This window comes from Chiroxiphia lanceolata, chromosome Z (assembly GCF_009829145.1).
Source record: "Chiroxiphia lanceolata isolate bChiLan1 chromosome Z, bChiLan1.pri, whole genome shotgun sequence".
Taxonomy (NCBI): domain Eukaryota; kingdom Metazoa; phylum Chordata; class Aves; order Passeriformes; family Pipridae; genus Chiroxiphia; species Chiroxiphia lanceolata.
In genome coordinates, this window is record NC_045671.1 from 55,397,098 (window position 1) to 55,539,266 (window position 142,169).

Consider the following 142,169-nt stretch of genomic DNA (forward strand, 5'->3'; position numbering starts at 1 on the left):
AAGCTGTGCTGGCAGTGACCAGTGACTGCATTGTCTTTCAGGTGTTTTTCAATACCTTCCAGAATAATCTTCTCCATAACTTTACCAGGCACTAAAGTGAGACTGACAGGCCTGTAGTTTCCGGGGTCCTCCTTCTTGCCCTTCTTGAAAACTGGCACAATGTTCACCAGTTTCCAGTCAGCTGGGACCTCTCTAGATCCCCAAGACTGCTCAAAAATCATTGAGAGAGGTTTTGCAATGACATCAGCAACTCTTTGAGGATTCCTGGATTAATCTTATTCTCTAAAGTTCAAAATAATGACTTCAGGGTATTTTATTAGGTTGGGTTCTTTCTCCTTATAGTGATTAGTATGAGGTCTAGAGAAGAGCAATAAGGCGATATTCAAAGTTACATTTTATTAGGAAGTTATAATAATTTCAAAAAAATCCCTTACACACAAATACAAAACCAAAAAATAAAAAGATGTGTGAATTAAGTTTCCTATTAATATAAATGCACGCATCTGTGGTTGGGTAAAGTGTATGTGCATTCTCTGTGAGTGTACAAACTGACTGAATAAAAAAATCCAGACAAAAAGACTTGCATGCCAGAAAACATGTAGCTTCAAAGGGTTTCATTTCATATAGTTCCAGCTTATGATGGATTATACCGAATACTAAAACTGAGTTTGTTATTGGCAAGGATGACAAATATATTTGTTATAGTAAAATAATACAGTATCACAAAAAATTGCCAGCAGAGTATTAAGTTTCCCAGAGAGATTTGTCATCATGAATAATTGCACTGAACCTTAAGGCTGTTACTAGTAGCTAGCACTATTTTCTTTCTTATTTCAAAATATTTATAATTTTCATAACAAAAATCCATTCTATCCCCAACACGAAACATTCACTGAATGCAAATTTAAGATAACACAATATTCCACTTTAATTGTGCAACTTTACTTTCCTCTTTTTACTTATATACCAGAAAGGTTAAAAAAAAATTTAAATGAATGATCTGTGCAAAATGGGAAGCCTTTATGCAATAACTGATACCTCCTGCAAAAGAGGAAAAAATATTTTAAAAAGTTATGGTCTAAGAAGCCCTGAGTCAAAAATTTCATTGCAAAGGCGAGGAACATGAGTGCTCTGAGTTCTTCCTATGTATCGGTGCATATTCAAACCAATCCAGTATTTACTTAAAACATATTTTAAAATAGGCAGTTTGTGCAGTTTCTCACATACAAATCTTCTATGCACTTTCTTTCAGCAGACTGTATTTAATACTCAATTTCGTTTAAGCTGTCAGGATAGCCTGATGAGAACTGAATTTCTTCCACTTCTAGAATACAAAATAGGAGGAAAGACCATAATTATTTGTATTTTAATCATACATAAGAACGCATGAAGCAGAATGCAATTAATATGCTGGATTTAAATGAGACTGCAATATCGTTTTTAAAAAATGTTACAGCCACTTTACTAGTTGAGTCTGAGTATGATCTCACATCGCATTAGAAAGCAAAAATTCTGCACTGACCCAGCAGTTACTAAATACTAAATTCAAACCCATTCAATGGGGAGTCAAGGGAAGAAGTATCATCCATCTAATTGAAACAAGCACTGTGAATTGCCAGGTGTCTCTTACGAGGTATATTTAAACTTACCTAAACAGGGTCCTGCCTGGAACAGAATATCATCAATAGCAGTGTCACTTCTCATTGACACACCGCGGATCACCTCAAAAATAATCTGTAAAGGTAAGACACAGCTTTTCATGAATCCCACAGGTGGACAGACTCAGAAAAATGATAGGCATGCAACTTATTCAAGGATCTAGTGTGTCCTGAAAGCCTGCTTCTTGGAAAGAAAGTTCTGTCCTCCATCAGATTGGCTTAGTCAGAGTAATTCAGTGCATGCTATGCTGAAAGAAGCAAGTATGGTCTCCCTCTCCTTTTTCCTTTCCTTTCCTTAGTAATTTTCAAGCTCTTAAGGGAAAGTGATTAAAAAGCTCCACAACATCTGTGGATGGTGATCAGTGCAATTTTGTGCCCAGTGCTGTTTTAGTCATTAGCAATTTCAACTTCCTCTTTCACAGAGAAACTGAATCAGGTTTTGTCTAAGGCAATACTGAAGTCATGTTGAAACCAAAGAGCTCTGGATTTGGATCATCCCTTGTCTTTGGTGCCATCTTAGAAAGACCACCCTTCAGGAAGCTGCCATTTTATCATAGCTCAGTGGCTCTGTCAAATCTAGACAGAGCTACAGACAGCTGAAGGAAAAGAAATTGCACAAGTGATCTAAAACAACCCTACCACTACTGACAACAAATGATGGAAAACAACATTTAAATACTTTAAAAAATTATTTTGAGTTAATAACTATTTTAATACTTGCAAACAATTCATGTCTTTAATAAGTTCATTTCAATTTTCCAATTTGACTGCTTCTTGCTTGTTTTTCTTACCTGGTAGTTTCTATCACTTTCATATTCTATCAGTCCCCTTAGCCATGAGATGCTTTGTTCCCCTGTCCTCCTCCACAAAGGAATCTCTTCATCATCCCCTTCCTTTTTTAGATAAACACTTAATAATCCAGTCCCAGCTCCATACATGTGATAGAAAAATGTCAAGCACTGTTTTCCAGATATTCCTCTTAGTAATCTTGAAAAAAGGTATGCTCTCTGTCCATAGACCATGTCAGATGCCTCTATATACATGTAGTACCCTTAAAAAGATTTACAAGCAAATATTAGCGAAGTAAAATATCAGCATGTTCATTATGCTCAACATGCTCATTATATTAAAAAAACTATGACTCAAACTATTTTGATAAAGATTTTTAAGATGTAGACTGCAGTGTTTGCGAACTGTAATATTTGTGAGACTGTAATAACAGTGGACTGTAATAATGGTGGGTTTGCATTCATAAAACCAAGAGCTGATTCAGTCTTTCTAACAAGTTTATAATATGATTCAGGCCTTAAAACTAAAGACAAATTATTTTATTATACTTTAATATGAGCTGTAGGCTTTGGTGTTTAATTCAAGGAGCTTTTAAGCATAGTGAAGAGCAAGGTCTTTGCAATGGATTGCACTAGGCTTGGTACAAATGATCTTGGAAATTCTCCAACACACTGTATGAAATTATTTTTTCTTTATGGACCTACTCTGTAGATAGTATTCCTTTTCATCCTTTCTCTTGACTGCTGCTTACTACCAAACTACAATCTGGCTTAGAGGGGGTGTCTCCAGTAGGGAGTTGAGCAGAAAACAGGACCCTGAGTATCATGACAGACAAGTATCCACTGGCTGCTGCTGCTGCTCCCAGCTTTTCTTCTGTCTCACTCATCCTTGGGAATCCCCTCTCCCTCTGAAGGCAATCTCACTCCCAGACCTGTGGTGGCAGAAGGGCAGATAACACCACAAAAAGAGAGCAGTGGGACTACATGAAGAGTTGCTGCAATGTCTGAGTTCACTATCTGCGCTCAGAGTGTACATCTCAAAACATGGAACAGCTGCTTTATGCAGCATATGGGACATGGGGATGCTCCTCAGTCTTCTGACACACCTCAGTTTGCTCCAACGGGCAATAGCTGAATGATAGATTGGAGGGGTATAATAAGTTTGCCTTCCAGCGATTAATGACTTGAACACTTAAAAACTTGGTTGTGTCTGATGAAACACACAGCAACAGAAAAGAATACAAAGCAAGAAAATACCATAGCTGCTCTTAAACCAGGAATGCACTATGATAGCAATCAATTCCTTGGAATTCAGAGACAGCTCCACGTACATCTGAGGGTACAGTTTAGGCAATGGTTGGTGCTGATGCAGCTCTCTGTGCACTTGCTTATACTAATGGGGACTCCACTTGGCCGAATATTTTAAATTACACTAGTGAGGTTGTGGAGCAGGTTTTCAAGACAAAGGGCCTGTGTGAGCTCTTTTATTTGCCATGTTTTCTTCTAAGTTTGAACCCAAAGTATGTTCATGCAGAAGAGATCCCAATCACTTGCACAACTTGCTGCAAAGAGATGTGTGAGATAAGGAATCAACATTGTCATAGGTGAGGCTTAAAAGGCTGTCAAAGTTCTAAAGTCAAGCTATTCAGCTATCAGCTACTTAATGATCTATATAAACTGAAAATAGGTGTAAAGTCAGTTTCAGGAAATATTCACATAAGCTAGGAGTTTGGAAGGAGCTTTTTCTGCGAACTCTGGGGAGCCATCCTGTTCTTTTATCTCCCAAAGGAAAGGGCTACTTTAGGATGTGACAACAGAACTATCCACATAGTCTGCAGATATTTCAGATTAAACATCACATTTTGAAAACCATTCATGGGTCCCTACGAAATGTGTTTACTTCACTGGATTAATACCTCTTCTGAACAGAAGCATAAAAACTTTCTCTATCATCAAGGTTATAATTTCAAAGTATTTTTGATTAACTGTCAACTTCTGTCCTGAAAGTTCAATGTGGGGCTTAACTCACCTACCCCAGTAGTGTGGTCTCCTTTTGGACCAGTGTAAGAAGTGGGAGTTGGACCCCTCTTCCTGTGCCAGCTCCCACGACCTCTCTTCTTTTGGGTAAACATACACTCATCTTTTTCAAAAGTACACTCTGCAGGGCTGAGCAGAAATGAATCTGTAAGGAGAGAACATAGTTTAAAACTTAAAATATATTAGACCTATATTTGGAGAGATAACACAGAAAATGTATTGCATTTACTCACCTGCTGAAATCAACATCTACCTAGCAATGCTTACAATAATCACAAGCTTATAAAAGCCAGCTTCAAACTGAATGAAATGTAATTTCATTTTCTTCACTGTTTTGAGGTAATCTGTGCTCTAGTTTAGCTCAGTAACATGTACTAAGATTCTTGAAAACATTTCATACAGTTTATTACTCTTAATCAATAATAATGGTTTGGACTAGATGATCTTTGAGGTCTTTTGGTTTTAATGATTTGTCTCAATGATCTTAGAGGTCTTTCCTATCCTTAGCAATTCTATGATTCCATAACAGGCTCTACCAGTGTAATTTTCTTCACTATTGTGGCACCCCAAGCAGATTAATGAGCTCTAGAATGTATAATGTGGATATTTAATGAGTCTTGTCAAAGACTGGAGTTTCTGTGATCTAAAATCAAGTGCTACATTTAGCTCTCCTATATTCCCTTGGCAGCAGATTCTACTACAGGCCACAGTCTACTACGACAGGCCACAGAGCTGTAATTACTATAGTATTTTCATCACTTCAATTCTATTAGATGATGCAAAAGGGAGAAAGTTGATAATTCAGGTGCTTGCCAGGAAGCTTCTGTCAGCTTTTCTGCTGTAGCCTGGTTTTGTTGTTCAGAAGTAGACACGGAGCTGCTTTCACTTTTTGAAAAGGAGGAAGCTTTGATATCTCTGGGGCATATTTCAGGCATTTGTTTTGCTCTGATCAGAGACAGCCTCAGTATGACTATACACCCAGTTACCAGTTCTGCACCTTTGGGTCCTTTTCCAATTACTTAGGAACTACAGAAAGGCAAAACAGACAGCTGTTGGAAATGCTTTAGAAAAATGGCATCTTGTTTTATATATGTGACTTCTCTCTGTTTTGTAATGGTTAGCTGCCTGAATGCATGAAAGCCAATCGAAAGAGGTCATTAAAGAGCTATTAGGACCATTGCAAAGATATGGCTTTATTCTGAAGAAGAATGGGATTATAGATTGTGCCTGCCTCATGAGAATGGTTTCTAAATTAGGATACAATCGTTGTACTGTCAACTTCAAAATGCCCCAGAAGAGGGAGTCTGGTGAGTTCAGAGAGGTTAGCCTGCACATGTCAGAGGGTAAAGTCTTGCTGAAAAACAGTCAGTTCCTCCCACTACAGGAGAGAGAGTTGGACTGATCTTATCTGTCTTCACTAGAGAACTGCAGCTCAAGTAAGGGACTGTGTCTTTGCCTTGCACAACTGTACTTCTGGGCTAAAAAAGAATAATATTGTCTTTTGAAAATATTGCTTTTGCATCCAATCCTGGTTTGTCAAAATCCATTTTGAAAACTACTTTTCCCTCAGTTGGACTTTTGGTTTATTTTAAATTGTAATGCCCTAAAAGGACCACTCACCTATATACAGCTTCACTGGAGTCAGAGAAGTTTATTAGGAGTTAGTTGGTACCCCTGTGAACAAATACTGGTACATATGCTACTTTGCAAAAATAGGATTTATGCAATGCTCATTGGAAAAAAAGAAAATACAAGAAACCACAGTGGGATGAAGGCAGCTGTAGGATAGGCTTGGAAAATGAAGGTATGTGATGAACTCTTACTAAAAAGGCTTCCAGCAGTTGGATGACAAATACAAATGGTCTTACCAGCAGCCTGGCAGCTTCCCAGGCTCAATGATACATCATCCAGTGCCACAAGTCCACAATCCCAAAAGCTTTTACACAAGCTGACAAAGACAACCTGCAATACATAAAGGAATTTCAGTTATCTAACAAAACCTGGCAATGTTAAGAGTCTGAAATTTTAGGTTTTTTTCTAAATGTGCAAAAAATGTTGTAATCTACAGAACAGAAATAATGATCCACTTTGTCTTGACACATACTAATACTGCCCATGACTGAAATTTTGGTTCCAGTGGGGATTAGATGTATGTTTTCAATCAACAGAAAGTATTTTCTCACTTTTATAGGCAAGTTATGTATCTCTGTATGTAATTTCCATTTTATTAGGAGACTATTTTTTTGCATATAAGAAAACATGACTTACTGAGATTGTTGTGGTTTTTTTCCTCCACAAAACCCAGCAAATATCCACAGATAGCTTACCCTTAAAACCAAGAAGTTTATCCATGGAAAAAAAAATTAAAGAGTAACGCAGACTGATGGGCAAGAGAAATGGCCATGGCGAAAAGCAAAGAACAGTAGAGATGAAATGAAACTACTGCATAAAATGAGATTATTCATAAATGGTGCAAGGCCATAGTATCATAAAGCATGAGACTGGAAATGCTATGCATAATACACAGTGTTCATCTGAATTTGTGAAGATTAAATAAAAACATCCAAGATGTTTTATTTGACTTGATACAGGGGGTTAGGCCCAAAAGAGTTAACTAAGAAATTTGGGCCTGCAAACAAATTACCAACATCTAAAACGATCTGTACCCGTTCTGTTCTACTTACTGGACCAAAAGCTTAAGAGAATAGTACAAGAACATGTAATAGGCCTAGAAGCAATAAATTAGAAATACAACAGGATCAGGTAGACACTTGAATAGGAGAAATAGGCCTGGAGCCAGGGCTTTTTCCAGGCTTCAGTGAGCGGGTCAAGAACAATGGAAGATAAGAAGGGTCAGGCTGACGAAGATGAGTTAAAGCCCCCAGACCCACCAAAATTGAGGGCCAGGAGAAGCACCGCCCCAAGCCCCGCCTGAGCTCCACCTATACTCTGCCTATTATTAATATGCATAGATAGATGTTGTAATCACTTGAATATGCATTTAATCACATCTGAAGATTGTATAAAAATGCTGATTTTGTGTGAAGCCTTTGAGCAAGTTTGTCCAGCGCGAGCTGGCTTGCTCCCAACGTTGAATAAACAAATACCTTGCTGCTTAAAGATAAAAAAGTCTCTGAGCAGTTTCTTGGACCGATTTTTCAGATTCAGACTACACATTAATTCTGCCATGAAAAATACAAGTCACTCATGAGATAACAAAATAAAACGTAAAGAAACTGTAAGACTCCAGTTGCCCTTCTCCAAAGGCCGACACATATCTATTTGAATTACAGAAGACACATTAAGATTTATTTTGTGAAAATACTGCTGGCGGTTTTCTTGGCCTATCTACTCCAAACCATCTGTCTGACCATTGGGGTTATGACCATAATTTGGGAGGAGCTTTTCAAAACAATTCCTTTGTGATGAGGTCTGTGCTAGTGACTGGAGACGGAATGAGTGTCACTTCCAACAGTTTAATATTCTGGAACAACTGTGAACATCTCTGTTACATATTTGAGGTTAAATGCTGAGGGGGTCTCAGTGCTCTGAGCTGGAGGACTATGACTGCAAGAATGATCAGCTCCCAGTAGACCCTGAAATTGTGCAGGATCTGCTGCTCCAGCTGGATCCCTACAGATTTATGGAGCCTCATGGGATTCATCATCACTGCTGTCTTAGCCTTAAGATTTAACAGGACAAAAGGTGTTTCCTACTTTTAAGTTCATTCTCAGGAAACAGGTGCAAGCTATTAAAAATGGTAGCACCTCCTGGAAAAAAGCATAAAATAAGATACTGATGTTGGGTGGACGTCAGTCACCAGAATTTTAATAAATGCATTCTGGTGAACACTTGTAATACACTAAAAACATATTATGGTCCTAAACCCACGAATCTTCTGACAACCACATATGTAAGGGTGAGGTCAGTCCTCATTTGTGAAACAACATTTCCACACCATGGAATTGTTTTAAGTGATGCTTTCCTATTGACATCACTGGGAGCAGGATCAAGTTCTTTATTCTTAGATTGCAGTAATTTGTTCCATACAAGGTATGTAATTACACACTGGATACTGCAGAAGGCACTCCATTTCAAAGGCATTGCAACAATAACTGTGGCCTCTCAAAAGCCATTGAACCAGTAGCCTTTGTACAACAAAAAGATTCATCTGATTCAGTGACACTTGTAAACTTGCTCAGCTTTGCCATCTATAGCTTAAGCTTCACTAATTCTCCACTTGACTTTTGTGGTGTTAAGTGACACACTGCCATGAGCAGACTTTGTAATTGCACAGGGATGGGGCGGAGGAACTTGTACTTGGGAATGGGGAGCTTCCAGTATTAGCAAATGTACTGAAATTGCTTATAGTCCCCTCAGCGTATTCTGTGGTATTCTTGATTTAGTTTTAGGCAATGGACTAGAAGATTTTCATTCACAGGTCACATTTATTCACTCTTCTTTTGTTCTAAATATCCTTTTCTGTCATAAAGGGAAATATTTGACTATTTAAACTTTACGTGCCAAAACTGTATCAATTTGGATTTATTCAACTGCTCATTTTCCCCCTGTGTCAGATCTCTGAACCCTTCCTACAGTCTCGATAGAAGCAATCTCATGATATTTTGCATTTGTTCTTGTTTTGAATAAAATATTTGCTAGGTCAATTCTTCTAAAATTCTTCTCTTCTTGCAGAAGAGAATAGGGGATTCTTTGTGCTCAGCTTGTACTTTCTTCATATAGCATGGCAGATGAACAGTGTACTAATTGTTTCCAGCTAGGTAACAAATATTCTTGGACTTGCATGCTATCTTGGAGGCTAAACTAAAAACATTATCCAGTGCAGGCAGTTGTTGCCTGTGTTACTGAAAAATAAAACATATTTCTCATGTTTCTTTTTGTTCCAATAACAGGACACAGCTAGGGCATCAGTTTCCTTCCAAACTATTACTCTAGTTTATGGAAGCTGGTTTGTTTATTTTGCAGTGCTTAATCAATGCTCCTGGTCTTCAACCTCAAAGTATCAATAATCAGTTCTTAGCATTTATCCTGGATTATATCAGGTATGGGCAATGCCAGATGAGAACAGCTGTTAGAGCAAGCTTCTGCCAAGACATCTCGTTGGGTTGTGCTGCAGACACTGGGTGAGGTGGAAGGGACTTCTCCTTGGCACTCTGCATCTCTACAAGCATATGTGAGTTAAAACATATGCATATGAAGTTAACCTGCTTTTGGAGAAGAAATAGTAGGACATACAGTAGGGTACCTGCAGTGTAAGGAAGAACTAATGAGGAAGCTTATAAAAGGAGGTTTGGAGGCAGCTGGACTCAGAACAGGAGAAAAGGAGAGATTCCTCTGGATCCCTATATTTTCTGTGTATATCCTTTTCTCCTTGTTTATCCCAGGAAGTGTAGCTCTTGCTCAATTAGAGAGCCAGACCAGCCAAGAAAAACTGTTAAAACAGCCCAATCTGGTGAATTAAAAGCAAGCTATGCCTCTGCAGCAAAGTAATTTACCTGATTCCATCCTAGTGAATACTCCTAGATTCAAACTACACATTGTACATCAGTGTAGACACAAAACTTGGCCTGTCACTTAGACACATTTAGGTTCGATTTTTTAAAGGAGAAAGGCAGTTATAGTGGAGTCTGAAGTAGGGTTTTGTGAGAAGCTACTGTTGTAACTTCACACAGTGATACAAATCTCAGTATTATGAAATAAAAAATAATTCAAACACCAGAAACAAAGATGAGACATGACACAAAGAAGCAGTCAAGACGTTTTCACAAGACAGGGAACCTGACTTTTCAGTCAGTTATGCAAGCAAACAGCTGTATAAGCATGCAAGCCAGGGACCACCACTGGCACAAAGAACCATTCTGAATGTCTACAGCTGGAGAAGCTCGCACACACTGTCGAGCAAGAATCTGCATTTCAACAGTGTGTGTGTGTGTGTGTGTGTGTGTGTGTGTGTGTGTGTTTGCGAGTATACACCACCATGGGAGGTATTTCTTCACAACAAAGTCCAAATGCCTGTAGACCAAACTACTTCCAATTAACTTAATTAAACTAGATTTTCTTTGGCTTAAATATTCAGAAACTCATTTCTCGAGAACACAAGTAAGCTATTAAGCCAAAATTAGAATGTCTGCAAGCTTCTGTCATTTGAAATAAATTGATTTAAAATGGCACTTGCCAGGCAAGTTCAGTTTTTTGCCATGTAAATACAACGAGCTCCTGCAGGGGAAAAAGAACAGATTATGAAAGCTTCTATATAAATAACTGGATAACATTGGTAATAAGCTTGTGACAGTTGAACCAATATTTTTGAAAATCTTTCCTGTCCAAAGGCAGAAACAAACAATGAAAGAGAAACATAAAGTCTGACAGAATAACCTAGCACCACAGACTGCTTATGATATGTCTCTTCCCACTGGATTGCACTGCCTAGTAGAGCACACTGGCTGCACACAAATGTATACAGACACTTATGTTCCCATTTGTCCGCCAGCACCTTCCTAGATTTCTACAAATCTACTGATAGGACTCTATCCTCATTTCAATGTAACAGTTTCCTTGGCTCTTTTTATAGAGATTCTTGCCTTTAGATCAAGAAGTCTTTTCAGAGGAGGTGGCACTATAGTATCATAATACTGAGGACCCAGAACAAAAACTGAGCAAAAAAATAAAGTGTCAGTTAAGTATCACAGACACCAAAAAGCAGTATGTAGTATTTCATGCAACATATTACCTTGCTTAGCTACTGTGAAGATGCAGGCTTCCTAACCTGAATAACTTTCTCAGTTTCCAGTATGTTGTTTCCACAACCATATGTCAAGCACCACAGTCAGTGAGGTTGCACACTTTGCAAGCGCTATCCTACTATTTACAAACCCTACCACTCTTATTTTAAACATACATTTCTGGTGACTGTTCTTCAAGAAGTTTCTTACTTTAGAGGTAAGAGAAGGAAGGACAGAAGGGCTATACTATAAAACCACAGCTCATTCCAAACTCTTTAGGGTGCACAGATTATTGTGGGAAGACTGATCAAGAGTTTTGTCAGAACAGTACCAAAAAGCTTTTTTATTTGACACAAGTGAGGGTTTTTCAGAGGAGGAGGAGGAGGAAGAGATGAGAATGTTTGCCCTCCTCCACTTGGTGCCCAATTAGAGAAGTGCGTCGTTCATACCAGTGACTCAGTCACAGGGATCTAGAACCTCATCATATATCCAAAATTGCTTTAGTCATTTACCTATGACTTTGGTAGAGAAGCAGGAGACACAAATTTCTCATTAGCAAAGAGAAGTGCTAGAATAATTTAATATTGAGCATCACCACAGTTATGATGTGAGAACAGAGGTCCGAAGAACATCAGATCAAGTCCTAGAAAGGTGGTAGGGTAGTAACAGATGTTTAGGGAAAAAAGTACAAGAAACAAATCAGCCCTAAAGCTGTTATATTATGTCCAATCCCCAGAAAGCTGAAGGATTGACTGAACTGGAGGTCACAGTTAAACCACTGTGTTTACAATCAATGTGAGGTCTATTTTCCATGAATTTGTCTAATTCCTTTTGTTTGTTTTAAACCGTGTAAATATTGAAGTGCAACACTCAGTCACTTGATTTTGCTCTCACACAACTGCAAGTAAAATTAGTTATGGAGGATGAGTGAAAACAAACAGATGAACTCAAAAGAGATTGAGAATAAAACATCAAAGAGGGAGAACATATAACTGAGAGTTTGAAAACCAAGAAATGCTGCCACAGCTACTCTGATGAAAGTAGAATGGACTATTATGATGCCATTTACCTTTCTGAAGATTTGATTTTGAAAACTGTGAGAGGTATTCAAGCACTATATCATTAGGTAACACTGCCAAAACTTGAATGAATGGATAAACAACACAAGATGTTTGCTTTTGAAAACTTGAGCTTCAGAATGGTGAACCAAATCTAGCAGAAATGAGCAGAACTGGTATAAGCAGACCCAGGTGAAATCAAACCTTCATTTTAATCTACGCATTTGGACTTTGTTGTGAAGAAATACCTCCCACGATGGGGTATACCCACAAACACACACACACACACACACATACAGAGTTAAAATGGAGATTCTTGCTCCACAGTGTGTGTGAGCTTCTCTAGGTCTCACTTAACATGTGAAATTTTCTTTCAATTAGCTCTTACATTTTTCTGCCATGTGTTGCGCCTGGAAGATCAGTTTCAATAGAATCAAATCAAAAGAAATCTGCATATTTCAGACTTAGGTTTTTATGCTGCCCTTCAAGAGGCAAGAAACCATGAACAGTTTAATTTATTTTAAAAAATAACAGAATTTTTTTTCCATTTCTTCCTTTCCACGTTTATTCCCTGGGCACAGTATAAAAAAAATTGTATGTGTAAGAGGGACTTAAACCAACTGAAAGAGACAATGCCTGAAGTACAAACTGAGAAATCAGGACTTCAAATTTCCTGCCTTCTCACTAGCATTATATAGCATATGTATTTGCAGTACATATGTACACATATATACATCCATCCACACATACATATATATATAAACATTTATGACTTGCTTAGCTGGCTTATACCCACCTAATCTTTACAACATCGTATTTTCAAAGTGTCATATTAAAGCCAACTGGCCAGCTTCACATTTCCTGCCCACAGAATTCAAGCCATCAACTTGTGCCAGACTGCAGTTAGCTAATTCAAAAAGAACTTGCAAAAAACATTACACAAACCAAGAGATGAAAATCTGAATCTTTTTATTGTCCCAATGCAAACAAACATGCTAACAAAATTAAAACATATCAGACAGATTTTATATTGTTTCCAAAACTTTGCGAGTAGTATTCGTAGTAGGAGAAAGATAAAGGACATGGGTAATCAGGTATTTCAGTAGAACCACCTTTTGGCTGAAAAACAATTATGACCTTCAGGACATATGACTGCCATTAAGGTACTGCCAGGAGACTGTTTACTGTTTCTACAGCCGCTGACCCAATCTACAAGTCACACCTGGTAACCAAGAAGCTGCTCAGCCAAACTACTGTGCATGCCTACAACTTATCATTCATGTCTAGACATGCTGCATCTCAGAAAACAATACGGTAGGCACACTGGCCACTACATCTGTAAGAGCAAAAGTGGCAGCCCTATCTTATTTTGAGACCACATCTCTCCACTAGAAGACTGTTTTTCACTTGCTTATAGCATTGCCAAGACACAATTATTTCATCTCAGACTTTCCATGCTGGGTCCTTACTTCAGGCTTGCTTTGGAAGATTTAATCCAAAAAAGTTCCATCATTTCCAAGAACAAGGCTAAGAAAAAAAGGGTTTACTTTGCCCCTATTAAAAAAAAAATAAATGTGAAAAGCTTGAGCACTCCTAGGCTTTGGAGCGGGAGCAGGAAAGTGTCATACTTTGGTCTTTGTGCCAGGACTGTGCTTTCTGTCAAGTCCTTAGTTTTTGAAAAACTAGAATTTGTAAGAACTGGGACAAGCAGGGCAAACAGAGTGGGACACAAACAAGATTAGAGGGGGGAAAATTGGACTGTCCAGAGCCAGAAGCCAGAAGTAAGATGAACACTGGCATGGGGAGTGGGGTGGGAGTGGTTCGTTGCCTATGGGGTAGGTTAGATAACATAAAGATGCCTCAGTGAGGAGGAAAGAGACACAAGCAAGGTTGGAGGAGGCAGGACAAAAGAGGTCAGGCTTCTCTTGTGTTTCTCAATGCTGTCTCTTCCTCTGGAGCCTGAAGTGTAATCTCCAACTTGCTGGTTCCCACCACTCCTTGCTGTCAGGCAAAACATGTTCTGATACACCTCCACTCTTACCCTTCATTGAAATAAGTGGTTTTTGCCAGGTATTTCACTAGGTGCTAGGCAGGCACATCTTCACAGATAACTAATCTAGGTGTTTATACAATGCCACACAGAGTTCTTTTATTTCCTTCTGTTGGCGCAGAAAAGAAGAAACAAACAAAATAAAGCATGAAAAGACCTTTTAAAGCATTAAGGTTGAAAAATTGGGCATGAGGTTGCAAGGAAAAGCCAGAATCAGGTCCACTGTGCAACTTCATTCAACCCTGCTTGCGAATATTACAAGCAGACGACCTGTAACTACATTAGGTTTTAACCCTTGCCTTATGGCAGGCAGACACACGCTCAAACTTTAGCAATATTTGTCTTTTATATGCTGCCTTCTCATCTCTAAACATATCTTGGTGTACTTTTCCATATTAACATATTTCAGAACTTCACCCATTTTCTTCCATGTACTATTTATCTAAAGGAAAACTTCATAAACTGAATCCCCTGCAAAATAGATAGTTATTTGGCTAAGGGTACCTGAATTGTGATAGGCTGGATACATGCTGACTTCTCTAAAGCCCAATACATCTCTCATTTCATGATATTTGAGGAATGCCTCCTCAACAGAAACATTTTGCAACTTGTTTCCATGGGAAAGAAGGGTTTCTTTCGGAAGACCTGAAGCACCCAGTGAAGGTTTTTCAGAACTGCCAGAGGCCAACAAACCCTCCTGCTGCAGAGCATGGCATTTCTCCCCTCCTGCAGACCTTCAGGCTCAGAAGCAACAAGGACATTCCCTTGACTTCTTTATTCTCCTCTGTGCTTTTCTCCCCATCAGTTACTGAGCACAGAGAGAATGGTAACTACAGACATGAAAACTCTAATTCATGAAAAGATTTCCATTGCAGGTAAACTTCTTTACAACTGTTTTAGATATACTGACTTCTAGAAAAACATAAAAATTGTACTTCGCAAATTCATATTGTAAAAGATTTTTTTATGTAAATGCCTGAAGCGAAAAAAACCTCAGCCACCTCCAATGGCTATAAACCATTTTTAACAGAATTGCTCACGTCATCATTACTCATGCAGTTTATTATGCTACTGAACCTTTTCAGAAGCAATAAAGAGATAAGTAAACTGTAGATGGTAAAAGTAAATGGCTCGCCTTCTTAACCAATACTTTTCCTAATTAAAAAGAAAAAAAAAAAGAGAAAAATACTTTTATGCAAATATCCTGGAATGACACTATGAGAAACTTATCTATCATGCACTTGCTGTGCAGTAATGAATTTTTTTTGTTCTATAAAATAAAGAGAATTAGAAATTCTGTTATGTTTTATGCATAAATACATAAAATCCCATCAAATTTTTAAGGTACCAGGTATCTGAGAAAAAACACTAGCCAACAATTAGAACTGAAATTTTTAGCATATATTTGCTTATTGATACAGTCAGGCAACTGGTTTTTGGTGAACTTTTTGAGTGTATTTAGTTCAAAGGATAAACAGCCTTTTTTTTCTTCCCCAAGAAAATTTAAACTCAGTAACTACTGCCATTTCAAAAACTAATTTGTAGTGGACAAAATGCTGAAGATGTTTGTCTTTGATTTAGAAGTGCCTGAGTTGCAAGACAAGCTTTCATTCATATGTTCATTGTACTATCACATGGAAAAAAAAGCTGGACTAATCTAAATGTCAGCAGGTAGTGATCCATCTGGTCCTCCTTAGGTGACTCACAGATAGTGAAAATGCATTACAGAATTCAGGATAACCACAGAAGATGTGCCTACAGAAATCTCTGCAAAAGTCAGTCTTTGTAAGAAGAGTGGAGAAGAGGAATAACAAGGGCTTAAGGACTTACTCAGGAGGTGATGTCAAATACTGCCTTATTAACTTGCTGAGATAACATAGTGACCTCTCCAACATGACACTGCAAATTCTTGAAGTCCATTGCACTGAATTCTGGTTTCATATTCTAGTAAAGCAGTTGAGTTTAGGGAAGTAGGATGAGCTCCCTGTTTTGATCAGAACTTAGAAGTAGTGATTTTTTAGATTAATTAAAATCTGTAATTGAGTATGAAAATTATGTGACTCACATAGGAAACACACAAACAAAATGATGGAATGTGGAGCATGCTGAGAAACTGAAACACAACTGGCTCTTGTTAGAGCTCCTCTGGCAAAATCTCCAGCAATATTGTGACTACAGTTGAGGACACTGGGAAGCACTGCCCCATTCCTGGTACGAAGCCCCTGTATTGGGGCTCCCGTGGGAGCCAGGCTGTGAAGAAGCATTCTGGTCCCCATGGTACTGCCTGAGGAATACTATTTCACTTTGCAGGTATAGCTCACTTAGGATTAATCCCCAGATAACAAAGAACCATAAGAAGAGAAGGCAAGGAAAATCCCCATCCAGGATTTAGCAGATTTGAAGAGTTGACTCTTACCTTGCAAGGCATAGGCTTTTTGAAGGAGATTTCAGCTTTAGTCCAAACTCCCTTTGGAGAATCCAAGACAGACCAGATTTTGTCTTGAACAACATGATTCTCCTCGAAGATATAAACTGCAAGAGTGCCACTCATTTTGAAAAACCCATATAAGGCATAATAAAAACTCAGACAAAATTGCAGGTTCCCTGGCAGGGTAGGGCCATATAGACGTCCAATGTACCCAGGCTGTGATGTATACTTTGTGTTCGCCAACAAGTAATAACCTGCAAGACAGCACAATTATTATTTCTAATATGCTATCAGCACAGCTGATTTGCTATTAAAGCAGCTTCTGTTATTGCATCAGACTTTGGCTACGAGAAACAATTTCATCTGGCAAGAAATAGATTATCACACTCTGACAGGAAATAACAATTTTTTTTAAAAGCATCCTGTCTACTTCTAGCTCAAATGGCATATTGCTAAGTTACCAGAAATAAGCCTTTTTCAAATTTACCCTGAAAAATTCCCTGTCCTGCTGGCCTCACTGGAAAACTAGCTGTTTCAAGCTAGCAAGATCAAAGAATGGAAGGTAAGGCACAAGGCCTGTTATTCCCTGCACCAAGTATAAAGAGGTGAGACTTTACCACATGTGATTAATAACCATAAATATTCTACATAAATAGATGTCTGAGTTTCAGAACTTGTTAGTAGTCCTTTCACTATGTGGATTCACTACACAGTATTTCAGTTTTCCCTTAGCAATGCCAACTATCCTAAGCTCGGAAGAGCCCACCTTTCCACTACAGTAAAAACAATGCATTAAGCTATTATTACCTTTACTTGCATATTTTTGTGGAATCATCCCTCCAGTGACTATAGAGCACTATAGTGAAGATACTCTGATTTATGGGCCTGCATGACTATTCATGACCTTCCCACTTCACACATGGGGAATCACAGCTAGGGTTCCAGATAGGACCGAGTTGTGTACACTGATTTTTAATGGCAGAGTTGCAGTGAGGCAAATTAACCAGTGTGCCAGTAACATTACTTAGCAGAGTGAACAATGATACAACAGATTAACCTTTATATAACCTTTTATATACCCTTTATATAACCTTTTATATACCCTTTATACATGTTTGACTCTTCTAAGGAAAAACAGTTTTGATTTACCAAACCCGGTAGTGTGATCTCCTGCTCTATAAACATTGCGCTTCACTTTCACTCTGCTCCATCCTGGGCCATCTTTCTGATCTTGGTAAAAATTACACAGATCTTCCTCAAAATTGCAGCCTGCATTGGCAGGATCGAAAAGAGTTCCTAAAAGATAGATGTATACATTCTGTTAGGAAGAGCACAGTGTAATAAGCATAAATATCTGAAGCAGAATGATGCCAAAGCATGCTCTGGTTCACCTTTCTTTGCTTTACAGAAGACAAGCAAGTGCAGAGATGTTACACATATATAGTACAAAGTCACAATGAAATCAAACTATTACTTTTCTATTGCAAATTGGTCTTATATTCTTATATTTTTGCTGGAGCCAAGAGGAAACCTCCTTCATAGCCCCTTCAAAATATAAATGAGCTATAGATATTAAGAGAAGATTCTTCTTTCAGGACATAATGCACAAAGACATTCAGACTATTTGTTTTCATCCTGCTCCTTCACGCAAAAGATATTAGGACAAAATGAGTGTGAGTGTCTGCCTGTGTGTGCATGGATATCATATTTTCATTTTAGTTTCCAAAGGGATAACTTTTGGACATCAACATTCAATATCTTTTTAAAGAGAAGTTTTTAAAAATCCTTTTGTAATCATGTATAATGTGCGTGTAAATGCATGCTGTAAATATGTATGTAAAACACTTTTTAATTCATGTACCACCTCATGGCTACTGACCTCTGGAGCTTGCCTCACATATTTCAGCACTTTAGCAGTGAGGAAAGCTGAACAATTAAAAGCAAAGCTAAATCCCCCAGCCCTGCAGATGCCTCCCTCTTGACCTGCAATACTGAATTCATGGATCAGGATTTGCTTTAGTCTGAAAAAACGTCCCCACGGTGAAGGGGTGCTTTTAAGTAAAGCACTTTTACTTTAAAAGCTTCATCAGTCTCTTATACCAGATGCTGGGGAAAGGAGAGGCACAATCCAAAGCCATCATGCAGATTTGGCTACATCAGGAGTCCAGATCCAGGACACTGTGTACATAACTCTGCAGCAGCACATGTGACCCTTCTTCATGGGGACTAAGAGAGATTTCCAGCAGGGGCAGGGAAACAGGCAGTTAGCTTCAGGAGAAGCAAAATTTTGGCTTTGGAGGGATGTCTGTGGTCTTTTCAGCCTCAGATAGGCCAAATCTAAGCACTTTGTGTCTTACTCTGCCTGCGGCCAAGGCCTCCCATCTCTGCTTTCCTAGTTAAAGAAAATGCAGCTGTAGCACTACCAGGTCCATGCAGCATTAAACCCATATTCTGATTCATTCTTTGCTGAGCAAGTTTAACACTCTGGTACCTTCTGAACAAAACTTCCAGAAGAAATAAGGAAAAAACGTAGTGCTGTTATATACACTGTTATGGCTGAATACAAGATCTCTTGTTTTTTACAATCTCTACTCAGAAAAATTGAAGATGAAAATATGAGATAGGTCTGAAGGATCAAACAGTGTATGTCGTACTGCAGCAAGATATAAAACAGATTATTTGCATTCATTTCTCAAACAGAAAAAAACCCCAACAACCAAACCAACCTTCAAAATCAGAGTTAGTAGCTGAACCTATCATATTCAGAATAGATTATGAGCCATTCAGATTAAATCTGAACTTCAACCATTGGGGCAGAAAATGCTGTAAAATTTATCCTATACTTCAACACATATAAACTGTCTGAAAATTAAAACAGGAAACACAGTTGAGCACACAGCTCCCATCTCTGGAATACCACAAACACAACATGGGATTTTTGTTGCAAAACAAAGCAAAACTGAAAGAGATATTGAGGAGATAATGAACCAGATTTACTCAGCCAGGAGTTGTGTGGATTACTAACATATCTGGAATCTACCTCCTTCAGGAGTGATACTTCAGCAGTGGAGGCAGAGCTAGCAGATACTCCAAGCAAGTAAAAACAGGGCAAAAAACCATCTTTTTCCTTGATCACTTCAAAGCATTAGCCAAAAAATTCAAACTTATGAACAAAGGAGTAGGTAGGAAACCACTAATCTACTTTTGACTAGTGTTAAATGCCCCAGTAAAACCCAGGCAACCAGCTACTTAAGAGGCTGAATTCACAAATGACAAAATCCTTTGCCCCAACTGCCTCTACAGCAAAGGTCACATGGATTCAGCTGATGTCTGCTGCTGTGAAAACCTAATAAAAACCTGAGAGCCACGCCACTGTCTGAGATGAGTAATACATCTTGGAAGAGTGAAGACAGGAAGGCAAGGCTCATGTTTTGGCTCTGAAGAACATCTCAGGGCATATGGAATGAAGAAGAATGCCTATACTGGCATTAATGAAAAGCCCAGGACATTTTCTTCCTTATACCATCACACCTGGTAAATCTGCCCTCTCTTTCTGTGCCAGGCCTGCAAGTGGTAATTTCTCAAAACCTGGAGGGATGCAAATACAGCATTCAGTCTGGCACTCCAGTTGCAAAACCCCGAGGCGAGGTCTTTGGAAAGGAAGCATTAAGGACTAGTTTCTAAGTCAAATGAATGGCACCAGTGTTATCTGCTGTTATGTCACCAGAAGGAAAAGGAGCCCAATGGGACTGGTCAGTTGAGAAGGTAGCACCAAATATTGCAAATACTGACAGTTCAGAGGGGCAAAGCAAAGGGGGAAAACAAGGGCGGTAAATAGCAATAAGAGCTCATCATACCTGTCTGATTGCTGCAGTAAACTGGAGAGAAAGAAATGTCATCAAGGGCAACGTAACCTCCCTTGGCACTGTTGAAAGCAACTTCAAATACTACCTAGAAATTATAATAAGTTGTTATTCATCTGTCATATACTCAGCAATAATTTTGGTACATATTTTTGAAATAAAGAATTCTGACTGGATGTTCCAGACAGACTCTAGCACTGTAAATGTTAGGATAAATTAAATTATATCACTTATTAGGGATATAAATCAGAGTCTGACCTCGACACCAGATCTTTGTCCGCTCAGGGCCAAGGAAAAAACAAAGGGGACATAGCTCTTCTGCTGCTTTATGAAGCATCAGTTTTAAAGATGCAGTAAGGCTTCTGCCATATTGTACAAAGACAGTATTCACAATCTTCAGTCTGTACTGACTAGAACTCCAAAGCTGTCTAATTATTACTGTATCTAAAATCTATCTGGATCAAGAGCTAAAAACCTCATGTTCATTACTCTCCTATTAAAATATTAAGTTTTACTGTTTTCTGTAAACATCCTCAGACACTGAAACCCATGACTTGGCATCAGCTGGCAGGGAAGATTTCCTTTACAAAATTTATTTAAGAACCAGAAAAGTTATTGCTGTGCTTTGTTTACCACAAAGATCAAACAATATTTGTACTTAGTCATTCCCAAAGGACATGATTTCCTCAAGTAAGTGGAGGACAGTCTATAACTCTTGAGGAAGTGTCTTCAAATTTCTCTTAAGTATCAAAGGTCTGAGTTACAGAAAAACTTTGAGAAGACGCCTGAATCCCAACGCAACCCCAGGGACAAAACAAGGATATGAGGATAAATGCTTTCAGAGCAAGATCGTGTTCAGTGAAAGCAATGCCTGTGATGTCTTGCCTATGGATGGGAGCCAAACTAGGAGAGCTGTGAAAGAACCCTGAGCAATCTCCTTTAGCCATATGAAACAAAGAGGAAGACCCTCTTGAAGCAACTGAAGAAATTATATGCAAGGTTTAATCTTATTTCTATAAAATAATCTTTAAAATATTTACTGTGTTGGATTACATAAAAGTTCATTAGGGAGATTAAAGGCCCATCTAGCCCCGTATCCTTTTTTCAACAGAGAGCATCTACAGAGAGAATTGAAGACAATGGCAGGCTTTCAGTTCTTCTTCCCTCACATTACATTCCTGATGGATTCTTTCTTTCCCATTAATTGTTCTAATTAGTTTTTTAACTGATCCAAATAATGGCATGCATAGCATGCTGTGGAAGTGAGTTCTACAGATATGTCATATAAGAAAATATATTCAGTTTAAAACTGTTACCTGGTAGCTAAGAATTTGGAACAGCAGTGTAAATTATGAGAAAAAGGGCAGTTATATTTTCTGTGTTATTCATGACTTTTAAGAACCTCTAGCATATTCTACTTCAAACTTTCTTTTAAGGGCTGCAAACTGCTATTTCATTAATGTAACTTCTCCATACTTTTGATTATCCGCATCTCTCCCTCTTGTAGTTCTAAGATATTCTTTTTTAATTGAGAGGGCTCAAGTTATATACTCTACTTATCACAAGGGTACCCTGTGCATTCATCCAGAGGTATAACTTCCTCTGTTTTACGGTTTATTCCAGTGTAGCCAGTTTCCAACATTCTGGATGTTTTTTTGAATGCCACTAAGAAATCAGAGGGTATTTTCACAAAACTAACCACAGTAATGCCAAGCTCTAAGTGATTATTAATTAATTTCCATTGATAGTCCTAGGACTGGTTTTGTCTTCTTCCTTTGTACGTATTGAACCAGTAATTCACTTACCATTCAATATTACGAGACTTTATCAGGGCTACTCTCTTTTCCCTTGAAGTCTGACAGTTGAAATGATTTGATCACTGACGTTTTAGAGTATAAAAGGGCTACGTAACATCTCATGAAAATTAGCTCTACCCCTCATAATTTCTGAAAATTTGCAGGCTTATGGTGAATTAGCAAATAACTTAGGTGGAATTAAAGCAAGTAGACAGAATTTATTTGTAATAATAGTATTACAAGTATATATATATAGAAAGAGTATTTATGTATGTGTATATAAATACATAAATTACATATATATGTATAAAATATGCATGCTAAGTATATATGCATGTATATAATATATACACTATTTCAATCTTCTAAGTTTGAGGTATTTCTTAGTAAACACTAGGGAATAAAGAATTCAATTTCTTTCTGATATTCTTGAAAGTCATTATAATAACCATTGAGGGTTGTCTTTTACATCTAAGGACTACTGTACTATTAGGACCCAAGTCTGAACTCTATCTCATGAATTGCAGGGTCATATTAAGGTAGAGAATAGACCTCACATACATTGTAAAAATTGTCTTCTTCAGGGCATTATTTTATGATACTCAGCATCCTCAAAAATGGACCATGGAGTCACAGAAATACGGGACTGAGAGAATTATTCAGTCACAACTGAGAAACCTCACATCAGTAGGACTCTACAACCTCCCAAGGTATTCTTATCAAGCACCACAACATCTGACTTCAAAATCAAGCACAAGTATAGAAAGTGATCCCTCCTTGACACTTATGCAAAGGGTAAAGAAAACCACAGATCACCAGCATCTTTATAACCATTTTTCAGATACTGGATGGTCACTGCCATGTTCCTGGCTTAGCCTGAGTTGGCACTCGTATCTGAGGCAACCTGGAAGTCATAGCTGGCCTGTACAGGCAGGATTGCTTTACCTCCATGGGGTACGGCGCATTGAAGTCAACTTCTGCCAGTGCCCAGTCTGTACTCAGAGCAGTGTCTGTTTTCCAGACCTCTTCATAAAAGCCACTCACGTCTCTCAAGTAAACAGTAAAAACAATGCTGCTCTCCCGCTTAAGTTGATAATAAAAAGATAAGCATCCAGACATTGGGGCTGTTGTCTTTGGTGAGATTAGCTGGGCCACTTCCTGAAAATGTTTGACGTAAACAGAGTCCACGTACATGTAATGACCTATGAGTAGGAAAGAAACTTGGTATAAGTCACAGTATCTCATAGTATCTCACAGTATCAGGAGATGAACAGGGGCTAAACATATGGCTTAGACCATGTCCTGGCAACAATGATTGCTTTCTAGTAAGTTTTGTATGGGCATCACTAAGATAATTAGCTCATAGTGTTCTCAAAGCTGTAAATGTCACTTCTCACTTCATTCTGGTGAAAGGAGGTGAAAGGGCTTTCTTGGCTGTAGGTCTCCTCTAGTTTGCCCACTGCCAGGGGAGAGGTGCCTTAAGTGATACCTGCCTGAGAAGTTCTCAGCTTCACTTTTACTCTACAGTTTTAGCACATTTCATAGCTTAGCTATTATCTCCCTGGCTGATGCACCTCCATAGTCCAATTCTTGCAGGCTCTTTCTTGACTTTAGGCTTCCTGTGGCCTTCTCAGTCAATGGTGAGTAGTGAGGGTTTGGTGTGAAATAGAAATGCTGTGGCTACAAGAAAACAGATCCCTCCCAGTTGGCAGCATTTCCTGTCACAGTACACATTTAATAGGTTGACCCACTGTCTGTTGTTAAAGTTGTGGTAAGTTAAACTTCCATCAAAATTTTACCAGCATTTAGGTGCTGTGACATGATGCAGGGACGGAGTTACACTCTGTACTCAACTCACACAATTGTGAAATAAATAAAAAGGCACAGCGGCATGAGTTAAGGAAAGAGGAGCAACCCTGCTTTTCATGATGCCATTCCTTGCACAGTCACAAGCATCACGCTGTCTGAGACACACAGTGTGTTGCAGCAGCCAGGTGTCCTGACCATCACCTGCTGTGGTACATCCTTCTCCATGGCTATGTGAAAAGCTCTCCTCTCAGTGATGTGTCCAGGACAAGGATTTCATACAAGGCAAGTGCCCAAATTCCTGTAAGTCTTTAGAGCATTCTGCCTCTGAGGGGCTGTACTAATAGCATCACTCTCAACTGAAAGAAACAAAACTCCTAAACTGTGCAATTTAATCAGAGAGTTTCCAAGCATGTTTCAATCCCTAAGTTTTCCTACTCAACTTTCTCGATAGCCATGGGAAAGAAAACCCCTGCCAGATGTACAAGAATCTAAAACTTAGTGTGGCCCATACTTTTAAAATACACAGAAGGGTGAATATTCCCCCTCTTCATTCAAAATTTTATTCTTACTTTGAGTACCTTTGAATACTAGCAAAGAGCAAAACAACCTTATTATAAAACTTACATGAAATTTTGTGTGAACACCTGCAAATACCCCGAACTTTTTCTAATCCCTTTTTTATCTCCTGAATCATTCTTACCACCCCACCCCCTGCAATGCTGGGAGAAAAGAAAGAACTCACATAATAATTACTCCCAGAATGAGAGTCATGCATGAATCACAGACTCAGATTTTTCCACTATATTTTTGCTCTACATTTGCTGCTTACCCAGTGCACTGTTAAGTGTGTGGTCTTTGGGCAGGATAGACTGAGAATTGCGAATGTTTCCTCCACCAACAAACCAGTTGACATTGGGATTCCAGCGGTTCACGAAACCACAAAGATGATTTTCTTCAAAGTCACATTCTGCAATTGCAGACACCATCAGCCGAGTGCACACATTTGCATTACAGAAATGGCAAGAGCAAATTGCTAAGCACTGCCCTCACTTCACATATGGCAGTGCAGATAATGCCTATATTTATAAAACTGGACACAGCACTTATGAGCTCATAATAAACAGAAGCAAACTTAGCCCCCATTTTAGATCATTTTTTAAAAAAATTTCCATTTCCATCGTCTTTGGACTAATCTGCTTTTCCATTATTTGTCAATATAGGACTGTTGTAATTTAGAACCAAATAAAGCAGATTTAAAATATACCACTTCATGGTATTAAATGCTTAGAGCAGAACTTTCACTAGTAAATCAGGGATAGCTAGAAACAACTCAGGATTAGTATTTCATAACAGTAATGCAACTGCTTTGTTCTCTTCACAGAGCCAAAGAATTGTGACAATTCGCCAGACCTCCCCAGAAGTGCAAAGGTCTCTCAGCTTCCTAGACACTAAAATTTTTGAACTTCATTAGCAGTTTTTGGCAAATGTCCTGAGGAAATAGCAGAAACCGTAAATATCAACAGTTTTGGCTCTGCAGCCTGCAAGATACCACTGTAAGGAAGCATGAGCAGGCAGAGAGCAGAAATAATATTGCAACTGTTATGTCTAGTATTTGCAGCAGTGCAAAGTTTTTTTAAAAAAATAACCCTTATTCCAGCTTGGACAATAAATAACTTTGGAATTAATTATTTTATGTGATATATCTATGTATATCACAGAGACAGGTGAAAAAAAACCCCACTGATTAGTGTGTGTAACCTTACCTTAAAAATCATCTATATTGAACATGGCAGTCAATAAGGAAAAAGCCATTGCCTTTTCTCTAAACCCAGACCTTTAATCCAGCTTTATAACTGCCAACAAGGCTTTTTTCTTTTTATGTAGAGAATATAGGGGTTGAGCAGAGAGTACTTACCCATACAATATCCAGGAGTTATTTTGATTTCAAAAATTGCTATACTGGCAGATTTATCTTGTCCCATTTCACCTTCCAGTACAAGCTGTAAAATATAAATCAAGCTGTAAATTTTAGGGTTTCATTATCCTGAATATTTAAACAGGATAAACAGGAGAATGAATTAAATACATCTGGGGGGCTCATCATCCTTACAGTCAGGAGAGGTGCTTTTGCTGAAAGAGCTTGGCAGAATGCATTAAAGACAGAGCAAATGCTCTTACTTGTGCACAGAAGATACATTGAAGGATAATGAAACAAGGCAAAAAATTCCCACACTTCATTTACGAGTAACGAATTCCATATTCCTCAGCTGTGGTTATGCAAGATGTTATTGTGAGTGATGTGATGTGATGATTTTTGGGTAGAAATACTCTCCTGTCAGCAATTGACTCTTTCCTGAAAGGCACAGTGGGCAGGAAATGAGTGAGTGCAGCTGCAGGTCCAGGACTGGGGAGGTTTCATATGTGCTACATGGCACCAGTCGCCCCACAGGGATGCCAGGAGGTGAAGCATCCTCACTGTAGGGCTCAGCCAGCTGTGCATCCCTGGGAGCTGCTCCACACCTTTGCTGGTCAGAACACAGCCTCATGCCAGACCTGCTCACGAGTGCTGGGGACAGAGGGGTCAACTGACTGATGTGCTGCCAGCCTTAGAGATGAAAGCGAAAAACAGAGCTCAAAAGAGTTTGAATAGGTCAAAAAAGAAGTCTGTACACTCCAACATATGCACCAGAAAGTCTGTGGCATCTACTAAAATTGGGCTTACCTTATACTTCTTTGTGCTGTTCATTAAATCTAAGCTAGCTATGAGCCAGCTGTCTGAGGGCTCCTTGGCTGACCACAGCAAACGATCAAAACTTTCTCCTTCCTGCCTCAGGTACAGGTTGAGCCTGGTGGGATCAGGTGAAGTCTCTAAAGTCGTTGCTATCTGATAAATCAGTCTGACACAGGACCACTCCTCGGAGTACAGATCTGGGCTGTACAGCACTGCTTTCTCACCCTCGTAAGATGTATCCACAGAAATGTAATGTCCTGAGAACACACACACATCAGAATAATAAGTGCCAAAGGCTTTGCTTTTGCATCTCTGGAAAAAGTTCTTATTTAGAAAGGAATGGCAGTTCTGGGGCTAGGTCAGGAGACTGAGACTGCCACTCATCTGGTAAGTCATTTAACCTCTTGATATCCTACTGTACTCACACAAACATGACTTCCTATGTCTCAGAGTGGTTTTAATCACAATTTTTTAAACTGTCGGAAATCTTAACAGGAAGATCTTGTATCAGCATAAAGCAGATTATTAAATAAGTAACACCTTCCAGAACTGATAGCTGTTGATAGATAATTTACACATGTAGAAATATTTTGCAGGAATATTTAGTTGTTTTATGGATCAAAGCTTTTTAATTTAATTTAAATTTTAAAACAATACATAAAACAAGACATTGCAGCTAAAAACTTCCAAAGCACTTTTGGCTTCAAACATTAAAATTAGAAAGACACTTTTATGTAGTAATATTAATGTGTACGAGGCTGCTGATTCAAGGAAGAGCTAATTGTAAAGCAATGTTTAAATGTATCAGCATTCCCAATTAGATTATTTCAAAATTACTCTCTGGAGCTTGGCCTAAAACACAACCTTCTCTACAAAAAAGAAAGAAATCACAGAACGACAGAAGTTTATGAGTTGGAAGGGATAAGGATCATCAAGTCCAACTCCAAGCTCGAAATGCACAAAGAGGCCTAAAAAGTGCAAAAGAAACAACGTGTAGAAAAAGGAGGCAACAGTAAATAAATTACAGGAAAACAGAAGCCTGGTCCTGGAGGCTTTACTAAGACATCAAAACCAAGATTAGAAGAGTAAAATGGAATACAGAAGTCACAGAAACCTGAAATGCATTGCCAGAAACAAATGAAACAGGGAGAAAGAAAATTGTAAAATAAAAATAAATTAAAAATCCCAAACACCACAAAACAAAAACCAAAACAAGATAGGACACCCATGTCTGAGACACTATCCCATACACAATCAGGAAAATGATCCTTCTTGCCTAGTGTCAATGTGTATTAGACAAATCCCATTTCTGATACTAATTCTCAACAGCCAAGCTTGTAAGCACGAGTCATAAGTGCTGTCAGGGACTGTGCCAAGTCAACCTTTGACATAAGACACTTTAAAATGCCCAGGAAATATATTTTCTTTTCTTTAATCTCATCTTACTTGACCAAGGAGCTTGTCTCAGTTTATATGTGTACGCAAATACCTGTGTAACTTGGAAACTTCAGCAGTTGTGCTGATGTTAAATGCATTGCTTGTCTTTGAGGCACATTCTGCCCTCCCAAACCCTGACTCAACCCTCCAAGCCCAGGCTACCCTGAGGTTGCTTCCCAGGAGCTCCCCCCTTGCCTTTTCTCTTCGATGGGAAAAAAAATCATCCTCATGAACAGTCACCACCCCTTCAAGGCAAAAGAGCAGGTACAGATCTGCTCTGTGAGGTTCCCAAAGTCCTCTCCCATACACTCCTAGGAAGATGCCAGGAGCAAGACAGCCACTCTGTCAACACCTGATTCTTTGGGCAGTGCATGTTACAGCATCCACCCTGCATCTGCTCTCTCTCTCTCACCTGCAGACAGAGTACACAGTAACCCATTGGTACTGTACACTTTGTTTAACACATGTAAGATAAAGGATTGCTAGGAGGTAGCTGCAGCTCTAACCAGTATAAGAGGCCACGCAAACAGAGAAATGTGCAATTTGTTTCCCTTCCCTTTTTAGGGAATGGAAGTTTTTTTTGCCTCTTATAATTTCTCTTTATATCTACTCTCTGGTTTTAGTCTGTTGGGGAAAGATACAAAATCACTGGTTAAGTACAAGTAACTTGTTACTGCAGCAGCATTTGAAAGAAAAATAAACACAGGAATACTTAAAAATAGGTCCCTAATGTCCATGCCAAATACTTAATCTGCCACTACATAAATGTGAGTCCATAAAACATCCACTTGCATGCAGATATCCAGTTAGTTCACAAAAGTTAGCACTCACAGCATTTATTTGCTGGCATGTGCCAGCCGAAGGTATACATGTTTTTTCACAGGAAGATAGAGGAAATTCACCAAGGCTCCATCAGAAGTTGAATGCTTCTTTCACTTTTTTTTAAATCGATGTAAGTGGCAATATCCCGTTCAGATGAAGAATTTACATTTTTTGACTAGTCTGAATTCGGATCATTTTACAAAGAAACCTACAATTCAGAATCCATGCTGGCAATTTCAGTTTAGATTTAAGCCCCTATTTTTGTCTGCACTTCAAGAGAAACCCCATAGGAAACAGATTTTTCTTATAATAGTAAACTTTTTTTTCCCCCCAGAATAAATTAGTGTTGATATAGGAAAATATATTCACAGGAAGACCTCAAATTGCCAGCTATGAAGCTTAAATGGCTCCCTGGTTAATTATAAGTAGACTAAGGTTCTTCTACAAAAATAGTGGTTTAAAAGAAAACCTCTTACAATTTCCAGTAGTGATGATTATGTTACTGTAAACTTGACTCTGTGTTCTCTGTGTGCTATACACTTGCTCTCACTTTGTCTGATTCCCCACAGATATGAGAACAAAGAACTCTCTCTTTAATTGAGGTGCTCTCACCCCCATCCTAATCATTTTAGCATCTTTTGAAAGCTTAAGTGTGCAATTGGCTCCACTGAAATCAATGTGAGGACTGATGGAGAGCTTCATGGGTAAGTTTAAACGCTTTGCTAATCAGGATCAGGGAGCCTGGCACTTGGCAGCACCAAGCACAGAAAATGCTAACATTAAACTTCTTCCGAATGAATGCTGACATTGACTAAATGGCCTTTACCCTAAACTGTATTTCAGCAATAGCAACGACATGCATTAGCTGCAGAAAGGAAGATCTCACAATGCAGACCACATGGACTGACACAGAGCAATTGTGAGAGCAAATCAATGCCAAGAGAGGGCTCCTTGGAGTAAAGAAGCAGACAACTTTCCACACTTGTTTTTGAGAGTAAGAGGTTATTTACCAGTCTATGAAGAATTTGATAAATGCACAGTGCTGTAGCCTGAAATCTCATTAAAAATACAATGTGCAGCTCCATTTTGCAGCATGCCACAGTCCTCCTGAAAATCCCTATGGCACTTAATTTATAGCAGTCATTCAGGAGTTATCAAGAGAGGGTTACTCTTCAAAATCACAGGAGAGCAAATCAGAGGTAGTCACAAAACTCTAGGAAAACACAGAAGACACAGAAACACGAGCACGCAATTTTTGGCAATTACTTGCTCAGGGAGTAGATGCAGCCCTAAGCAGTGTAAGGGGCTGTGCAAATACAGGAAGGCTGCACTTTCTTTTCCATTTTGTAATTGCCATGATTTTTTGAATATCATGGAGAGCGGCTTGGCAACGACATCAGCTAATTCCCTCAGGACTCTGGGATGCATCTCGTCACATATGCTCAGATTCCTCACGTGGTCACAAGCTGATTGTCTTTATAGTGGGAGAGGCCTGCCTCCTCCAGCCCCATTTTACAGTCTATCCACTCAAGAGGTGTAGGAAGAGAGGTTGCCAGTGAAAGCTGAGACAAAAAATTGTTGAGTACCTCAGCCTGCTCGTCCTTGTTACCGGTTTGCCAGCCTTGCTTATCGAGGGGGTAAACACTTTCTTTGACCTTTTTCTGGCTGACACTCCTGTAGAAGCCATTCTTGTTACTCTTTGTGACCCTTCTCAAGTTCAGCTGCAGCTTTCCCTTGGCCTTCCTCATCCCATCCTTACACAACTGGGTTGCATCCCTACACTCTTCTCAGGATACCTGTCCCTGCTTCCACTGCCTGTGGATTTCTTTCTTGCCATTAGTTTGATCAGCAGGTCCTGACTCAGCCACGCTGGTCTCTTCCTTGCCTGAACTTTTGCTGCTGGGGGACGCTAGTTCTTGTGCTCTACAGAAAGCATCCTTAAAGATCTGCCAGATCTCTTCTGCTCTCTTGTCCCTCAGAGCAGCTTACAAAGGAGTCCTATTGACTAACTCCTTGTCAACCTGGAAGTTTGCTTTCCTAAAATTCACGGTTCCGACTTGACTCTTCTCCTGGCCCATACCGCTCAGGACTGTGAAATTCACCAGTGTGCAATCACTGCAGCCCAGGCTGCCTCCAGTCTTGATGGCCCTGATCACTTGTGTTGGTGACCAGCAGGTCTAGTATCACATCCCCTCTGGTGGCCCTGTCTATTACCTGGCCTGAAAAATTATTCTCAATGCACTCCAGGAGTCTATTGGATTGCCTACAGCTCACTGTACTGCTTTCCCAGCAGATGGCAGGGTGGTTGAAGTCTTCCAGCAGGATGAAGCCTGCAAGTGCGATGCCTCCTGTGGCTGGAGCAAGAAGCCTTTGTCAATAGGCTGCCCTTGATCGAGTGACCTGTAGTAAATGCCACCCATGTGGTTCCCTTTATTGTCTTGGTCTCTCTTACCCATTAGCTTTCAGCCTGCTCACAGCTATTCTTCAGAAACAGCTCTTCACATTCGAACTACCTCTTGATGCAGAGGGCAAGCCCTTCGCCTCTCCTTCCTCCCCTGCCCCTTCTGAACAGCCATCAACAGTCACACTTCAGTCATAGGATTTGTCCCACCAAGTTTCAGTAATGGCAATGAGGCCATAGATTTCTAGCAGTGCAGTGGCTTCCACCTCCTCCTGTTTGTTGCCCACACTTTGTGCATTGGTGTAAAGGCATCTCAGCTGTGTGTCAGCCGTGTCTGCCTTCTTAGAGAAACGCCCCTTAATTTCATTGAGATATTTCACTAGGGTTCCCCTGTTGGCTTCTAGTACCTCAGGAGCCTCTGGGTTGCTGCGTAAGATTTCAGCTGTGCTCCAGTGTGGCTAGAACGCCACAGGATCCAATGGCTGAGGGCCCTTGCTCTGTCCCTCTAACCTTGGCGTGTCACTCCACAGCTTGACAACGGCAAGCTTTATATTGTCTCCTTCCCCTGTCATGTCTAGTTTAAAGCTCCATCAATGAGCCCTGCTAGCTCCTGAGCAAAGACTCTGAGCAAAGACAAGCTTCTGCACAGATAACAAAAGCCAGGGACTAATTACCTTTTACTGCTAACTGCTAGCGGTTCCCTGGTGAAGGCAAACACCTACTGCCAGGAGAAAGGATAGCAGAAGTAAGACGTATTTCCCCCACCAGTCTCACTGCTCAGGCTAGCAACCTTATACCCACATTCCTGTAATGACTTTTTACCTACTGTGCAACTTGACTGTCTTCTACTTGACAGCTGATTCAAACTTACAGGACCAAGCATGTGTTCATTTTACATTTCTCCATGTCCAAGCAAAATATTGAGACCAGGAAGGATTAGGACACTGTGTTTCAAATCTATCCCTCCTCAATGCAACTATACACTGCAGTGGTTAAGACTTACAAAATGAGACCTTTAAAATCCTTCTGTATGCACGTCTTGTCATCTGGCTGTTCTAATAAGCAGTTCTGTACAGTCTCTCTCTCAATTACAGTTGGTGCTACATTAACTTCATGAGTCATTCACCCAAGTTTTCCAAAAATATACGTAAAATATATTTCCATTTACTTACTAAATGGGCATCAATAGATCAGTCAGCAGTGATTATATCAATGGCTTAAGATAAGGGCCACTGAGACCAGACACATTACTTTTTCCAAAAATCTTTTTGGAAATCAGAAACTACACTGGCTGCTTTCTCTGTAAATAACACAAGCAAGACAAAATTCCAGATGCTGTAAACTCAACCAAACTGCATTGAGGAAAAAAAAATGGAAACCACCCCTCCCTCCCCCCCATTGGGATAAATAAAATTACCAGTTAGCTTTTCAATTATATATTTCCTCTGTAAAAATTTGGAAGGATAACCACAGACATGTTCTGGCCCTTCGTGGGGTTTATGTCTGACACAGCTGTTCACTTGGTTCAGCCACAGTACAGCTTTACAAGAAAAACTGAATATAAGCAGCAAGTTCCAAGAGAAACAGTATTAAGGAAATAAGAAGTAGAAAAAATTTAGGAATTTACATTTGATTAGGTACTCATTTACACAGACAATCTGAAACAAATGTCTTAAATTTGTAAGTCCTGTTACGATTTTCTCTGTATTTCCCTACAGAAACAGGAAAGAATATTACCAGTTGATCTACTGATGCCTTCTATGCCAAAAAAAAAAAAAAAGAAATTAACAAAAATATTTAAAAGGAGCAAAGGAGTTCATATTTACGACCTATTAAGCCTTCTTACATCTCTGAAAAAAGTTAGTTAAAAATATTAACAATAGAGCCAGAGACACAAAATTTTGCAAATGAAGTTTGCACATGGAGGCCATCCCTGGGTACAGATGAGTTTAGATGAAGGTTCAGACTTTGAGTTAACAACAAAGAAATTCTACCAGTTACTTCATGTGGGATTTTGGGTGAACCTAGGAGAAAGCTTGTGGCACTAGACCAGGAAAGCTTCAGACTCAACACTCCACTTTTCATTCATTTTCTTTTCAGTAGAAAGAAAACTTTTCAACAAAAGTCAACATTTTTGCTGACAATTTGTCTTCAAAAATAGAACTGTGTAAATCAAAGTTAAATATATCCTATCTATGTAAAGTTAAGGTTTTCTGCAGAAAACTCTTCCTCTAATCAGGAACAGCCACCATGCATTTTGGTGAGGCTTTTTGCAGGGAAGAGGAAGAGTTGGAGGATGAGGTGGGGTTTTCCCTAATTTTTTAGGCAGTGTCTTGGGAAAGTGAAGAATTGTATGAGCAAGTGACTTTTCAATTGGAGAGGAAGAGTTTGCCCTACAACTTCATGAAGAAAGTAAAAGAAACCTCCATACTGATCAAACACACATACCTGCACAAATATTTCAGCTGGGCCCACAATATTGTGCTGGGATTAGCAAATCAGCTTAAACTGCAACTATAGCAATGATTGTTTATGAGAAGTCGGACAAATACAGTTTGAAACATTTTAATATCTTTCAATCTACAAGCAGAGAGTTGTTGGAGATGGAAATCTTTGCAGCAAGTTTCAGCCTATGCAGCCCTAAAAGCTAGGCAGCACTGGGCTACACGGAACCGAGCCCTCACCCCAGGTCCCCATGCCTGTTGCTGTGGAGCGGCTCTGACAGGGTGTTGGTGCCAACTCCCAGCTGGCTGCAGGCTTCCCCTTGCTGCCTGATCTGCCCACAACAGGGTAGACCCCTCTAGGCAGCCTCAGCCACAATGTCACCAAAACTAATGCACATCAAGAGCCACCAAGACGTCCAGTGTGATCAAGGCCTCTCACCAGCAGCAGCGCATCTCAGGCAGCTGGAGAAAGCATCACCTCTTGTCACCTCTGCCTGACCCCAGAAAGAGGTCTGCCCACCACCTGAGTCCTTGGGGGGTCTGCCCTACAACCCCCTCCTCAGCCTGATCCTGTAGACAGGGAAGTGCAGCAGCAGTGATCCACTTTTGCGAGAGTTGGTGTTTAATCCCATCCCCTTGGTCCCAAGGAGACTTGCAGCAGCAGCTTCTCCAGTGGACAGATGGATGTACACACAACACACATAGGGCTGAGTGGAAAAGCCTGACCCACATTAATGAACACAGAGCTCAATCCCAAAACATTCAGGGTGGTGCAATGAATAAAGCTACTTGATGCTGCAGGGCATAACTGGTGTTCTCATTCCTATCAAGCCACAGATGACTTTATTTCTGATAAGCTGTTAGATTCACACCAGAACTACATGATATACTCTTTCTGTTTGTTAAGCCTCCTTGTCTCCTCCACGGTTAAAAGCAGCTCTGTGAAAACAGCTGAGGGATGGAGAAGCACAAGATGGGCAGTCCATGTTTATTGCCTGCATTGACTAACATTCACTGCTACTGTCAAGGCTTTTCCTCCTCTTGTGTGTCTACGGGGCACCTCAAGCATAAAGCTGACACCTCTTTGCAGAAGAAGTCCATGGTCCCGCCTGACCAGTGCTGGCTGCCCAAGCACCCCTCACTGTCTAGGCAGGGAGGGAACCTCAGTACCCCACCAAATCTGTCCCTGTGATAGTCATCTTCTTCAGGTAGTCAATGGGATTTCCAGGTAATTCTCACAAAGCTGAGTAATACTTATTAAAAACAAAAGCATTTTGTAGAAAAGAACATCATAGAGTGATGAACACAAGACAGTTCACACAGGCAGCCACTCATCTTCCTCTGGCTGAATGAACAAACATGACAACAGAAGTCCCTCCAGCAGTTTTCTCTCCAGCTCACCTTGCTTTACAAACTGAGTCTCCATATATGGACTGAGATTAGTCATTTGACCTTTTTTTTTGCCAAATCCACCAGACCTGGCCAGAGAGCTCCTGTTTGCCAGCCCCGGGGGATAAATCTTTCAAGGCTCCTTTCTCAGAGGATGGCTTTATGGATTAATTACCAGCTCCACCTCCTGCCTTGTCCTTTTGCTTCCCCAGAGAGCTCAGAAATACAGCTGTTAGCATGCCTGTCAAAAACCATAAAAGTAATACAACTAGCCCTGAAACACTCCATGACTGCGGCATCTGGTTGCAGCTACTACCAATCTGGAAAAGCCTTCCAGCCTCCATCCATCAGCATGCCTGTGAACGGCTGGCAAGGGCCCAGCCTGAGCTGCTGTTTTCTGCTTCTGATTTAGAAGAGTTGCTCCACTGCACTGGGGATGCTTCCTCTTCTTGCTCTCTTTCAAGTCCCAAGGCCCTTACATCATGCACTAATTACACCAGATCTCCTGTTTGTTCTAAGCACATGTGGGTTTGTTTCCTTTCACAATGACCTCACTCATTTTTATACACTTAAATTTTGTTTCTGCTTGTTCCAGCCAATCCCTCAATCCCAGTCATCTGCTGTTCACACCACTCAGTTCTGCTTTTCATGCTGTTCATTATATAATTTTGAGAACTTTTTATCTGCTAACACAAAGCCTGCCAGATTCTGCTCTGGTATCTCTGAGTTTCCTTCAAACAGCTCTTTCAAAAAGCCATCTCCGTGATTTCTGTTAGCTGGTATATTTGAGTAGAACATAGGTAATATTTGGAGACACATGATTCTCTGCTTTGAATTTCTGAATGGAAAATAAAACTGAGAAAAGCTTTTTCTTTATTCTTTGTCATCCTACATCAGTTTTCATTGTCCCCAATGCACACGGAATGTTAAAGATAAAAACCAGATAAAGCAGAAATCATCAGGCATCTACTTGTTCTCAGTGCTCATCTCTTTCATTACTACCTCTGTCTCTTCACTAAATCATGTTTCCACCAGGATCAATCACACAGGGGAAGGCACTGTGACAGCTCTTCCAGCACAGCTGCCTGACCTGGCAGAATGCATCACAAGGCTGCCTTCATTCAAAAGAAGAATACAAAATTTCACAACTATGGTATTCCCTTGCATTATGTTGTCTATTTACTTCGCTCATCACACCTCTTCTTTGTTTACATAGGTGCACATGATGTAATGTGATGGAGAATGCCTGTAACTCTGCTTTGTGTTATGTGCTGAGCACATCTCAGCTTGGCCAAGGCAAACCTGCCCATTGTAGTCCCCATAGCTTTGGTGGCACTTCTTTGAAGAAAAATCCATCAGATCTGCAACCCATGGCAAACTGTTGATCAGTACCCCAAAGGGGAGCCAACATAAGGAATTTAGCAAGCCAGACCATGAAAAAAACTCTTGTGTTTCATAAGGGGACACTTCTGGGGCCATGCTTCTCCTCAGACTAAGAGTTCGATAAAGAGAAGAAAGAGATGCTCCAACTCAATCAACCCTGATTTGGCTGCCGCATTTCTGGATTTCCATTAATCTGGAAGATTTTGTACTTCAAAAGCAATGACTTCTTGGTTGAAGCAATTACTTCCTTGGTGTGCTCCAGAGAGGCTAAACTAAAAGCCTGTGGTGCTCACCATCTGAGGCAAGCTCTGAAGCAAACCTGGACTCAGTCAGGGAAGCAGAAAGACTCTGGTCACAGCAAGCAGCAGCCCTGGGAGGAGAGGACAAGCAAGCTTTGGAGTTCAGGTAAGCAGGGAGCAAAAGTCATCATGACTCGACTTAGGTGCATGAGGGAATAGGGTCACAGCATTCATGGGGGGTCCTGGGCCAGGCTTTCTCTCAAGAAAAGAAAAAAACCTCAACTGGTGGCCTTCTGGAGTGCATCTGCAAACTACAGGGATGCACTAACTGAAAGATTATAAAAGCAAAACTTCTCTACCACATGGATCTGCTCTCTTGGCATCTGCCAAATCACTTGGCCTTACTGCATTACCCTGAAAAACACTCATCTGCCTAAACACTTGTCTGTCTCTCCCAGCTACATCAGATCAACTAAAATGTAACCTTTGTCCACAAGCTTTGTCCCTCTGAGGAAAGTTATAAATGTGCTTGGCTTGTGGAAATTACATTTATTCTGATACTCAGCTGGGCTCCAGGTTCTACACAGATGGAAAGAAAAAAAATCTAAATATTTATTTGTTTTCATTGACTTCAGAAGTTGAACTCCAATGAGTTCGCTTTCCTGCTTTCCATAAGCTTGGTGGTTTTATACTCTTTTTATAGCAGAATCATTAGGATGACTGGCAGGCTCATGGTGGGCTGATCAGTGATCTCACATCACAAAATACAAACAGAACTGCAAACAGACAAGGCACATACATGAGCTGAAATAGCTAGCTACAGAAAGAGCTTACAACTGAGCTAATCAGATTCTCACAGGTGCTGACAGTAACCCGGTCAAAGGTCACCTGCAGGAACTAGCCTAACTACACCATCAGTTTCCAAAAACTGTTGGAGGTCACTCTGCCCTAACAAGGCTGCTGTTGGGGCAGCCTCTTGGCTCCCGCTCTATTTACTCAGTGACTACTTTCAAGTAACCCACCCTAAGCAAGAAAGCAGCTGCAGTGACTCATCTTCTGACCTGACAGGTTCATCCTGGACTGGGAATATGCAATGGTGAAGATTCAGCATCCACAACCGCAAAACCTGCAGCCAAGAAACACACTCTTGACCTTGAACATCACAACTGTAAGGACCATGGCAAGTATTTCCTGGAGTTCTATACAACATCCATCAATTAACCACTTCAAAGACTAGCTTCAGTTTATTAGGGATGCTTTTAGGCTTTCAGTCCTGTACATCATTCCTGCCTGGCAGGAGGCTGGTAGCAACTGAGGAAGTTTGTCAGGTGTACTGATAGACTGAGCCAAAACCCACAATATTGGAGAATGGAGTTTTTTGAAGCCCCAGGTTATGTGACTGTAATCTCTAGAACATCTCACACACATTTTAAGGGAATGGAAGGTAGTTGTACATTTAAACCTGAAATCCATCTTTGTTATTGGAGATTTAAATATAACCTGTTGTACCGTCACATTTATTAGATATTGATTACCCTGTGTCCAGAGATGCTTGCCAACAGAATTTTGATTCAAGTATAATGCATCCAGTATCCTATCTCTTCCCTTTGAGCAGAAAGTACACTTTAAATGATACATATCCACACTCTGTGGTAGAGTACATCCTTTGCAAGCTGGGCACAGGGACTCTGGTCATAACCCTAATCCTACAAGGGAGCTACTTTCAACAAATATGACTTCTGACCAAGTACCCTTAAATAGAAATTGTTAAAAATGGCAAAATTAAAAAGGAAGTTAATTTCACAGTCCAAGAAATCAGCAATTCAACCTACCAAGGGTACTCTGAGTTTTGTTCAATCATTGCTTTCTATGCCTATTAGCTGAGTAGCTAATTTAAAAAATACAAAATGCTATAAATCAAAAGGTAGGAATGAAAGCTTGATTTTTTTTGTTGATTTTTATTTGGTTGGTTGGTTGGTTTGCTTTGGTTTTTGTTTTTTTGACCTGCAACTTGCACATATTTATTAACCCCAGAATGACTTTTCAGTTTTTACAGGGACTACAGCAAATTGCACAGTGATGGTCTGAACATCCAAAAGATTCACAAAGTACTTTACAGGATGCTGTGGGCAATGCAGGGATGGGGCTGATGCCCTAGAGCTCCCTCCCCTGTGCCTCAGGAGTCTGTAGTACCACTGGAAGGAGATTCAGTTCTGGAGCTTCTGCATCGAGCAAGATATGAACTACCCAGAATTAGTGAGGATCACTTGGTATCAAAAGCAAAAGATACCTTCTTATGCATACTCCAATCTAAGGGAAGAGAAAGAGATGGATGCCAATCAACATCATGAATGTTTAGGCATCTAGGAGATTCAGGAAGCAGGATTTTGCTTTGTACCAGGTATCTAATTGCTGATTACAAGCAACAGGACTTTTGATACATTTTAACTTCCCTGGGCTTTGTGTTTTAACTAATATAGCCAGTCAAATTCTTCTTTGTAACTGAGTCCAAGTCAGTGAGCAATCTAATACATCTGGATTCATTTCTGGCCATTGATGTCACCCAGAATAGGCGCAGGGCTCCGCCATCTGTCTGGCCAAGTCCACTCTTCACATCTGTCACGTCCTGGTGGCCTCTCTGCTTCCCCTCACTAGGCAATGGTAACAAAGGAATTCCTTCAGGCATCCCCTTCAAACACTCCCCAGCTGCCCTGAAACACTTGTCATCACAGATGCTAAGACTTTATTCTTAACACAAGACCCAAATATTTCTTTTTTTTTTTTCTAGATTACGTTTGAAGTGAAAAGCTATTGAGAATTTTGGTGAATTTTAGCACTTATTTCAATATCATTCCAGTGAGTATCCAGTATTATCCCTGGGCAATTGCTCACAAAGGAATTTAGCATACCCCATTTGAACTGTAAGGCACATTTATTAAGACTGGACTAGAACCTCAGATATAAATGAGTCATTGAAAAAAATCTATCAATCTGGCCCTGACAGTTCAGGACACTGTTTCCTTCAGGATGTCCTAACTGACTACTCTTTCATGGTCAAAATAAGCAAAAGCTTGTCAAAACTTTCCAAAGTAATAGAGTTTATGGCCTTTTATTAGATTTTTTCTAACTATTATTATTTTTTCCCCTAAAGGATTACTAAGGCTACTAGGTCTTATTCTACTTACTTTATATCCTAAATATCGTAGGGTGATCACACAGACATTAATGAAGTTTAGGTAAATCCATTAAACACCATTTGAATTAACTTACCGTAGTACACTAGGGCTGCCAAATCTCACCAGGCACTTAACATTGCCTCCAGGGAGTGGTTCTCTTGCAAATTTGTCCCCCAGTTTATTGCTTACAATGTAATCAAGGGACCCAAAAAGGCAGCAGCAGACCTAACTTGCATCCTCAAGAGTGGTCACAGAGGGATGCTTAGGTATGAATTAACCGTAAAAGAAGTGCACTGCAATACTACTCCCTGTTGCCTCCCAGTTCTTGTTGCCATTTTCCAGTGTGAAGGACTGTGCTGTTTGTGACACTGACTGTATCAACACATGAGCCCAACTAAGCAGCATGTGCCTCACATTTTTTGAAATAAAAAGAAACTATGCAGAAAATAAAGCCTGCAGATATAAATTTGCTCCATCTGCCAAGCTTTGAGTGGTCTTTCTAAAAACAGTCCTTAGTCCAGTTTTTCTGAGAATGCCTTTTAATGTTGCATTTGCCTTAAAGTATAGCTCAGAATTGAGACAAGGCAAATGCTGGAATGCTTGAAGGTGCTACCAAAGTTCACACAGCATCAACAAACACATTCAGCACCGGTCTCAACACATTTTCTGTGTGTTTACAGCTTCCACAGGAACAGTGAATAGTGAATTCTCTGCTGAAAAATTATTTTCTGCAAACATGCATCCCTTGGGAAGAAATTGGTGCCAGGAGCTTGCACTGAGCGCATCTGAGGACTCCCATTTGCTGCTCTCCAAACTTGACAGTGCCAGCACAAGTCACTGGCAATGACTCATCACTTTGTTTCTAGAGAAATAATCTGAGAAACAGATTTTCAAGTCTGCCCCAGCAGCTGATCCCACCAGTTTTACCTGTTACACTCGGGAGTCGGAAACTTTGGCTGCTTGCAGAGAAAGCTTACTATTTACTGAAGAAATTTGAAGTTGTGCTCATCCAAGAAGTATCAATGGACATCTCTGGGAATACAGAGACAATTAGATCCTTATTAAATGTTAATGAGTGATTATACTAGCTCCACAACTGTTATTTTGGGTTCAAATTTAACACATATGCTACTCAACGCTTAGAAGTGAAGGTGTAGGACTGTCTTTTCCCATCTCTGTTGCAAGCTACAAACTCAAATAGCATCAACAGCTGCTTCACAACTCACACACAAGAGACATTTGCCATACAGTATCAGTGCAATTTTCTGATATGGTCCCCAGCCTCTCCCTCTAATGTGGAGCAGGAGAGAGACCCACTTCCAGAGAACAGAGAGGGTGAAACTCACAGAGCTGCTGCTCCTCCACACCTCAGAAGCTGAGAGTAAACTAGGCCACAGGAGAGGATGCCTGCCAAGTTTTATCTTGGAAAACAAGTGGAATATTTATGACCATTGGGAACTTGGAAAAAAACAAAAAGACAACTTTTCAATGCATGATACTGAAATAACCCGAAGTACCGAGCCAGCATTTCTGTAACTGCAGTGCTCCTATGGAGAAAAGAAATTACAAGGCTCACATACCAGTCTTGAAAAGCCTGGTCTCTAATGCTACCAAGAAGCTGATCTAAACTGACCTAGTATACAACAATCACCTAAGGCCAAAAATTTTCACATTCAGAATTTAGGAAAATGTAATGGCACAAGCTGACTGCATTTAAAAAACAAAAATTTTAATGAAGGAAAATCAATAAAATACATCATGCAAATAGGCAAGTAAATTTTCTGTAAATTTTCAGAAGCAAAAACCATAATGATTTAGGAAGCAAGGGATACAGCATGCAATACAAAGAAAGCAACAAAGCAAAAATATTCATATACTTGGTTATTTCCTTGCCTTTAAAACTGCTCTATTTTATTTTCTTTTCCACAGAAGATGGTTTTTTGGGTTGGGATTTTTTTTCTTCCATGTTGTTTTTTTAAAAATTTGGTTTAAAGAAGAAATCAAAGTATTCTGTATCTTCTAGCTTTTGCAAATAAAGAATTGGTTCTTTGCCATGTTTCCAACTCTTAAAGCAAAGTGTAGGAGTATTAACAGTCAGGAAACTGGCCTCAAGAAATGCTCATGGTTGTCCTTGCAATGCTCTGTGGAGGAAAATGTCTCTGCTTCCCAGTTGTTCTCAGACCTGTGAACCAATCTGTTTCAGGAGAATATAGACTGATTCCAGCAGGGGAGGCATACAAGAAATTTTAAAACTGCTTTTTTCCTCTACATCTCCATGCCACATGAATGGCAGTCAGAGAAAATGAAACCCATGGAGCTTTACTGAAAACAGATCTAACTTGGTAGCTCACCTCTGATGAAATATTTATTGAGAGAATAAACCTGTAGTTACTTCTTTGTATCTCTCTCTGTAAGAGTGGCATCCCACCCTTAAGGGGAAGGGAGCATGCAAAGCTTATAGATGCTTGTGGTAAAAAGGAGTGACAGAAGTCAGAGGGTCTACAAAAGCTTGCAAAGTTTTATTAGTAAATCACACGCTTTGCAAGGACATTCACATGTTAGTCCCTGACCTCCTATATAAGCACACAAGAGTGGGTTTTGGATAAAGAGGTAAGGTGAAAGGGCAGAGAGAGAGAGAGATGAATTAAACAGGGAGAGAGAGAGAGAGGAAGAAGAAAAAAAAAGATGTCACCAGTCCTGGCTCCAGCAATGATCCAGCTGATGGGGTATCCATGGTTCTGGAAGTGCCCCTTCAGCAGAGCATCATGGAGTTACCTTTTTATAGGTAATTTTTCCCTGCCCTGCAGGTAAGTTTGTCACTTTCTTTGCAAATCAGTTACCCTGCGCAGTCTCTTCTTCTAAGTCTTTCTGGAAATGGGTCAGAGGACTTTGGTCTTTGGCGGTCTTGATCCCCCCACTACAGTCCATGCCTGCTTCCTGATCTCGTTCCTGTGCCTGCACTCTACTATGTTGTGCTTGTCTCCATGAGCCAGAATAAGGATGTTTGTCCCAGAAAAGTGCTGCCTTACCTCTGTATCACCCTATTCTCCAGCCACATCCTGTTCTTGATCACAGTGTGTTATTACTGACAATCCTTGGCTATTATTACCAACAATCCTTGGTTGGCTTCACGGCTATCCAACTATCAGTGTTTGAGACATACACATTAGCCCCTTATCTTCTAGGCTTCTACAAGAAATAATTCAGTAGTATATGAGGACTTAAATTCTGCAACAAATATAAAAGTGGAAAGAAAATGATATCAAGAAATTTGTCTAATCATGGCCTGCGGGATTGCATGGCAGACATGCGCGTTCCGTACTGACTAATTTTAGTGCTTAAAACTGATGAAGATATGCCCCATCATGCACTCATCTGGAGAACACAGTGCACAGGCTGGCTCATGCTGGTGTGACCTGCACCAGGGTCTCGGATTGGGCTCATTACCTCCTTTACTCATTTGCTCATTACACATCTCTCTCCAAAAGATCTTCTGTGAAACTAGAGCAACATGTTACTATGTTGCTATGAGGACCCTTCAGTCTGCCACCCTTCTCTCTCAGGGCATTGACTGCAGTACAATACAGGTCATACACACACTGTACAAAAGGATGGCACAATCACTGAATTAGAAAAAGTGCCACTCATGAGAGTGGTTCAGCTCATGCATGTGTCCAGCAGGCAACAATTAAATTGTCCAGCAAGTTTCAAAGATAAAGCATTTTTTTCTCTTTTCACAGAGTTGTCTGAATATTTTCAGAATGTGAACTTCTGCTGAGATTTCTTACTGCTTTGGACTTCAGCTGGAACTCTTCCTCTCTCTCCCTCTCCCTCTCTCTCCTTCTCCCTCTCTCTCTCTTTCTCTCTCTCTCTCTTTCCAACCCTCTCACTCTCACTCTCTCTCTCTCTAATCAAACAGAAATATCAAAGATGATGGATTCCATATGCAATGCTGCAGTTAGTGGTTAGTTTATCTGTCTTAAAAACAGTGGACTAACCTGCAGATCGGCTAAAGGCATAACGGTGAAACTTTCTTCTAGATACATAACTAACAGAAAACACAAAATGGTCTATCAAAAAGAAACAGCACAAAAGCTAAGCAACTATGGAAAGGTTAACTAACAGAAGAATGTCTAGCTGACCCAGCACATGAAAAGATTATCAGTCTCCTGTTAGTCAGGTGTGATTGATCATGTAACTGTTTTTGGCTTCAACACCCACCAGCTGTGAAGTCTACTCCGAATTCATATTAAAACAAAAACTGATTACAGCTTTCTGCTTTTTAGCTACACGTGGTAGTCCAAACTACACATACCAGTCATCTTATTTCCATATAAGACAACTTCACTGTGCAAAGTTCTCCCTTCTTTTTCAAACAAACTACAGTTCCTGCCCTAATAACTCTCCAGTTTGACACTTAGTTTAAAATAACCACTGGAAATGGCTATATTTAGAGAACAATCTTGTATTGGTATAAAGCCTCTCATGTTTCCACTCAAGGACACAAGAATATCCTTGGCCAGGAAAGAAAGCCCTCTGCAAAGGTCTTGTAAGAATTAAAATGCAAACCAATGACTGTACAGGAACCAGCAAAGATTCATTTGTTTGAACTCCTTCTGCTTGTTAGAGAACCTCAACTAACCTTCTAAAAAGCACAGCTTAGATTAGCATTGCCTAGCTATATGGGTGCACTTTTAAAATGTGCAAAAAAACCCTACTTGAAATTCCATAAGCAACATCTTAAAATGAAGCATTCATCTAGCTGCATATAGGTTTTCAAGGATATATATGAAGATGTTAATAAGTGGCTTGCTGATGGTAAGTACTGCGAAGCTCAATATGCAACTGCAGATGCAGATACTAAGCAAACCAGTATATTGACTCAGACTAGAAAACAGACTTTATTCTGCACACTGACAGATTCTATCATTGTTTGTGTCCAGGACATTACCATGTCTCTAAGACATATCTATACGGGAAGAAATGATCAAGTAAATCCAGTTTTATTAAATAAAATTATTGTTGCTATATTTGGTACACTTTTAAAATCCAGGTACCAGGATACTTGCATTTACAGTTTGCATTTGCATGTGTACTCTAGCATTCAAGGCAGTTTTTATTTCTCTTTATAAGAACTTGGGAATTTACACAGGCATGAGTTAGTTTATGCTATAGAAAACCATAAACCACTGATCTTCTAATTACTGGAAAGGTCTCAGATTTGTTCACAGCTATGGGAATAAACTGCTGCTTAAGCTATAGCTCAAAGCCAGAGCAGTGTAAAAGCTCTTCAATTTTCTTGCTGTCTGTATTGAGTAAATTTTCTGAATAGAACTGCTAAGGATGATATCAAATTTTTGGCACTATAATGAAAAATTATTTACTGCGGAGGTAAAATATAAAAACAACAGCATTATTCCAACCCTGCTACAGATTTTCACTGTTGTTCTACCATAATCATACAGAACAAAATTAGCTATCACCTGACACTTGGGTACTCAGATATGATTTCCCTGGGATAATAAATGTTTTGGTAAGATTATGAAGCATGAAGAAATGTGTCACCAGGTCTCTGGTCTGCTGGTTCCAGCTCCTACTTACAGCTTGTAAATTATTGTGATTGATTGCAACAAGTGTTTACATGTCTACGGCGTGGAATACTTCACTGTACACCAGGCACCTGGCACATGGGGGAAGGGGAGAAGAAGAGATTTGCTAAGAGCAGACAACAGCAATAAATACTGATAATGAACTGCATGTCAGCTTGAGAGTACATGGCTTGGGAGAATTAATGACTCTATTTCCCAACCAGATGAAAAAGAGACAGCACGAACATCTACATCTGTTTCATCACTTGCCTGAAACTATTCCTATGAGCTGAGAGCAACTCAGAGTCAATATCCATTCATTCATCTGCCTCCCTGCTGGCTCCAATAAACAACGATGCCAATTACTGTCAACTCCCTTGTATGGCCTAAAATGAACTCAACTCACTTTGGCCACACAGCTGCCAGACTGTGCTCTCAGTCAAGGAGATTCATTTACAGAATGATCTGCCAAGAGTCATTAGATGGAGCACAATTATTTTGCCCAGGATAACAACCATATGTAAAACCAAAGTATACACCAAAGACAAGTTTTCAAATAGAAATTACTAAAAAGTAAGAAATGACAAATCATGTCACAAAATGCATCAGAGTACGCTTTAACATATCTGCTTCTCGTGAAATTCTTCAGTATGAGCATTAGAAAAAATTAGCTCCATGAGAATCAAGCCCCAAAGGTACCATTAAGTTGCAGGTTCTCCATATCCTGCTAACGACAATTAAGAGATCATTCATCCAACAGTGGACCTACAACGAACTGTCATTTCTTCTCTTAAATGAAGGTGCAGAGATTTCATACATACATACACATAAATGGACTCAGGCACTCAGGCATATACATATACATGTGACTATTCTGTTTCATTCTTGCTTTAAAAAGTACCAGAAATTCTCATGTTCTTCACTGTGATTGGAGATGTCTCCGAAAGACCTGCAGTAGGACTTTTTTAATGTAGGCAATGAAAGGCAAGGGAGGTGTAGGCAACTCACAGCCAGACAGGGGAGTGGTAGGCAAGGCAAGGCAAGGAATGGAGGGCCACAGAAAAGAAATGCAAGGTTGGGTAGGCAAGGCAAGGAAATGCAAGGGAAGACTAGGCAAGGGAAGGCCAGGAAGTTGTAGGTAAGGCCAGGTAAGGCCCAGAAAGGAAGGTATAGGCAAGTCAAGGCAGGGGATGGGTATGCAAGGCAATACAAGGCAAGGGAGAGGTAGGCATTGCAAGGTAAGGACTCAGAGGGGTAGGTAAGCAAGGCAAGGGAGAGAATCTGCTGAGGATTTCTAATGGAAGTGGTAAGTGCTTTGTGGATATTTATTGAAGTGTTTACGGAGTAAATCTAAACTTTGTATAGATGGAGTAGATTAACACATGGTCTTTACTATTACTATCAGAAAACAGGGAAGTCTTCTGCTTATTCACAGAGCTTACCCTACCCTCCAGGCATAACGTTTTGCCAAAAATGCATTTGCAATAGCATTTATCTAGACACCACTGTCACGCAAAAGCCTGCTGACACCTTTCTGAACCATGAGTGACAGCCAAAGCAACAGACTCACAGTATGGATCAATTGTTAGTGATGTAACATCAAAAAAATAACGCAGAAAGAATCATGTCTTGCTGATACCATCCAAGGAGTCTTTCTGCTGTGCCTTTTGCAACCAGACTTGTCTATCTCACATTGGCCTCTTTAGCCACCAGCGCGCTTGTAGCAAATGTGGGTAGAGCCCTTCCCAAATCTTCGTTCGCAGAGCCCAGCCATGATGATGATGATGGAACATCAAAAAAATAAGACAATCTGAAAGGTGGAAAATTACTTCCTTTGATAACTTTGTATGGTTTTGTATACAACAGCTGTAATCTGCCCTTCCATTTCTGTAGGTCTTTATGCATTTTTATATGAAATACAGTTTGTGGCCCAGCTAATTTGAAGAAACTTGTCAAGTCACAACAGAGCCTCCTAAATTATTTTAGTGGTTTGCTAATTGAAAACTGTGAAGACTCTGTTTCCTAAAAGACTTTGGCTGATGTTTCAAATGGCAATCTAATTACCATGACTCATGGATATTTTCACAGTAGGACTCGTAAAGTTTCAGAACACAGCAAAGTGCTAGTAACATGTAGTTCATATTTTATTGGAGAATTTATCTATTTAAAACAGCATTCAAAGTACACTAAATTAATTACTCATACTATTCATACCACTAGGGTTGTCTACGATTCTGATCTTGAGCCACATTTGGCAAAAGAAAATGTGTTGGAGGAAAAGTTATATCATATAGAAAACACACTCTGTTAATCAAAGAACACTACATTGTCATGTAAAATTGTAGGAATCTTTGGCTTGATTCTCACATGGAGAAGAACTGTAATAATGATACTTGAATCTTCGGCTGCCTAGAACCACAAGGAAGGATGGTGCACAAGATGCTTACTCTTTTAAATGGAAGCAATACAACTGTTGAATTGAAGGATTCTAAGCAATCAAAGCATTGTATAAAGTTACATGAATCACTGTGTTGGCCTTTTATCTGGCCTTTTGTAGTATTACTGCTACAAGGTAATATTAAGACAGTAAAAAAAAGAAAGATTAAAGGAAAGCATCTCTATCTTTTTTTTTTTTAATAGCATATTTTCTTGAGATGTAACCATAGACTTGACTCCATTCGTTCAATCAGTCAAGAAATTATAGTATTGCTTGTACTATTCTTGCACACAATGGCTGGAGATTAGACATCTCAGAATGTAATATAATGGGAGAAATCAAAAAAAAGGGAACACAAAACAACTAATTGTAACTGGTTGAGGCTTCTTCAATAAGCTTTCCAATATTTCTACTTGATAGCATCCTACATAATAAGACTATTAGGACATCTGCAGGCTAATTCTATTAAAATCAGTAGCATGTGCAAGATGAACAAGTTTATTTACTAATAGAAATACTCCTGAAGTGTCTGTGGTCACCCTTTCAGCAGAAGTGCAAGCTTACTTTTCCTCACTACAGATCTTGAGTCATATTAGGTCTTGACCAAAATTTATACTGAAAACTGGCAGTGCTGAAAATACCTTCCCCTCCCTTCAAAAAATGAACTGGCAAATGATTGGCTTTCTTCTTCATTTTCAAGATGATTACACATGTAGTGTAATACGTGTAATGACTACAAAGTACTGCCTGATAGCACTTTTACTCATATAAAAATTCATGCTATGCATGCATCCTGAAATTCCTAAAAGAAACTTGAGTTCGGTTCATTTGCATTTTTCATTCTTTTTCAGAAAGCTGAAAATATTTCTAGCAGTTTTCAGCAAGTGATTTGCATGTCTGTACTTGAATTTTAGTAAACTTCAACAACATTTGCAAGGCCAGGGGTGACATGCAAGTTAGTTGTTTGACTGAGGTAACTTGGCCTCCGTCACCACTCCTAAACACTCTTTTGCCCTCCTACAGTTTTTTCATCTTTTTTTTTTCAAATTCTAATGGTAAATCTATTTTCAGGGTTTTTTTCATGCAAAACAAAGTCCAGCCTATTGTCAAAAGTGGCAGGTATATGCAGTAAACATGAAGCCATCCTCCCTCTTTTGTGACCAAACTCCATGGCTCAGTGTAAAATGCGCTACAGTAGTTGCTGACTCTCTAAGCACTGAATCACTAACAGCTGTATGTGAAAATACACTTATGAGAATGTTCCTATCCTGTTGAGGGAAGGAATGCTTTGAAACTCATCTCTTATGCAGTGACTCACTGATAAGAATTTAGTCTTTCTTTGTTCCCCTGCTGCAAATGGAAAGCCCAGACTTAACAAAAGTGTCATCATGTATGGGCAGCTGCTGCTGAAGCCCCCCATGGACATAAAGTGCTCTTGGCTATCTTTTTTTTGCACAAGACCTGACTCTGAAGTTAAGGAAAAAATATCTTAATAACTGTAATTTGGGCATAGTTCAAAAAAACTGCTCTTGCCCAGAAACCTAGGATGAAAGTTATATGAGGGCACGCAAAATGTCAGATTTCATACTGGGATCAGCAAGACAAGGGATAGGCTGGAGCAGTTGGAATGCTACTCACAAATGGTAAAATTACTAATCTGCTGACAGACTAAACAGGAAAACAGCGAGAAGAAATGAATTGCTAACACAAGAGTAGTGGCTGACTAGTCAAAGCAGAGTGTACAGGAGAAATGGCACCAGAAGTGAAGGAAAATAAGAACATGATAACCTAAGTGTACCAGAAGCGTGCAAGTCAGCCTTTCCTTCCCCTCTCCTTGGGAGTGACTAGGAAGGACAATTGTCACTCCAAATTCAATTAGTTTGGCCAGGAAGACCAACATTTTAATAATCAGGTCAAGGCAAAACAGAACTGTGTGCCAGCTCTAAGGGCTTTTACCCTCCATCAGATAGCATTCAGTGCAGAGAAGTTCAGGCTACAGGTTTGGAAGACCCAAACCCATAAGCTCCCATGTCAGGGTGAATTTTTCAGCTGAAACCTGGGCTGCAAACAAGCACTGTGGTATGCCAGCCTGGTTCTGCTGCAGCTGGTGCAAGTCTCCTTTACTCCCAAGTGCACAGTTACCATGAACATGTGAGACCACTTGTCTCATCTTATGAGTTGTACAAAGTCAATAGTGTTACGCCCTCTTTTACATTTTCAAACTGTGTACTTTGCTATGTACAGGAAAGTGCTGCAGATAGATGGAAAGAAAATTAACACTTCAAATGCGATAATTTATTTGCCTGTAGGTTTGTATCTGAGCATGACACAGCATACATCAGACATGAACTGTGCTTGCTGTGACACAAAATCTAGGATCACCAATTATTACCCGCCTCATGACTCTGTGTATTACAATCAAATGATGTGACATTCAAGATGAAAGAGCTTAGGTCAAAAGAGGTCAGTTTTAAGTCATATGGCACAGCTGTAAATACAAGCTATTTTAATGGTATGCAGGCAATGTTTAGATTTGAGATTCCTTATGCTGCTGCCCTCATGCCTGAATTATCCTATGGCCTGCATTAGCTGTCCTGTCTCTTGAAAGTATTTTCCATACATTTTGAAGTGTAGCTATGTGATAAGTATGTCCCAAAAGACAAACTGAAGCTTCCTGAAACTGTTAGTGATGTTGCTTGCTTACCTGCTTACCATAATCTGTTACCTGATGGATGCCTGTTTGGAGTATATCACAGGAACAATGTTTTGGACTAATGTGGCAAAAACTAGGCAAACTTTAAGGATAAAAAAATAACACTATGTTTGCATACAATGTAATCTATTACATCACTCATCTGAATGAAATCTATTTCTTTTCAAGGATGATAGGTGCATACAGCTGTATCAACTACCAGTTATAACCTCAGTGTTTCAATGGCACAAAACTCATTAAGCAGTGCATGGGCATATTTAACAAGGATCACTTGTTTTTTTGGAGCACATTGCTAATATAAATAATCTCTCTTTCCTACAGTGTGCTGTGGTAATAGACAAATTTCTTATCTAGCGTTTAAATCCAGGCAAGCAGCTGCAGCATAGCAAACTCCATTAGGGCAGACTTGAGCTGATAGCCCAAGTGCACATTATTTTTAGCTCTGTTAAACTGGGCCCTGTTAGAATGAAGGGCAATGTAAAACAAAACATACCCATAGACACAGTTCACACAAAATGCTGTACAGCTATTCTAGGCAAAAATGTAAACACTGTCCAGAGTCACAGAAAAGACATGTTATAGTTATTTTGTCTAATGAAATTCATCTATAATAATGCTGTGAGCGAGATATTCTTATAGCCAGGTTATGGCCAGCTCTGTGCTGGGCAGGGCTAGGAGGAAAGCAAAAAATGCCTGAATCCAACAGTCCAGAATGGCTACAATTGACATAAGGATGTGTGTCCTACTGCCGTTTCAAGTGGGTCTGCACGGCTTTATTTATCCCTCTACTTAGGATTACTGCCTATTATTACATACAGTATCTTCCTTTGTTTCAAAGATCATTTTGCATTTACAAAGCACGTGTGACCTCTGAAATAAACGTGCAATTTCGTTGAAGAAAATCTCAAGATGATTTGATGAAACCTTATCCTACAAAGCCTGACAGCATGTATTAAAATTAACTAAGTATCTCCCTTGCCACACATATGCTGCCCACACAGAAGTAAATTCCCATGGAAATCTGCCACTACACAAAGCTTTATGCCCCAAAATAACTGGACATGAACTCATGCTAAATATACCTGCAGGTGTTAATAGAAGCAACAAGGTATTCAAGCTTCTCAACTACCTCTAATTATCACAGTAGTGATGAATATAGATACAGTTTCTAAATTTCCTATCCATTAGTTGGGCCCAAGGAGTTTGATCTTTGTTTTATATTCTGAGCTGGATTTTTAAAAATAAATTACCTGTTCAGAGGCATCATGAATGCAAGAATATTTGTGGGAGCATGCCTACATCTCTGAAGTTAAAATGGACCGCTGACAGATTCATCTATGTGCACTAGCAAATCACTTAAAGCTTTCAGATCTTATCACCGGTCACATGCAAACTCATCTGCTCCTCATCAGATTTCAGAACCAGGATTACCTGATGATGTTCTTTTCCTGAGTAACAACATTACTATGCTTCTTGTGTAGCTGGTATCCTACAAACACGCACTTCATGAAGCACAACACGTTTGCACAGAATTCCCCAGCTTACATTGAAAACAGAACTGGCGCATTAGGAAACATGCTGCCTCAAGCATTGTGCTGTATCTACCCAGCCTGCACCATAACCTCAGCTAGGTGTGCCTCTCAGTCATAGGTAAGCTCACAAATTTATATCCTCAGTTGTTTCTATATTTTACATTTTTCTTTGCACGGTTTTTGTCATTATAATTCCAAAAATGCAAACACTGGCCTAGCAGGTGAGAGACTCAAAAAAGCTCACAGTTAAAAAGAGCACCTTGGTGTTTATACTCGAAGGCCCTATTCCTGAAGTCAGAGTCATGTGAGGGAGCTTGAGGCTTACACAGGATTTCAGTGAAGCAGTTTATGGGAGTATTGCACAGGTGCCTGAATTGTTTCTTATGCAGCTGGTATCCTACAACCATCCACATCATTAGGGCTTGATTTGCCACTCTTGAGTAAAGCAGTAAAGAGTGAAACAACTAATTATTTTAGCATTTACTATTTTCTTAGGGTTTTTCTTTTGTACTTGACTAAAATGGGCCCTGAAATGCCCACTTCAGCTAGAAAATAAAAATATTTTCAATTATAAAAATCCTAAAATCTTGTATCCTAGAACTACCAGAACACTAAAGAGAAGCCAGAAACATTTCAAAAAGCAGATGAACCTTAGAAACCTGTTCATTTAAGTGGGAATGTGTAGCTATAAACAGAGGTGAAACTTAAGTCTCACACTTCCTTTCTGTGCCTAGCTCATTGGAAATTACTGGCGTCCTTGGCAACTGGGCAAAAAACTTTCAAGTATGGAGTGGAAATTTCTGGGCACAGTTTTAGTTATATTTACATCACCTTGACAGTTTGGCACAAGACCACACTATTGAGAGATTTATAAGAAGAAAGAACTTACACTGCAAGTCAGATAATCCCTATAATAATCTGTAATAATCTGCTGAATATTACTAGGAATATGAATATTACAAATAATATTTTAAAATAATAAAGCCACTTTGAAGCAATGCAAGGAAAAGGTGCAACAATTCAAAGCTAAGCTGCCTCTCCCATCCTTAACTTTCTCTGTTGTCCCAGTAAATTACCACATGTACATACACTGACCAGCAAATGCCAGGACCCCATGCTGGCAAAAGGAGCACAGTTTTATGAGACAAATGAATGAAAAAGCACCTAAGGAAGACTAGTTTTTTAACACCTGCTGCGTACAATTGGATGAACTATTTTCAACTAGATTTAGTTATGACTATGTGAATGTATTTCTGAAGAGACTTTCTGTGCCAAATATTTGCATGGAATTACTTACTATGATTAAATTACAGACTGCAGGAAACTGTTTATAAGGGAAATGCTGATAGAACTATGCCTATTAAGAGAGCTGGTATATCACATATCTTCCCAGAGTATGACGATCCAGTTATATATCTCTGAAAATAAGATGAGCAATGACAGAAGCTGTGCAGCCACTGGTATGCTTATGGTTGCACAGAAAAGTCAAACTACAACAACCAAACTTGTGTTCTGTTGACCTAAAAAAGCAGGCTGCTGATCCAAACCTCAGATAAAACTTCCTTGGTTCTTGAAGCACTGTAGCATAGATGTGCACAACATGATGCACATCCATTTCAGTAGGTATTACTCCCAGCATCTCACAGTCCCTTAGAGCTGAATCAATACCACTACCATATGGCTCCCTGTCAATCCCAAGTGTTGCTTCACAGATCAGTGGATTAAGAGGGCATGATGTTAAGAGGCATAGCTGGGATAGCAAAGATGGTTACTAAATTTCCACTAATATCTTCAAAAATACAGGAAAATCTATGTATACTTAAATAAATAAACTAACAAATACATATCAAACAAATAAATAAATGAATAAGTTAAAAAGCAAGTATTTCAGTTATGACATCCTTGAAGGCTTTTCTGAGCACTCTTTGTATATTCTTAAAGTCTAATGATCAATCTAAAAATTAACAATTAAGATTACTTATTCTGCATATGTTAGAACTGGGTACAAAAAAAGCGGTTTTTTTTATAAACTGAGTGACAGGTGGAATGAAAAACTAGACCAGCCACTTTTGAATGGAGCACTGATGAGGGACAGTGAGGAGGTGACTATCTCTTTGTATCTGTACGCATGTCTTCATTATTCTTGACACTTGTTTCAGAACTTAAAAACTTCAAAAACGCACACTCCCTTTTACTGTGTGAGCACAACCTTCACTTCATGAACGACATTGTGGTGAAAATCTAACTGAAGCTAAATTATTTTGTCACCCAGTTATAACGATGCTGTATTTATTTTTGTTTAGTCTTTTGGTATATTCATGTAGATGCTGTCAAAAATTGGAGTCTACACTAAAAAGTTACCAAGTAAGAGTTACAGGTGCATGGAAATTCTGTGCAGTGACTGGATTTTGTTCTCTCTTTCAATGGCAGTAAGTCTTATAAACTCTAATACAACTTACTGAAAGACCAATGCTTAACTTTTTCCTGTTGAACTGTGGGTACCATAAAACAGAGAAAAGTCTTAATTGAACATGTCGTAAAGATATTCTTGCCAAAAATTGTCTCCTACCCTGAAAATGCCTCTGCTTTTGGTGTAGAAACACAAAATATATTTAGAAAAAAAAAATAACGCAGCTTAACAGGAATGTGACAGATGTGAGGGTTTTTTCAGAAAGAGGATTTGCTAAAAGGCACCTTTTCCCCAACAGAAAGTGTAGGACAAAGGAAGAAATGAGACTTCTGAAGGCGTCCTGAAGAGACTTGTGCCGGGGGGTGCAGACGCTCCCCGCAGCGCCCGCCCATCACCAGCTGTCAGGGGACTGACACCCACAGATCGAAACAGCACATGAGAGGGATTCAATTCCCTGGGAAACTCGAGCAGCGCGGCACGCCCGGCAGCAGCGGCACCACGGGATGCCGGGGTGATTCCACCCGGGGGGCGGCGGCAGCTCCTTCATTTCCCCCGCGTGGAAATGAAATGTAGATGCGGGGGGAGCTGCGCGGCCGGGGCCGGCAGCGCTCTCACCTTCCCCGTGCAGCGTCCAGGGCAGATGCGCGTAGTCCCACTGGTATCCGCAGGCGCTGTCCTCGAAGGCGCACGACCCGGGGGAGAGCAAGGCCGCCCCGGCGAGCCGCAGAGCTGCAAGAACAAAGCGAGCCCCAGTCACGGCGCGCCCGGCCCGGGGGCCGCCGCCCACCCCGAAGCAGCCCCGGAGCGCGCCCACCGCTCCCGGGCGGGCGGGCGGCGCCGAGGCGCGGCCCCCGGGGGCTCTTACCGTGCGCGGCGAGGAGGCAGAGCCGCAGCATCTTCCGCGCCGGAGGAGCGGGGCCGGCGGCGGGAGCGGGGCTGAGGCGGCCGCCCCGGGTCGGGGTGTGCGCGGGGCTGAGCGGCCCCGGCGGGGCGCAGCGAGAGCAGCCGCGGCCGCGGGAGGCAGGACAGGGGCGGGGAGGGCCCCGGGGCACCGCGGGTGGGCGGCCCGTCCCAACCCCGTCCCGGAGCGGGTCGGGCCCGGCCGGTCGCCCGAGGCCGGCGTGGCTGGGGCTGGAATGCCCTTCCAGGGTGCGGGGGGGCGCCGCCGCCCCTGCGGGCAACCCACCGAAGTGCATCAGCCCCCTCGCAGTGAAAATATGCTTTTCTTACTTTTAAGTGGATTTTCCCATGTTTTCGCTTGTGCCCAATGCTTTGCTCCCGTCACTGGATACTGCCGAAGAGCCTGGCTCTGTATGATGTACTCCCCGTCGGGTGCTGGTACACAGTGGTAAGATGCCCACTCAAACCCATCTGCCGAGGACAAAGGGGCTCCCACTCCACCAAGGCTATTGTGCTACCACAACGTGCCCTGCCGTCCTTCCCAGCTACAAAACTTGCCCTGCCAGAGAACCATGGTAGAGTACCCGGCAGGAGCTGCTGAGGCTGTAGTTCATAGGTTCCAGGATAACTCTGTTAGGAAGGGACCATAGGAGGTCTCCAGCCCAAACCCTGCCTAAAACACAGCCAGCTTTGAGCTCAGACAAGGTTGCTCAGGGCTACTCAGGGCTTTATCCAGTTGGGGCTTAATAACCTCCAAGGCTCCTGACGGCACAGCCTCTCAGGGCCCTGGTTCCAGTGCTGGGCTGTCCTTGTGGGGAAAACATTTCTTCCTTACGGGTGCTATGAATTTCCACTGTTTCCGCTGTGCTACTGCCTCCCACTCTCCACTAATGCACCACTCTGACAGCTGTGTTTTCTCTGTCTCCCTCCTGTCCATGCCAAGGCTGCGATTGGGTGACCCCAATGTCTTCTCTCTTCCCAGCTGAACCAGACCTGGTCCTGAAGCCTCTCCTCACAGGACAGCGTCTCCAGCCCCATTGTCTCTGTGATCTCCCCTCACCTCCCACCAGTTTGTCAGAGTCATTCTCGTGTTGGGGACCCAACCTGGAGGCAGTACCAGACAGGGGCTGGCTGTGGCCAAGCAGGAGATGGTCCCTGCACTCCTCTGGCTCATGGGGCTGTGCCTTGCTCACACCACCCCAGGCACCACTACCCCTCTTGTCTGCTCAGGCACACAATCTGCTCCAGTTCAGTTCAGTGCCCACCAGTGCCCAGGACCATCCCTCACAGCTGCTCTCCAGCACTACCAGCCCCGGCTTGTATCTCTGCTGGGCCCTGCTTCCAGTTGCTGGGCTCAACAATTGTCTGTATTGAATTTAATGAGTTCCTTGTTGGCCTTTGTTCATAATGCCCCTCAATAGCAGTCCTGCCACCAACATATCTGCTGGTCCCCACATCTGGTGTCATCTGGAAACTTGACATGTTTGCCCTCTGTCAGATCTAGCAGCTAAGCCCATGTAACATAGTCTAAAGACCCTATCCTCCCTGTTCAATGGTTTTGCATTCATTTTGTCTTGCTGGATTCAGCAACTGTGCAACACAGTTTCCCACTGGGAAAACCCAGCTGTCCAGAGGATTCCTCAGAGCAACCCAAGGTAAACTCGCTTCAGCCATGTTTTTGAGTAATCATCTAAACTGAGTGATGGTAGAGTGAGAAATTTGAACAGCTCACTTCCTGAAAATGTCCTTCAAAGTTACAAAAGTAACCAAGAGGATGCAGGATGTCAGAACCTTTTTGATGAACTACTCTGGACTACGACTTTCTAGTGATTCATGAGCTCCAGGAAAACGGGGAAAAACATCAATTCATAGAGACCTGCATTTAAACAAAAACCGCTTTAATTTATGCCGGCTAAACTCTTCTTAATTATAACATGTAGTCTTATTTCTCAATTTTCTTGGAGTCTGAATTAAAATTTGCTTCTCATGGAAACGTGGTCTAAGTACAATCACTGGCATTAATATTAGATCATTTGGTAAGGCTGTATCAGGGAAATACTAAGAACAGATTAGTACAGAACAGCTACATAGACTATTTCTTCAGCCATTATGAGCAAATGTGCTCTTTTTACAAGAGCCCATACATGTTTCAGTTATTTGGCCTTATTTTTTCATAATTTTAGCAAATTTTGGCATGCATCAAAAGTCTCAACAGGTTTCCAAAGTCACTGTGACAATCACCGAGTCTTCTAATTCTCAAATGACCATGATGTAACCTCTTAATACACTTTAGATATTACTATTCCTGAATCCCATGTAGCGTCTAGAACTTTTCCCCATGAATTGACGTAGGCACTGTATCTAGTCAGCTGTGCTCACAGTGTTCATAATACCTTGTATGATTGCTCCAGCCCTCACCCAGTTCAGGTTTTGCCGGTGATAAGTTTTGGCTGACAGATTTCATTGTGTTTTGGGAGGAGGTAGTTTATAATATCAGATTAACCATGTACATGATCTGCCTCTGCAATAATGACTCCCAAATGTGTTTGATTTGGAAGGCATTAGTTTTGTACATAGAAGAACAGACTCTGTGTTCTCATGGGGAGGTTATACTTGCTAGCTTTGGGGAACAACAGAGAATGGTTCATGGAATACCCTGTCATCTGCATGAAGTTATTCACGGTTGGTTTGTTTGTTTGTTTGTGGGGTTTTTTTGGTGTGTGTATTCCTTGTGCATAAGTAATAGGTCCTTAATTTCAGTCACTCCATTGTAGGACTAGAGTAGCATCTACCTTGGAGATACCCACTGGCAATTTAATTTTTAATTGGAAATTCCTTTAGTTTCCCACGAAACATAAAAATATTTGCATCCCTTATTCATGGATTTGCACAGTCACATTCTCAGGTTTCCTGCTCAGATAATCAGATGACACAAAATCTGCTGCCATAGTTCACTTTCCAAAACTCTTTGTTCCCTTCCCTTTCCCACAGGAATAATATATATAATGAAGTGCCTTGTACCTGGCTCTGTCGTTCAGCTGTACCCTTTGCTCTATTCAGAATTTGTACAGAATACATATACAGCATACTGAATTTGCAGCTCTTTGTTTATCTTTCACCTGAGAGTCAAAAATTATAGAAGCATATAATGACTTGGGTTGGAAGGGACCTTCAAACACCAAGTAGTTCCAACCCCTCTGTCAGGGGCAGGGACATCTTCTATTAATCTAGGTTACTCAGAGCTCCATCTAACCTGGCCTTGAACACTTCCAGGGATGGGGCATCCACAGCTTCTCTGGGCAACCTGTGCCAGTGTATCACCACCCTCTTAGTGAAGCATTTCTTCCTAATATCTATTCTAAACCTGCCCTCCTTCAGCTTAAGACCATTCCCCCTTCTCCTATCACTACGTGTCCTTAAAAGCAAAAAGTTCCTCACCAGCTTTTTTGAGACCCCTTTAGGTACTGCAGCATGCTCTAAGGTCTCCCTGGAGGCTTTTCTTCTCCAGGCTGAACAGCTTCAGCTCTTTCAGCATGTCCTCACAGAAGAAGTGATTATCTTTTTATCCCTCCTCTGCAGTCACTCTAGCAGGTCCATTGTTCTTCTTATGCTGGGGGTCCCAGAAATGGACTCAGTACTGCAGGTGGGGTCTCACAAGAGCAGAGTGAAGGGTCAGAATCACCTCCCTTTACCTGCTGGCCACAATGCTTTTGATGCAGCCCAGGATGGGGTTGATTTTCTGGGCGGTGAATGCACATTGCTGACTCGTGTCCAGTCTCTCATCCACCAACACCCCCAAGTCCTTCTCCCTAGGGCTGTTCTCTATCCATTCTCTACCCAGCCTATATTTGTGCTTTGGATTACCCCAACTCACATGCAGGACCTTGCACTTCTCCTTGTTGAACTTCATGAAGTTGGCACAGGCTCCCCTCTCAGACCTGTCCAGGTTCCTCTGGATGGCATCCCTTCCCTCCAGCATGTCAACTGCACCATGCAACTTGTCAAGGGTGCACTTAATCCCACCATGTCCATGCCACCAACAAAGACATTAAAGAGCACCAGTCCCAACACTGACCCCTGATGAATGCCACATGCCACTGGTCTCCAGCTGGACACTGGGACGTTGACCTCAATTCTTTGAGTGTGACCAATTCCTTACCTACGGTGTGGCCTATCAAACCTGTCTTTCTAATTTACAGACCAAAATCTCACGTGGGACAGTGTCAAGTGCTTTTTTAACCTTTGATCATACTCTAGCAGCATCTAGCTGGATGAAAACAGCATGTACACAAATCTTACCACACACAGTAAAACCAGGAAGTTAGTGTATTTTCCAGTGAATCACTTCCCTATCATGTAGCCTGTGGATCTAGTGTGCCCAGAAAAACTTTCTGAATGTCCATGAACATATTCTCTGCTTTTCCAAAGGACAGATGCCAGGCTTCTCTGGATACATCAGGCAAAGAAAAGAAGTGACAAAAATATCTGTGTGATCATTTACTCTCAGATAGTGGAAAATCTTTCCCCTTTTAGAAACTCTTTCAATTCATATGGGTCTTTAATGAAACTAGTGGTTGTGATCAGCATGGGTACCTTCATTTTGTGTGGGATTTTTTTTTCCAGTTTGATCTGTGGCTTCCAGAACAAGAAGCCTGCCAACCCCTTCTTTGAGTTTCACTTCCAGAGAAAGTGGACGAGAACAAGCATCCCAGAAGCAAGGGCTCCCTCAACTCTGCTCTGAAGTCTGTTGAAAGCTGCATTATTGCCTTGACAAAGTTCTCAAAATCTTCCTCTACTGTGTGGGTGGCCCATTCCATCTTTTTCTACAAGGAATGTTCTGCCCTGATGAGATCCAGAACTTGGTTCATTTTTAACTCAGTTTATGGCCTGATTTGACTAGAAGTATTATATTTCAGCTTTGTTTTTTTACATCATAGACTCCTTGGGTAGTTTCTTGCAGAGTGTCCTGCATCAGACATCAGTCACAAGCTAGTCCTTTCTCAGGGATTTGACTCATCTCCAAATGCAAAACTGGCTCTCTAGCCACAGGTGTGTCATAAACTTTATGGCTGTTATATCTTCTTTTGCATTCTCTGCTAAAAAAAGATAGAATCCTGTAATTCATTTTTTATGGTATGCAGAATACTACAGTTGGTTAGAAACATTCAGTGCTTCAGAACCAGCTTCTTTAGAAATGAGATCAGTTTTCTTTTTTTTTGCATGGCTGTGTTTCTCATGCATGTACAGTTAAGCACACTTGTCTGGTTTTTCTGGGAGTGTCCTCTTCCCTGTGGCTTCTACAAGGTCCTATTTCTACTCTTTATTTTATTCCTGTTATTTTAGAAGTAAGATCCTGGTAGGATGTCCCATGTCTTCAGCCTTCTGTGAATTAGATTCTGTGTCTGAAAAAGGAGTCCAGAGAGAGATAAACCAGAAGCTGCCAGCTTGTGCAGTAACTAACCTCCCAAAAAGTTGAAATGGTGCCTGCGTAACATCTTTACCCAATTTTATAACTGTGCCTTTGTCTAGTCTGCCTTTCCATCGCTGTTGCAGTGTGGACAAAGCCCGCACAATTACATAAACTTATAGTCAAAGATTAAAAAAAAAAACAAAACCAAGAAAAATGGGCATTGCAACCTTTTGCAGGTGGCTAGCAAAACTAGGCAGGTCCACATCAGAATATTCTTCAGAGTCAAGTCTGTTGGACTGCAGCACAATGGTACCTCTCAAAAATATTGAAAATCAGAAAAAAAAACCTGTCAGCAAAAGACTTTGTCTCTTTTTGATGGAAGTATCATGCTACTTTAGTCTTTTTTGAATTTTACTCTTTGTTATGACTGCCACTTGTTTACTACTTGTTTAACAATCATATTTCTCTTGTGATGACCAAAGCAGACACTTATGGCTGAAGAAGAAATGAATGAAGCCTGACAAACTGCATGCCAGTTTCATCTTTCATTATAATGCAGATATACAACAGATTCAAAATAACTCTGAGTGATGACTTAAAGTGAAAGAATCAAAAGGAAATAACTTGCTTTCTCCTAAAACTATTTCAATTTCTTCTTCCTTTGTTCCAAAACTGTTGTTGCAAATTTCCTTTAATTGGTCATTCAAGAATAAATATATCTCTCAGTCACAGCTACTCTGAGCACAAGAGAAGATCAGTTCCCTAGCTTTGACCATCACACACCTCTCTCCCCATCCCTCTGTTAGCTCTCCTTTTGTGTCCTATATAGCAAAAGCTGCTCTCTTTCACTTTCAAAGCCTTTCATGACTTCCATCTCTCTGACTGATTCTTCCTCATCATTGACATCAGTTTCTACCCCTTTAATCCTATCACTCACAAGAAGCTCTCCATAATCATCCATGTGGTTCCTCCTTAAAGGGTGGTTTCTTTGTGGTTTTTTCATTGCTTTTTTTCTTTTCCCACAGCACCTGTAAAAGATTGACAACAGCATGGAAACTGGATGATTAAACAATCATGCAGGATCGTTTAATTGTACTTTCTGGCTGGCTGGCTTTTTGTCTGCTGCCTTTTCGTCTGCTGCCTTTTCATAGGCAAAAATCTTTGGGAGAGGCAAGGGTTACTTTTATTTCTACTTTTGTATAGGGCCCAGCTTAATATAGCTTTGGTTCCTAATTGCTATGGTAACACAAAAAATAAGGTCTAACAAACAGATCAAGATAATTTATTACATTGCAAATACTGAAATTCTGCATTATTTGTGTATCCAGGCTGAAGACAAAGCATATTTGCTAGATCTGACTTGTGGCATAAAATAATATTTAAAATACAGAGTTTAATTTTAATACCATTTTGTTGTTTCCTCAGTAAGAAGACTTTACCTAAGACTTGTCTAGCCAAAGCCATACACACTTATGATTTAGGTTTCTCTTACAGTCTAGAAAAACCTCAGAGACTTGAATGATCTCATTTCAGGACATATCTGCTATGAAACATTTTTGACAGCTGGCTGAATCAGCTGAAACATCTCTACTTAATCTTAGAATAAACGGATTTATTCCTGTTTCAAAGAGCAACAATCTCTTGGCAGGTCTATTAGCCAAACCTGAACCCAGATATGCACACCTGCCATGAATTAATTTCAATAGTAAGGCAGTTGATCAGTTAAATTTCTCCAGCAGCTTTGAAAAATGGTCATTTTTACACAATATATACATACAGAATTGAGAATAGTGCATTATACAGTATACACCACTTTTGAAGAACTGAAGGCCCAAATGGCCAGCTGATACTGATGACTCATCAATATAAGAACACTGAGAACAGCTGAAGTGGCTAATGCCCTCAGTTTTTTCCTTACTGATCCTCAAGATATTGCATCTCTTAACAGAAATGGCTTAGCTGCACATGCACCAGCTCCTCAGCCACCAAATTTTACAGCTCCCTATGTTAAACTGGTTTTTAAACTGGCAACTCTCACTTGCTGTAATATCTCAGAAGCCAAGGAAGTAACAGAGGTGTGTAATGGCAGAGGTGTGTGTGAACGAGATGACATAAAAATTCCTGAAACTAATGTAAAATCTCAGAGTGGCCCGCCACACTCTCTTCCCAGAAATGTGTAGAAGACAGAACATCTTCCTTAATAATGAATTTGTAAAAGGATTTTGCACCTGACTAATTCACATTTCCTGAAATCTCAGTCTGTCCTTTCCTGCTGCTGATTTTATTATGTTGCCCTCTTAATATAAGGGAGTAACATAACCAAGCATATACTAACCAGGCTACCTCACAAAAGAAAACAAATGTCAGCAGCATCATTAATCATTATATATTAATATTTGAGGGGTTCAAAATTGTTATATATGAATAATTTAGGGCTACAAATGGCAGAGTTTAATTTCATACGTACTTCCCCACTTTGCTCCTGACCAGTGAGGAAATGGTTAGGCCACATTTGTCTTTGTTGTCTTTTAAGACAGGGCATGCAGAGATTTAGGATAAAACAGCAAGCCAATTGTCAAAAGCCTCTTTTTGAATGTTATTACTAGGTGAGTTTGCTTTAATTATAAAGTTAATCCACAGGCTGCCATTTGCCTTACATTAACTTGACTCCTTTTGTACTTGCAGATTACCTGCCACACCAGAGAAACAGACAAGCAGTAATTAAAGCCTGAGCTTTTCCAAATTCTATGCACAGCTAGAGATACTGTTCTCTCCAGTGTTTGTTTTGAAAACCTGGAAAATACACTCTGTAAAAAGATCTCTTTGCATGCCCAGGCACATCCAAATTTTCCACTTGTTCTCAAACATTGGACACCGGTACTGTTCTCAGTTGGAAAAAGACATTAGGGCTGGAAAAGGAAAAGAAGTCTTGCAGTACATTTTAGTCTCCTCATATACGTGTGTTAAAGTTATTGTTTTATGTGTTATATGCTTTAATGGCACTATAATCATGCATGGCACTTCACAAGTCTATTTAGGCAGAAATCCTGGCATCTGTTTCTTTTTATATTTATCTTCAATACATAAAATACAAAAAAATTGAACTGAGGCCATCTAATCAGATTAACTTTGTGTTGGTGTAGTTCTTCTGTCCTTTGCACATTGTCTCCTGTGCTTCACAAAAACAAGTTATTCTGATCTTGCCTATGAGCCAGTTTCAGCAGCTGCAGTCTTCTCCATTCTCTGGAATTACATCATGCTTTAACTGCACTCCTCACAGAGTAAGGCAGAAGGTACTAGCAGCCAGTGGCTGTGCTGGACATTTCTGCTACCATACAGCTTATGTGCCATTTGGGGGTGGGATGAGAGAAGAGATGCACCTACAGGATGAGCAGGAAAAAGTCCTGGCAGTTTTATTTCAGCTTTCTGGTTGCTATCCCATTGCACTGTAGCAGCAAACTGCAACTGCCAGCTGAAGCAGTGGGGAAGGCTCCTACCACTGCTGTCTATGGCATGAACCACACGTGTACATCAGCATAACAGGTACATCTGTGTACTTTTTGGGATGGGTTAGAGAGGAAATTTTTTCATAATCTGCTGAAATGATTCTGTATAATGCTTTGGAATGTCCTGCTCTGAACAGCCTGACATGGTTTAGTCCTAACAAAGTGCATGTGTTTGTCATGGTGTCCCCGCAGACTGTGCCTTGATTCAGTATATTTACTCCTCTCTTCAGTGAAGTTGCATCAGTATGATATCAGATTGATAGTCTGAAAACCATAGGTGGAGATCGTGAAGCTCTCAACTACTTCCCATTTACTGAGAGTTGATGATTGATTTTAAGGGGCACCTGAGTGTATTAATGGAAATCGCAGTCAGTCTAGTGCTGATTCACATGCTGAGACTCAGCAAAGGGAACCATGCTGTGCCCGAGCTTGGCAAGATCAGTTGTTGCTGAGGGTTGTCATACAGAGCCACGACATCAGACCTGTTTTATATGTGAAATTCAGTACTACTGTACTTCCAGAGAAGAATTTAGTTAGTGGCTGAACAGAGCAATCTTTAAAAAAAAAAAATTTAACAATTCTGCAATATGCAGGCAACTCATAGTAGGGAAAAGACCAAGAGGCCAATCTCGGAAAAGTTAATGCTGGGCATGAAGTCGTGTCTCAGTAAAGCTGACTCTGATAGCGGCAACAAAAAGACTCCAGGGTACCTCTCTTACATTAGAAGTATGAGGATACTTTTTATTACAATTCTATGGTAAGTTTTTCAGGCCTTGTTTAATTTCTTTTAAAGGAAAGCCAGCTGCTAGAAGGAAGAGGGGTCTTACTGCATACCATTATTTCACGAAGAAGAGTAAAATAAATAGTAAAGAATGACTCTTACATGTAAAGTTACTAAACAAGTTAAATCTCAGTGATCTGCTGCTTTGTTTATAAAAACTCTGTTGACACCAGCAAACTGCAACTTTTTCTTTAAAAAAAAAGTTCGGGTGCCAGAAAAATAACTAGCACAAAATGCTCAGTTTTACAGCTAATCAATGTTTTATAACAGCTATCAGGTCTGGTTTCTGTAACTTTTTAAAAAACAGACAGTTAGCAGATTACTGGAAATGGTTGTGTCACCATCCCTTGAGAAATTTAAAAGACATATAGATGTGGCTCTTACGGATGTGGTTTTAGTCAAGGACCTGGAAGTGTCAGGCTAATAGTTGAATAAAGGTCTTTTCCAACCTAAATGATTCTGTGATTCTGTGATTGGATTGTAAGGTACCTAAATTTTGGCTACCAGGCTGAGTATGGGCTTTCTGGCAAGCTGTGCTGGCTCTGAAGGCCATTAGATATTTTAGCTGCAAACTCCATCTTTCCAGTTAAGAGAAAGAGAGGATGAGACACTATGATTTCATAGTCGGTGTAAATGATCAGGTGGAAGAGTCTGAAGAGGATACCCACGCTTGATCTAGACTAGAAAATGCAGTTCTACAAGAATCCCTTCTCCGTCCTCACGCCACAGGCTGGTCAACCTTGTGGCAAAAAGTAAGCTCCACACATGCTATGCTAGGTATGAAATGAACTCAGAGAAGAAGAAGGAAATATTAATATTCCATACTTTGGCCTTTGGGGATTAGTATTCAAAGAGGTTTTGATTCCTGGAGAAAAACATAGAATTACTTTAAGGTTCATGCATTTTACTGAATATTTCTGCTACTCAGGTGAGAACAATAATAAATGCTTCAATTATTGTCAGTGTTCAGTTACTGAAGGTTAGTTATATCTAGACCAAAAAAACAACACTTTCTGTTGTACATGAAGATACAAGTTTAAATAAATACATTCATTTCACCCATTACCAACTGCGTGGGTTTGATATCCATGCTAGCGAAGCATAATATTAAGGTTAGAGACTGGGAAGCAAGGATCCTCAGGGTAGGAGTAACACTAGAATCCTGCTCTACCCAGTGAGGCAGATGAAAGCGGGCTCAGGATGGAGTAAAAGGTTATCATACATTTTGAACTGGAGAGGTTTGTCATCTATTCTGCAGAAGGCTAGAGTTAAGATTTGATTTAGGGCTAGGGAAATCAAAGACCTCAGAGCTGAGATTGCTCAGCCCAAAGACCTGGGACGGTAGCTGTGTTGGGGCAAAGCTGTAACTCAGTGCATATCTGGAATTACAAAACCATCTTATCCTTTGCAAGGATATCTGAGTTGTAAAGTTAGGGTCTGGGTTAGTTATCTGAGTGCCACATTGGAGCAATGGGTAATTGATAAAAGGAAACTCTTCTTTCCAGTATAGGCTACCTGTATTCTGCCATAAATTTTAGCTCTAAAACCAGTTTTCTTAAGTTTGAACAGTTGTCCATCAAATGCCATTATCCTGTTTGGTCATTACAGAATGAACCAGGTAAGAGAAGAATTTGTAAAAGCATTTGTAATAATCCAGAAAGAACAAAATGCTGTGGACAGTAATTAGTACCAGATGCTACAGTATAGTTATAAAAGTAAATATAATTAGGCTTATTAGGACCAAAATAACATCACTGATCATTTTAAAATAAGTACCATTGACTGTCATGAACAAAAGCTATTGACAATTGCAAAACACTTTTTCTATGGATGGTGCCCTTCTTCCTTATTGGTTTTGTGACTATATCTATCTATTTTCAAGATTTCTTTGAGATACCAGCTGCAGAAGAAGCAAGGGAATGTCCAGCTGTTCAAAAGCATTTCATCATCCAGAGGACTGCATAATGAAAAAAATTAGGGTTGCCATGGTAAAACATTTTTTGTGTACAAATAAATGCCCTGAGACAATTTCTTCCTCAGATGACATTATTTTTGCAGAACTTGGAAGAAAACAGAGGAAAAAGCCAAATATGACAAGATGTGCAGAGATGGAAAATGGGGGAAAAAGGGAAGTGAGACAAGAAAAGGAAGATTTGTTCAGTTCTGTTTAAAACTATTAGTGTCTATTTTTCAGAATTGAGTAAAGTGGACCTGCATGTGCCTTATCTTGCTGTAAAGTAGCTTTCCGGGTACTTCTTCATTAGACTGGAAATAGGGTAATTAATCCCACTGGCAGGGGCAAAATTTCTGCCCAAAAAGTGCAGAGGAGGTTTGCCCTCTTGAAGAGAGGCCCCATGTCACAAGCCTGGTTCAGCTGTGTCAGCAGCAGTTCCAGTTGCAACATCAAACAGTAAATGTATAAAATTAAAAAAAAAACAACAACAACAAACAAACTGCAAACAACCCACCACCACAAAAACAAGAGAGCTAACATACATACGGCACTTTGGCCTGAAAAGGCTATGGCTGAAGTTTTACAAATTCAAAACAAAGTGAAGAACACTCTTTATCTCACCACAACTGCAAAGGAAATCAGGACACTCACTCAACTACAGATTGCTGAGTACCACAAAACGTACAGCTTCACTTTTATAATCCTCCAAAGAGGCAGCTTCAGCTGCTCCTTGTTTTTCAGTTTAACACATAGCATAAATATATGGGCAATGAGATAAATATATATTTAAAGCTGTACAGGCAGGTGTTGACACAGGGTTCCCCCCAGCCTGTTCATGTTAAATGCCAGCATTTCAAGAGATTGCATGCAACAAAGAAAGATCTCTGTAATGTATCGCTTACTTTGATTACAGGTCATAACTTGTTACCAACCTGATGAAAAACCTGAATGGCAACTCCACAGTGCTCCTGCATAGCCAATTGATCCTGACTTTCACCTTGTTTCATGGGGGAAACTGGCCTTTTGTTTCCATGTTACGCCAATTTGTTTTTATCTGTGAATTTTGTGACACTCAAGCAGTTGTTGAAAATCTTTAATGCAGCATTTATTACAATGATATGAGAAAGGAAATCACTGGGAGAAGAAAGGAAAGAGATAAATGTGGTGCTTGTTTGTTTTTTAGAATCATACATTTCATCCCTCAGCAAGAAGAAAGCATGCTAATAAGCTCAGATGTTTATATATTCAGTGCTGTTTAAACCTCTCCCAATTGGTGCTTCTTATCCCAATTTTATACTTCAGTTCTTCCTGGTTTACCCTGTGGTTGACATGAGAAGAGTGAGGCTTCCCAAACTGAAACATTATTTAGCCCAAGTTAAGGGAGTATAGGACTCAAATAATGGACATAAGTATCTCAAACCTGGGATGCACGGAAAAATCCCTGCATATTCTGTTTTTCAGAAGCCAATTTTCACTGAAGAGATGGCATCACTTTTTTTTTCCCAATTTGCTTTCTAACCAAAAAGCTTTGTCAGTTTGAAAATCTGCAAGGACAAAAAAATATTTGTTCCTTAGAAATTATTAAGGACAACTGTTGGACATAATGAATGCTTTCTGCTTGGAAGAAGGAATGACTGACTCACACTGATCATCTCTAAACAAGAAATGACAGTCCACAAAAAAAAGTAAATGTAGAAACTTTAGAGGTTCTTCCTGTTTTTAAAGCTAGCAAACAGATGAGGCTATTTCTTCTAAAGTTTTTCACTTAGACAAAAAAAGAAAAGCCAAAATTACATCCCTTCTCATGGCTGTGTTTTTGCCCTGTCAGCTGGTTTGATCAGTGCCTGCAATCTGTGTATGCACCCTGGGCATCTCACACCAGGCCAAAACTGTCAGATGTGCAAATAGTGGTCCTTGCACCAAAAGCTGCACATTATGGTAAAGAAACAAATTTCAGTTGCCAACAAAAATGACATATCTGTGGCTTTCTTGCAACCACATACAGACAAAAGCAGTGAATGAGGATTACATTATGTGGCAAGGCCCAAGGGTGGAAATGGCTAGTAATTAACAACACTGGGTATGAGGTTGTCACAACAATGTGCTGTCATGGACTGACTTACACAATACACGTGTACCTCTTTTGTAGTGTTCTCATCTGGTAGAAGTATTCAGTTTTTTGCCCTAGCATCATGACAGTATGGGTTCAGTACCTAGGAAGGTGCAGATCCTCTATTTCTATCAGTTTCTAGACATTGATTGTTAATTATTCTTCTGAGACATACTGTGAGTCTCGCTACACTTCATGCCTCATCCAGCAGTCACAAGAGTACCTTAACAACCTCTTTCTGTTTGCCCAAGGCAAAAGCTCATAGACAGATTTATGGTTATGTTGTGCCAATTTCTGTAGCCAGCTTGGGAACAAACCAGAATAAGGGTTGAGGTACTCAGTTATGGGTGGGTCAACAAGAACTGGTTTTCTGCAGAACTCCAGAGTGTGCCTGTCACACAGATCTTACAACTGCCACCATGGCATAGCAACAACTTCATCAGCTTCCTCAGACCGACTCTGAGCCACCTACTGCTCATCAGTGGTCCATCTTTCCACAGGGGTGTTTACTTCTTTGTCCAGACCTAGACTTACGAAAAGGGAGAGTTGGGCTCTGTCAACACTTTCTATTGATCTCCTTTACACTTGGCTGACAGTCTGGAAATCATTACGCACACATCCTCCCATCAACTGACAAGTTGTGAATAATAATATTAATTGTTGGTGTCCATCAGTCCAAGATATATGAAGCTTACTTTGTCACTTGGCTCACCCTTTGCAGAGCAGTGAAGCTGTGGGCTGAAAGGGTCATGGAAGTGCATGGGAGAGTAAACAGGAGCATGTACTGTTGCTATTTGTATGGCACTGTGCACAACAGAAAAAAGAAAGCTGATGCTGTTATAATATTAAATAAAGCACCCTTTCAAATTTGTTTGTCAGCTGGAGTTCCTCCCTGTAATTTCTTTATGTGTTAAGTATCCTGGTTGAAAAGTAAATCCACGGAAGAAATTAATCCAACTCAAGAGAGATTACAAATCATGAGTTAAAATTTACTAAAAAGATTACAATAAATGCAATGATATAGAGAAAACTGGTTTTAACCCCCAAAGACAGATGCATAACCCAGCACCCTGGGACACAAACAGAACAGTGTTCATTGGTCCCTGTGATGAGCACCAAGTGGTCCAAAGTAAAAGGAAAGGAAAACTGTTGTTCTGGATGATGTTTGCAGTTCTCTTGAAGCAATGATTGCAGTCTTGTCAAGAGTGGCAGTGGCAGTCCTGTTGGAGTTCTGGGCCTCCTCTGGATCCCATGAGTGGGACCAGAAGTCCCAAAACCTGAAGATTATATATGCTCAGGTTCAGATGGGAATGTCCAGTATCTCCCTCAGGGAGCGGAGTTTCACAATGGGTGATTTAACTCTGTGAGTCATGGGATATTTTTGGAATCTTTGACAGTCTAGGTAATTGCAGCTGCCTATTATGCCAGTCCAGTATGGCCCATTGGCAGACATGACCTCTCAGGCTGGATGTGAAAGTGCAGTGCCTCCCAGGAGCGGAATTATCACAGCTGAGGTGGCTTTAACACCCAGCTTGTAGCCTGAGGTGTCAGGTGTGCCCTGGGCAGCTGCTACAAATGATCCATTATTAACAGTCCATCAGAAATGACATAGAGGATGTAGAATACACAGTTTTGGGTTATACCCACATAGTGATAACCTGGTCCCAGTTCCTATAACTGGGACAGTAAGCTTTTCTAAATCTTATCACAAAGTTTGCTTTGGAATGTATTTTTATCACAGATGCACATCACAGAGGTTGGCAGGCAGCTCTGAAAATCACCTAGTCCAAACTCCTGCTCAAGCAGTGTCAGCTACAGGAAGTTTACCAGGATGGTTCTCCAGTTGGATTTTTAATATCTCCAAGAACTGAGACTCCAACATCTGCCTACGAAATTTGCTTCACTGTCTAACTGTCCAAACATTTAAATGTTTTTTTCTTCTGTTTAAGCAGAATTTCTCACAGAATCATAGAATCAGCCAGGTTGGAAAGGACCTCTGAGATCATCAAGTCCAACCCTTGATCAACTACCACCATGGTTACTAGACCAGGGCACTAAGTGCCACATCCAGTTTCATCTTCAAAACCTCCAGGGACGGAGAATCCACCACTTCCCTGGGCAGCCCATTCCGATGCCTGATTACTTTCTCTGTAAAGAATTTCTTCCTAATATCTAACCTAAACTTGCCCTGACAGAGCTTAAGACCATGCCCTCTTGTCTTACTGATAACTGCCTGGGAGAAGAGACCAACCCCCACCTGGCTACAACCTCCTGTCAGGGAGTTGTAGAGAGTGATGAGGTCTCCCCTGAGCCTCCTCTTCTCCAGGCTGAACAACCCCAGCTCCCTCAGCCTCTCCTCATAGGACTTGTGCTCAAGTCCCTTCACCAGCCTTGTTGCTCTTCTCTGGACCTGCTCCAGCACCTCAATATCCTTCCTGAACTGAGGGGCCCAGAACTGGACACAGCACTCCAGGTGTGGCTTCACCAGTGCTGAGGACAGGGAAAGGATCACTTCCCTGGTCCTACTGGCCACACTGTTCCTGATCCAGGCCAGGATGTCCTTGGCCTTCTTGGCCACCTGGGCACACTGCTGGCTCATGATCAGCTTCCTGTCAATCCAAATTCTCAGGTCCCTCTCTGTCTGGCTGCTCTCCAGCCACTCTGTCCCCAGCCTGTAGTGCTGCAGGGGGTTGTTGTGGCCAAAGTGCAGGACCCGGCACTTGGCCTTGTTGAACCTCATCCCGTTGGAATCAGCCCAACTCTCCAGTCTGTCCAGTCCTCTGCAGAGCCCTCCTGCCTTCCAGCTGATTGACACTACCCCCAACTCGGTGCCTACTTCAAATTTCCTAATGGTGGCCTCAATCCCCTCATCTAAATCATCAATAAAGATATTAAACAGAACTGGGCCCAACATGTTTCAGCTTGTGCTTGCTGCCCTTGTCCTGACACTGGGCACCACTAGAAGAGTCTGGCTTCATCTTCTTTATTCCCCTCAGCGGGTATTTGTACACATTGAACTCCACTGTCTCACGGTCACTGCAGCTGTAGCTGCTCCCAACATTCACATTCCTGACAAGATTTTCTGTGGAAGCATCAGGAACAACAGAGCTTCTTTGGCTTCTCAGTCACCCATGTTAGGAAACCATCATCAGAGCAGCCCAGAAAACTCCTGAATTACTTGTGCTCTACTGCATTAACTCTGCAGTAGATTCCAGGGTGGCTAAAGGCCCCAAAGATGTGAAAGCAAAGTTTCTTCCAGCTATCTGAAGGCAACCTTATCTGCTTCTTTTTCCTGAGCATGTGTTCTTTATAAGACATCTTTCTCAACACCACTCATTTGTGTCTACCATCCCAAAGTAGTGCTCCATGCACTCCTGCTGCTCTCTTGTACGAAGGGGAGTTACATCTCCTCACTTTCCCAGTCTGTCCTTCCTAATGACCCTGTTTCCATCCACCACAGCACTCCAGCCATGTGAGCTATTCCAGTTCATCACTGCGAGTACAGTGAAATTGTAACCCTACAAATGCATAGGGATCTCTAATTCCTCCTGGTTTTGCTCCATTCTGCAATAGATAATTAAATGATAATTGGTGCTTGCAACTTAAATTATGAATTCCAAAAGAGAGGGTGAAAAAAATAATCTCATTTTAACCTCTATTTCATCCTCTTGTTTACAGTCCCTTAGGAATAAAAATACCATGACAAAGAAACAAAGAGTTGTGATTTTTCTTCCAGCTTAATCCAAAAGCCTGTGGAAGCACAAGGCATTAGATGGAAACAACAAAGAATACAAGGGAATAATTGAGCACTACAGTCAATTATTTCCTTAATTTTGCCTAATAATTCCTTTTGTGGAAATCACTTCATTTCAGTTTTAAGTTACCTTAAAAGAATACATTATGTCTGACTTCTATTTTGGTGCCAGTCAGAAGAAGTGGGTAGAAAGGAAACTCCACGCTTGTTTATGAGCCTGCTGTAAGCCCAGGGAGAACTGCAGGACCTGAAGAACTTATCCAAATACAGCAAGCTGAGGTGCCCCAAAGGGATGGTGAGATACAGACACTGACACTGGGTTGTGTCACAGACCCTTTCTCATGTGGAGTAGAGAGTTAGTCACTTAGAGTAAAGGGATATGGTGTGTTGCTCTTGGGAGGTGGAGAAAACTGCAAACATTTGTGTCCATCAGGTATTTTTATGAGGCGTTTTGAACACCTGTGTGGTTTAACCATATATTGGTCAATGATGTCATAAGATTGCAAGGAACAGCCAGAGTGAAGGAAAACTTTTACAAAAAGGGAGGAATATAAAGTAGGAGGATGGGCACAGAGGTCTAACCTGCCCAGGACAGCAAAGGGGCCAGAAGAAGAAGGTGAGAATGGTTGCAAGAGCAAAGAAATCTGAGCATGTACTGCGTTTAATTTTCATTAGGTAGAATCACAGGTAGCAGCCTCATTTTCCCTTTTTATACCAATGGGCTCATTATGATGTTTGCAAGAAGAGACTGGCTTTTGAACAAATATGAAAATCAGGATATTTCTGCTGTGATGGAAAATTTGCAGCTTGCAAGAGAAATTTGTGCCACAACAGTAGGAACTGTGAATAAAAGCAGATGGATAATAATCTCGGATAGCATTTTTCCTTCATACAACCAACAAAAGTTAAACTTTCTTAAATGACAAGAGAGGCCATTTGACAGTGCCAAGTTTTAAAAATAACAGACCCTGGTTATTTTTGTAGTTCAATAACTTGATGTTTACAACCGCTTAATCCATGCAAGATTTGCAATCAACTCACCTGAAAATTCTTTTTATTTGCTATTGTGTTGCACTGTTTCCTTTTCTGCTACGCTGTTAATTTTAAATTTTGTACCTCTATGCTTTTCACTTGAAAACATGTCTTATATATTTCATAATACCACATCAATTTTTTAAATGACAGTTAAAGATACCTATGTAACGTAAAATTCAATCTATAAAACAAAATGTGAGTGATTTGAGCTCTGTTTACTTGAAGACCCTCATCAGCATAAATCGTGGGTCATCTACCGCCACCACCTGCGTCTCCTAGAATGCTTCCATCAACGCTATCACCGCACAATCCTAAACATCCACTGGTCAGATTATGTGACCAATACATCTGTTCTAGAACAAGCAGCAGTCACAAGCATTGAGGCCATGTTGCTGAGAACACAGCTGCGTTGGGCAGGGCACGTCTCCAGGATGAAGGACCACCGCCTCCCTAAGATCTTGCTCTGTGGTGAACTTGCCACCGGCTGCTGCAAGAGAGGAGCCCCAAAGAGAAGATACAAGGACTCCCTGAAACAACATCTCAGCCTCAGCCATATTGATCACCATAACTGGTCTACTCTGGCCTCCAATCGGGAGGTCTGGAGACACACCATCTGTAACGCTGCTGATGCCTTTGAGAACGCACGCAGGATCACCCCTGAGGAGAAAAGACAACGCAGAAGGAATCATACCTTGCAGAATATACCACCTAAGGAGTGGTATATTTCTGCTGTGCCTTTTGCAATCAGACATGTCTATCTCGCATTGGCCTTTTTAGCCACCAATGTGCTTGCAACAAACGTGGGTAGAGCCCTTCCCAAATCTTTGTTCACGAAGCCTGGCCATGAGATTACTTGAAGACCCTAGGAAAGAGGTATACACAGAATGAGAGTCATAGGCTGACTGAGGCTGAAAGGGACTTCTATAAGTCAGTTGGTTCAACTGTCTTCTCAGTCAGGGCCACCTAGAGCCAGTTACCCAGGACTTTTTAATATCTTCAGGGTTGGAGATTCCAGAGCCTCTCTGGGCAATCTGTGTCAATGCTCATTCACCCTCATAGTGAAAAAGCATCTCCTGATGTTTCTAGGGAATTGCCTGTGTTTCAATTTGTGCCCATCGCCTCTGGTCTTGCCACTGGGCACATCTGTAAAGAGTCTGGCTCCATCTGCTATGTGCCTTCCCTTCGGGTATTTGTACACATTAATAAGCCTTCGCTTCTCCAGGGTGAACAGTCACAGCTCTCTCAGACTCTCCTCAGAGGAGAAATGCACTGGTTCCTTCATCATCTCTGCATCCCTTTCGTAGGCTCTCTCTGGTATGTCCATGTTTCCTGTGTACTGGGGAGCCCAGAACTGGACACAGCACTCCAGTGTGGCCTCAGCAGTGCAGAGGAGGAGCAGGATCACATCACATGCTGGCAGTGCTCCTCCTAATGCAGCCCAGGATGCTGTTGGTGCTTTTTTTTGCCACAAAGGCACATTTCTGGCTCATGGTGAACTTGGTGTCTACTAGGATCCCCGAGCATTTTCTGTGAAGCTGCTTTCCAGCTGTGCAGCCTCCAGATTGTACAGGTGGTGTCTGGGTCTGTTCCTCCCCTGATGATGTTGAACTTTGCCTTCATGAGGCAAAACACCACAAAATACACCATGAGACAAAATATATTTTGTTAATTCCTGTTCAGAAGACCTCCCAAGGCAGTCAGAGTACTTTCACATACTGTTATCTCCCTGCTAAAGGTTACCTATTCAACCAGATGGGAATCATACAGCACACTCCTGCTGTGAATACAGGAATAGAAAATTTGACACATGGCCTGCTTTTGTATCAAGTTCTGAAGACACTGCATTTTCCTTTCCAAAAATGAGACATGTTCCATTCATGGACTGATCATACATTCTGATTTCCTATTATGCTAATATGAGTAAAGGAGAGACAGTGGTGATTATCCATCACAGCAGTAGTCATTGTAAAAGGTTTTGGTCATAATATGTGAAGAATCTGTAGAAATGAGATAAAATCTCAGTATCCCAAAGTAAGGAGCAACTTAAAGTAAAAAGGAACCATGGTTAAAGGTATAATGCCATGCAAAGATGCTGACGAGTCTGAGCTCAGCTGAAAAGATCACAGCCAACTTAGTACCTGGCATGGATGTGGCAGTAATAAAGTAAAATCATTATTAAAAGCTACAGTGCATATGCACAGTGAGTGTATTTCTACTGACACAATCTGTCTCATTTTGAAGAAGCCAGAAATTTGATGGAAAAGACGTGTGAAAATCTATGCCAGAAAGGTATGCCATGATCAACAAAGTCTTCCTACTTGGAATCTCCTGATTCTGTCCTGCCAGGAGGTTTTCATAATTGCTGCAGGCAGCTTCACAGAAAACATGAGTGTGAAAGGAGAAACTATTCCTTTCTGCAGACACGTAGGGAAACATGGTACCCATCAGAAAGTAATAACGTTTTTGTATGAAAGACATAATTCAGAAAACATTGCAAAATTCTTCATTGAAATCATTTGTGCTTAAGAACTACCTGTGCTGGTTTTCTTTAAAAAGAGAAATTCCCAAATACCACAGAAGCAGAGAATTCTGTAAGCAGAAGTACTGAAAGCATCTGGTTTTAAAGATTTACTCATACAGTAAATGAGTTTTCAAGTGTTTGTATAAATGTAAATCACATATAGATCCTAATTCTGATCTTCACTATATTCACGAAAACCAGGAGAAAGCCTTCCCAAGCCAGTGGAGCTACATTTCATGAGGAGGTCCAATTTAAGATGAAAATACAAGTCTGATGCTGTTAAACAGCTGGTGACCACCAGGCCTGTTGAAATCAGACCACAAACTCATTAAGGCAGGAACAGCTTCTTTGTTTGTGGCTAGTGTCTTCTTTCTTAATTGCAAGTGTTATTACAATATGAGAGCAGAAAGGAAAGCTCTGATTTTTGCTAATTCAAAGCAGAACTAGAACGACATCAGTTTGTTAGGGCTGGAAGCTGAATTTTGACATGTGTAAATAACAGAAACCCTATTACACTGTCAAGCACTAGAAAGTCAAATCACATTTGACTTTGCTATAGTCACACACTCTGTTCAATACTAACATTTTACGCAACCTCTTCCTTTCAGACACAGAATTAGTAATTCATGTTTCTCTACACAGAGTTCAACAAAGATTCAAAATGTCTTGATGAAAATAGAAAAGAAAAACATTGGTGCTGGAAAAAAAAGTACTTACTGAAAATGTTGGCACAGGCAAAATTAAATATTCCGCTTACTTCAGCCTGGCTCATAGTGATGTGTTTCCCTGGTTTTTTTTTCATATTCTCTAAATATTATCAACTAAGTCTTCCCACTGATAGTTCCTGTGTGCCAAAACAACTAATTGAATTTTAAAAAGAGTGTAGTAAAAGGCTAGAGAATAATACAATATTAATACTCAATTAATTTCTATAATAGACATAGGGAGGAAAAAGTAAAAAGAGAAAAAAACTAGGATCAGACACTGCTTTCAAGAAATTGCATTTAATGACTCACCTGTAAAGACCCTTCTCACTAAAGGAAGAAAAAGACTTTCTCTTTATATTAATGGCAATAAGTGAGGGTCTTCAGTCACCTACAGATGCTGCAACCTGAAAAGATATGTATCCTTGAAGACTATTTTGGATATAATGATAACATTTATTTTATTTTATTTTCTCCACTGGTATTTGGTGCTAGAAATAGGAAGGTAGTCTCAATAGCAGCAAAGAGCTTTAGTCAGCCACTAGAACACCCAAACATGTAATAAGGATAACAATTTTTTTCTCTGGCATCCAGTGGAGGTAATATTAAGAACTTGGGTCATGACCCCATGCAGTGCTACAGGATGGGGAAAGAGTGGCTGGAAAGATGCCCAGCACGAAAACACCTGGGGGTGCCAGCTGAGAGCCAGATGGATATCGGCAGTGTGCCCAGGTGGCTAAGAAGGCCAAGGGTATCCTGTCTCATACAGCAATAGTGTGGCCAACAGAACCAGGGCAGTGACCATCCTCCCGTACTTGGTACTGGTGAGGCCACATCTTGAGTCCTGTGTCCAGTTCTGGGCCTCTAACCACAAGAAAGACATTGAGGCACTGCGGTGTATCCAGAGAAGGGCAACAGAGCTGCTAAAAGGTCTGGAGCCACAAGTCTTATGAGGAGAGGCTGAGGGAGCTGGGGTTGGTTAGCCTGGAAAAAAGGAGGCTCAGGGAGACCTTGCTACTCTCCAGAACTACCTCAAAAGTGCTGGAAGCAAAGCGGGTGTCAGTCTCTTTTCCGAGGTAATAAGCAATAGGAAGAGAGGAAACGGCCTCAAGTTGTACCAGGGAAGGTTTGGATTGGATATTATAAAAAAAATTCTTCAGCAATAGGGTCGCCAAGTGCTGGAACAGGCTGCCCAGGGAAGCAGTGGAATAACCATCCTTGGAGGTATTTAAAAGATGTGCAGACATAGTGGCTGGGGACACAGTTTGGTGGTAGAGTTGGCAGTGTTAGGTTTACAGCTGGACTTAAGGCCCAACCTAAAAGGTGTTTTCCAACCTAAATGATTTTATGATTTTATGATTTATGATTCATATGATTCTAAAGAACAACAGAGGTCTTAACTTAGGAACATGTCGTTTTAAGAATCCTCTGAGCAATAAGGTTAGGAATTGTATCCAAGAAAGATCCAAAGGACAATTAGGGAATAAATCCATGATGGTCATGAAAGGCATCTTGCCTCAGCTCATCTGGCACATCACAGCAGAGGATCAAGATTTCTGCTTTCAGAACAGAAACATACCAGTACTTTTTAAAATTAATTACTGAGTGGATAGATTTTCTTTGCCTTACTGTGCTTTTCTTCCTAAATATGAGATTCAAATTTTCAAATATATTTTAACACCCCCCCATAACAGTAGATCAAAAATTCCCCTTTCTCTTGGAACAGAATGTAGATTCATGTTCAGAATATCACCTCATTTGTAGGTAAGACAGCTGCTAGTTCACTGGGACAAAAATTTAAACTCACTTCTTGTCCCTATACACATCATTTCAGTTTTCTTTGTGACTTAAAGGTGCACATAACAGGCAATGGGTCAATTCCTAATCTCATCCAATCAGATATAAAAGTCAGCAAACTCACATGAAATCAAGGCAGGCAGAATAACATACAAGAGAAGCCTGGTCTTTTAGGCAGGAGCACTAATCTGCCTGCAAAACAGCCTTGCACACTTTTTCTTTTGCCTTTCAACTGGTTTGTATACAGCTGTGACAGCTATTTACCATTTCTGCCACTGCTTATCTTCAGGGCAAAGTTTTGTTGGTACAAACAATCTCTGCCCTCTTCCACCTTCACCATTTCCAACTGTGGACTTCCAGCCACTCCACTGTATTCAGCTGGTTCCCCGGCAAACTCCCCTTCCCCTTAGAAGTGGTGTCCCAGAGACTAAGTTCTGATTTGCATTTGACAAGCATTCCTGTGTTAAAAGAAGTTGCAGGGTGTTCACAACTGAGGGCAATTTGCATTTGGAACCAATGACTACATAGCTTCAGACACAGATTTAACTTTCCAAGTGTTAAAAGCCCTTGAAGCTAACCCCAGAACAATTATCAGCATTTGTAATGCTGATTTCTGATATGCCATTGGGGATTACTTCATAATCAGAAAGAACAGAACCACAAAAGTTCTGCCAGAAAAGGAGTACACTAAACTAGACAGATGGTTAATACTAACTGAAAAGACATCCAGATTTGTGATTTTCTTTGTTCTTAACAGCAGTACCAACAAACAAATCGAGAAAGTTCATAATATTTCTTCAATTAACTGTTCAAACACTTAAGTCTCTTTGTATTCCTAAGGTGATCTGTCAGCACCATCAGGTTCATCTCCCAGGCAGACAGGGCACGTGGGGATAGGTGGAGATCTCATCCTGTTCCAGAGACTTTTTAGTGGAAAATTGTGCACAAAACTCAAAGGTAGTAGTGTGCACCCTGGCATGCAGTATCACTGTAACATTGTGCTACTGATGCATTTTGCCTCTCCTAGCACAGGGCATGAGGGCATGCACCAACCTCCTAGTACTGTGCATGGTGAAAGAAATCACACATGGTGCAACGTGTATTTGTGCTGCCTCTTTGTTAACATCAATGTATTGAAACACCCAGTCAGATCCGCCCAAGTTTCCCTTGCCCCATCTCAGAGTACACCATGTACAGAGTACATACATATGCATTCTGAGTCATGAACCATAGGAAAAGGTCCTTCAGCAAGGCAGGCATTACAATAAACTGTCTACTTACTTCCACATACTCTCCAATGGTAAAGGAAATTATGTCAAACAAGTTCATCTATGTGTTTTTGTTTCTCCCATACTAGCCCACTCTGTAACTAGGTCCCCAAGTGGCTTTTTTTCCTTCTTGATGCTCAAGTTTCCATGCAAAACATAAAATTTGTGGCCACTAGGCTGTTATCTTCAAGGCTGGGAGCCATGTGTTTTTCTTCTTGGGTGGCTTCCACAGTAGGATACTATAATCAGGATCAATTATGGATTTATTTCTTAAAAAGAACAGCCACTTCTTATGGTTTACTCTGCCTTTTTGGATAGTGATTGAGACAATTCAGATTCCTGTGTCCCAAACAGAAGAGAAATTCTCTTAATAAATAGGAAAAGATTTAGCAGACAGGATTTATTGGAAATAATTCTTCCTGCATATAGTAGGTCACAACATAGGCCAAATATATCATTATAAAGTTACTACTACGCCATGAGAAACTAGGGCAATTTCTGCAAAAATATTCTGTAACATTTGAAGGCAACACTTAACATTAGGCAAGAGAAGTACATAGATGAACTAAAGAAGAAAAACAGAGCAAACCCTAGCTTTTTCATACATGAAGCTTTATCTGTGGAACAAATGGAAATGCAGGCTCCTACAGCCCATACCAGAAGATGCAGCTTCATCAAACACTGCTTTGCTGGAGCCACACAGCCTTCCCTGTGAAACAGCCCCATGTGACCATCAAGTGCTGAGAGAGTGGAGCTGACAGTGGCCACATCAGCTGGGAAGGGGGGCATTCTGTGGGCCCATGGCCCAGGAGACAGAGGAGTTCCTCCTGCTGAGTTTCCTAAACAAAACCTGAATTATCAACATGCACAAAAAACCAGATCCACGCTGAAGAGCCCTTGGCTGTAAGAACCGTGTAAAAGGCAGCCAGGCTACACTGCTTCTTTTTTTTTCTACTTAGGTGCAGATCTCATTGGCTCTGCTCTGTTTTACATGCCACTAAGGGTACAATGCCAGTGTAACTGCAGTATGCCTTCCTGCAGCCCATGCTGCTGCACTGCAGCCCAGCCTGTGCCCACACAAAAGCCTGCAAAGCTCTCCGTGCATGGAGCAGCAGAAAATGGTGTCGCCTAAGCCAGCATCTCGAGAGACCCATCAGGGTCCAGCTGAGCCAGCAGTCTTGGTACTCACCAGGAGAGAGAGATTCCAGCCCTACTACACTAATTGACACAGCTGTTTAGCATATCAGATATCCATATTTTGAAAGTTTTATTTGTCATTATTGCCAGATGTCAAAGGAATTATTAACCTAGATGCGAGCAGTATCTGAGATGCCTGCAGCAAGGTTATGGTGACCCATGTAAAAAGTTCTAAGTTTACATTCCTGTGGTCTAGGACTTCAGATTAGTTCTATTAGCAGATAATTCGTACATTTAGAAAGTGTTTATATGTTTCTAATTACTTGAAGCTCCATCTAAAAAGACCATGTCTACAAGACCTTGAAAAGGTCACGCATGACCCAGTAAACCATCAGAACAATGAAAAGGCCTTTACGGACATATCACACTGAAGAAATATGTTTAAGGCTACCTACTTTGTTCTAGTTTCCCCAGCAAGCTAAAAACTATTCTTCAGTTGTTTTAGAAAGAGGCCACTGAAGTAACAACCACTTTCCTCCAACTCCTCTTGAACTAGGGGGAATAGAAATGAGGAAACAAAAGATCTTTCACTATTGATATGATTTGGTCTGCACTTTTAGTACCGTGTAACAGAAATGCGACTTGATAACTCCAGTATAGCCTTTGAGAGAATGGGCTTCCTATTTTAAAGCATAATTCTTTCTAGAGTAAAAACTAAGAGGATAGGGATTTGCTATACCCAAGATTCCCATTGCAAAAACTCTCTTCACAAAGAAAACATGTTTTGCTATCTACTTAGCTCATACACCTTCATGGGTGCTCTGTTTTGTGTGCCATTGCCACAAGTATTTTATTTGCAGTTATTGCTGAAATGTGAAACAGGAACAGTCCAGTGGAACAGAACAGAGTGGGAAGAATGGTCACAGAGATGGCTTTGAGGCCTTCTCTCTGTCTACATCTCTTCTGGAAGAGCTGTTCCTGCATGGACTGTCAGTGTAACCAGGGCTCAGGAATGTACAGGGATAAAAGTCCCTCTCTGCTGGTTGCAAAGAGTAAGGAACAGAGTACAAGACACAATAACAATCTGAAACATGTTTCATGTTAGCTATATTTAGATTGGTTAAAATGCTATTACTATCTCCTAGTTTAATAGCAATTGTTCCATCTGCTCATGTTCATTAGCAAAAGAGAGCAAAATAAATATCAAGACAGATTAGGAGTACTTGTTCCTACAGTTTAAATAAGTAACCTGTCATATTTTCAGGGGGGAGGTTGTAGTGAGAACTACAGCTAGGATGTTGTGGAAAAGGCTCTCAGTCACATGGTGTGATTCTTGGGGTTGTCCTATGCAGGGCCATGAGTTGGACTTCGATGATCCTAGTGGGTTCCTTCTAACTCAGGAATCTTCTATGATTAATTCTATGAGTATTTACTTGTAACATTTTTTTCCACTCTTCTAACTTGAAAAAAAATAGTAAAATACATAACATATAGGCCTAAAATGAGAATTTGACCCTGTTTCTTAAATCAAACTTCTCCTTCACATGAGAATAAATTGGATAAAATAGTAATTTCTCAACAGTGTTTTCATCACTTGTGTATAGGAAGAGAGAGTTAAATTTTAGTTAACGCTTCCAAGTTTAGCAATCCACTTCCTTTTTGCACTTACTTGGTCTCTTTTAAAAGTTCTCCTCCTCTGTTAAACACCTCCAACTTCAATAACTATGCTCTTTGGACTTTTTCTGAGCTGAAGCACAAAAATTCTTTGATTTCATTCTGGAGTCACTGAAAATTTACAGACAATGGTAAGCTTTCTCTCATGTTTTTGCTTTTAAATCTCTGCAAGTTTGGTGCAGGGGGAGAAGGAAGAAAGCAAAAAGAGTGAGCAAGGTCAGCAGAAGTACTGAAAATTTAAAATAGTGACAGTAGTAAATTTTACAGTTTTGTTTTTTTTTTTGAGTGCCCAAATGATAGTTGAAATTAATTTTCCTTTTGCAATTTCTCCATCATCAAAATAAAAAATCAAGTCACAATCATTATTTTTCTCACAGCAATAGCCAAAATCAACACCATCACTCTATTCTGAGGTGCATGGGAAAGCAATATCTTGGAGAAAGAAACAAACATCATGAGAACAATGTGTACTGTAGTGGGTTGACCCTGGCCGGATGCCAGGTACCCACTAAAGCCACTCTCTCACTCTCCCTCTGCAACTGGACAGAGGAGAGAAAAAAACCAGCTAAGGCTTCATGAGTTAACAGCTGGGAGAGATCAGTTACTGATTACCTTCATGGGCAAAACAGACTCAAAGTGGGGATAGTACTTAAATTTATTACTAACAAGATAAGAGCCAAATAGTGAGAAATAAAATAATCTTAAAAACACCTTCTCCCCACCCTCTTTCCATGTTCTCCCTCCTCCCCCCAAGTAGTGCAGGGGGACAGGGAATGGGGGTTACGGTCAGTTGTTGTTTCTGCTGCTGCTCAGAGACAGGAGTCCTTCCCCTGCTCCTGTGGGGTCCCTCCCACGGGAGACAGTCCTTGATGGACCTCTGGCATGAGTTCATCCCTAGGGCACCAGTTCTTCCCAAACTGCTGTTCCCTGGGTCACTCCTCCAGTCCTTCACCAATGAGCTGTACTGGCACGGGTTCCCCACAGGGGCCACAAGTCCTACCCAAGAAAAACCTGCTCCAGCATGGGCTTCACTCTCCATGAGCTGCAGGTCCTGGGCAGGACCCTGTTCCATCCTGGGCCTCCCACGGGGTCACAGCCTCCTTCATGCATCCACCTGCTCCAGCATGGGCTCCTCCATGGGCTGCAGGGGGGTCTCTGCACCCCGATGGTCCTCCCTGGGCTGCAGGGGGGTCTCTGCACCCCTATAGTCCTCCCTGGGCTGCAGAGGCACAGCTGCTCCCCCATGGTCTGCACCACGGGCTGCAGGGGCCTCAGCTCTGGTGCCTGGAACATCTCCTGCCCCTCCTTCTGCACTGACTTTGGTGTCTACCTTATTGTTCCCATGTTCTCACTCCACTCTTCCCTGGCTGGAATTCTTTCTGTGCCACAACCTTCTGTTCTTAAATATGTTATCACAGAGGTGTTACTGTTACTCCTAATTGACTTGGCCTTGGCCTTGGCCAGTGTCAGGAAGCCCATCCTGGAGCGGACTGGCATTGGCTCCACGGGACAGGGGAAGCTTCTAGCGGCTTCTAACAGAAGCCACCCCGGTAGACCCCCACCACTACCAAAACCCAGCCACAGAAACCCACTACATGTACTTAGCATGAAATGCCTCAATGTGAGTGAGGAGCACACTAGTGTAGATGCATATAAGAGACAACCCCTGCAAGCACTGATTTATTTGGTACAGCAGACCTCTCCTATAAATATCACAATATGAAAGGGTTTTGGGGGTTTTTTTGGTTGGTTGGTTGGTTGGTTTGGTTTGGTTTGGTTTTAGAGGTGTTTTTTATATTGTGAGACGCTTAACATGGTTATCACCAGATGCTTGTGTTTTTTATGTCCAAGGTAGAATAGAACAGCATGTATTGCAACACACCAAAAAAAATCCAAATTTGAGTTGTACTGGCATGAACAACTGCAAAAAATTACACTGTCTGTTCCTTAGGGATATATGTTCTTAGGATCCTCCAGTGAAGCAGGAGGCCTAATGTAAGAATGTCCTGCTGTGCCCTCGGTTTTAGCCATCAAATTCACATGGCATCTGCTGCCCGACACAGAAGTCTAGTAATTCTGATTCTTCTAATTTTGCTCCATAGACTTTGACTTCTGGACAAGCAGAGTAGAATAGAAGACATGGATCTGAACATGCATATGTGGGTCTCTCTCACACTCATAGCTATCCTGTTACCAGCTTTGCATTCTCCATTCATCACCAACAGTCTTCTTTGCCACTCTATTCTGTCCCCCCCTCAACTAAAAAATAAGGTTTTCTCACACAAGTGTAGGGACAAAGATAGGTACAGGATCAGACAGGGCCTAATGCAGACACTCCTTGGTGCAGGATTTGGCATTTTAATTCGTTAAATTTCATCCCGTTAATCATAGCTCAATGCTCCAATCTATCCAGATGCCTCTTGTCCTTCAAAAGTGTCAACAGCACCTCCCACTTTGGTATCATCAGCAAATTTGCTAATGCCTTCCACTCCTACATTCAGATTGTTGATAAATACATTGAACAGAACTGGCCTTAGAGCTGAACCGTGAGGAACAGCACTGGTGACCTGGCACCACCCACATGTAGCCCTGTTCACTCAACCCTTTGACCTCTGCTCTTCAGCCCCTCTTCAGCTCTACCCCTTTTAGGCTAGGATGCTGTAGGTAGACAGCAAACACTAAAGAAACTGTAAGACATGGGTTTTCTAGGTTCTTTGGTGTCACGATAATGTACTGTTTCCAACTGATTAAACTATGAAATATTTCAGGAAATTCAATGACAATCAACCTCTTTAACTAATAGTTACTATAATTTATCAGTTTTAACATTGCTTAATTTTCATACCTATTATATGCTAAGTTATTATACTAGTTTTTACCATAAGTGATTTATTGCCGTTAATAAAACTGAAAGATCAATAAACTAATATTCTGGCAAGAATATACAGAAGCGATTTAGCTCTAAACACATGAAAGAGCAATTAAACCTACGATGTAACAATGGCAGGAAATCTGCAACTACAGTACCTTTAGCAACTGACTCTTTACTGACAATCTAGAGGAAGACTAAAATAATTATATCCTAATCCTATGCAATATTCCCTCAAAAGTTGCACTCTGTTTTTACCTCTCAATCTGATTTTCAATGAAGACATACAAAAAAAGATGAGCCTGTTAAACAAAATTCACACTTCTGCTGAAACTAAACATACCAAATCAGTGAAGACACATTTACTTTATGATCTTTTACAGTCTTTCCCAAACTTCTGCTGATTTTCCTGTTTCACAGATGCTAATTATGAGTTTCTTTTGCTCCTAGAGGAATAACAGTCTTTAGTTCTCTCCCTCATGACACTTCATGTTTCACAAATTTTCTTTGTGTTTAATCTTTTTCACTGAAATCTGTCTAGCTGATGAATACAATTAGCAACCTAGTTTCACCATCTAAACCTACAGTCACATAAAGAAGGAATGCCTATCCCAGAAGTAGCACAATCATCAACAGGCCTAAACAGATGCTGAAAGCACATCCCAAGTATCATTTTAAATTATTTTAGTCAGGAATTTGTTACTTCTTTATTAGATTTCATGTGTCTGAAAACTTTCTTTTGATACCCTAATATATTAAGTAATCCTCTACAAGTTAACTTCTACTCTTCTAAATCTCCTATCAGTAAAATTATTTCAAGAAAGTACTCACATGTTGAAAAGTTTGTGTATTTTTTCTGCTAAATTACCTGGTCTAACTAGTATACCTTGTCTCCTATCTGTCCCTACATCACCACAGCTAAAAACAATATTATCATTAAAAGACCAATCCATCTCTTAAATATACTATTTTTGCAGTTATGACACTCTTCAGCTATGAGTTCCTGAAATTAATATAAAAGATTTTTAAAAGCACTTGTCATGACTTAAAACTGATCCTGTTGAAGACTTAGGTTTTAGTCTGGGACAGGGCAACTCTAGTTCTGTGTTTACACGGGGAAATGGGAGGCTGGAGAGAAGTGCTGTGGAAAGGTATTTGGGATTCGCGGTCAATGGCAAACTGTATATGAGTCAGCAGTGCCCTGGCAGCCAGGAAGGCCAATCATGACCTGTGGGGCATCAGGCAAAGCATCATCAGCCAATCAAGGGAGGGAATTGTCCTGCTCTGCTCTGCACTGGGGCAGACTCACCTTGAATATTGTGTGCAGTTTTGGGCACTGGAATATAAGAGAGATATAAAGCTATCGGAGAGTGTCCAAAGGAGGGCAATGAAGATGGTGAAGGGCCTTGAGAAGAAGCCGCATGAGGAACAGCTGAGGTCACTTGGTGTGTTCAGCCTGGAGAAGAGGAGACTGAGGGGAGACCTCATTGCAGCCTCATGAGGAAAAGAGGAGGGGCAGGCACTGATCCTTCTCTTTGGTGACCAGTGACAGGACCTGAGGGAATGGCCTGAAGTTGTGCCAGGGGAGGTTTAGGTTGGATATCAGGAAAGGGTTTTTCATCCAGAGAGTGGTTGAGCACTGGAACAGGTTCCCCAGAGAAGTGGTAACAGCATGAAGCCTGACAGAGTTCAAGAAATGTTTGGATAATGATCTCAAGCACATGGTGTGATTCTTGGGGTGTCCTGTGCAGGGCTGGCAGTTGGATGCTATGATCCTGAGGGGTTCCTTCCAACTCAGCATCTTCTATAATTCTATGATTTATTGGAAAGCTGTTGATTTTAAGGGAAGAAATACAATGCCAGAACTAAAACCCTCCAGATACCTTGGTCTTTTGACCTAACTCCTATTGAAATTGAATGCCTAGGCAAGAGTTAGGCAGGTAGTAACTTTCAGGTCTACCTGATTAGTTACATTCTTTTTCTCCTGCTGCTCTACGTTGCTACTGAGCAAAAAAAATATGTAAGATCTGTCTCTCATTCATCTTTTTTATAAGAGAATATTTTGCAAGAACAGAACCATCATTTGTCTTTCCTGGTGTGTTTGTTTTGTCACAATGAATGGTAGTTCTGCTACTAGGATGCTCCAATAGGATTAGGAGCACCTTAAGTTCCTGTCATGTACTTGACATACACAATAGGCATGATGTAGACTCACTTTTACACTTAAAACACTTTATCTTTTTCTATACTGTTTGCAAAGCAGACTAAGACCAGCTTAAAACCTGACAAAATTATTGGAGAAACAGATTAAAGCCCTGAAAATACAGTCTTTACCAAGTGAGTCTAATGCAAACGCAACACAAGAAGAGCCATTTATGAAAATAAGAAAGGCTTATTACATCAGCCTTTCCCAGTCAAAAAGGAATTACCTTTTCAAGGTATGCCCATAGCAAATACACAACATTAACATTCTTTGGTTTCCTGAGATGGTAATTTCTTCTTAAGAAGCACCTAGAGGTATACAACAGTTCAATACCTCTCCATGTTAGCTTACCAAGACTTAGTTTCTTCTACAATAGAGGAAACTATTATTCTGCAACTACTATAGAGCAATAGTTGCAAACTTGTTGTAAATGCTTTATTTAGATTCCAGGTATTTGTCAACAGAAGCTATTTACACACCTCTTGTTGATATATGAAAATTACTGGATAGTTCAAACACTATCAGTTTTGCTCATTTACAGAAACAGCAAAAGAAGTATGCAAGTAAGTAAGGATGCAGTGTAGGGTGTTCCATCTATTATTATGTGGGTTGTTTGTTCTTTTTCCTCAGTAACAAACTGTTTTAGTAACAGAGCTAGCTCTAAGACACAGTAAATACCATGTGAAAGATATAAGCCATGCACAGATTTACTAAGTATGACTACTGCTGTGACTAATTCAACTATAAGAAATACCAAACAAATTAATACAAATAAGGTGTTTAAAATTAAATTTTACTCTGGGTTTTTCTAGGTTCATAAGCAATGGAAGAAAATAAGTAATACATGGAGTATTTTTGATGGTAACTGGAGAGAAAAAATACAGGAGGAGGAAAGACTAAAAGTCTTCCACTTGAAGTGTTATGCTGCTTTTGTGGAAACTTAATCCAATTAATGTTTCATGTTCGGAACAGCTCCAGTGGTTTGGCACAATCACATTTATAGTTCTCACTGAAGTGCACTGCTGCATGGTGGCTTCATATACAAAGTACTGCAAAGTACTGAAAGAAAAAGAAAAACAGAACACTCAGATTGCTTTTACATCTTCAGATATAAAAATAATAAGGTTAGGTTCTACCTTATTCAATGGCAGAATCATTTACCTTCCTTCAGGTTTCAAATGCAGGGAAAGAAATCAAATAAGGTTTATATGAAATAAATATATAAAAAAATATTTATATGAAAATCCCCCAATAAAACCTACAGTTTGTAACTCAAGAGTGGTCAGTTTTAGGAATGGGGGCTATAGTTACTTTAGTTCCATAGAATTGAGCTTAAGCCATCTGCATATTAAAAACTACAAGCACTGAGAAAACACCTTCCTAAAATGTCCTGAAAAGATTCTATTTGCTAGTTGCAAGACAAAAAAGATTTTACAGTTTATCACCTTGACTCAACACTCAGGAATCTCCATTTAGTTCTGAGATGAGACAGTGGAAAAAAAAAAAAAAAAGGCAAAATTATCTGGCTTTGGTAACACAGCTGGTTCCACAATGTTATACTGACTACAGCTCTAAAGCAAAAAAAAGAAAAAAAAAGAAAGAAGCAAAAAACCAAAACAAACACTGAGAGATTAAAAAGAAGCAAAAGCAAGAAGACTACGTAATTTCCAAAAAAATGCATTTTCAAAATTCTTTCCTAATAAGCCAAGAATTGTGGCTGTCTGGAGCTGGAGAAACATAACAAGACATGTTCTTGCCAGCTTTTACAGCTGGATGGGGTAATGTATACTCCAGACTCAGGGGTATGCATTTAGGTAATGGTCCATTTAGGTAACAGTGACAAGTTTTGTATTTTTTATAGTTTTCTGAAGTTTTTTAATGATCATGACAAGTTTGACCACCTTCTCACTAAAAAGAACCTGAAACTTTGACAGCAGTCGAATAAGAACAAATTTTATGTTTGCAGATCATATATAAATATAAATCATTATATCTCTGTTGGCCTCAATGAAATCACTTGCAAGGCATTTAAAGACACTCTACCATATCAATGTCCTAATAGTTTTAAGACAGTTGTCAATACTGTCATCAGATATACATTCCTCAGATTTAACTTGATAGTCTAAATATAGTTGTCAAAGGAATCTTAAACCTACCTTTGTTAATCTCTTTACTTCTAACACATATTTACCACTCTCCATTTAATCAGAACAAACTGCTTTACCCAATAGTATGCAACAGCCTGCATGTTTTCAGCCCTATCAGCCCTTTTTAAGTCCTGTATTTTAAGTGTATTTCCAAAAGATGCCCGAAAACTGTTCTCCAATGTTTGTCTTCTGAAAAATGCCCAAATCGGAGGACAAATGGGACACAGTTCTTAATTCATTCAAGGTTTCAACTGCTCAGGGATCCAGTGGTCACTCATGTCTTCATTCACACAGGAACAATGTAATCACACTCATTACAGCATGTGCTTCCCTACATAAAATATCTCTGAACAATACTTGTACATACTAGGCCTGATTTTAATTTCTGTTTCCCAGTCAAAAAGATAACGTAGTTGATGAGCTGTGTGGAAACAAGCTGTCCATGCAAAATTTACCATAAACACTCAGTTAAAGTCCTAAGGGACTGTGGGTCCTATGCTGCTCTTTTTCTATAGCTCAATGTCAGATTTATTATCCACTTCTACTTACTTGCAAATCAATCACTACACATAATTGATTAAACAGAATTAAGCTAAGATTTCTATGCTTGTGGGAAAGAAGGTATTGATGAGTCTGTTTCACTGTCTATAGACTTTTGGGACGTACACTTTGTATTACAACAAAATCTCCCCTCTAACTCATATTAGGATGGTGATAAACTATGAATTTATTTTTTGAGAGTTGTCTGTATATCCTAATTTATCAGAGGCAAATTAGCAGGACAATCTCTTGGAAGGTGGTGTGCATTTTTAGAAACCAAATATAGTGTTCTTTGGAAGAGAAATCATATTTGGATGCAATGTCAAGAAAAATTTAAGCAATTATACTAACTAGATATTTTTGTTTAGATTTCTTTAAGTATGTATTACTCAGGGGTGACACAGGGAAGGACAGAAAGAGTAAGAACAAAGTAAAATGTGACAGATAAGACACCAATATGGCATCGGGTGTAATTGTTCAGTGTAGGCACCTGATCTATGCAAAAACGAAGTTCAACACAAAATCCTACCAAAATTGAGTAAGTTGATGTTATGTGTTTTAGAGTGAGAACCATCTAAATGACTCATTTGGCAAGAGATGTATACAAATTAAATAAAAGGCCAGGACCTTACAGTGGCACCTTAAACCATACATTACCTACATCAGTGATACCACAAAGGTACAGATCTGCATAAAATCAGTCTTGTGGGTGAATAGCACTGATACAAACAGTGCCTCTGCACTGCAGAGCAGGCTATATCCCATTATGGTACAATGCTTAAAATGGTATTTCTGGATTTGGGGAGTAGAACAAAACACCAGGAAATAATCCTAAAGTATAACTAATTACTTCTCAGGAGTTTAGATACATGCATATTTTCCATCAAAAGTTAAAAGGATCCAGCATGTAAAATGTACCAAAATAGGTTAGAAATCCTTGGTTTCCTACCAGGAATTAAACAGTCTTCATCATTTAGTGTTCTTTATTTCAAAGTCATTATAGTGCTAGCAGGCTTACAGACAGTAACATTTATTTTTCTTATGGCTATATTTTATTTTTATTATAGATATATTTTTATACTGTCACAGTAGTATATATTACATGTTCTTTTACATCTAGACTAGCAGAAGATTTTGCCACTATGTGTATATAGTCATACTTAAGTATTATACTGTGCAATCAGTATATTTGTAAATAGCATCCTGACAGGTCTTCACTGAAATGACAACGATTTCAAGGCAAAGAAAAAAATAAACCACACCTCTATTTGTAAAATGCAATACAGAGTACTACTAAGTCATCTCTGCCAAGAGTTGCACCAGAACATCTGATTGCTGACATCCAGTTGTGAAGTTTGGGTAAGGTCAGCTATATCTGCACCAAAAGATCAAAGAAGGACAGAAAAAAGGAGTAAAATACATACAAAGGCTCTCCCTCTGCAAGCTACATTACGTCCTCTAGCATATGACTTTTCATTTAAACAGCCTTTCTTCATTTTATCTATGCTTTTCGAGCATAAGTATCTAAGTTTGGAAGTCAACATCTTTTTACTGCTTTTTTCCCAGTCCTGGAAGGGAAACTTAACCTATTAACAACCAAGCACAGAATAAAAAGCAGTTCTGACCTACACTGGCTGAAGTTTGTTACAATCTTCCCAAACTTTTTCTTCTGCTATGGATATCTTACACCATACAGATGTGTAGTGTTCTTTAACTGACAGAATAAAAATTAAAATAATGAATATTTTAAAGTGATCTGGATGACAGCCTGAGAAAATGACTCGGAGTCTAAAACACATTCTGTCAGTTTCCTGAAAATCAATCACTATTAGTCTGAGATTCTAGATTTACTGCATTCCATCTGGTATGAACAAATGTTTAAATAGTACACAACTAATGACAGAAAACTGATATTCCGTTTTACAGGAATTTGTTAGAGGTTGACATTATTTCCTACACTCAGGGAAGGTTGTTGCTGAAGTCTTAATAATATGTATCTGTCACAAAATATTGCTTCTCCTGCCTTCCACAGCCAAAAAGGGTACAAAAATCAGCAAAATAAATTAAGAAGTGCCATCTTCAGCATGCATTATCTCACTTATTATTTAAATATTTATTTGTTTTTCAGCAATCCCTCTTCCCAACTGATATATACAGAAAACTTTTAGCTTAAAATAGATTAAATTTTAATCGTATTTGTATCATATAGTGTCATACATATTTTCAGGCCATATACCATTCTCATCCACATCAGGTCCCCTCCATAAGTATGTCTTTAGGTCATTGGTTAAAGGCCTGGGTTGATCACGGGAAAATTCTAAATATGAAGTCCTTCAAACATTTTATTGAAGCAGCTCTTTCAGTTCATCACGCATTCATAATTTCTGCAAGAAATTATAACTTCAGAGGTCCACTTCAGAGTTCTGTGACACACATAGAGATAAATGCTCATTATGCTACCAGTGTGCCCTTGTGGCAAAACAAAAGGTGCCAGCACATCCTGGTCTGCATTAGGAGGAATGTTGCCAGCAGGTGGAGGGATGTGATCCTGCTCCTCCTCTGCACTGCTGAGGTCACACTGGAGTGCTGTGTCCAGTTCTGGGCTCCCCAGTACACAGGAAACATGGATATACCAGAGAGACCCTATGAAAGGGATGCAGAGATGATGAATGAAGCAAAGCATTTCTCCTCTGAGGAAAGTCTGAGAGAGATAGGACAGTTCACCCCGGAGAAGCGAAGGCTCAGATCTTATTAATGTGTACAAATACCCGAAGGGAAGGCACACAGCAGATGGAGCCAGACTCTTTACAGATGTGTCCAGTGACAAGGCCAGAGGCGATGGACACAAACTGAAACACAGGCAATTCCCTAGAAACATCAGGAGACACTTTTTCACTATGAGGGTGAACAAGCACTTTCAGGGATTTTTTTCCCACTGGATGGTTCTAGAATGTGCAGCAGCACCACAACAGCCCCTAAAATGCATACCACAGCCCATCCCTTTGTCATTCCTTGCACCTTTCTCACCTTCTTACATTAGTGTGGCTGCTGTGAGCTCACTGTTTCTGGGCCAACCCTCCACAACCACGTGTGGCTTTTTTACACAGGGTCCTTTTCCTTCCTAGCGACTCAGCTCAATAATATGCACCAAATTCAATTGTTACCTCAAGTAAAGACACCAGGGAACAGGGGTGGACTCAAGCGCACTCAGTATGGGATCCATCACCGCTACCTAATTATTCCCAAACAAACATACAGTTCACATCAGTGGCAGTCCACAGAGAAAAACCATCACAGGGCACGTGTGGTTGGGGGGTGAGCCGGGACCCCTCCCAAGCTTCTGTGAGTCTCAACAAAGCAACCACCGAGTGCCAAAGGCAATGGAACCAGCAGAGGATGGAAACGGTGGAAAACTGTGGTCTCCCTTCACCCCACCAAAGTAGGGCAGAAGTGGAATAAATTCCACGCCTCCCCCCCACCGCTCCAGTCTAAAAGGTTCACTGCCTAATGCTCCCCACTCCACCCCCCACCTGGGCCGACCTCTCCATCGTGGCTACAGGGAGATGGGGTTTCCCTTAATCATTCCAGCGGGGGTGCGTTTTAATAGGACAGTCATCAAGGCCCGAGCTAGACAAACAATCAAACCTGACGCTTATCTTATCCTAGCAAAGACTGTTGGCGTGGAAAATTCACCAAAAAAAAAAAAAAGTAGTATGAAACTATAGCAATCCATTAGTAAACAAGCCTACAGTCAAAGCTACTTGGTGCAAAAAAATATGCAATAAGTGATTTTAATATTAGGAAAGGCCCTGAGCAGTATGCTTTTATGTCTTCGTGGTTTTTTTAGGAGTAGAATTCAAACATCAATCCGTATTGTAAATTCACAGGCAGTATTCTAGACAGCATTCTCATCAAGAGGAGTCAGCCATGGCATTTTCTTGGCACAGCCACAGAGAGGGAATCCATCTACCCATCTGCAGGCGGAGTTGCAATCCAAGGTGGGTCACGTCCCTAAAAGCACGAGGGATAAAGTGCTATTTCGCCCCCTACTGTCCTGGGGCAGGCTCTGAAATCCGTACCAGTGGCGATCCTGTAATCGTCCCTGTCTTCACGTCCAAGCATTTCCCAGCAGCTACAGTTTCATTACTAAAAAGGTGTCTAATAGAACTGTACCAGCGTTTGACCCTTAATTTACTCATCTTAGGAGATCCAAAAGGTAACTCAGAAGAAAAAAAAAACAGAGAGAGTCTCAGGATGCTATTGTCTTTGAATCTGCAGCCCAGTCAACTACAGTTTCTTGGAGAAAGATTCCTATGTGAATACTCTTCTTTGCCATAACTGCATTTTCTTTCTCTCCATACTATATTCTATGAGTAAAGAGCTCTGCTTAGCCAGCATAGTTCAGAATTCTACAATTACATGGTTTGACATGTAGGAGCACCAAGAGATCCTCAGATTATCTACAGAAATTAGTGTTGTAACAAAGTCCCCAGTCCAGAATGATGAAAAAAAAAGAAAATCATGGGAATTGGGAAAGCAGGAAATCCTGGCTCCTAGTTCCAGGGTATGTGCTCTACATAACTTTCAACCAGAGGAATATGAGCCTAAACAGAACAAAAACAAAGCACTTTGTGAAAACAAGAATAAGGCATGTATGTAGAAAAATATGACAATTTATAGGTTAAAAGGGCATTCATAAACACCTAAAATAATTATCTCAGGGAACATGCATACAGAAAACAACCTAAGAAAGCACTGTAACCTTTCAACAGTCACTAAAATATAACAAAATTTAACTAACAGAAATGCAAGAGGCAACATGAAACACATCTCAGCTTTAAGGCTGGTTTACTTACAAATCCAGCAAAAAACTGCAAACTTCAGCAGGTAAGAACACATTCAGTGTTTCTCTAAGGGACATCCACCTTTCTGGTTTTTCATACATATGATGACATATGACTGAGCACTTTTCTCCAGTCTCTTTTTTTTTTCCTGAAGGAGAACATACACCAGGCCTTCTCGGGGGAGGGGGGTTGGAGGTAACAAGGAAGCAGATGATGATGATGATGATGATGATGATGATGACATTGCAAGCCTTCAAATAAGAGACAATTCAGACATGCACAGTTAATGCCTTGTGAAACAACTTGTTTCGGAATAACGTATTAATTTCTAAACGACAATCGAACGCAAGAGTTAGGATGCAGAACTACAATCGCCTCTCCGCATTCAGCCTTGACGATAAGCGCTCCCATCTCTCTTCGGAGTCAAGGAAGGCTATACACACCTGCTCATCGTTTAAAGATACGTGGTTTAGCGCCTAGCGCGACTGTTAAAACAAGAGAAGCCCAAGCCGACAAAATGACGCGCACAGTGCCGGCCCCCGCCCCTGCCCGCGTCCCGCCCGGCGCTCCCCGCAGTTCGCGCTGCCCCGGAAGCGTTCGCCGGCCGCCGGGGCCTGCGGGAACATGGCCGAGTCGCCGGAGGAGGTGGCGGTGCTGGTGCAGCGGGTCGTGAAGGACATTCGCAACGCCTTCCAGCGCAACCCGCACATGTGAGTGCGGCCGGGGCCGGGCCGGGCGGGAGGAAGGGAGGGAGCGCTGCCCGCCCTCCGCCCCGTGCTCGCCCCGCGGCCGCGGGCGGGCGGGCGGGGTGCGGGGCCCGCCGGGGCCGGGTGCTGGGGCCAGGGCCGGTTGCCGGGCCCAAGGTCACGCCGTGAGTGGCCGCGAGGACCAGCCGGGTTTTCTCCGATGGCTGCCGTGGCACCTGTGCCTGTCGGGGCAGGGCGCGGTGCCCCCGCGTGTCCGGTGCGCTGCAGCCGCCTCAGCTTCCCCCGGTAGCGCCGCGGACCTGCCCCGGGAGCCTGGGCCCCTGAGCGCCGCGGCCGCTGGGGATCCACAGCCTGGCGGCGAGAACCGATGTCGAGTCACGGACACCAGCGGGGCCTCCGGAATCTGGAAGCGATGAGTATATTTTCAAAGAAAAGTTCTGAAGTGAACTTTCCTCGCGCTTGACTTTTGTTGGTGTTAAACTCATCGCAGCGTCGGTGTGGGGCTGAGCTTTGCGGGCCGGTGGGTCAGCCCTGCCGAGCCCCGCGGGACGCACCGAGGTCTGTGTGTGCCTGGGGTAGAGCATCGGCGCCGGTGGGAACAAAGCTCGGGACTGAAGCCCACTGAATTGCATCCTTACACAAACAGTGCAGTGTGTGAATGCCACCCTCAAATCTGTATCTGTTGATGGAGATGCCAGTGTGTTGTTTTGAAGGAGACAGAATGACCGTGAAAATACGAACTGCAGTTACGGCTGCTTTGTGAGAATCAGATTTATCCAACAATCTGTGGGGCAGATGGTCTGTGTTTTATTTTCGGTTTCACTGTTGACCAGCTTAGACACCTTGTTTAAAGTACCTCCCTTATTTCTTTTTCCTTCACAGCCATTGTTTTAAGACACCAGTGATTTAGGGAAGCATCTTTCTATCTATTTATGCAAGCTCCATGTTGGTTATGGCAAATTACCACATAATGAATAACACCTTCATAACTTAAGTGAGGTGTATTTGTGTCGGTTGGGAACACTGCAGTCTCTGAGGTGGTGGCCTATTAATCTGTTCCAGAAAATGGTAGGCTAAGCAATTATGTAGGAAATTTTATGGCACTTAATTTATCCCTTTGCTTAAAAGAGAGAATTAGAATAAATACCCTCATGTTTCTGTAAATGTAGTAAGCAACTTGGGTGGGTGTTCAGGTTTTAAAATGCAGCATATGGACGCTGTTTAAAAAAAGACTGCGTTTTGCCTTGAGCTTCATTTTTAGCATGTGAGGCATAATGTGCTGTAAACAGTCGATAGTTATGAATGAATGTTCTGATTCTTCTAAGTTCCCACTCCTTCACCAGAATTGTTTATTGGTAGCAAACTGAGTTTTTGAAAGATATGCTGCTGTTGCAGTTTTCTGTCATAAATATAATCTCAGAGATGAAAGCATGCTGCAAGAGTTGCGTGCAGTGAGACTGATGCACTGTGTCATGCTTCAGGTGAGAAAGCACAAGCTACTGCAAGTTTATCCCCCAAAGTAGAAAAAGTGGCAATTCTGTCTGCTAGATTTCTTGACTGGTTGACACTACTTGAAGTGGGACCATGCAGGCCAGTGTAGGCTGTGGACCCTTTGTTATGCTGCCTCTCTACCTCTGGAGCACCAAGGTTCACATAGTTCACAGAATAGTCAGAGTTGAAAGGGACCCAGAGGGATCATTGAGTCCAACTCTGAAGTGAATGGCCCATACAGGAATCAAATGCACAACCTTGGTGTTATTAGCACCATGCTCTAACCAGCTGAGCTAATCTAAGTTGCAGCTTTGCTGTCTGGATGTTTTCATGTATCTGCATCTTGTCCTCCTGCTGGTGGCCAATGCAGTTGTAACCAGCTGCAGTCCCTAAAAGAAGGTATCCTCTTGAATTCAGCATGTCACAGATCCAGGCTTGAATTTGTTTATGTGGGATCTGCCTAGCTTCACTGAAAATAAGGCATCTGCCCCAGGCATAATGTTCCTATTCACTTGTCATACTTTTGTCCCCTACTCACCTCTTTTCCTGTATTTATTGACCCTTGTTTTTGACTGCTTCTACACCTTCCCACTTCACATCTCTCAGAATGGATGTGTTGTTTTGGCAGGTTTGTAGTTTTGTAAGCTTTAAAATAGGATCAGCACTGGAAAGTTCTGAAAATACAGTTTTAGACTAACTAGAATTTAGGATTTATGTTTCTTTTTTTTTTTTTTTGCTTTAAATGAAATTTGCAACAAGATTGTATATCTTCTTAAGATGAGCTTACTTCTAAGTAAATATACAGTGCAAAATTCTTTTTGCCTTTTCTTTCTGATAGCTCCATTTTCCTTAGTTAGATAACTGTGTCAGCATGCTAGTTTTCAATATTCTAAGGCATCTTTTGAATTTACTGTGAGGTATTTTTACCCAGTCTTCCAACCACAGGTTCTTGGTAAAGTCATGTATGTGAGCTATTCCACTGGAAGTGGTCACCAACAGTGAACAGATCAATACATACTTTTTCTTTGAAGTTTGCTGTTCTTTTACATGTAAAGTGAGGCAGAAATAGATGTGCTTGTCAAAAAAGTTCATGGATTTGTTGGACATAACTGGAAAGGTGAACTCTTAGATGGTAGCCCAGCATTTGTGTACAAAATCTGAGGATACTATTTATGCTTTGCCAAGAATTGTTTATGTCCCTGTAGATCAAATATTTTTTTCTGTCTCAATTCTTGTCGTTCTTAATGTTCTAAAAACACCACACTTCGTTCTGTTAAGTTTGAAGGCTCTGAGTCAAGGATCCTCTTGATGGGATTACAAATTTCTCTGCAGGGGATTCAGAAAATAACATACTCTGTGAAGTCTGTATGTAGTGGAGTGTGACATTTGTCTCGCCAATATAATTTTCATTATTTGATACTTTTGTGCAGCACTGATACTTCCAAATATACCATAATACGTAGAAATAATTTGCTTATAGTACTTGGTGAGCAGAACTTTGTTACTGCCGCTGAAGTTTCCAATCAAGTGGAGATTAATGTGAGAGCAAACAAAAGGAAATTCCTAAACAGTAAAAATGTCATATTTATAGCTTCTTTAGAAGTAAATATGGGCTAGAAGTAGTTTGGATTTCAGTAATGTATTACTGTTCTTTTCTTTATGAAAGATTTTGGTAATACCATGAAAATAATCACTAATCATAACATGCAAGTTAGTCTATTATTTGAAATTGTAAAAGAGAATCAAGTGTATATGATACACTGCACAATAAAGAGAAGAAATTTCAACTTTTGGATTTAGGTCCCCTCTTCCCTACATCTGAGATGCTGTAAACTCGTTATCCACATAGCAATTTCATGAGTCTTATTTTAATGTGAAAATATACACTTATGCCCATACTTTGGATTGTCTTCCAGTATTAAAGTTCTTATAATTGCAGAAATATTCAACTACTTGAGTCTGGTCTTTATTGCCAGTAGAACCGCAGTTGCATCATATCCGCTGATAGTACCTCATTTAGATCTCCCAGCCATTATTTAACACCCTTTGTCTAACTCTGTGGTGAGAGGTTGTGTTATTTTAAAGATGATCTTTCAGAAAAGAAATTAGAAAAGTCCCTTCACATGGGGTCTCTAAAGCTGAACACCCATCATGGTATTATCACACGAAATACCTCCTTCCCTAGTGGTACTGTGGTATTATAGTTTTGTGAAAGGGGGAAGTTTTTTGTATCATCATGGCTTTAAAAGTTTGAAAGTAGGTTGGCTAGGGTTTCTTTTGAGGAGGACCACTGAATGATTGAGTCAACAGACAGGGACTATTGAAGCAGGTCCTGCAGTGGCTTGTCAGTACTGTTGTGCCATATCTAAGGTCTGGATTGTGCCGCTACAGATGTCATTTTGCACATCTCTGATCTTAGCTAAGGTTGAAGAAGCGCTGTAGTGGCTGCAGACTTCATGACAACTCACCTAAAATCTTCCACTAAGTTCTGACTGCTTCCACAGTGTATTTTAGGAATGTGCTCTTATGTGTATCTTGAGATAATGCATGAAATTTTTGGAATGTGACTGTGGTGCTTGCTTTGAGGAAAATAAATGTGAAAGCATCAAATAACTCCTAAATTTCAAGAAATAATATCAGAAAACTGGGAGAGGAATTGAACCTTACTTTAGATGGTGTGTCTGACAGTACAAATGCCAATGAACAGCAGCCCTCAATGGGTGTCACCTTCAGTATTGTGAGCAGATTGCACCTGTCACTTCATCTAAATGCATGCATCCTCCATCCTGCAAAGAGTTTGGGTGGTCCTGTCATAGGAACAGGTACAACTTCTGTCATGTGGCCAGGGGCAGTTTACGTGGTCAGTTGCTTCATTTTGCAAGCACTAATTCAGCAATATCTGCGTGTGAGTCCTATTGCAGAATGTTTCCTCGGGTACATGATTGGAGCAGAGGCTGCAGGTATTTTTGAATAGGGTCTCCTGGGCTGGCAGACCTGCCCTGTGACTTAGTCCTTCCACACACCTGAGGGACCTTCAGGAGCATAAATAGATGGTGGCTTGAATGAATTGTTTTGTGTGTGAGATAGGCACTCCACCTTATATAAATACATTTTACTGGTATTTTGCATTGTGAATTCTTTTGCTTCTCAGGTACTAAATGCAATGTGAGGAAAGATATTAAGCTATTAATGAGCATCCAGAGCAGGCCAGCAAAGGTGGTGAAAGGCCTTGAGGGGAAGCCTTATGAGGAGCAGCTGAGGTCACTTGGCGTGTTCAGCCTGGAGAAGAGGAGACTGAGGGGAGACCTTATTGCAGTCTACAACTTTCTTGTGAGGGGAAGAGGAGGGGCAGGCCCTGATCTCTTCTGTATGATGACCAGTGACAGGACCTGAGGGAATGGCCTGAAGTTGTATCAGGGAAGGTTTAGGTTGAATATTAGGAAAAGGTTCTTCACCCAGAGGATGGTTGGGCAGTGGAACAGACTCCCCGGAGAAGTGGTCACAGCACCAAGCCTGACAGAGCTCAAGATGTGTTTGGACAACACTCTCAGGCACATGGTGTGACTCTTGGGAATGGTCCTGTGCAGGGCTAAGGGTTGGACTGGATGATCCTTGTGGGTTCCTTCCAATTTGGCATATTCTGTGATTCTGAACCACATGATCATCAAAAACAATAACACAGCGTTGGAGACAAGATTCCTACCAAATGACAGATCCTGGTTTGCATCCTAGCAAAAACTGAGTGGTTACCAGATAAACTGTTGTTTGTATTGCACTGTGTCTTAGTGAATTTCACTATACAGTGGACAAGTCCTCTTGTGGTTTTGACTGCCTGAGTGCATTCTGGAGTTGGGGTGTTCCTGGCTGACTTGTCACCTTTGTGGAAACTGTACCTGTCAGACATTTTGGCATGTTCAAAGCAGTGTTGTGGAACAACTCACCTGAGTCAGACTTTTTGTATTTGGTAGAAAGTGAAGATGTGAATGTATGCTTTGGGGTTTTTTCTCTCCTTGTTGTTTACTGTTTTTCTCTCCTGCTTTGGTGTTCTGTTTGTAAGTTACAGCTGGTAAATTCTTAAGTTATTCATTACAGAGTTAATGAACAAAGCTCTGGGTGACTGTATCTTCATTTTATTTGGGTACTTTTGGGTCCTTATATGCAAGGCCAGGTAGTTTGGCTGGCTGGGTTTAACATTCATAAAAGAAAAGACCCAGTAATAAGTACAAATTTCAGGTTATTGAGATACCGTGTTGAAATAAGTAGATTGGAATGTCATTTTAGGTTTGATCTGACTAGCTTCATGAAGAGCTTAACTTGTGTTAAATGGAGTAGCACAGATTAGGATATTGGTTTGATACCCATTGCTTGTTGGTGATGGGGTAGGAAAATGGTTTTTTTTCCTTCCCTCTGTCCTCAGATGACCAGGGAAGGTTAAGGGAGCTGGGTGTGTGTTTGGAAACAGAACCACGTGATTTGCGAGTGTCTTACCTTAAGTTCACCTTACTTGTGTTCTTTATGGCTTCTGATGTTGTGATGTATGGAAGATGAAATCTGTTTTCTGAATAAGCAAATGTATTCTTAAACGAGCACATTGTGTCACTGTGATTACTTTATTAGTAATCCAGTAAGGACACAGAACTAAATCAGTACACTCAAAGTGCCCAGTGACAAAATTAATTTAAGATAATTGAGTTGAGGTTGAGGGGTTGACACTCGAAGTGTATCTATAGATTTTTTTTATTGAGAAGACTTGAGGTGGGGAATTCACTTTTTATCTGAGATCACAAGAAATCTTCTTTGTCCTGCCTGAGATCTGAGGATTTCCCTCTCTAGCAACAAATTTTTCCACTGAACAGGAGTTGGTGGAGAAATTATGCATAATGCAAAACATAAAATAATGTTGCGTTCTGTCCAAACAAGTGTGAATGCTTGACAACCTGTGGGGTTTTTTAAGAAGCTGTTAAAACTGCTATTCCAATATTGTTATGTGCTAGAGAAACCTGAGGAAAAAGTAAAATATGGTATGGCACGTTGAAACTAAATAGCTGAGTCTCTTCTACTCTGTTTGCTGGCACAAGTTCTGTGTTTGTCACTGTTTTCTTAAAGGCTAAGGTCCCTCATACAGAGTTGCCGTTTTACTCAGATTAGCCTCTGTCTCAAATCTTCCCCCTGTTGATCATGCTGCCTCGCATAGGACAATGAAAAATGGGACATGAGGGAGCGAGCATGTGACTGTCTATGTGATTTTCTTCTGTGTGATCTTTTGGTTTAGAGCACCCGATTATGCTGCTGCGGGGCACACATGGGTAGCTTTGGATCAGTGAAGTGCCTGTACAAGTTAGCGTGTTTTGTTTCCCTTGCAGTAGCATTGTTACAGCTCCATTGCCTGTTTATTAAAAAAACAGGAGTAGTTGTGTTAATTCAGCTGAGTTAAACTGCTTAGGTGATAATCTAAAAATATAGAAAAAAAAGGGGTCTTCCTCATTTAGGATCTTTGGGAAAATGGAATAAAACTTTTCACATTATGGCTTTCAGCAAAAACAAGGAAAAAAGATGACGGATTGATTGGGTGGGAAGCATTGCCAGCATACTCCATTGAGAAAAAGAATTGTTATCTACTGGAAATAAGTTTAATTATGTTCCTTTCTGTTTTTTAAGAGATGAAATTGGATTAATACCCTGCCCTGAAGCCAGGTATAACCGGAGCCCTATTGTCCTGGTAGAAAACAAGCTTGGTGTGGAGAGCTGGTGTGTCAAGTTTCTTTTGCCATATGTCCACAATAAACTTCTCCTCTACAAACAAAGAAAACAGTGGCTGAACAAAGATGGTAAGTTACCCAGTTGGAGAATAGTATATTATGTGGTTCTTAGTGTGTGTTTTTTATGTATCATAGAATCATGTAATTTGGAAAAGACCCTTACGGTTATCAAGTCCAGCCATAAACCTAACGCTGCTAGGTGCACCACTAAACCATGTTCCTGAGTGTTTACATATCTTCTAAAATACCTCCTGGGATGATGACTCCACCACTTCCTTAGCCAGCCTGTTCCAGTGTTTGACAACACTTTCAGTGAAGAAATTTTTCCTCATATCCAACCTAAACTTCTCCTGGTGCAGCCTGAGACCATTTTCTCTTGTCTCTAGTTGCCTGGGAGAAGAGGCTGACCCCTACCTGGCTACAACATCCTTTTATGTGGTTTTATAGAAGTGATAAGGTTCCCCTGAGCCTCCTTTTCTTCAGGCTAAACACCTCCAGCTCCCTCAGCTCTTCTTTATAAGACTTGGGCTACAGACCCTTCACCAGCTCCAGTTGCCTTCTCTGGACTCGCTCCAGCACCTCAGTGTGTCAGTGAGTACAAGGAGACGGTCACTGCCGTAGTCCTGTTGGACACGCTGTTGTGATCCAAGCCAGGATGCCATTGTTCGTCTTGGCCACTCAGCCATGCTGCTGGCTCGTGTTCAGCCAGTTCTGAGCCAACACCCCCATGTCCTTTTCCGCTAAGTAGCTTTCCAGCCGCTGTTCCCCAAGCCTATAGCGTTGCATGGGGTTATAGTGACCCTGGGACAGGACCCCTTAGAACCTCATACAGTTTCCCTCAGCCCATGTCCAGCCTGTCCAGATCCCTCTGCAGAGCCTCCTTACCGTCGAGCAGATCAACAGTCCCACTCAACTTGGTGTAATCTGCGGTCAGACTGAGAGTGCACTCAGTTCCCTTTTCCAGGTCACTTACCCTTCATGATGCCAGTTCAACCTGTTATGGAAGAAATGATTATTTCTGAGGAGAAGAGCAGGCTTTGGGTAGTGCATTTTGCCAACTTGAACAAGTTGAGTTGAAAATATAAATCTTTTCTCTCTTACCCAAGCTGGAAAGGTTAGAGAGAGACAACTTACTTCAGTAAGTTATTTATGGAAGTGATGTTAATTGATACAGAAGGAATTTTCTCCTGCTTTCCTGGACCAGAAGGAAAACTGGTGATACATGTATCTGAAATAAGAAACAAGTGCAGTGTGTTTCAGATATACCAGAAATCATTAGTCCATATGTCTTGGTAATTGTAAAGTTTATTTCCTTTCTCATCTCTTTGTTTTGTTTTGGTTTTTAGTTTATTATGACTTGCATGAAAGATTCTTTAGTATATGTTGTTTAAAAAATTCGAAATAAAGATTTATAAATAGCTGTGACACAGGAAATATTTCACTGCTTACTAAGTGTCCAGTTTGGAGTAAGAATGAAAAAGAGTAGTTTATGAAATGAAATTTTTGTTTGCAGTCTCTTCTAAATAGCAATTGGAATAAAGAATGTTCTTATGCTAGGCTTATCTCAGTGTCTTATTTCTGATGTTTATTCTTTTTAAGACTTCTTTCTAATATCTTCTACCTGCTATGGTATTTTTCACATTTTTGTTTCTCAGAGGGGTATCTGTTCTGGTCAAGGGCACCCTGTGACCTCTTAAAAAGTTCAGATCTTTAACATGCAGCTGGGTTTCAGTTTGGGGCTGTTATTGTATTTTTTTTTTTTTTCTGTTTGCATGTAATTAATCTATCCATAAGGCACTGGCTGTGTCCATTGTGTGCTAAAATGTGTGGGATTGTCTTCCCCTGTTGAAGCACACCAAACAGCCCCTATTCACCGGGTTGTATTGATTGCAGCTATAGCAAAGGCAATCTCCCATGTTGCTTTATGAAGTAGTGAGTTAAAGAATTATGTTTAAGTAGTGGGATAGTACGATATTTGATGCAAACTGGCATTTAGTCATCATGTAGGTAATGTGTTGTACTGTCTCAAACAGATAGGCTTTGAGAGTAGGCCTGTGTAGATCAGAAAAAATGTGTGGTCGGTAACATCCCTCTCTTGATATAACTGACATTTGCTTTTCTCTAGTATTTTGTTACTGTACTCTGTTTCACTTTAAGTGGATGAAGCCAGCTGTGTACTTATCCTCATTAAACTGTAGTGTAAGGGGCAGTCAGATGGTGTAGTTGAGTTTACATAAATGTGCACTTGAGTTTCTGTTGCATTTGGGGAGGATACAGAGAGAGAAGATTGAGGTCTTTAGTGAACCTTTGAATGAATGAAGGAAGGAATGAATGAAAGGCAGTGAATATTGCCTACTTTTTTTTACCTGAAGGTGGGGGTCTAGATTTATGATACACTTTAGTTCCTTCTTACAAACTGGATATATAATGCAAGCATTTTGAAGAGTAACATTAAATGGCAGAGAAGGTTAATAATGTAAGTATTGTAAATTTAATAAAAAGGGCTTTAATATAGGGAATATAATTAATGTTGAGTCTGGAAGACGTAGCCAGATACAAACTTTAGCATTTAAAGAGTTGAACCTACTAGCACAGCCAGTTTTAGCAACACCAGTGGTTGTCATTGCAGTGTTTCTTACAGGTCTGAGACAAGAGTTTGTGATGTGTATTGTGATCATGCTGCAGATCTCCTGCGGGGATACTTCATTTTTGGTCTCAATTAATTGTTATGGTAAAGTCTACCCTTTGAAGTTTTCACATAGACAGAAACTTGTTGTTTCAAGCCAAACTACACACGCTGAGATTTGTGTCACATTTTTGGGTGTCTGATGACCCCTGATAGCTGTTATCTAAAGGGCAGCTGGATGCTGGTGTGCTGCCACCCTGCTGCAGTCACACCAGTGCAGGCACTGTGTTATCGTGACACTGTTGCACCTGCTGGTTCTGCCAGGATGGTGGGTGCACCGACTGCTTGAGGAGTGTCTCTGCTTCCCTCCCAGATGAAACCTTGCAGAACCCTTCCTCTCAAAATGCAGATCATAAAACTGTGTGGATGAATACTGCAGTAGCATGAATTTTAGATTACTGCCTGTATTTTGCAACTTTTGAGTTTGTTTTGAAAATGAAACACCATTCTCCTTTGTCTCTTCTGTTACTAAAGTCAGTTTCAAATGTGTGAGAAGAAGTGTTCTACAGCATTTTCATGTCTGCTGAGGTTTTGTGTCACCAATGTAAAACATGATCAGGGGCCTCATGTTAATAACATGTTTGTAAAGAAGTTTAGTATGTTTTACCATAATTGAGTTTCACGTTTGGTAGGAAGTTTTAGCAGAAACTGAACTGCAGTGGTGGAGGGAAAAAGGTGGAAGTCCTTCCCAGGTGGCCTTGGAGAATTACTTCTAAAGTGTCATAAGCAGGTATACTCTATCAAGAGATGTTACTTTTTTCTCTGTTTGAAGTATCAGGAATTTTGCTCCAGTTTCCTTTTGGTAGACAAAAGTGCATGCTTGGAATTTGGCAGGTAGTTGTTTTCTTTTGAATCTAGTGAAGGGATACATTTATTTGTTACTGCTTTAAAACTCAGTTGTATATTCTGTTGATGCTTGTAATAAACAGTGATTGCGAATGTAGTGTCTTGTTACCTCTTCTGTTTTGTTCAAATCACTGTAAGCCATTTAAAATAGAACAGAGGATAAAAACAGGGTGCTGATTCAAGTGTCTGCTTTCAGATGTGGTGTCTGATATTTTCTCTGGCTGGATCCTGGAAAAAGGAAGTGCTTCATAGTCATTCACTGATAGGTTACTGTCAGAGATGTGTAATTTAGTTACAGTTTCTTTTGGATACTTGGAATCCACAACCATGACTGCTTCTCTTACTACTGTTTCAGTGTAGAGAACCTAATTTTACAATATGTTTTTATCCTTTCTCTGATATTTTTAAAATTTATGCAGGCATACTATTTGTATTATCTCAAGGTAGTCTTCTGAAACTACTGCAAACTACTTCCAGAATATGTAAAAACCTGGATACAGCCATATTTAAAAAAGCCATATTTTTTTATTTCTCCTTTTTCAGCTGGGGAGACTTTAATATACAAAAGGACATGTTCATTGTGAGCACCTGTAATGCTGTACTTTGCCTAAAATATAGCCACTGGAAAGTACTTTTAAATTGTAAATAAAAGATGATGGGTTTTTTTACCAAGACAGAGGGAAATAGCTGGCAACTACTGACATTATGTGCGGGGTTTGTCATAAGACTTTTCAATGAAAAGTGGCTCAGAAGTTACTAAATTGTGTCATTTGACATCTCTGGCTCAGAATCCACATTTCATGAATCTTTATTTGTTACTGTTTACAGAAAGCATCAAAGAACATTGGCATGAAAGTACTGAGTATTACTTTGAGATTTTCCTTTTGTCTGCATCTTTGATAATGTTCAGCGAACCTCTGTAATGGGACAATGGATAAAATGGTAGACAGCTTCTGTTTAAGTTGAAGGTAAAACTGAAATAGTAGTCAGCAAAACACATGGTAGATGTTTAATTTTACATATGTGAGGAATCCTGCTTATTTGACTTGGGATATTCAGCTGCATGAAATTAAATAAGTGTTGAAATACTTTGCTGGTTCAGAGATTGGGTAAATCAAAGGAAAATATTTGTACTTCAGGCAGCAAATGAGGAAGAAGTTTTGTGCGTATAAGAAATTCATTCCTTGGCAACAAAGAGGGGTATAAAAGGAAATCTTTCATTAAAGGAAAAAAATAATCTTAACTAAAACCCATGAAGATAGAAAGTTAAGTTAGTTCCTTGAGACAATTTTCAAAATACCACAGCTTAGTGCAAAATCAACAATATGTTAAAGAATTCTACACCACACCCCACATCAACCTCCTTCATTATATGATGGTTTAGCGTGTTCCTTGTAAGGAAGAACACCATGGGAAACACAGAATTACTTTGTCAGACATAAATGATCAGTCAGTCATACAGTTATATACAAAGTTATTCCACTTTTTGACCCTCTTCAGTATTAACTTTTGTTTGAAAGATACATGAAGCCATGTCCTTCTTCATTTTGCATTAATGTGTGTTACATTACTGTTGCATTTCATCACTGACTTTTTCACATTTCATTTTACAGTCACATTAACTGCGTTAACCAGAGACCTGGTTCCTTGAGATACCATTTTTTTTTTTCCTTCAAGTATTGAAGTGCCTCTTATTTGCTGGAAGTCACCTGAAGTACAATGAATTTAGTATGTTAAATGCGGGTTGATTAGGAGAGAATGTAGCCAAACGTTATGGACTGTAAAAGCTTGGATAGTCACATTCAGTTTAGAACTTCTTGGTCAGTTGCAGAATTACTGTGTAAATGTAAGACTTGTGATTTCAGGACAGGTTGACTGATGTGATGCTGTGCCTTCAGAGAGTAGAGGTTAATGACAGTCCTTGGTATCTCAAGCTTAAGTGGAGATGCCTCATGAATCCCCACTGATTCCCTGATGGGACCCAAAACTGCTGGAATGGTGCAGTGGAGTGCAAAGGGAAAGGAAGGACTGGGTTACAATGAAATTAGTTTTCCATCCAAAATAACTGTATACCTCAGTCTTTTTTTTATGACATTGTTAAAAATAAGTGTAATATGTAAATCTACAGTAGCCAGTGCTTAAATGCAGGATGGAAAACATGGTTTATTTTTTTGTTTGGATTTTTTTAGTGGATTAGTCTTAAAACCTCAGTCTGAAGCACTTCATAATGTATTTAAAGTTTTTCTTTGAAGTTTCAAACTTTTTCTGTGCAGTTTAACAGTAATTTTGTAATCCTGATTCATGGTTATGGTGTTTAATTTTTCTAGCTGCAGTTTTTTTATAATGTGTATATTTTTTGTAACAGTGTGATATATGGCAGTCATCTGCAGCTCAGACTTGTACTGAAATAGTAAGGTATATTTTTAGTTGTACTATCATATTTAAATTCTTTGGATTTTCTGTGAAGAATTCTCTTTTTCTGATATATACAGCTTGTGTGCAATTTAAATTGCTGAATACGCAAGGATTCTGTATAATGTTTTTTTCCCTTGCTGAAGGCATACTCAGTTCATTATTTTAAATAATAAAAAGGGAGGATATGGCAGGCTTTGCTCCCTCTTAAATTAAGCAATCATTTCTTCTGGAATGAGACAGCAATATTTTACAGAGATGGTCATACATAGGTACAGCAGCCCGTGGCAGAGAGTCTTAGAGGAATGACAGGGATTAAAGGAAGTGCAAAGGGAACACTGCTGTGTGTGAATCATTACTAATCGTGGTGCCTCTTGTTCTGTCGTTTTAGAGCTGATAGATATCACGTGTACCTTGCTGCTGCTGAACCCCGACTTCACCACTGCCTGGAATGTGAGGTATGTTGCGCTCAGGGAATGACATCAGAAAGACCTGGGCCTTATGTGAGTCATCTGTAAGCTTTGTTTTAAGTGGTAATTAGTGACACAGCAAGAGCTTGTCCACTAAAGTGTTCTGAAGGAATGTTAAGAGTTTCTTCTATCCTGTATGTTGCAGATAGTTTGGGACTGCCTTTTTTTTTTTTTTTTTTGGTAGTGCAGACCAGAGATTACACTGCTGCATGTGAAGACACATGTCACATGTTTGCCCCACGTTTTCAGAGTGTGTAAGTCCCCTTGAACTTCCACTCTTCTTTCCTTCTATCAGTTAATGAGGGACATTTCTAACCTTTAGATGGGCATATCCTTTTTGCTGAATCACACAGTGCCCAACTGATGTCTGTTGTGTGTCGTCACTGTTTTTATTTTACTCCTGAGTCCTTTTGAGATTCTGGTTCAGTTTGGTGCCATTACCAGTGCAGTCTGTCAGAGCTGAATAGAGCTCAGTAGATACACTACAAGAGGAGGGGAGCAGGTATCTGCCCTCTATTTCAGACACATTTCCCCTGCTTCCCGCTCCTTTCTTGTATCTGCTGGGTTAAGTATAGCTTCACCCTAGGTCATGCTACAGAACTTCTCCAGGAGTCATTATAGAGAAGAAGCAGGAATTTACCTCCTTGCTCTTCAGGAAGTGCAGAAACAGCAGTTCTTTACAACCCTGTAATTTTATGATTTTTCTGTAAATCTCAGAGTTGGAGGAATGTTCTCTTTCTGCTGCCTAGGTAAGACTGGAGTCAATCTTAAAGGTATAGTCTCAGAACTATAGAAGGACTGACAGAAAATTATGATAGTCTCTAGGAGGGCTCTCAGAAATATAGGACTTCTGTAGTTAAGGTGCATTACTGTAGAAGGTGTATTAACAAAATGACCTAGAAAGATAATGGCTGCATTTAGCTGTCAGCCTCAGCTATGGTGAATTGAACATTTTCTTTTTTCTTTCGTCTTTCACTGTTGATGTAGTTCTGAAGGATTCTGCTGGGATCTGTATCTTTCTAGCCTCTCAGGTCTAAGAAAGAGGGGTGAATGTGATAGCAAACAGCTTACTGTCATGAAGATGTATAGCTTGAGTAGCTTTCAAGTGATAAAATGGTATTAGGAGCATGTATAAGAACTAGAGCTACTACAGTAATGTAATCTTATGGTACTTATAACTGAGTTCAAGTTTTTGGTTTAGGTTTTGTGGAAATTTTTTTTTTATTGCATGTGCATTCATCCTTATCAGTCTGGCTTTTGTTCTGCCTGACAGCTGAAAGAATTAGCTTTTAGGTGCATGAGAGGAGTAGTTCAAAGTTGCGTATGTAATTAAAAGTAGTAAATGGAATTAAAAATGTTAATGGGTTGTTTTCTCTTTTATGATGTTTACGGTTTACTGACATAAATTACTACAGAAGATGGCATTGCTCCCCAAACTCTGGACCACTGACCTAGCTGGCACTCTGTGTCTGAAGGTCGGTTTAGCATCCAGGGAGAGGCTGTTATATAAGCCAGGCCGTATCTGTGGAGTTACCAGTGAACCTGCTCTAGCCAAGGAACTGCTTTGCTGAATCTGACCCTGCATTGTTTCAGGCTGGTACTGGGAGTTTGCTCTTTTGAAGGGTAGGCACTTTTGTTATGTGGACATACCATTTCAGCTTCTCTGTGAAATTCCTGCTTCAGCAAGTTACAAGTCAAGCTAGCCAGATGTGTAACATATACAGTCACAGAGTGGACAGACTCTGTTCTGCATGGATGCTGGAGATAAATCCTTATCCTGATCTAGTATGAGCTGAGAACTAATTGTGTCAAATTTGCACTCTGCTTGCAGAACTTGATGGATCTGTTGTGGGATGATTGCTTTTATCTTGCTCAGGGAATGTTTGTCCTACCAAATTCATTCAGCCAAGTCAGAAGACTGAAGTAGCATTGTAGAGGGCAAATGAGCATTTCAGCTCAGCTGGCAATCACAGAAAGTTGTATCTGGTTAATGAAGCACAGGAGAACGTAGAACTTTAAACATGCTAGCTGCTAGGAAGGAGTAGATTGTCTACTTTGACTTTAAAACTATTCTAAACAATTGTGTCTACTACGTACAACATAGGCTTGTGTTTTATTTATTTATTTTAATTAGAAGTAAGTGGGAAGCTGCAGAAAGGCAAGTAGAGACTATAACCTAAACTATGAGAACTGAGCAAAGGCTAGTTGTATGGTGTAGGAAAACATGATAAAGAATAGGAGCATGTCACTTCTTAGAGCTGAGAGGAAAACCCCTTTTATACTGGATGGGCTACAAGATATCTCCAGTTTTTAATCATAGTTTCAGTTATTTTGTGTTTTTAGAAGTTGAAAAATCTTGCAAGTTAAAATGACCAAAATTTTTATGTAAGTGATTGTAAAGGAATTGTCATAAGTGCTTTTGTTCTTGCTGTTATACTTCCTGGCATGTTCAAAGTCAAAAAATATTAGGTAACAAGATGCTCTGAGAAGTCAGTGTTTTTACTATTAGATATCAATAGCTTCAAAGGTGTCACGTAAGGCAAGTTAAAATTTCAGAATATCTTTTATGGAAGCTACAGTCCGTAACACTGAAAAATTATCTATGATCCATGTGGCAAGAAAATGAGCTAGAAATTACATACTCCAAGTTGGATGTTAGCTGAAAAAGCCCTGAAGAGGGGATATGTAGGAGTGTATGATACTTGTGATTGCAGTCCTTGTGAATGGGAGAATCTCTCATATGAAAATCTTTGAAGCTAAAACCAGCTTTTCTACCACAGCAGTGAAAGTGAATCTTGTCTGTACTGTTCCTCAACTTTGCAAAAGAGGAAATTTACCTTAAAAGTATGTAAGTGTGAGCCTATTTATTTACAGTTAGTGCTTTAAAATAGGAAGAGCAATTTCTTCAGTGAGAGTTTTGGTTTGGGAAGGTAGGTGGCCTGGTAATCTAAATCTGTGTTAAATATGCACATGCATTTAAGTGTCAGACCGACCTAAGCTGCATTTTCATTCTGGTGATTTTTACCGAAATGTCACCTTTTGCAATGCAGCAGTGGGGCAATTGTTCCACCTGCTCCAGTGTTGACGTTCCCTGAATCTTTCTCTTGCCTGCTTTCCAAAAGTCAGTGACTCTACCATGGAACAGTGTAGTCAGTCTGCCACTTCTGGCTGGTATACCTGGAAAACCAGCTAAGAGCATCCAATCTAAAGCATGCTGGAACTTGGTTTAGATAAAAATGAATGTCCCAGTAGGTATGTTTCTGATCTCTGCAGGCAGTTCTCTACTGACTTCTCTAGCCATCAGAAGCAAAACTTAGTTAAGGATTTATACATTTCACCACTTTTCTTCAATTGTAAATAATATTTGCTCACTGCTAGAGTTGCAACCATTAGCTTCTGACCCTGGGTATACGGTTCAATTAAAGCAACACAAAGCCAAAGTACCAGATGGAGTCAGTTTCTTACTGAAAACTACCAAAACAGACAGAAAAGGACATAAGTACTCACAGGAAAGAAATATGTCAACTTGTTTGTGAGACTCAGGCCATAACTTTAGGACCACATTATATATTCTGTGTCAGACTGCAGAGAAGTTTTACCTTCTTACTTGTTAGCAGATATTTTCTGTTCCCCTGGTTTTTTTTGGTCATAAAGTTGATCATCTGCTCCTTACTTACTAATGCTCCTCTTGCTGAACCTGGTGTCGTGCCTAATGTTATGATGAATCATAAATTTTAAAATAAAACCAAACCACAACCCAAACCCATGCCAAAATTACTTCTGTTTCTTTCACTCTCAGTTATAATTATGACTTCTGTAGGTTTGGGGAAATGTATGCTTTCTTTCTGCAGATGGTAACTTTGTAACTTACTGTATCTTTATTTCAAAGCTGCTACCCACTAGGTTGGAGAATAGGATATGAAGACTATTGTCCTTGGAGGAACCAGTGATGGGGTGATGCCTACAAACGTGGTCAGGACAGGCAATAAGAGTTGTAAAGCTAGAAGGAAGAGGGTGAGGGGCAGGGAATTCTGTGCAAAGAAGGATTCTGTGAGAAGGCCAAGTACGGACTTTGGTTTTGCTCAGTCTGTGGTGGAGGTGCTCTGAGAAGGGTTGTGTTGGATGAACAATAAGTCTTGTTGGGGCAAATAACTTTCTTTTTCTTTTTCTCCTTAAACCAAAAGTTGTTTTACACTGAAGTAAACGTAATTTCAGCCTTTTTTTTAAGTCTGAAAAACATTCTACGCACAAAGAATAGTTTCCCCTTCTTTTTAAATTTAGGGAACCTTGATACTGCATCTTGGGCAGTATTTATAAACTGAAAGTAAGTATTGGAGAGTGCTGTGTGTAATGGTATTTTTAGATTAGGGCTTAATTTCAAGAGGGAATGTTTATTCATATATGTAACCCTATTGGCTGTTGACTCAGTGATTTCTGGGTAGATTTGAGAACCAATGCGTTGTGTATATTCAGATTAAGATCATGTTCTTTGATCTGGATTTATTTTATTGGACCTGATGAATAGTGTGCATGTATGTATAGCACAGTGGAATGGGTGAATCCACCAAAGGGTTTTTAAACTCTTGTAGTTTGACAGTGAAGTTCAGTTCTGATACAAAGGAAATGCCTTGCAATTTGTTACTGGAATTTGTGTTATGTTTCCAGGTTACTACTTTTATTCATACAGATTTATTTTATCTCTTGTAGTTTGACAGTGAAGTTCAGTTCTGATACAAAGGAAATGCCTTGCAATTTGTTACTGGAATTTGTGTTATGTTTCCAGGTTACTACTTTTATTCATACAGATTTATTTTATCTTTTGTAGGAAAGAATTAATACTGTCTGGCACTTTAAATCCACTTAAAGATTTGCATCTTGGAAAACTGGCGTTAACCAAGTTTCCAAAGAGTCCAGAAACATGGATTCATAGGTTTGTTTCCCCTGCCTTTTATTGACTCCTTAAAACCATTTTTCCTAGAGTTTTTTTGTTTCCTGTTCTTGGGTTAAGAAGAGCCATAGGTGAAGGAAGGCAATTAACAATATAGCAGAATCTTTGATGCAGTCATTGTGCAATACTATGCTTTGGCTTTTGAAGCTACCTGCCTATATTTTACTCTTAGAACTGGAATCATATACACCTTTTTGCTGCATACTTTTTTAATAAACTTGAGGGGTGGGGTAGGTTTTCCTAAAGGTTTGTCATGTCTTGCAGCACCTAAAATTCCCAGCCTGAAAATTCCGATGCCATCAATAGTAAGTATTGGAGCATTGTAGGTTTCTCCCTCTTTCCCTCCACCTTACTACTATATCATGGTCTACAGGCATTCCAGAAAGAGCTAATCTTTATAACCAAAGCTGACTTCTTTCCCATTTCAGTACTGGTCTTTTTGGTTTGTTGAATTTATTTTTATCATTTCTAATGTAAGCAAAGTCATTAAGTCACCACTACTAAACATTATAATAATAGATCACATGTTTGGAAAACATAGCACCAGAATTACACAAATGCACAAAGCTAATTATCTCAGTCATGACTTAGCATTCATAAAATGCCTGTAGCACAGCCAAGTGAAGTACAGATCCACTGCTCAACTTTGTTTAAAACCAAAATAAATCTTCGTTTATGTGTGATCTTTATTCATTCTGCCAATAAAAGGATAACTCGTCCTTTTATAGACACCTTGAAGAGAACTGAAGGTAGCATGTTAGGAAGCAGTTTGCAATGTGGGTGTTTAACATGTCCAGCATTAGGACAACTGTAAAGTTGATACCGTGTTAGGGGACTCATACTCTATAAAAAACCTAAATAAAACTTCCATCTTACTGACTACATGAGAGTTTTTGGAAGGGGAATTTGTTGGTTAGCTCTTCTTTGTGAGTGCATGAGCTTAAAATTCTTAAAGTTAATTAGAATGTAATACATGGAATGTTCCTGGGTGTTTCTTTCTTAGTAATATTGATATAGCAGCAACAACAATCAATTTCTGTGGCACTGATTTTTAATTTTGTCATTCAACTGCTCTTCATCATCCTCATGCTACTGACTCATGCTACTTGATGGCTTTGAAGCAAAAGTGTGTAGTTATAATGGGAAAAAATCTTCCAGTTTGTCATAGTTTAACCTTTTATACATGGTAGCTAACACTGGAAAAATATGCTTTTTTTTGCATCTAAATAGTTCTGAACCTAGTGTCGTTCATAACTTTTTGAAGAACAATAAGTTTTTATGAAATTAGTCAGAATGTTAAGTTCTTTATATTTATTTACCTCTTAGAAATACTAAAAAATTCTGTCTATAACTTCCATGCAATCTTGAATTATGAGTATTTTAATACTGTCATAATTTGTTGCTCTTTCTCTTATGTACCTACATCAGAAAAGTATATTCGAGTATGATTGTACAAATGTTTAGCTTGGATTTGGATATGCTGGCCATGATTGATACATGTTGGAAAAGAAGATGTGCAAAAATTTTTTTTTCTGCATCGGCATAATGATTATTCTTGGGTTTTCTGTTCCCCCATGGTACGAAATCTCAAGACAGAAGTACAAAAAAATAGAATGGGGCTATTAATTCACTAAAACATATTGAAATTGTTTTTTCTTATACACGGCAAGTACACTCACTAAACACGTAAAAATACCAGTTGTTCATTTTGCCAGATGACCTTCTGCTTTATGTTTTTGGGTGTTCAGATAGATCTTGTACATATACAGTCAGTATATCTATTGATTGTGCAGCAGTCACTTAACAATCCTTCATTCATTTGTGATAATTCCAGGAACCATAATAGTAATAGGAACATGCAAAAGCGACAGTGACTCCAAATTAATTAGTGGCAATTTCTCTTAAAAACTTTAAAAATAATACCATGATATTCAGCAGTTTGCAAAAATGCACTTTAAATCTTCTGAAGTTGTGATTGCCCTGTCTAGCAAGTAGCTCAAATTTCATTATATATTTTTTAAGGTTGCAGCCACAGAGACCATGAAGTCTGTATTTTTTCACTCTCTTCTGTATATATAATTTATCAGAATTCCTTATCTTATAAAGCATCCTCATTTTAAGAAACTGAAATAATCATAGGCTTGAAATAATTTGTCTTTTTATTGTTTTACTCAGAAGTCAATGTTAATGAAATGATACACATTTTTTGTTAAAGGAATGATTCTGCTCATTTAGTTTTTATACCAAGGAATGACTCTCTGCTCATTTAGTTTTTATGCCTAGTCAATATTCCAGTTTCCATTTCTTGCAAATCTGTGGATTGAAGTGAAAAAATCCTAAAGGTGATGTTTGGATCAAAGACATTTTTAAAAATCAAAAGTTAAGTCTTCAAAATTACTACATTTCATAAAATACAGTTATACAACAGTCAAAGAGGAGGGTTTGTTTGGCTGTACATCTTTAGTTAAAACAAATGTTGTATAGGAAGAAAGTGTTCATACGCTGCTTTTGATTTCTGCTGACAAAGTTTAAAAATGTATTCTTATAAATTATGTTTAATATTGTCTTCCAGTATTTTAAGTCTTTTTTTTTTTTTAATAATCAGGAGAAAAAGATACAGTGTAAATAAAAAAAACCCAGCAAACAAGTATTTTATAAATGTTTTCAAATGAGAAAGAAAGCATATGGATTACCAGTTTTATTTTTTTAAATAAAAAATTGACTTGTCTACTTTATATATATATATACACACACACACACGCACACACAATTTCGTGTATGACTGGCAAAATAGAATTCTCTGTTTAAAAAAATGAATTTCTTATTTTTATTTTAGTTATTGATTTCTTTTAACCAGGAGTGACAATTTTCTGAAAGTTGCTATTAATTGACCTTGGAACTGCTGTTAGCCAGTACAAAACAGAGATGCCTCTGTGTAGCAGACAACAGGATGTCTGGCTTTCCAGAGCATTCCACTTGGGGCCATTGGAATTCTGCTGGCATGTGCTGTTCTGTGGAAATTTACACGTCTGTGATCTGATTTTGTAGGACCCTTTTGTGTAGGGGCTGCAGAGGCATGGCTTATGCAGCATTGAGGTTGCCTGTAAAAACACTACTAAAATACTACTAAAAGTCAGTCTAGAGTAAATTAAAAAAAATAAATCAAGACTTTTGTGCTTCTCTCAGTCACATGAAATCAAATATGTGTAATTCATCAATAAAAAGATTTGTTTTGCTTATACCTATAGCCCTTCAAACTAAGCATTTTGCACTTTGTTACTTCTGGTGGTGTACAGAAACTAATTTGACTTGCTGTGTGCAGTACTGTCAGATGTAAAAAATATTGACAAAGCAGAGTTAATTTTTTGTTGAGTGACTTTTTTCTATCTCTTGATGGATACTTCACGTTAGTGCTATGCAAGACTTTGAAAGAGGAGCTCATGCAAAATCCTATGTGCACAGTGTGCATTTTTTTGTAAATTTGCCGTTTCCTTCTGTTTTTTTTCTATATGCTGTGAGTAGCCATGACAACTTAAGAGTGAACAAACTGATACAGTTTGTTAGAGTTAAAGCTAGAATTAAATTATGTTGGGGCATGATCATAATGTCATAGATTTCAGTATGGGAAGCATTCAGATGGTTATGTTTACTGCTTATTCTTATCTGGCTAGAGTGTAGTTCAGATAATTGAGGTATTGGAAGATTTGATTTATATAAATAAAAAACCTTTTTTTTCGTCTTAAAATTGCTCTCTCCCCTTTAACACTTTACATCGTTTAACCAGACGATGGGTGCTGCAACAACTAATTCAGGAAAACTCCTTGCCAAGTCTTGCGACTAAAGGAAACCTGGGAGCAGCACCTGTGGAGAGAATTCACCGACTAGTGCAGGAGGAAATGAATGTCTGCTCTGAAGCTGCTGGGAGATATCCAAGCAACTACAATGCCTGGTCCCATCGCATCTGGGTTCTACAGCATTTGGCAAAGCTGACTGTCAAGGTATAATACAATAGTGAATAAAGTCTTGAATTTTCTTGTCAAAAAAAAAAAAACAAACCCTGTTTTGCTAAGCAGAAGATAGAAATATGTTAAGAAGACACAAAGTAATTTTTCTTGTAGACATCCCCAGTAAGGCCTTGGCTGTTTTTCAGATGACTGGGCCTCCAGACGTACTTGTCTTTTGTGCAGGTGGACACTGCCATATTTATCTGGTTATCCTTAAAATCTTTATTCCCCAGATGCAGTTCCTTTGCCCCAGACCAGGGAGGAAGTTTGGAGCTGCAGTTTATGGTTGGATAAGCACTTTAAAACAAGCAAGCACAGGGTCAGGGAGGGTGTAGGAGGGAGTGTAGACCCAGCGTTAAAACAGAGGTCACTGAGCACATATGTCCTATTCTGGAGGAGGATGCCAGTTCCATGATACTCAGCTCACCTCTGAAGGTAGAAGACAGCCCTCTGTGAGAGGCTATCAAGAGTGGAGACAGAGGTATTTTCATATGGTTTGCTTCTCAGTACAATGACAAACGGCTTGTGCTATTCAGTGTGGAAATGGAGAAAACTGGCTTGGTACGAAAGAACCTCTGTTGGAATTCAGACGTTAGCTTGCTTTTTTGTGTACTTCCAGTGTTTGAAGCATCTTCAACTGTTACTCTGAGGTTCCTACATGAGAGGCTTTGGTTTTCTGTAGGTCTAAAGAGGTTTTAACGGCAATCTTCTGTATTGCTTTTTTTAAAGAGGTTTTCTAGTTCAGGTAAGGAGTGATCCTTGAATCATTTTGTTCCCTTTGTACAGGGAGTTAAAATACAATTTAGTAATTAAGATGTTCCCCTGTAACTTTGCAGCTTATATATATGTCAGATAATTGAATTGGATTATTCCAAGATCTAGGTTGGACATGATGTGCATAGTATCAATTCCTGCTGAATAAAGGCTGGTCTGATTTTTCTGAGCCTCATGTTATTCTTCGACAGTTTCAAAGTTCAGAAGTTTAAAACAGTAGGCTTAATTCTGCTGAAAATGGAGAAGCTGATCTTATGGTTTAAAGTGCAGAACTGGAGATGGAGAGGTTTAGTCCCCTTAAGAATTGCATGTGTGGGCTGTTATTTAATACTGCACTTTAGTTTGCTGATCTGTCAAAGGAAAGCAATGCTGATATCTCTTGTCAAGATATAAAAAAACACCTTGTGTATCTCAGGTAGAAGGCACTGTTTACACTGTTTGTGTTTGTTCTGATTTCTTTTAGAACAAATGCACCACAAAAAGGTGTATAACTAACCTTGTGTGTTTCCGTGGTTTTCTTTGTGGGAGGCTCTGTCTTTTGTGCTGCAGGAGAAAAAAGAAAGACTTCTCCCTATGAAAGTTGCTTTGCATCAGCTGGTCCTGTTAAGGGATATAGGTAGCTTAGGAGAAAAGATGAAAAGCAAGAGTATACCAGTAAGATTCTATTCAAAGTCTTTAGAAGTAAATGAAAAGGGTAATTTTGATGTCTTTGGAGAGTTTAAACTTTGTAGGAGGAGCAATGTGAGGAAAGAAGTTAAACCCTGTAACAAAATGAAACCACCAGCTCTAATAGAGAAAATAAAGTAAAAGAAGCTTTGTCTGGTAGCCAAACTTGCCTGTCTCTCCAGAAATTAATTTTGAAGGTTTAAAAGCATTCAGACTTATGGGAAAATTCTCTATTCCAGAAGTGTTATAAACAGAGCTACAATCAGCAGTATAATTATTTACCAGAGTTATTGTGAAACCCTTTTTAGGGGTTCATCAATTACCAAGTCAAGCAACCTGATTATGGACAAATAGTTTTGTATTCCACAGGCTCTAGGACTTAAAAAATAATGTTATTGATTGACATTCTTCCTGGAAAATTAAGGCGTAAATTAATTTAAGTTTTTTTTTTTTTTTTTTTTAAGTAACTCACCCACCCTCTGACATCCACAATGCCCTAGGCAAAAAGTAAATTTTTTTTAACTAATATCAGTTATTTATTACTAGTATCAGTAGTTTGGTGTACCACCTCTGCCTTCTCTATTTATTCCTAACCATTCTGAAATTCTTAAACCACTGCTTATTTCTTATTATAAGTAGTTTGGGGTTTTTTCCACATCAGCCTGTGGTTAGGTTTCTGAGAAACTTATCTTTTCAGAGTTTGAAAGAAGTATTGATTTCTTTTCTGCAAGGATGCAGAAGCATTGGTGGCAAGTTCCTTCTTTATGCTGGTTGTAAACGTCCCCGCTTTTTGTTTCAGGTTCTCCTTGATGAACTTTCATCCACTAAATATTGGGTATCCATGCATGTCTCGGACCATAGTGGATTTCATTATCGCCAGTTCTTACTCAATTCCTTGATAGGCAGAACTGTGACTGACAATAACATACTGGTAAATGAACAAAACCCTAACCTTCAGAAGGAGGAGGAGGGTGCAGGGACAGAAGCTGCTTGTGCAGAGGAGCAAAGCGTGGATCTCCCCCGCCGTTTAGAGGAAGAGATGGAGCTCTGCACTGAACTGATTGATAATTACCCAGGGCATGAAACCTTGTGGTGTCATAGGTAAGAGGACTTGGTCGAAAGAGTTTCCTTCTGATTTGTGGATTGTTCTTTGCTTGATATTTCCAAACAAATTGTTGTTCTGATTTTTAAGAGTACCACTCAACAAAAATTTTTAAGCTACCATGTCTTAAGCCTTTGGAAAATATTCAAGAGCATAATCAGAACTATTGCATGGAAAAATTGATTAGGCTTAAGTATCTTGCTGATTTAAGTTCTGCTTGTCCCTGTATTTTGTGCAAGAGACACAAGATACTGTTAGGAGCATCCTCACACTTTAAATGTTTAAAGGACAAAAGATGAGCAAAAGGTAGACAAAAGATAGAGTAGCTGCAGAAAACCTGTGCTTTACTAGGTGGGTGCAGATTCCTGACTAGATAAGAGCAGATTTGCCTAAGTGACATTGAGCCCTTTTCGTGAGCAGTGTCAGCAGATTTTGTCTGTGAGGGAATCTGGTGGGATGGCAAATGAATTGAAGCGGTTTAGCAGCAACAGCAGGTTATTTTCAGTGCATGACTTTTTTCTTTTCTTCTTTCTTCTTTCTTTTTCCTTTGAAGAAGGTGTGTGTTCTACCTTCAACAGCACCTAAGCAACAAATTTCCTCTTCTGAGTGCAGTGGTATCATCTGTGGACAGCAGTGATGAGACTCTGAATAATTCCCACCACAGTCCTGCAACAAGTCACATGGCTCAAGCTATGGATGTTGATGGTTTGAATGAATCCAGCAGCAAACAAGGTTATACACAAGAAACAAAACGCCTGAAGCGCGCTCCTATGCAGGACTCTCCTGGTCCAGAAATGGAATACCAGTTCATTGATAAAGTATTATCAACTTGTAGGGATGTGGACCAAGCCAGGTTTGCTACTGCTTATAGGAAATGGTTAGTTAAATTTTTAAGTCAGTGAAGGAAGTGTTTAAAGCTTTCAGGGTTCTTTTCTTAGTGCAATATTCTCTTTTCAGACACAAATGCATGTCTTGGTTGCAAGTGTTAGCCAACCTTGTGTTTCTCTCTCTTTTGATGGTCAGTCCTAAAGTTCAAATTCAGAGTAGAAGTCTGTCACTTTATTAAAAACTGGCATACCTTTTTATTTACCAAATGCAGTTTGTTCCTTAATCTTTTTAAGAAACCACTCTGTCAGCTTCGTACCATGACGTTTTCTTACTTTTTACTTCTGTGTTAAGTCTGAATCATTACACTTTTTTAAAAAACAAAAGAGGTAAAAGAAGAAAAGTCCGAAATGCTTGTGAAACAGTGTCTGAAAAAAGGATGGGAGAATCTGTCAGTAACAGCTAAACCTGTTTCCAGGGTGTTCCTCTTTACTGTGTGGTGTCATGCTAACACCTTATTGAATCCAAACTGTATTCGGTGAGTGCTATTATTTTTGTATTAGCAACCTTTGGTAGAACACCAGATTGAAGTGTTTCTTTCTCAAGGCTCCAGTAACAATATTGGAGCCATCATGCCTTTTACTGTTTTAACTGGGGTTTTGTTTGCTTGTTAGTTGTCAGGTTAGCTTGATAGTTGAAATCCTGACACAAGAAAACGTGACAGAAAATAGTTCAAACACATCTTCACACACTTAGAGCTGTATTTGGAAGTACTTTTCTTAAAATAGACTACTTTCTTTCCTTACTTGGTGTTTATTTATTTTATCTCAACAATCCAGAATTAATCACGCTCGATAACGTTTCTGAATGTATTATGTTCACTACAGAATCTCAGCCTCCTCAATCGCACTTTGCTGATTGTACTTAACCAAGACTGTACAAGGCCAATATTTGATGGAGTAAAAACTAAATCTTCTGACTGGTTGTTGACACTATACAGTTAAAAAAAAGAAAGTGACAGCAGGAGGGAGCTATCTCTTCCCTTTTGTTCTTTGAGCTTCAGTCTTTGGGGTTTTTTTTATCTTCTTTACTCTTCCTTAAGAGCTCTTCTCCAACCATACATCTCTGTTAACGTAACTGTAAATTTGAAGGGAATTTGAAATTAAATATAGTTGTGTATTCTGTCATTTCCTTAGAACTTGTCTGCATAAGGGATTTTTTACACTAGTAGAATTGTACTGATCTAGAGACCTGGGGGAAACATTCTACAGGTGTAGAAGTCTCTACGATGACAACATGGCCTCTTTTAAAATCAGTCTGTTCACTGAGGGGATTCAGTTTTCAAGTTAGTGTCCTCATCAGAATTGTTGTATGTATCTCCTGGCCAAAATGCCTCTTGACCATGATGAAGTTTCAAGGTACTGTTTCTGTTGCACAGAGAGAGAAACAATGAGGGAGGAAAAACACAGGTAGCCTGCTCAAAAGGTATCATTTCAAATGAAAAAAAAGGCACTTGAAATATGGAATTTCAGCATTTCTAAATAGTTTGATTAATGGGGTTTACTCTTGCATTTCAGAATGAAAACAGACCATCTGTAGTCTTTGAGAGTATGTTTGTGACACATTTCAGGCACAGAATAGCTAACAAAGACATTTCTATATGTATACACTGTTCCTGTTCTGTTTACAGTACCTAGATAAGATGGATCTAGGCTTGAGCATCTCCATGTCGAAGTTTTGTCTCAGAGGGCATCCACACCTGCCTCTCTGTAGCTAGGGATGTTTGGTCATTTGTTTTGAAGTGCTCTGGGATGCTGTCTTGGTTGATGGCTGTAGTTGCAGAAGAACATAGTTGTTGTCTGAAGGAGGTGTGGGAATGGCTTGAGAGGATAATTTTATCATAAGATGTTGCCTCTGTGATAACTAATAAATGGGTAGGTTCAGGTACAAATGCAGTCTGAACTTAAAGAACTTAACTTGTGCAAGAACTTTTACCTGTCTCAGAGGACCTGATATTCCTTGAGTATGGATGATATATTATGTATGGTAGCATGTGTCAGCTTGATTAACAATATCCCATTAATTAACAGTATCCCATTAATGACTAGTGCAAACCCGGAAAGTGTGAAATCAAGTATTAATGATCACATTCTCGATCCTGGGCTACTTAGTAATGTAGTTGTGTGTTGTTTGCCTTGGCAAAAATTACTTATTTGTGAGAAAAATATTAGTGGTAGGAGCAGCCTCAGAAGTGGGAACATGATAAGAAATATTTCTTGAACTATGGAAAGAAGAAATGCTCTCTTCTTGGACTGGAGTGATTGAGGCTTTTAGAGGAAAATAATAACATTAGAATCTGACTTGAAACCTATTACATACTTCTTCCATACTATAATCTGGAGTCTTAGTTAGCTTTATTAGAGCTGTACTGTGAAAATTCTATGCTACTGAATTTGACAATCTTTCCACCATAAACATTTAAACAGATGCTCTCATAATACACGTGTAAGTGATGCATACTCAGAGGAAGACAAGACTTGGTCCTATGTAACTGAAAAGAGTTGCATTGAATTTTAATACTTGGAAAATGTTCTGAATACTCTGATTAGAGATGGTGCTGATATTTTTATTACTTTTGCAAAACACTGATGGCTGTAGTATAGCTCTTAAGAGTGGATTTTCAAAGTCTGCACCTGATGGAAATACTCCCCCACACTTTTTTTTTTTTAAATCCAGTAAGAATAGTTACATTTAGAAATGTTTGCAGACCAGGCTCTGCCACACAGAAAACTGAACAGTAACAGTGAAATTGAAACAAATCATGTTTTTTTGCTTTGAAAGAAATGCCAACAATAAGCTGTTAAATTCAAGCTTTATGGTAGCAATGTAAATTATATGAAAGAAGAAAATAATATCTAAATTCTTCAAGCTGTCAATGTCCTGAAGCCTCATACATTAAATGATTGGAGAGATACTTGTAACAAGTTGCATTAAGCTCAGAACTGATCTTTGCCACATACCCATCTGGCCATTGGGCAGTATTGCAGAGTCCCATTTGGGCGCTGCTTGAAAAAAAGAGAAGTAGCTTCGGTCCATTGGTAGTTAACACATATAAAGGTTACTGAATACGCTTTCTTTAAGTAAAGTGTATCCGCTGTTTTGTGTTTTGGAGATCAGAAACTAAAAATGTAGTCAGTGAACATTCTTGGGGAGAAAATGTCCAACAGAAGCTGCAGAATACAAGGCTCTTACTCTCTGAAGTTCCCTCAAATATAAAAACAAACTTTGCACATCTGTAAACATCTTCATGTAATGTTCAGCATCTTTCCTGATTTTGTCATATGCTGTAGTATGTGTCATTTGAATTGATGCAGGCTGGTTTTGCTCACTGGCTTAGTCTTTGTAGAAATTTGTGCTAGAAACAAAGGGGTTTGAGGAACAAATGTAATTTAAAACTACAGAGATTGGAATAGAAGGAATTGCGTTTTTAAGGGATCGAATTCTGAGCTGCTAAATACATTGACTGTTATTTCAATGACATCTGGTTTGTCTTTTGTGTTACAGTCACTGGAGAAACATGTGCAGCATTAAAGATAGCTACAATAACAAACCTGTATGACCTTATTGGAACGCATTGCTATAGCTGCACTGATTAATATTTGTTAATCTACTCATGTCTGCATATTTGTGTTTTATTGACTTCTTATATATTTATACAACAAAGTTCATGTGTCATTTAAATAGGGGATAAGCTAAATTGTCGGTTTATGCTATTTGATTAATTACCTTATATGTACTTTGCTTTAGGACAAATTAGCGAAGTGTAATATAGATAGAAAGCTTAGATTTTTGTCTTACAATCAAAATTTCAGGCATTTCCAATTTTGTGTTAGTGCTGCTTAATTAGAATGTATAGCTAGACTTTATGGATGGGGGTGAGGTTTTTTTTCCTAAATAGATAATTAATGAATTTTTAAAACAGTACTGTATAATATTGTTGGATAGAAACAAAGAATTTTGGAAGGGTTTGTCTGCATAGCCAGACTCAACAAGCATACTCTTTCAGAATAACATATAATACAATGAACAAAATGTGACTACCAGAGAAAAATTTAAGTTGTGAGTCTTCAGAGATTTAATGATTTAATTTTTGGACAAGGTTTTTTGCTTAGTTGTATTTTACCTTCTGTGAGGAAAGAATGCTGTTTGGGTTTTTTTTTTTTTTTTCAATCTAGTAGGACATGAACCATTGCACTTACAGTGTGGGGGAAAACGCCTACAACTGCTGAATTGTATCTTGTAGGGCAATTTTGGAAAAAGCAGTGAAGTGAAGCATAGATGTGACTTCTAAATGCATCTTTCTCTTATACTCATTTGGTGGCGTATTTACGATTAGATCTTACTGTTTTATCAGTGTCAGATACAGAGGAAAGGGTATAGCTCACCTATTCTCAAATGCACTTAGCATTCAAAGTAGTTTCAAAGGAAGTTCAGTGTCCCTGTTTAAGATAATTTTCCTTCTGTTTTTCCCCATATGCTCAGAGATATGTTTTCTTCTCAACTTCTTCTCTGTTCTTCCAAGCAGCAAAGAAGAATGTAGCAAAGCATTGGTGAGGTGGCCTAATTTTGTGTTTATATAACTCTGACTACCTCCCAAAAAGTACTTTGACTGATGTCCTTAAGTGGAGTTCATCAGGCTCAGTTTTTTCAGAACCTCATGCTAGGCCTATATTCTCTTTCAGATGTGAAAAGCAAGAGCTTTTTGAAGCCATCTGGTTTCCCAGGGAGAGTTTGAAGGAGAAAAGATAAAAAGATCATGTACTTAAAGTCTGAAAACCTAGAATTAGCATAACTTTTCATTAGTCTTTTCCTCTGAAGAAGCAAAATATTGCTAAAAAATGGAGGAAATATGTGCTTCCAGGGAATTCGTTGTGTTACTCTTTCGAATTACAGACCTGACACTTCCTAGTGGCTTTTACTTAGTGTGTAATGTTACTTCTCAGGGCATAGTCTATTGTAGTGAATTAGAGTACATTTTTACTATTTATAATTATTGATTTAAAAAAAAAAAGAAAAGAAAAGAAAGCTAAACATGTAATAACTGCCTTTTTTTTTTTTTTTTTGTCTAGCATAGTATTTTATATCTACCCAGTGATTTGCAGTAGAGCTTACCATTTTGTCTGCATTATATTGTTATTCTCTATCTTAAATTGCTGTTGCAAGCTTGCAGGAAGCTCCTGACAGCTGCGTGATGTCCTCTCTGAGTTCCCTAGTACTATTCAGTAGAATAGTCAGTATCTCAAAGGGATATGTTGTAATGGTGGAGAAGTGTTTAACAGTATCTGTGTTGATTCACCATACATCTTAGATTTAATATTTTTAAATCTTTTGTTAGGACTATGAATGCTAAAACTGCAAAAGCTTTTTTAATACCTGTCAGACTCTTACGTACAGCAGAGTTATTCTGACAAGCAGAACTCTGAACTGAAGTCTAGTTTATTAAACATCTTTATCTGCACCATCTGGAATGTGCTGTAAGTCCTATTGTATAAACAGAGGTGGGAAGACCCCACGGTGAGGTGCCTGTTTTGTTCACAGGACACTTTCTGAACAGAATATAATTATGATGAAACAAAAAGCTTTTCTTGGATGAGGTACACCTGTATGTTCGTTGTGAATAAAGTTATGAAATTGGTACATCATTAATACATTAAGATTTTCTGAATGCTGCGTATAATGAGTAGATAAAGGGACTGGGCTTTTTTCGTGACAGAGTATTTATTACCTGTTATTTAAAAAAGTAATGTAAATGATACAAGGTACCAGATTTTGGTTTTAGAAGGCAAAATATATTTATACCTACTGTGTTTATTCCCTTTTGTAGCAGTTTTTCTTTTTTGAAATGGATGCATTTAAAACTGGGTAGTCATCTTGAAAAGTGCGCTTGGGAATGTCTTCTTTACTTTCATATAATCAAAATAATATATGTCTTAAGTAGTTGTAAGTAGTATTAAGATCCAAGGTAGTGACAGCACTACAGTGTTCAAGTGAGCCATTAAACACTAATTTTCTAATACTGTCATGTTCATCGAATTACTATTCTATTTAGGGAAATGCTTATTTTATCAAGATATGTGCAAAAAATATTTAACTCTCACAGCTTTCTTATTAAGGGGATATACAGCTAGTTTTAAACATAATATTTTGCAATATATTTTCTATGAAAAATTCTCAGATGCACAGTTGTGACCATTGTAAATCTTATGTAGGTTTCCAAGATAAATTAGAGAAATGGTAAATTTTGTAGCAGAAAGAATAAAATTATGACAGGACTGTCAGACACTGGAAAGTAATCAGCTAAAGGACCAGTGTTCTACAGGATAGTGAATGTAAAGCATTAAGTTTGTTTTTCACTGGTCTTACTTTGTCACAGGATGAATTCCTGTCAGATGGGGATTGTTTTCTTTCTTTTGTAATCAGTAAAGAGCTTATTTGTGAATAAATTATCTATATTTATTCTCCCACAGTAAGTGTGCATGTATGTGTGAATGAATGGATGGCGGAACTGTATTTATGTCCTGTGAAAACTGCAAAAATCTCCCACATTTGGCTATTTTTATACAGCACTGGTGATCTGCAACCAGACTCTTCCATGAAGGATCTAAGTCTGAATCTAGCAGGATCAGTGCCAGTGCTAGGTTGTTTGCTGAAAGCAACGAGATCTCTTACTTCCCCTCTCTGTCTTACTCTGTCTAATTTTCATGATACTTGGGCAAATGTGTGCACACACCAAACAAATAATTATTGGTGGTGTAGGAAGTGTTTGAGACTGTGAAAGAGTTTGTAAGGTCTTGCAAGCTAGGACGACTGGGCAGCGCTCAGCCAGTGACCTGCCGGGGGGGATACCTTCTAGGAGTCCTCCAGAAAGGAAATGAATAGGCATGTTTTGGATGAAGTGCTTTAGCATCACAGGAGGCTGAGAAAACTGTGTCAGACACAAACTAGCAACTTGAATTGGTATTTGAATACAAACAACAACTAGTCTTTTTGGTACTTAATTTTCAATATTTTTGCACGTTCTTTTTATAAAAATAAATCACATCAAAAATATTTCTGGAATTACTCTTCGTTTTGGATGCCTTCTGATTTTGAATTACTGGATTTGAGAACTTTCCTTAAAGGGATCGATTTTATTGGAAAATGCCAGCACCTTTCCTCTCTCCTCCTAGACAATGTGATTCATTCTAAAATGAGCACCTAAAATTATAGAGCACTACTGAAGGTATTGCTTGTCATCCTAAATGCAAAGTTTAAAAATGCAAGGACATGTTTTACTTATACACTTTTTTTTTTCCTCTTACTAGCTGCTAGGTAGAGGGAGTATGTAAGAAAGCCCTGAATCGATAAGGACAATCTTTTACTTAATTTGGATGTTCATTAAATCAGAAAACTTAAAGCAAGTAATAAACCCTCCAGTTTATTCTACAGGATCTGGTTATAAGTTGGTTTTTAATCTGGATGCTTTAATTTTACATCTGTTAGTGTGAGTGATGAGACTCTCACTGACTTCATTGACATAGGATCAGGCCATGCTGTGGAGGGGGTATTAGCCACTATCTGATAGCCAGGACATATTTAATGTGATCAGTTTTAAGTGACTTCTTTGTCTTTAAAGAATTGTCATATTAATGGCTTCAGTGAAGAAAAGAACAGTTAGGGTGGTGTATGCTCATCAGCACTGTGAAAAAGAAACTGTTAAGGCTGTGGAATGTTTTAGTTTTAAAAGGGCAGCTAGAGAAAAATGAAGGGTACTACAGGGTATCAGTAGCTGAGAAAGCTTCCTTGTCCTCTCTCTTTTTTTTCCCCCCTCTATTTTTATCTCCCTTCTCTCCCACCTCTGCCCCCCCGGCCATTCCCCCTCTTCTCTCCCCTACCCCTATGCTTTTTTAAATCTTTTCTAGTGATAGAAGGTTTCATACAATATGCCTGTGTGCAAACCAAGGTAACACTTTAGTTTTGGAAATATTGCATATCAGTAGCATACAGATAGATGCCCGAGGTTTATGCAAGATATTTAGGGATGACTGGTAATCTTTTAAGTGGCATGTGATAATTGATGCAATATTGAAGGGGGAAAGTCTTAATAAATAGTGATGGCCTAAGCATTGCTGTTCTCCAGGCATGCTGTCTACATTTATGATCAACAATAAACTGCACATTTGTCACCCTTTCATCTCACAAATGCTTATAACTAGGTAACAGCAAATTTACCTTTTAAAATATATCTACATAATGTTGATTTGAGATGTTCTACAATTATTCGTTGTTATCTAGTACTAGATAATTCTCACCACACCTTTAGTCCATCTTCAGTGGAACCTAACCAAGTATAAATGGTTATAAATCTAGTTTTGCTGTGAAGGGAAGTTGGAATTCTACCATATAAAACATGCATTTTCCTGATGTTTATTTAGAAACATAGAAGGGCATCCTAGCACTACTTTCCTGTTGTGCACACTGAGTTTTACATTGTTTATCTCAAATATTTTGTGTTGCATGTTAATTAACTTTTTTCATATCCTAGTAGTACAAAATTAATTACGAAATAATAAAAGGCACCCTTACGGTTCTAACTATTCTATGCAGATGTCTTCCAAAATTTACAGGTACAATTTTAGTGGTGGTGGTTGGTAAATAGATTTTTTTCACTTATTTATTGGCAGATTTGTTTTTATATGTATTAGTGACAAAATGGACTAAGCACCGCTGTAAGTTATTGTATTTCTGTAGAAAATGGAAAATAGTGTAAAATTGTTTTTGTTAAATGTTGGCAGTTTATAAATAAACTTGTCATCTCCTAAAAACCCTGTTTTCTGACAACATATTTGTCTCCAGTTTCTTTGTTTTTCCAACTGATATCCTTCGTAATTATTGTTAATCACTTTTCAGTGATAAGCTGCCTTTAGCTTGAACTGCACCTTCTTTTGTGAATTAGATGATGACAACAGACTTACTACGGTTTTTTTGAACATCGACAGTTAAGCCTTTTTAAAATGTTTTTTTAGGTCTTTGTTCAAGCTTAGCTTCTGAAAGGATTGAGGTGAACAGCAGCTCTTCTGGATAAGAAGTTTCTAGTTGGCACTAGACAGCTGACTGTACTGTGTAGAGTCGCAGAACTTGGACAGATGATTGATGCTTATGTTTCTGTAACTTTTTTAAGGTTCAGCATGAAATTCTGTGACTTGCCTTTTTTAAAATCTGGAATCAAGTGGAGTAGCTTATTCCAGTTTTTCCAAGTTCCATACAAGTTTTGTGCAGACATAATTGAAGGGAAGACATTTCACAGATCTTAAAAGCTGGTAATTGCCCTCTTATGTTAAAAAAATGTATTTTGTTTGATTATATTAAAGATAGATGTAGTATGGAAGCATGGTACTTTGATTCCAGTTGACTGCCTTTAGAACATAAATTTTGCTGTATAAATTTTGTGAGACTACCTGAAGAAGAATCCTCAGGTAAACCGTAATCAGAACTGGATGAAAAGATACTTGAGGTATGCTCATTATTTTTGTAAACTTTCTAATTATGCAAATACTTATGCATTAACAACTGGATCCATAGCATTGATATTTTAGATCTGCAGTTAAGCTTCTGAAGTAGTATACTACTTTATGTATAGTTCTGTGATTTTATGAAAAGTTGTTAATTTTTTGTCAAAACTGACACATTAAGATCTCTTTTATGGACTTGAGTTAATGCTGCAGTAAATTTGCTTCCAGTCCTTGTATATCAGGGCAATCAGTAGCTCTATAAAGAGCTTTCATTCCAGGCTGTTATCCAAATAATTCTGAGGTTCATTTAAATAATGTATTAAGTTAATAAATATTAATAGAATATTGAACTATCAGAGTGTGTGATGGGGTTGAGTTTTATTATTTAAGCAGTGGGATATTTTGGTATTGGGATATTTTAGTATAACATCATATGTAAAAACTCTTTAAGTTAAGTCAGAGAGTTTTCTATTTTATATCTTTTACAGGATGTGACTGGAGTTGTAGGTCCATAGTTCTCAAGTTCACTTAAGTGTTTCTTGTCTTGCCATCTTGGTATCTTGTTCAGATATACATACAAAGAAGTGAAAAATATCTCTGCATGGTCGTTATCTTCTACTTGCACTATGTAATAATTATTTGCTCTCTGATATAGTCCTACAAGTTCTCTGGTTCCAATAAATCTAAATCTTCCCCAGCTACTAATAAGCAAATGAACCTCTAGAACTTCTTTGCTGGCTGCCAGAAGGCAATGGTAGTATTGTCTGGTTTTCCAGAAGCCTGGAGTATCTGGCTGTTAACTCTGCAGTCTGCTTGGGGTTGCTGTGCGTCTGAAAAGCTAGCTACGAATTCACTAATTCCTTTGTAACAATACTTGAAGCGCCTTTGAGGACTTCTTTTCTGCACTATCTGGTAAAGATGTAAAATAAGAAAAGTTGAAATGTTATGTCAAGAAGTACCGGTAGGGAGAGGTAAGTTCATGGGGCACAGCGTGAAAAAAAAGCACGACAGAAGCAGTTTGTTTGGCTGAGTCTTCCTACTTCCTACCTGCATGAGCTATGTCTGACATGCAGACATGTTGACAAACTAGGAAAGCAGTTTCTGGGGGAAGATGGCAGTCTTTGGAGAGCAAGCGTTTTTCAAATTTTGAAGTGGAGTGTTCAGAAGAGAAGTGGGAAGTTTTTCTATTTATGTGAGACAGTTTTGGGGTTTTTTATCTTTAATATATTCTCAGCTGACATACCTTGGAGTATCAGGGTTTGGGGTTTTTTGGTGGGTGGGGTTTTTTTTTGTTTTGGTAGTGGTTTTTTTTGGGTTTTTGTTGGTTTTTGTCAAGTACCCTTCCTGGTGTCCTTAGCGCTGAAGAGATAAAGGGAATAACAGACTTTAGCTAAAAGTTTACATCTTCAAACACATACACGCGTGAAGCAAAGTCACACTATAAGGTATCCCAGTTCTATAGTGTCACTTCAGGTTAGCATGTCTGTGTATGCATGTTAGCTGTGTGGGAGACAACTATTTTTTACCCAGGGAGATTTAGCAGCACTGCAAACATCAGTGGAACCGTGAAAATTTAGTAGCCAACGTGGCTTCACTACTGAAGGACAATATGGCTTTTTCTGATGAAAAGGGAAATGGGAATCTTCCACTCCATGCATAACTGGTGTCTTTACAAGGTAGTGTCTAACTGTCTTTTGTGAGGGACTGGCCCCTTTTGTACCCCTTGCTGTCTTACCACTGTCTACCACTACCTCCCCATCCCCACTCCTGCAAATCCTTCACTAGTCTGCACAGCTACACTGGCCCCCTTGTACATCCTGAACCCTCAGGTTTGCATCCTCATCAGTTGCAACTTTCCAGTTTGCCTGTGGTTTCTTAATAACCCATTCATTAGTGTGGCTGATGACATCTGGTTTTTGCCTTTGCCTCTGTTAGTTCATCTCTTGGGTTTATGTCTAAATGTGCTCTTGTTTGTGCCTTCCCCTTTACTTGTTACACCTTTTGGTATTGGAATACCAGATACCCATAAGAGAGCAGAGACTCCCTCCTGTTACATACCCTTGTACAAACTGCTTTGCCTGCTTTCAGGAAGGCTGAAAACCTTGCTTCACTGTAGTTTTTTTATCCCATGTCAGCTTTATTCTTTCACTTCTGAAGCCTTTTCACTTTCACTGGAAATGTAAAAGCTTTCAAAAAGTCTTAAAATTAATAGATTTATTGGTTCCTACAGTCCCATGAAACACAGCCTATTCAGTTTGGTAGTGCTTGACTTGAATTAATACAGAAATTAAAATTCAATTCCAGCTGCTCATGAGATCTGAGCAGTAGTTGCAGTTTTCCCTGTAAGATAGGGCAACTGCAAAAACAAAGGGAAAACTGAAACTACTGCTTGAATTGAGGAATCAGAGAGAAGAGTGGGTGGCAGAGGTTAGAAGTAGTTTCTTGTGGACTAGAATGAGAATGGAAAGCGAACAACATGAAATATAAATAGATAAATTCCCTGTCTGTCTTGAAAGGTTTTGGGTTTTCTCCATCAGCAATAGGTCTGCAACTGAGGAAGAGAACATACTAATGAATGTATTAATGAAGTGAGTACCACTGGGTTAAAAAAATAGGGATGCAGACTTAAGTGCGTATTGATACACAGCAGCTCAAAGCTGACTGCACTGAGTCATATTTAGGAACATGAAAATGACCTGGGAAAATGTCAGTTCTTTGCTGTCCCTGCTAGCAGAACTAACCACTGCAAACTTACCAGCTTGGGGGTTAAACTATCAGATTGTCTGTAGGAAGTAGCACTGTAATAACCTGTTTTGATGGCTCTGGACATTAAGGAAAGAGGAGAAGGTGCGTATCTCCATCCCTCTCTGATTAGAGGTTTCCATAAGGAAGCAGACATATAAAGCATATTTTCTTTAAATCTGGAGGGCAGAGGAGGGGGTGAAGAGAAGCCTACTGAATGTACACAGAAAGTAAGATTGACTCACCACCCCAAAGGAGAATAATCACACGGCACAGGAGACCTGCTTCACCACTGCATGGAACGGGCAGATGGGCCTGCTTGTCAGCCTTTATCAAGCCTGATATGTCCCTTTTGTAAGGGCTAAAAGCTGCTTTATGCTTTTGGGAGTCTGGCTATGTCAGTAAAGTTGTCTCTTCCTACATCTTCTTGTATGGTAACTGGTTTGCAAGATATTATCATACTTCTTTTTATCTCCATATTTTTATTTTCTGAATCAGTGAGTATGATGGTTTGTTTGTTTGTTTTCTTTATGCCAAATGTTTGATAGGAAGAATAAGGATATATCCCCACTCAGGCCAAGAAGACAACTATGCTTGCAAATGATACATAAATTAACATTAACATATAGTTAATATGCTAAGCAGTATGCTGTGACACAAAACAAGAGTGATTGTTTTTTCATTTTGATGAATCTGTAGAAGGACTGGATTTTATCTGTGCTTTTGTATTTAACACCTGACTTCTGTGACTTTCATTCTGAAGAGTTTAAGTCATGGCATGTGTTGTGAAAGGGCTTGTTAATTTTACTAAAGCAGATGATTAATGACCAAAGGTAATGGGAAAGGGAAAGGAAACAGCTCTTTAACCTTCTAGCTTTTGATCTTCAGAGTGCCATCATTCAATAGTTAGTGTTTTGATAATCAACACTGATCAACCTTGCTGTGGCTGGCATCTCTGTCCTCAGGGAATGCACAGTCTCTTTACTTCATATTAGAATGAATGGGATTTCAATATTGATATTTCATACATAGGATTTGATATTTTATTTTAATAATAAGTTTAATAATGGGTTTAATAATAAGTTTAATTGACAAGTTCAATAGTAGATGTTTGATAATAATTAATGAAGTTTAATAGTTGAAAACAAGTTAAAACAATAGTGGTAAATAATAATAATAAATGATGATTACAATGGAAAGGAAAAAATCCCAAATAAGTGATACACAGTTCAACTGCTCACCACCTGCTGACTGATACCAGACTCCCTTTCCTGAACCCAGATTGGCTCCCCTTCCAGGTAACTTCTCCAGTTTATATAGTGGGCATGACGTTCTGTGGTGTGGAGTATCCTTCTGGCCAGTTTGGATCAACTGTCCTGGCTATGCTCTTCCCAGTTTTTTTTCTGTACCTTCTCAGTGACAAAGCATGGGGCAAAAAAATGCTATCAACAGTATTCTCATTCTGAATCCAAAGCACAGCACTGCACCAACTACTGAGAAGAAATTAACTGTATCCCAGCTGAAAAGAGGACATTCCCTCAGCCCCCTCACCAGTGTGGCAGTACAGGAAGCAGAAAAGGCCTTGGTGCTGTGCAGACACTGCTGAGCAATAAGAAAAACACCCCTGTATTATCAAGTTCGTTTTTGGTACAAATCAAGCAAATCAAACACAGCCTCCAGTCACTAATTTACCAGATCTGTTGAAGCTCAGCAACTGCAGGATCGAGATGTTGAGATTTCCTGATGGGACACTTTAATTCTTTTTCCACAACTGTTTCATATGTTCTTTTGAAGTCCGCAGAGAAGGCACTAGCAGATCTTACTTTACATTTTCAGTGGGAGAGCATGCCCAGAGTATTAGTGCTACTGTTCCTCTGAGAAGAATCAATGCGATCACTTGTTGTGATGATCTGTTTATAGACTAATTCAGGCACAGCAATTGTAGAGCAGAACTAGTTGCAAGTATAATCTCTCCAAACGTGCATCATGCAGACACTGTCTCCTCTGCACAGACTGTTCCACTTTACAGATTCTTCCCACTAAGCTGCAGCGCTGGATTCACAAACAGCCCGTGTAGAGCAGTGGGAGGTTTCATCTCCCATGCGTTCCTGAATTTGCTCACAGCACACAAGGCAGAGTAAAACGATCCACAGTGAAGAGGCATCCAGTCCACCTGGAGAGCGGCAGCAGCGCTGCCTGACCTGCTTGCTGCTTTACAGGCTGTGTCTTGGGTGCTGAAATGGAAGCATCCCAGCCCTGTCAAATTGAAGGGATTTTTATTCTATTTGCAAAGCTTTTGTATCTGCAGAGGACCTTTCAGTTGTACAACCACAAACTGTACTCAGGTCACATCCTACGTCTGCAGGTACTGTGAATATTGTTATCTCCAGACTCATCCGTTCATCGTGATCTCCTCTCTGTGTGAGGTCGTTCTTTCTAACTAAAAACAAGCAGGAGAAATAGAATCTGCTACTAACCCCATCTCTGTGGACCCCTGAAAGCCCATGGCATTTGTCTATAAGCTCTATTGTACACCTGGCCAGAGCAATTCAAAGCAAATCAGTTTCACCAAAAGAAGACGTTACATGGGTCTGCTCTGTCCCATCAGGACTTTCAGGATCTGCAACTGACCTCTTGAGGTGTGTCATGGTTTGAGATACCCCAGACTCAAGCCCCTTGCAGAGCTCCTGTGCCCTGCCTCAAAGATGGCTGCAAGCTTCTTTGTAGCTTGCAGCAAGGTAGGGCCTCAAGGTCAACCTTTACACACCGTCCTGGCTGAGCTCTCAGGACAACTGAGCTTCTTAGCTCCTTTACTCCATCTAGGACTTCTAATCAGTAAGAGTCCACCACCCTGACTTAAGAGGGGTCTCAAAGGAGTCTGGGATCTTTTGGTTCAGTTCTTACCCAACTCTCTCTGTAGAGCTAGTTCTGCTCTCATCTGCTGCTGTTGGCTCTCTCTCTTGGTTCTCTGTCTCCTTCCAGGAGTCCTCTCTGCAGTGCATGCCGTTTGCTGTTTAGTTCGGTTCTTATCCTGTCCTGCCTCTCTGCAACTTCTCCGGCCAGTGTTGCTTCTGCTGCTGCTGTTGCTGCTCTGTCTCGCTGCCACGGTGGAGAAAACATCTCCCGGCATAACTACAGGCACCTAGCCCAGCTTTATGCTGTTCCAGGTCCCTGCAGCTCCCCCAGCCCCGGGGCTGGGGGGACCCAAAGGCCCCAAGGGCTCAGAGCCCCTTTCCTCGTGGTGTCAGAACATGGCTACCACTTCTGTCAACCCAAAACTACAACTCTTCTCTTCCGTTGGTTGTGATATGCTTATATTTGCAGAAGCACTCATTGGACAAAACTTCAAGAGTTACCAGCCCCTGGGGGTTACCACTTTCAACTGCAGGGGGAAAATTTGATTCAAACTACTACAGGTGTCAGGTGAATTTCAGTCTTTGAGCTCAGAGTAGAGCTGGACATCACATCTCCACCTCCCACAGTATCACTAATACATTGTCTTATCTCTTACACAGTCTTTCCTTCTTCAAGGAAACTTGGCTTTAGGAAAAAAGAACAGGCAAGTCAGTGTCTCTACAGATTTTTGAGGTTATTCAATATTGCAGATGCACACACTGAATTTTAGCTTCCACAGTCCAGGCTCAACCTAACACAAGTTCAGCACAATCCCAAAGCTCCTTTTCAAACAACAATCCCCTTCTGATTCTGTCAGTCAGTGAAATCTTTCATATCTGATGTTTTGAGCTCCTTGCCCAATTGCACAACTGGACTGGGCTGAATGGGGAACGGGGTAAATGCCCAGGGGGTTTTCAAAGACAAAGCAAGAAATCTAAGCTCCTCTGGACCAGGGACAGTTCTGCCACTGGGGCTGAGTCAGAGGACTTCAGGGCTCTCTGGTGGCTTTGGCAGCTTGTCCATTTTGCCAAGAGACCCCCTAGGAGCTCCTGAGGAGGAGTTGGCACTGAGTGTGGTGATGGTGCCCAGAACCCATGGAGCAAGGAAGTAGGAATGAAGACTGTGGCTTGTTGGCCAGGTTATGTGGCTCTGTTGGCTGTGACATCACAGAGGACGGGTCACAATGGGAGCCATCTCTAAGGACAACACTGGGCATTGCCACTGCAGTTGGACTTGGGCGATTGGTGAGTGTGCATGCAGGGGAAAGTCTGGAAAGGATGGGAGATGGGACAGATTCCCAGGGGGCTTTCCAATCCTGAGCTAGAGCCAAACCCCTCAGAGCAGGGCAAGGTTCTGCCATTGGGGCTGGGGACAGAAAAGCTCGGGGCTCACAGTGGTGGCAGTGCCCAGAGAGGGTTTGGGGATGTGCCAAGTGCCCCTGACTCCATCGGATGCTGCAGCTTGGCAGGGATGGGGCCTCTGGAGACTCTATTCAGGTGTCTCTAACCTTTTCAGAGGACACAGCCCAGCCAGGGATGACACTGTCAGGGTTCCTTTGGCTGCCCATTTTGTCAGAAGAGCCCTGGGGAGCTTCAGCCTGGTGACTTTGTCCTTGGGATGATGATACCAAGAAACAGCTGAGCCTGGGGGTTGGGGATGAAGGCTGGGGACTTGCTGGCCGAGTGATGCAGCTCTGGTGGCTGTGACATCATAGAGGACAGGTCACAATGGGAACTGTCCCAAAGGACACCACCAGGCAGCTCCTGCCCCCCTCCCCCAGTCTCTTGCTCCTTCTCACCCAGACCTGCTGAGTAAACTTTTCTCCCACCTCTCACAGGCCATGGATTCAGCAATTGTCCTCTTCCTGACTGTGCTGGCCCTTCTCCCTGAGCAGACACATGATCACCAGATCGACGTGGTCACAGCCCAGCGGATGAAGGAGCATGAAGAATTTCTGCATCATGAGATGATGCGGCTGTGGCAGGATGTTGAGCAGATCAGGACCCTGGAAAAAGCCCTGCTCCTTTTCCTATTGCAGCACTGGCTCTTTTGGGCTGTTGCAGTAGCTGAGCTCACTGTGCTCTGCTGGCTGGCCTGGCAAAGGAAGGTTGCCTCTCACAGCTGCTGTGAGCGAGACAGCTCCAGCAGTGAGGAGCGGGAGGAAGACAAGGTTGAGGAGGAAGAAAACATCAATGAAGCACACAGATTTTTGCTCAGGCCCACCCTATCACCAATGCTGGAAGTGCCTGACATGTGCAGGAACCTGAAGCGTCTTGTCCATGATCTCCTGTTTATCAGCCGAGAGTTTTCCCAGAGAATTTCTATGCCAGAGATTTACCCAGCCACTGGGATGGACAGCTCTTTTGAATCCTGGAGTATCAGCCTCCAGAATCAAATCTTCTACCAGCTGCTTGTGGTCCTGCGGCCACCCTGTGGGCACTCTTTCATCGTGGAGCAGGTAACCATGGGGCAGCAGCCAGACAGGTGCTCTGATATCCATGTGGAGCTGGAGTGCATGTGCTCAAGTGAGCATGGGATGGAATATAACTTGTGTTTTCTCCATCCCACTGACAAACGGCTACCACAGGATCAAAGGTCACCTCTGCTACACACTCTCTGCACAGAGTCCTACTTAAATGTGGAGAAAACAGCCCACTGGGCACAGAATTTGCTGGAAGCAGCTTGGTGGCGTTTGCCTCAGTGGCCCCGCAGGCATCTATGGGTGCTGCACTCCTCCAGGACCTGCAGGTTCCTCGTGATCAGCCCCTCTGAGAGGCAAACCTACACTGAGATGTATTTTGTAGTGCAGCAGGGCAGCCCAGGCAATTACCTGGTCCTGGAGTAGGCAGTGGCCAGCTTTCCCACTGTGTTGTTTTCAGCTACTCTGTATAGTCGGTTTGGGGGTGCATCTACTGCATATACTCACCATACAGCCACTTGCTCAACCCCCTTCCCTTACCTGTCACCCTGGTGGAATGGGGATGAGACTCCGAAGTAAAACTTTAGATAGGTTTAATAGTAATAAGTTTAGTATTAAGTTTCATAATATTAGGAATAAGTAGAATGTTCTTACAAAGTGTGTAATAGTCACAGTTAGCTTAGTTAGTAGGGAATAGAAGAGTTATTAGTTGTGCAGTTACCCAGTATAAGATAGGCAGCAAAGGATAAATATGCAGTAACCTCCATTTTGAAAATGTTGGGGACTCTCAAAGCCCCTAATGAGCAGGTAATGGGGCACATGCAGTCAGGAAGTCTGTAACCCCAGAGTATCTCAGCCTTTGGAGAAACAGGGAGGGACCTGCATTTCAGACAAAGGGGATAAAGGAGGCTGTGACTTCCATCAAGGTGAGAAACCTCATTGGGGATTGTCCAAAGAAGTCTCCCTTTTATTCGAATAAAAGTTTGACTTTAGCTCCTTTGTCTCTTGACTATCTTTGAGGCTCTTAATAACTGCATTATTTTTTGGAATAAAACCAAAGTAAAATACAACAATAGTGGTAATTAATAATAAAGAAGATAATAAAAATGGAAAGGAAAAACCCCATACAAATACAAATAGAAACCCCATACAAATATAATTGCTCACCACCTGCTGACTGATGCCAGACCCCCTTTCCTGAACCGAGATCAGTTATATGTGAACATACCCATCTATGTACTTTGATCAGGGATGAAAGTTCCTCACCAAAGCAATCAAAGATTCTATTTCTCTAGCAAAAGCTGTAAGGCTGCCTTTCACTTTAACTCAGTTCATATGATAATGCCAGAACCTTTCTCAACTCACTGTCCACTGACACTCTTCAATCGCTTGCACTGCCACTCTTTTCACCTCTCCAAACGACAGTCATTCTTAAACTTGACCCAGCAATCTTACTTGGCAAGGAAAAAGATGTTAGTGCATGGAATACATCTTCCTTCAAGTCCACTGGACTTTGCATCTCATTTGTTGCTATGATCTACTATATAGTGACTAACTTTTGTGCATAGCTCCCCACTAAGTGAGCTTTTCCAAATGGAGGGTGTAAAAGGATCTTTCTATACTGAGCATAACAGACATGTCTGAGCTTGATCTAAACAAGCCGCCCCCTGGGCTAATTTATTTTAACAAGGAGGATGCTCCATTTTCATGATATTACTATGCTTCATCACCTGAAGAACAGACTTCAGATATATTAATAGCTCTTATTACTTAAATAAAAGTGTAA

The 142,169-nt window shown here is 40.1% G+C and overlaps 3 protein-coding genes and 1 long non-coding RNA gene across 5 annotated transcripts; 2 read left to right on the forward strand and 2 right to left on the reverse strand.

Annotated features, from left to right (window-relative positions):
- Positions 1-377: 377 nt before the first annotated feature.
- Positions 378-55,861, reverse strand: MAMDC2 (MAM domain containing 2). The gene is made up of 14 exons (XM_032676055.1): positions 55,798-55,861; positions 55,548-55,661; positions 26,953-27,218; positions 26,146-26,230; positions 25,060-25,197; positions 23,367-23,623; positions 20,620-20,713; positions 17,912-18,058; positions 16,751-17,016; positions 6,352-6,445; positions 4,476-4,628; positions 2,450-2,709; positions 1,650-1,734; positions 378-1,324 (listed from the first exon to the last, which is right to left on the reverse strand). The coding sequence occupies exons 1-14, from the start codon at positions 55,826-55,828 to the stop codon at positions 1,263-1,265; spliced, it is 2,052 nt and encodes a 683-aa protein (XP_032531946.1). The 5' UTR covers positions 55,829-55,861; the 3' UTR covers positions 378-1,262.
- A 38,114-nt stretch (positions 55,862-93,975) lies between these two features.
- Positions 93,976-96,758, reverse strand: LOC116780393. 2 transcript variants are annotated; one of them, XR_004354452.1, is made up of 3 exons: positions 96,530-96,758; positions 96,099-96,337; positions 93,976-95,846 (listed from the first exon to the last, which is right to left on the reverse strand). It is a non-coding gene; the product is annotated as an uncharacterized LOC116780393 (long non-coding RNA). The 2 variants fall into 2 exon arrangements; XR_004354453.1 differs by lacking the exon at positions 93,976-95,846 and having other exon boundaries at positions 96,075-96,337; positions 96,530-96,753.
- On the forward strand, positions 96,681-131,656 carry PTAR1 (protein prenyltransferase alpha subunit repeat containing 1). Its single transcript, XM_032675341.1, has 7 exons — positions 96,681-96,796; positions 103,943-104,112; positions 110,379-110,445; positions 115,283-115,387; positions 119,190-119,403; positions 121,649-121,950; positions 122,505-131,656. Exons 1-7 carry the CDS (start codon positions 96,711-96,713, stop codon positions 122,851-122,853), a joined length of 1,293 nt encoding a protein of 430 aa, XP_032531232.1. The 5' UTR covers positions 96,681-96,710; the 3' UTR covers positions 122,854-131,656.
- A 5,668-nt stretch (positions 131,657-137,324) lies between these two features.
- On the forward strand, positions 137,325-141,466 carry LOC116780328 (inositol 1,4,5-trisphosphate receptor-interacting protein-like 1). The gene is made up of 2 exons (XM_032675172.1): positions 137,325-137,708; positions 138,486-141,466. Exon 2 carries the CDS (start codon positions 139,805-139,807, stop codon positions 140,807-140,809), a length of 1,005 nt encoding a protein of 334 aa, XP_032531063.1. The 5' UTR covers positions 137,325-137,708; positions 138,486-139,804; the 3' UTR covers positions 140,810-141,466.
- Positions 141,467-142,169: the final 703 nt, after the last annotated feature.

Excerpts from the sequence above, each read along its gene's own strand:
- PTAR1 (XM_032675341.1), top strand. The coding sequence starts at position 96,711 with ATGGCCGAGTCGCCGGAGGAGGTGGCGGTGCTGGTGCAGCGGGTCGTG. Across the intron at positions 119,404-121,648 it reads TGGCAAAGCTGACTGTCAAG|GTTCTCCTTGATGAACTTTC; the intron begins GTATAATACAAT and ends TTTTTGTTTCAG. Across the intron at positions 121,951-122,504 it reads GAAACCTTGTGGTGTCATAG|AAGGTGTGTGTTCTACCTTC; the intron begins GTAAGAGGACTT and ends TTTCCTTTGAAG.
- MAMDC2 (XM_032676055.1), bottom strand. The coding sequence starts at position 55,828 with ATGCTGCGGCTCTGCCTCCTCGCCGCGCACG. Across the intron at positions 55,662-55,797 it reads CTGCCTCCTCGCCGCGCACG|CTCTGCGGCTCGCCGGGGCG; the intron begins GTAAGAGCCCCC and ends TTGTTCTTGCAG. Across the intron at positions 27,219-55,547 it reads CTGGACGCTGCACGGGGAAG|GACATTACATTTCTGTGGAT; the intron begins GTGAGAGCGCTG and ends GTGTGTTCTCAG.
- LOC116780328 (XM_032675172.1), top strand. The coding sequence starts at position 139,805 with ATGGATTCAGCAATTGTCCTCTTCCTGACTGTGCTGGCCCTTCTCCCT.